Source organism: Callorhinchus milii, unplaced genomic scaffold (assembly GCF_018977255.1).
Source record: "Callorhinchus milii isolate IMCB2004 unplaced genomic scaffold, IMCB_Cmil_1.0 Scaffold4, whole genome shotgun sequence".
Classification (NCBI taxonomy): domain Eukaryota; kingdom Metazoa; phylum Chordata; class Chondrichthyes; order Chimaeriformes; family Callorhinchidae; genus Callorhinchus; species Callorhinchus milii.
Genome location: NW_024704745.1, coordinates 75,988,197 through 76,110,092, shown reverse-complemented (window position 1 = coordinate 76,110,092; position 121,896 = coordinate 75,988,197). Strand labels below are relative to the sequence as shown.

Here is a 121,896-nt window from a genome sequence, read left to right as displayed (position 1 = left end):
GAGTTCAATTCCAGGCAGAGGGCGAAACCTTGGGCAAGTTTCCTTACTCCACACGCCTAATAATAATCCCTCCAAAACCAAAAAAAAAATAATAAATTGGTCATTTTCAATCTACGACTGTTTGTGGGACATTGCTGTGCGCAATTGGCTGCCGCGTTCGCCCACAAATATACAGTCAATTCACTTTACAGTGTGTTCTGTGAAGCGCTTTGGGACGTCCTCCCGACGTGAAAAGCGCTATATCAAATGCAAGGATTATTATTATTATTATTATTATTATTTTGATAGATATCTTTTTAAAAATATCATAAGATGCAGTATATAGTTTGGGACCTGACGTGGGCAAGCGACTGGACCTTGGTCTTCTTTGCTCTCGCAATTCTTATGCTCTTTTGCAAATGATTATTTCACGAAAACACGGTGCACACAAAAATCTTTTTTTCCCTCTCCCGCCCGACAAGAAAATCACCTACATTGCCGTGGAAATAAAGGCAATGAATAAATTTGATCTGTTTTTGGTTCAGTTGTTAAAAGGTTGTCAACATTTGCGTCCCATCGAGGCATTTTATCCGCCTCTGGACTTTGATAGAATATCCCTTGTATTCGATACATCACGTCTTCCAGACGTCTCGAAACGCTTCGCTGAATATATTTTGAAGTGAATCGACTATATTTAGTCGATGAAACGCAGCCGCCAATTGCACGCAGCAGCGTCCCACACACGGTGGTGGATTGAGTGATTGATTATTATTTTTTGCCACTATGTGAGTCAGAGAGTCAGAGGTCAGAGAGCTGCTTCTCTGTGTGATGGGGAAAGGACCCGACCAGGGTCCTCGCTCCTGCGGGGAGCCGCCCGAGCTCTGACCCTCACGTTGCTCCTGATTGACAGTTGGTGTGTGAGAGGAGCTGTGTTGCTGATTGATTGATCCATCGATCGATCGATTGATTGATTGGCATTAGTGTGTGTGTGGGGGGGAGGAGCAGGTTGTGCCAATTCCTTCTATACCCCACGTTGCCTGGCGCGGTCGGTGTTGGTCCTCCAGTATCACAGGTCGCCGCGCGGTTCTTCATCTGCTCCCCGCGCCGACAAGACATGGGCCCGGCCCGGTCGGCGTTGGTCCTCCAGTATCCCAAGTTGCCCCGCGCCAACCCCTCCCGCCCACCCCCGAGTTGAGTTGATCGGCGGCGGATGACCGTTGCTTAGTGACGGCTCCCGGCCGGTGTTGGTCCTCCAGTGTCCCAGGTTGCCGCGCGGCAGGGTCCGTGCCGCCAGCAGCGCAGTTGGCGGCGGGATTGAAAAGGAGAGGAGAGCCGACGCTGTCCGCCCCCCTCCATCTTCCTCGCCCCCTCCATCTTCCTCGCCCCCCACAGATGCCGCCGGAGTCGCACAGAATCAAACCCCGACGGTCGCTTCAGTGACGGAGAAAAAGGAGTCGAAGCCAAAATGAAAACTAAGAAAGTGAAGCCTCTCAGACTGGGAAAGAAACTCCGAGGTATTATTATTATGGAGCGCAGGTGGTAGTAAGTTTGAAATGAACTGTTTGCGGCGTAGGGGCCGCATTGTCAGTGTAGAGCAGTTGGGGAGCACTTTCGCCTCTTGAGTCGTTCGTTGTTGTTGTTGTAATAATAATCCTTCCATTTGATACAGCGCCTCATCACGTCTTCAAGACGTCCCAAAGCGCTTCACGGAGTACGCTGTGAAGTGAAGTGACCGGCTATTTACCGGCTATTTGTGGGGGAAACGCGGCGGCTAATCGCGCACGGCAGTGTCCCGCAAACAGCCGTGGGTCGAGTGATCAAATTATTATAAATGATTCAGGCGAGTGAGTGAACCCTCTTACCACTAAGCTACAAGGCTTAACTTGTTGAGTCGGAAGGTTCCCCCAATCCGCTGCCTCAACAACAACCTCACCCCCTCTTTTAGATCACGGCTGAAGACCTTCCTCTTTGACCGTTCTTCCGGTCGCCTACTCCCCCCCACCACACACCCACACATACACTCGCTCGGCGTCAGGTTCTGACACGGTTAAGAGGTCCGAGATGTTACCCCACGTGAAGAGGGCTGCATAAATGCGATTTGTTGTTTTGTGGGTTCAAGCCCCACATCGAGACTTGGAATCACGTAGTCTAAGATGATGCTCCAACACAGTGTTGTGGGGATCATTCATTGTCGGATGTGCCAGCCTTTGGATGATATGTTAAACCGATGTCCTGTCTGCCTGTTCAGGTGGATGTTAAAGATCCTATGGCACTATTCGAAAAGAGAAGGGCGTTTCTCTCCCCCAGTGTCCTGGTTAACAAGCCCCCAAATAAAATTGGTCATTCACTCCATGGTTGTTTGTGGGACACTGCTGCGTGCGATTGGCTGCTGTGTTTCGCCCACAAAATACACATTAATCCACTTTACAATGCATCCTGTGAAGTACTTTGAGACGTCTCGACGACGTGATAAGGTGCTATCAATGCAAAAATTATTATTTATCGCTGTCATTTGTAGTACCACTAAATATGCAGTTTTTGGTGTCCATGACACATGCAGAAGCTGACATGCATAAGTGTATCCAAAACCGGCTGAAATTTCCACATATAGAATCATGGTTGTGAAAATAGTTTAATCAGCTTACGCTGCAGAGTTTGCCGTGGAGAGAACTGTCTGGGCAGTAAGTTTTATGCTGCTCATCTAGCTCAGATCACCCTAACCCTTAAGGTTTAGGATTAACAGGAAGTGAATGGGAAGAAACCCTGTTCCTTTTGCCGCTCCCAAGACCTAGCAACAAGACAGGTTGGCTGGTCTGCCATCACCAGTGCCCTTCCTAGAGTACAGTAAACTCTGGCTTACTGGACTCCAGGTATCTGGAATTCAAACTTGCTCTGACCATGCCCAAAACCAAGAAAAAATAATCCGCAGACCCAAAATTTCCGTGGGTCCGTGACTCCTAACTCTCCCAGTGGGCACCAACGCGACGATGAACAGCCTCAACTTCCTTGCTGACCTCAGTGGCCAGGGATTTTGACTTTGGCTGAGATTGTTTAAATCCCATGAGCAGAAGTAGCTTATACACTATCTTCAGCTTGCAGGATTCAAACAATTTCAGTGCCAATATCAGAATTTAATGACGTTTTTGAAAAAGTCAGTAAATGCTGGTATTAGCAGGAAATTCCATCTCACCGGAATGGATCTCTTTCTTGCCTGATTTAATCAATTTGTCTTATAGGAGTCAATGATGTTTCGCCATCTACAAGTCTGCCACCACTTGTTGAAGGTCAGATTCGTTGTTTCCTAAGGATAACAGTCAGTAAAATATTGTGGACCATTCTCAGACCTCCAGCTACCCCTCTTGTTAGGTTGCGCTGGTGGGGGGAAACGTCGAATGGTACGCTGTTTCGTCCCAGAGATGCTTCGCAGATTGAACAGAAAGCTGTGAAAACAACTGCTCGATTTGCTGTTCGCTGTGGACCAAAGCAGTTCACCTCTTACCTTGCAGGTTGGTTTACATCACCATTGCTTGTCGTGCTTAGATAGATTAAGGGATTTCAGTATTTCTGTTGTCCTTTAAAGACTACTGATGGGTGGCACCCCAGTGAATAGCTAAACCATATTGGGAAAGTCTGTGCTGATGTAGCTGATCTGAGCTAGGGTAAACTCTGGGGAGTTGCAGTTCGAATCAACAGCTTGGGATATTGAGGGGAAATTGAGCTGAAATTACTGTACCTGATCACTATCCAATATCCCCTGCTTAATGTGCTTGGCAGTGACGGGACTACTGTATTATGTGAACGTATTCTTGGGTAGAAAAATTGAGTTTGCCCAACGAACAAATGAATTTTGACATGCAAGTTTAAGATTGCATATATTGAACCCTATTGCCCTTCAAGTTTGTAAGTGTGAGTGAAGTAAATACAGTATTTCACTTCTTTCAATCAAACGCCTGGTGTTTATATTGTTGCAGAATGCTGTATTACTGTTTCATGGCTCCTGTGCTGTTCAAATATCAAAGCCATAGTCCAAGCTATTTATTAAAAATGCAGAAGCTGTGTGTTGACAAGTACAACGCAGACAAGTAGAAAGAATATTTCCTTAAAGCCTGAGGAGAAAAGGGTATATAATAGTTTGCATATAGTGTATGAAAGTTAGAGGCTTGAAGGGGAATGGGGAGAGAGTGGGGCAGAAAGATTGAATGGACAGCTTGCTTTGAGAGCCGGTGCAGACTCCATGGGCTGAATGGCCTCCTAAGCTGTAAATTTCTATGATTTTACGAATATTGTTTTATTTCAAGGTAGAATTACCTATGACATGCTGCATAAGACCATCTTACCTGAATTGGTCATTTTTTTATCTGCTAGATACACAGAAGAAACACAAGGTCATTTTCACATTAGCTATATATCATTGTTAATTGCTGTAAGATGTATATAAATTCATTCCTTCAGTTTTACATTCGACATTTTGATCATTGACCTAAAGTTTGCATAAGTAATATTCAATATTTAGAGGACATAAATATGACGTACACACATTTTTGTTTAAACAACGTATTTTAAAGTAAGACTACAGTTGAATGGGGCATCCTTTTAGTTGACAGCTGATTTGACCAAAACGTGAGGTAAATCAACCCCTCTTTTTTGGAACAGGGATACACGTAACTACTAGTTTTGAACAGAAGTGGCTGATCATTTTTGTTCAATTCATTGTTGAGCCTTACAGACAAGGAAGAACACACACAGCTTTTATTCTTTTCTCTGAATGTATTTTCATTTTCATATTTGCACGTAGATATGGGAATGCTGGTACTGGAGGTGATGACAAAGCCTGACCATCTACCTGTTGGCCGGGTTCAAATAAATGGCATATCGCACCTATCACCAACTCATTCTGTCAATGGATTTTTCACAATGATTTCCCCAACCTCTGAGAAGCTTGGAGAACTGCAGGTTAGAAACATTGCATTCATTGGGTGTTTTTAGATTAATAATATGTAATACTAGCTGTACCTATTGCAGCTACGCTTGCAACCAAAGGCTCCAGTATGGAATGTAAATTTTAGTGTTACTATTTAACATGCTATAAACACTCTGTGTACACCTTAAGCAAACTGCTATATATGTACGATGAGCTTGTTTGGGACATAAGCTCATGAAAGATAGAAGATCCTATCAAAGCTACGCTAGCCGAAGGGGTTTACTGTATGATCTGTCAGATCCTCAAGTTATTGCAATGCAGCCATGCAGTTTCATTTAATCGGCCTTCTTTCTTTTGTTTGGCATTTTTATTTGTACTTGAAAGGCTTGATGTTCGCTTAGGCATTTTATCTTGTTCCCACCTCTTGGCTTCATCTGAGTGAGTGCGTGTGCACGTGCTACGTGACGCACGATGCCACACCGTCACTGGGAGTCGGTGCGGCCACCAGGTGTAACTGCAGCACAAAACGCAAAACTGTCATACAAGTGTGATGAGCTTCTTTAGGTCATAACTCACCAATGATAGGAAATCTCTGGGAAAAAAATACGCCCATGACACTCCCAAATGCAAGGCTTTTCCGATGAAGTATAAATCATGTCTCTGCATTAATCGTTTATTGAGATCTTGACTGACACACAGACAGACATTGTTGTTTTATTAATATAGAAGAAGATAATAATGCTTGAATTTGATATAGCACCTTATCATGTCATTGAGATGATTTACATCAGGTGTGGGGCAGCCTTGATGGTGTAGAGCTGCAGCTTATGGACCAGGGGTCTGAATCTACGTGGGTTAGGATAATAATTAGGATCTGGAAGGATGAGATGAAGTAGGGCAAAGTGACTTCATAAAACTTCTGAAAGTGTTTTGTGAAGTGCACACAGTAGCATAATATGACCAATGATGTGCCAAGGTTGCCAGGCTCATTTAACAACAGCAACAAAATTACATTTATAGAGCGCCTTTCACGTCGGGAGGACATCCCAAAGCACTGACAGTCAGGTGTCAGGGCCCGAGCATGGGGAAGGGGTGGTGAAAGGGGTGAGGGAAGGCAGAGAGGTGGGAGGGCGACCAAAGGCATGATCGAAGAGAAGGGTCTTGAGACCGGTCTTAATAATAATAATAATCCTTGCATTTGATATAGCGCTTTTCACGTCGGGAGGACGTCTCAAAGCGCTTCACAGAATATACTGTAAAGTGAATTGACTGTATATTTGTGGGCGAACGCGGCAGCCATTTGCGCACAGCAATTTCCCACAAACAGTCGTAGATTGAAAATGACCAATTTATTATTGTTTTTGGTTTTGGAGGGATTATTATTAGGCTCTGTGTGGAATAAGGAAACTTGCCCAAGGTTTTGCCCTCTGCCTGGAATTGAACTCAGGTCTCTCGTTTGCAAAGCGAGTGCTCTAACCACTGAGCTACAGGACTCCATTGAAGGTGGCAAGGGAGGAAGCGAGGTGAAGGGACCGTGAGATGGAGTTCCAGAGTGTGGGGCAGAGAGGCTGAAAGCTCAGTCACCGAGGGTAGGACGGGAGACATGGAGCAGAGTTGAACGGAGGGAGCGGGCAGGTTAGTAGGGAGCCAACAGGTCAGAGAGGTAGGAGGGGAGAAGGCCATGGATGGCCTTAAAGGTGAGGACGAGGATCTTGCTATACAGTGTTAGCTGGGGTCCCCAAGCCTTGGCTCTTGCCAACCTGCGCTAAATACTTCCTTGAATTAGGTAACCAGGGAGGGAGCGTGGATTCCCTTCCAACAATCTTATCTCTGGAATTTCCATGTGTAAGTGGGATGCATGGAATTCTCAAGTTTGGTTTAGGTATTCTTGAGCATGGTGATGGGTTTCCTCAAGTGTCAGACACCCGGCTGACAAAAAAAAATTGCCACGCCCACTCAACCAAATAAATGATGTTTGCTAAATACTTCAACATATGGTCTAATAAGTCAATATAGTGCCAGATTATATTGCTGAATATAATGCAAATTAATGTATGGAACCAACATATTGCAGGTTGCTATAAATGTCTTCAAACTGACCCATAATTGACCTGGATTTCAGGTTTCACTTGCACTGGAACCTCTCTCGGACACGTATGACAGCAGCAGCTCTCTGCCAACCACAGACATGAGTATGGACATTGCAGCTTCAACCCGAGGTTCCAGTGCATTAAATACAAGCACTTCAAAAACAGGATCTGTTGAAAATCTAGCTGTACCCAATGCTTCGCGTAAATTGTCTCTGACCAGTGCAAGTGGGAAAGAATCTGTGTGCAGCAGTATGTCCAACACACCAAGGTAAATAGCACCTAATAGCTTGCATTTCTGTTTTCAATCTGTGTTTTTAAAGATGCGAGATGCATGGCCAATGATATTGTGAAGTGATCCAAGGGTAGATGTGTTGCATTGAGCAATTTCTCCTATACAGGCACAAACAGTGCTTTAACTCGTACCACAGAATATCATTCAAATATCTTGTTCCCATTCCATTTCGCTCTGAATATTTCCAACGAGTCTCCAAATATGGGAATTTCTTTACTTACTTAGTGCTGTCTGCTCAAAAGTGGAAGGGAGAGTACCATTAGTTACGTGTTCACAGGTGCGGTATGTATGGGCAAAGCACAAATAAGTAGCTGCAGTTTCCTCTCCAAATTCTCTCTAGAAATGACACATGCAAGATAAACTACCTGTACACTAATGAGCCACAGTGAAATGCACAATTGATGGCTTTGAGGAACTTAAGTAATTAATTAATTTGATGACTTTGAGGAGTTTATTAATAGAAAGAAGTGAAGAAAGATGCCGCAAAAAATGAAGCCTTGAACTCCCCTCCCTCCTTCAACAGGACAATGATGTTGTGAATTGTATGAATGACTAGATCTGGAGGCACAATTGCTGTGTTAAACAAGGAAAGGCAATCTTAATGTGTGCTGCATAATCAGGCCAAGTGAGGCTGACCATTGTTATAACATCTGACCTTAACGTTTAGAGGTCACCGTAAATATATATTGCATTTTCCTCCCAAGGGCAGAGTGCATTCTTAAAATTTCATTGATCGGTTCATTGCTTTGTAGATGATGCACTGCGCTAAAAACAAAAACAATGAAACACTTGAAAATTTATGACTGAAACAGAAACTGTGTTTGTGAGCTCGATCAAACACTGACCAGACATAGCATGAAATAACATTGCTCCAGGACCTATTCATTACTGCTGTTCCTTTGCTTGTGAGGAAACTAGATGTATCAATCATAAGATGAAGTGCCCTGCTAGTCACTGACAGCACAATACAAAAACACAGAATGTGGAAAGCCTTGTACATTGCTTGTTATTTCCTCAATCCAGTTATTGCTTTACAACCACCATCAAACGTAGAGAGGTGAAGACCCCAGAAGCTTTGCTGCCACCCTTTAAAACACCTCAGTTGTTGTAATTATTTCCGTAGGCAGTAAAAATTGCAGTATTGCACCATCAACAGTGTTTGCCTATTTCTGCTTAATAAATAGTTTAGATTATTGCTATTACCATTCCCTGTTTAACTTGCCCTGGTTAGAAAATAATGACCTGTAGCCAAACCTGAGAGATCACAAGTCTGTATTAAAAGTCTGCATTTAAAGTCTATTATTGAAAATACCCATCAATGCATTTAAACAATGCATTTAGTCCATGCGAGTTAAACACTGAAAGTGTTTAATTATTATTAAAGTGTTTAACTATTGAAAATATTTTATAGATGTATTAAAAATGTTTAATAATTGTTTTCTTTAGAGGAAGAGACCACTTGTACTTTCAGGAAAATGTCAAGACCACAAAGGATGTTTATTCTGAGACTAAGCAGCACCTCAATGCTGCACAGTGGCCTCCTGCTGAGATATTTGTATCTGACCCTGAGCAAGATCAGCTAAGATCACAAGTTTCAATTTCTGCAAGGTTACAGAGTAAGCCCCTGATTGAGAAGCAGCCTGAAGCACACATACTGTCAGCAGCCAGCGAAGCAACCAACAACGTCATCTCAGGTTGGTGTCCAAGTTAGCAAACCACGCACATCGTTTTAACACTACATAATACCGAATAAAGATTATGAAGCTACTAAATAAAGGTATTGATAGATCTTTTCCCCCCAAGTTGTATGCAACTCATTTCACCCATCACACTTGCAGTGATTCATTAAATATTTAACATTAATCTTAATATTACGTATTTCAATATTAAGTATTTAATATTCATTAAGTTTAATGAAAACACAAATAGAAAATTTCAACCAAAGCTATAGCTCCAGGACTGCCTAAATGAGAATTACCGTATTTATTCGCAGCCATTTGTGTTGGAGTCGAGTCCCCAGCGGGTGGCAGCAAATTCCATACATTTATTCTATTTTATCTAGGAAACCTTGATCATTGGCCTCCGCCATTTTAATCAGAAATAAACTGTTGTGATGGGTGAAAAAATCCAGTTCCAGCCAGTGTTAAAAATCTTAATTTAACACAAATTATCCTGGAAAAAGAATGTCAAATAGAAAGGATATCATAATCCTTGCATTTGACAACTATAGATTAATTCGAGAGGAAGCTAGACCTTCATATGAGGAAGAGGGGAATAGAAGGGCGAGGGAGGGAATAAATGAATGGGTTTATACTCGTGGAGTACAAACAATGGCACAGAGTGGTTGGGCCGAGTGGCCTGTTTCCGTGCTGTACATTCTATGTAAATCTGTAATTCTTGTCCATGCCTTTGTCACCTCTTGGCTGCACTGCTCTAACGCCCTTCTTACGGTCTCCCCTCCTCCACTATTCACAAAATTCAGCTCATTGAAAACTCCGCTGCCTGCATTCTCACCCGCACCAAGCTTCATACCCCGATTACTCCAGTCCTTGCCAAACTCCACTGGCTCTCTGTCATAGAGCAGATCAACTTCAAGATCCTCACTCTAGTATTAAATCCCTCCATTGCTTGGACACCCCCCTATCTCCCTAACCTCCTCTCTCCCCACAGCAGTACCCGCTGCCTCCGCTCTTCTGGGTCCGGCCTCCTCTGCATTCCCTGAATCCTCCGGTCTACCATCGGCGACCGTGCCTTCAGCCATTAGACCCCGAAACTTTGGAACTCCCTCCCTCAAGCCCTTCGCCTCACCCCTCTCCTTCCTCATCTTCAGGTCACACCTGAAGAACTTCCTTTTTGACCGCGCCCATGGTCACCTTCCCCTCCCCCAGACTCGGCCTTGGGCTCCACCATTGCTAAGCGCTCAGAGACTCCGCCCGGCGTGGAGGGCACGATATAAGTGCAAGTTGTTGTTGTTATTTGTGTCATGTCAGGAGGACTTGCCAAGGCGTTGAAAGTTCAGGGAATATATTTTCTGTTCAGAGTATTTCTCTTGTATATAGAGCCTGGGAGTTGATCTGTACTAGTCAGGCTAGCTGAGCTAATAAGAATATCCAGCCAGCACCACATTTTTCTCAGATCCAGCCAGCTCATGTTCAGCTCCTAAATTGCATGAGGATCTCTTTCGTCCTTCAGTTGAGACTTTAAACCAAGGCCCCTTCTGCCTGTTCAGGTGGACATTAAAGATCCCATGGCCCTATTCAATAAGGGAAGGGAGTTTATCCTGGTGTCCTGGCCAACAATTCGCTAAATAAAATTGATCATTCACTTCATGGCTGTTTGTGGGACATTGTTGTTGGCAAATTGGCTGCCATATTCACCTACAATATATACAGCCGCAGTATATCCTGTGTAACACTTTGAGATTTCTTCTTGACGTGAATGGCACTATGCCATTGTATGGATTATTAATAATGTTAAATGAGGTTCCCTGGATCCCGCACAGCTTGTTCTTATCAGTGAAGTTACCAGTTGATGAAGGAAAAAGCATTTTTTGCCCCACTAGGGGGAGTATTTTGAACACAAAGTAATCCTTTGTGCTTCTTGTATAACTGGTTAGAAATCTTTACATGCAAACTCCACAATATCATTCAGCCCTTTACGATGTTAACATGGAGTGAGGTGCTTACTAACGCAGTGAAGACTGAATTGGTTGAAACCATTAAAAAGGAATTGCTGATGCACGTTTATCTGATTAAGATGATAGAATTTGCATAGTGAAGCCTGGATATTCTGAATGCGTGTAGGAGGGTTTTGGCAGCCTGTGATGTGAGACCATGGAGCAGGGCAATGTTGTGGAGGTGGGGGAAGGCAGGGCATGGCATGGATGTGGGGAAGAAAGGATAGTTGAGGGTCAAACAAGACGCCAAGGTTCCAGACTGGCTTAGCAAGGTGGAGTGTGCATAAAATGTACTGTATAGAACAGACAGATTATGGTCCTGTTCCTGGGGCAATAGAGCTTTAAAGAGATCTAAAATCCTGGACAAGATGAAGGATCATGTCTTTTTGTCCTTCCTGTTTGTCCCTCATCCCCTCCACTCCACCAGAGGCCGCGCTTTCAGCCACTATGCCCCAAAGCTTTGGAACTGCTCCGATCCCTCTTTCTTGCCCCCTCTTTCCCCTCTTTTAGATCACGACTACAAACCTTCCTCTTCAACCATGCTTATGGTTTTCTCCTCCCTCCCCCCCAGCTCAGCGTCAGTCTATGTGAAGGGCACTATATAAATGCAAGCTGTTGTTTTTCCAACCTACTTATTTCAAAGAAGATGTGTTTTTTTTTAAATTCAGCACTGCAACAACTTTTATCCGTTCTTTAGCTGTTGCTCTAGCAAGATTTGAGGATAACTTGAAAGATTGATGATTTGATTTGTTTTTCAAACAAATCATCTTTAGCTTTACCAATAGTGGAGGAAAGGGGGCAATACTAATAATTAGAAAGATTTCAATGCTCTTTTCTCTTTTTCAGTTTTGCTTGATAAAGGCAGCAAACTCCGCGACGCTATGGTGGTTTCAGCAATGAAAACCAATCTTGATGCTGTAACCGGATTGGCAGACATTTCTTACTCTGCTCCACTTCACAATGTTGACAAGCCAAGATCAAAGTAAGCTTGATAAACCTTTTAGTGGTTGCTATACTGTATATCTGCTGTTTTTTTACATCTTAATGTCTATGACTGAAATTGGCCGAGCCAGCTTGATGAATGCAACATGAATATTTGTTAAAAATAGTTCATTGCAAAAAAAATAACTTTTTGTAATGACATTAAAAGTAGCAGAAATTGCAGATCATCCTTCTTATAACACATTTTGTTGGAGCGCTGTACTGTTTATAACATGAATGAGGTGGTCAGTGCATGAATGCAGGAACTGGCAAGCCGAGCATATATACAGTGAAAATAACTATCGCAAACTAATAAGGTGATGGTTGGGATTTTACAGACTGCAACTATCACCTTATGTCAAAGCTTATTGTCCAGCGCCTTGGGATGTCCTCCCGATGTGAAAGGTGCTATAAAAATTTTATTTTGTTGTTGTTCAATGTATATATGGCCTGAAAATCCAATGTATCCCTCTTTGCCATTACCTCTGGTCCTTCTTCTTTCATCTCTTGACTCTTGGCAGGCCTATTACTCAATGCATTTCTGGGCCTCCATTCAGAGTCAGCCTGGCTGTAGAAACTTGCCACAGCTTTGTAAGAACCTATTCAAGAGTTGGGGCTCCTATAGGTTCCCTTTCCTTCCACCCACTCATTTGGTGAAGTTTCTTTTCATCATTCAAGAACTCCTCAATGGGCCAGTCAAAATCATGAGTGAATTGTAGATAGAAGCAAACCACATCTCATTACACTCTGCATGTAGTGTTTTATAGGGTGCCTTATAGCAGCCTTCCAGGTAGCCATTGTTTAAGATTGTAAAGCAATAGTAAGTGTCCTGCTTTATTTTCTATGTTATCAATTAGAAATATGAACTGTGTTATGGAAATAGAATATCATGCTGTATTTCCTCTGTTGTGACACAATGGTGACAAGGTGATGTATCACAAAGCAGTTTCACCCAGTTTTCTTGGTGCAGAAATACAAAGGTTTTCTACCCCTTTGAAACGATCAAATTGTCAGAAAAAAAATAAGATACATCTTGGCCAAGAACATAATGTACTAATTATTTTCTTTTGTTTGCTTCCTCTCTCTCCCTGAGGTGTTGACTCCTTTTATTCTTCCCTCTCTGGTTCCTTGTTCACTTAAAGTGGTAATTTTTTCCAAGGGGTCAATATTCAATAGTGAGTCTTCACAGTGTGTATTTATTAGCAGGATCATCACCATCAGACTTGATCCTATTTCCATCCAAAGAACTTCCAACAGAACGAACCAGAGCAGATTTTCCTCTTACCTGTCAGGAGTGCCAAGATCGATTGTAGTGCCCCTAATGATATTCAGGCAGAGATCAATCAAATCAGCATAGACCTGAGTTCAAATTTGTAATCTTTCAGTCTGTGCACTGCCTTACCTATTACAACAACTTGCATTTATACAGCGTCCTTCACACAGAATAGTATCTCAGAGCGCTTAACGGGTGGAGCTTCACGTCGAGTGAGGGAGAAAATGGAGGTGACTATAGGTACACTCGAAGAGGAAAGTCTTCAGGTGTGATCTGAAGACGGACAAGGAGGGGGTAAGACGGAGGGATTGAGGCAGAGAGGTCCAGAGTCTCGCGGTATAGCGGCTGAAAGCACAGCCACCGATGATGGAGCAAAGGGTACAAGGGATTTGCAGGAGGCCAGAGCTAGTGGAGTAAAAGGGGCACGTAGAGGAGTCGGGTGTAAGCAGGTTGGAGAGTTAGGGAAGTGCCAGGGCATGGGGTGAATTGTACCCGAGTTTGAGGATCTTGAAAAAGCGTTTCGCCCACAAAATATCCAGTCAATTCACTTTACAGTATATTCTGTGAAACGCATTCAGACATCTCAACGATGTGATAAAGTACCATATCAAAAGCAAGGATTATTATTATTATCTGGTCACCTGTGGCGATGATATTACTTTGAGGCTAAGGACATAGTCCTTTGAGCTGCTGATGAATGATCTAACATTTTAAAGTGAAGAAGTAACTATTATAAATGTAATAGAATGTTTATAAACTATATTCTCTTATTGGTTCCTGTCAGAAGAACTCAGTCTCCTTCAGGAAAACTGCTTCATCGTTTGCTCGAGTCCGAGAGTACATCACTCACCAAAACAAACCTATTGCCCTCTTTTGTGAATCCACCAGAGGAATTTTATCACAACACAGATGCAACAGCAATCAAATTGCTTCTGGGGAGGTAAATGCCAAATATTCTATAGCATCTGTGGAAGGGATTTCTGATATATTGGAGATTTGTCCATGCTGAGTAATTTGTAAAGGCAATGTATTTATAGCTAAATACAAATTGCATTATTTTTATTACACCATGTGTTTTATATTGTCACTAATCTCTCCTCTGACTACTTTCCTGGCCATAACCACTGCTTCTCCAATTCTGGTCTGTTACTTGTTCTTTACTTCACCTGTCTCAACATTAATAGCTGAGCCTTTAACCAACTTCAATCATCTTTTCCTTGCTTCCATTCTTCAAAACCCTCCTTAGACGACGTCTTTGCTAACTCTCCCTTCTCTCCATTTGATACTTTCTGTCATAATTGTTAAGCATTTTCAGATATTCATTCTGCATATGCCATACATGTGAAAGTTGTTGATGTGGTTAAAATATAAAAATATCCCTTTTAAATAAGGTATTCTCTGAACAGGTTTCATTTTTAAAAAAATATGTATATTTTGCTTATTTTGAGAACTCCAATGCAAGGATTATTATTACAAATACAAACCTCTGCCAACATTTAGAAAAAAATATTCTGCAATAACATTCATAACTGAATGTAACGTAAAGAGATTTTGAGGATACCAAGTGTTGGCCTTTTTCAAGTTTTTAAATAAAATTATATTGGAATTGAATGATAAAATGAATGAAACGTTTCACAGTGATGTCACAAAGACTGAGTGAATCATTTTAGGCAATTACTTAGTTCATCATAATACAATGTTCATTAGTTTACTATGTTTAATAATTGGGTTTAAAATTGCTGTTCTTACAATCTCTAATAAATGTATTCACCCAAATATACAGTCAATTCACTTTACAGTATACTCTCTTAAGCGCTTTGAGACCTCTCCAAGAAGTGACAAGGCGCTATATCAAATCCAAGGATTATTATTATGTATGAATCGTATGTTGGCAGTGAAAAGGCACTGATGTAAGTTGGGATGTCATTCACTGCAGTGTTTCATGGTTATGTAAGTGAAACATTTTAATTGTGTGTATTGGGATTCCAACTGCACTGTCAAAAGTTTTCCAAAAATAAATTGCTCTAGTCTCCTGATATTTTGAGGATGATATTTCTAACCAGGAAACAGTTCTATTTTAATTGTTATATTCTCATGCATTTACTTATGGCATAAATCAGAGAAGGCAAAAAAACCTAACCTATATTTTTGGAGAAATGTTTCGTTGTCCTCAAAGTTGTGAAAGGAGAAACTTTAGTATATTTTAAATTCTTGTTTTCTTTTTCCAAAAGATATTATAGCAACATTTGCTTTTGATCAAGTTTCTGTTTAGACAAGAACAAAAACAATTGTTCCAAACTCTCTACTGTTTGAAGATGAGCATTTTGTGTGTTACATTAAGGTGTACAATAAACCAGGGTTCCTTCCCCTTTGACTTTAATTACATCACTTCATTGAGTGTTCATCACATCCAGGCTAGACTTTTCGAATGTCCTGCTTGTCAGATTCCCCACCTCCTTCCTAGACAAGCTGAAGACTATCCAGAATTCTGCAGCTTGGTATCCTCTCCCGCTCCATACTCCGTAAGCTTATCATCCCATCTCTGCTAGGCTCCCCATTGGCTCCCCATTCCCCCCAGTGGATTGAATTCAGAATCCTTATCCTTGCTTTCAAATACCTCCATAGCCTCACCCCACCCTACCTCTTTGACCATCTGCAAACTTAGTAACCGGCCCATAATCTTCGCTCTGCAAACACCAGCCATGTTCCCCACAAACAGCAACTTTACTCCATGTTCCCCACAAACAGCAACTTTACTCCATGTTCCCCACAAACACCAGCCTTACTCCATTCCATGTTCCCCACAAACACACCAGCCTTACTCCATGTTCCCCACAAACACCAGCATTACTCCATGTTCCCCACAAACACCAGCATTACTCCATGTTCCCCACAAACACCAGCCTTACTCCATGTTCCCCACAAACACCAGCATTACTCCATGTTCCCCACAAACACCAGCCTTACTCCATGTTCCCCACAAACACCAGCCTTACTCCATGTTCCCCACAAACACACCAGCCTTACTCCATGTTCCCCACAAACACACCAGCCTTACTCCATGTTCCCCACAAACACACCAGCCTTACTCCGTTCCCTCAAGGCACAAGTGCGAGCTGCCGAACGTGCCTGGACCAAATCCAAACTAACGATCCATCGGCAGATTTGGCTTCACCACACCAAGATCTACTGCTGCGCTCTTGCTTCCGCCCAATCCTCCTTCTACTCCAAGGTTATCTTGGAGGCAAAGGACAGCCCCCGGCTTCTCTTTTCCACCACTAACCGTCTCCTCCATCATCCTTCCCATATCTCGCCCATCCTCTCCTCAAACTCCAACTGTGAGGAGATGCTGCACTTCCTCAAATCTAAAATCGAGGGGATACATTCAGCCACCTCAGCCCCGTCCACAGCCACCCTCACATCACCTCTCCCTCATGGCCCACCCACCACCCATCCCCCCCATACTCTTCGACCCTATCTCTCCCTCCTCCCTCACCATTACTGTCCGTAAACTCAAACCCACCACCTGCTCCCTCAATCCCATCCCCACCTCTCTCCTCGTCTCCCAGCTCCATCTTCTGTCCCCCCTCCTGTCCGATGTCATCAACCTCTCCCTGTCCACCGGTTCAGTTCCCACCCCCCCTAAAAACAGCCGTCATCACCCCCACCCTGAAAAACCTTCCCTGGCTCCATCTCTCTTCTCCAGCTACCGCCCTATCTCTAACCTCCCATTCCTCTCCAAGGTCCTGGACCGAGACGTCGCGTCCCAGCTCCGCTCTTTTCTCTCTTGCCATTCCCTCTTTGAACCCGTCCAATCCGGCTTCCGCGCTACCCATAGCACGGAAACAGCCCTGGGGGTCACAGTCACTAATGACGTTCTGAACATCTGTGATCAGGATTCCCTCTGCCTCCTTGTCCTCCTCGACCTCTCTGCCGCCTTCAATACTGTCGACCACTCCATCCTCACACACCGTCTCTCCGCTTTACTCAAACTTCACGGATCTCCCTTGCCTGGTTCAATTCCTATCTCTCTCACCGTCTCCACTTTGTTGCCTCTAACGGTTTCTCCTCCAGCCCCCGCACTGTCACATCTGGTGTCCCCCAGGGCTCTGTCCTTGGCCCTCTCCTCTTTAATATCTCTATGCTCCCCCTTGGTGACATCATCCGCAGACATGGGGTCAACTTCCACATGTATGCGGATGACACCCAACTATCTTTCTGCCTCCACCTTCAACTCCAGGACCACTGCTGTCCTGACAGACTGTCTGTCGGACATCAAGTCCTGGATGAGGGCAAACTTTCTACAGTTGAATGTGAACAAGACTGAGGCCCTCCCGATTGGCTCACTCCAGCGCCTCAGCACCTCAGGCTCTGGCACCATCAACCTCCATGGTTGCACACTACAACTCACCAGCCAGTCAGGAACCTGGGTGTCTTGTTCGACCCTCAACTGTCTTCTTCCCCACATTCAAGCCATGACCCGCTCTGCCTTCCATCACCTCCGTAACATTGCCCGACTCCGCCACTACCTCACCCCTCAGGCCACTGAAACTCTTGTTCATGCCTTCATCACCTCCAGGCTCGACTATGCAAACTCCCTGCTTGTGGGCCTTCCCAACTCCTCCCTCCACAGGCTGCAGATAATCCAGAACTCTGCAGCCCGTGTCCTCTCCCGCACCAAACTCCGTGACCCCATCTCCCGCATTCTCGCCCGACTCCACTGGCTCCGTATCCTTCAGAGGATCCAGTTCAAGATCCTGGTCCTCTCATACAAAGCCCTCCATGGCCTTGTCCCACCCCATCTCTGCGACCTCTTAACCTCCTACCAACCCGCCCGTTCCCTCCGCTCAGCCGGCTCTGGGCTGCTCCACGTCCCCCAACCCACCCACCCCACCATTGGCGGGAGAGTCTACAGCCACTCTGCCTCCAACCTCTCGAATTCCAACCCCAGTCACTCTGCCTCGCTCCCTCCTTCACCTCCTTCAAGTCCCACCTCAAGACCCCCCTCTTCGACCGTGCCATCTGCCACACCCCTTCCCCTCCCTCCCCCCCCCCCCCCCGACCCCAGCTCGCGTCTGAAATGCTGTACTCTGTCCAGCGCCTTGGGACGTCCTCCCGACGTGAAAGGCTCTATACACATGTAATCTTGCTGTTCTTGTTGTTCCCCACTCTATCTCCCCTGTCATCAGTGACCAAGTGTCCAACTATTCTGATCCTGTTCTCTGGAAATCCATCCCAGAGTTCCTCTGCCCCACCTTTAAGACCCACCTTAAGACCTTTTCAACTGTGCTTTTGTGCATTCTTCTCCCCTTCTTCCCCCGTCCCCCGCACCTTCCTCAGTTCACTTCCCCCACCCCCCGCTTGGGCTTTCAGTCAGCTCTGTGAAGTGCTTTGAGGCGTCCTCCCAAGGTGAAAGGCTCTACATAAATGTAAAATTATTGTTCTTCATTAAAAAATTTAAAAATATTTCTTAAGTGTAAATTAGCTGCATGTTTGCCTGTACAACAATTTTCCTTTCTGCTCAATTATCCTTTAGGAAAGGAATTGGGAAATGTATTTTTCTATGAGGTGTTATATAAATGCAAATTTTGTGGTGTATGTGAACCTGCTCTGTATTTTGGACTGCACTGGTATCAAATAGACTGCATTAATATGAATACTTTGGTTTCACATACTGTTTGTTCTTTTTGAGTGAGACTGTCAATGTGTACTCCATTGTGTGGCAGTTTTGCTGTGATCCCATCTTTAGTAGTATCTTGATTAATTTTCAAACTCAATTCATCCAGCTTTTTCAGGGAGGAAGAATTAGTCTTTTATCAGTATGACTTGGATTCAATCCTAAACTTTTAGAAGTAAAAGGACAGTTCCTGCCCCACTGAGGCACTTAGATTCCCGTGTGATTGTTTCAATACAATCCAGCAATTTGTACCACATAACCTTTTGATAAAATTACTTGATGGTTGTTAATGGCATTTTTTCTTTTAGGGTTTGGCTGCTAAACATCTTGTGTTTATCAGCATCTGAACAATACATTCTTTTTGTGGGAGTTCAAAGAACGTATTGTCTATACTCCCTAAAATAATACATTACAAAGAAATTCTTTGTAATGTATTCTCACAAAGAAATGCTGTGCTCAATTGGCTGCTGCGTTTCATCCACAAAATTTGCAGTCAATTAACTTTACAGTGTATTCTGTTTTGAGAAGTTTCGAAGATGTGATAAGGCGCTATATCAAATGCAAGGATTATTATTATAACATCAGCATTTGAACTAGCATTTTAACCCTTAAAATGCCTAAACTATTTTTTTATATAATAAGTTAATGGTTTAAAAACGATCAGGTATTTGGCATTCTTGATGTAGTGGTGTCTAATATTAGAGTTCATTTTAATAGCATCTTTATATTAATAGTAGCATTTACAATAAAGTAATAATAATCCTTACATTTGCTATAGCGCCTTATCACATCGTCGAGACTTCTCAAAGCGCTTCACAGAATATACTGTATTGACTGTATATTTTGTGGGTGAAACTATTTATGGACTATACTGACTGCTGTTGTTGCAATGTTTTGTGTACAATTGATGCCCGCAGTGTGGATTCAATTCCTTTCTACCACTGGGATGGTACAGGCTCCCTCCCAGATTCTTTATCTGCGGGAAGTGATGCATTTGATGAAAGCGAGCTGAATGATCCTCATTACGACCAGAGCCTCCTGGAAAACCTCTTCTACAAGAATCCTGTGAGTCATGTTGTTGTTTTATGGGGACCACATCCCAGTAACTATTGCAGGATTATTAAAATTAAATGAGCCACACTAATCCCGGCAAAGTAATGCCTTTGCTTTGACTAACAATCACTTGTTGCTATCCCCTACAAATTAACTTTATGAAGCCACACACAAAACAGTGTGTAGCATTTATGCTCCTATCTTTAATTTTGTGAACCCTTGCTGTACACCATCCTCTAAGCAGCAACTGAAATTGCTACTAATGTCAATAAGAGGGATGTACTAGACAGACTCGTTTGACTCTCCCTGAAATTTATCATTGCTTCTTTGTGCTTGACTATGTGAGGGAACTGAGTAAATAAGTTTGTCAGTCTGGCTCAGCCGGTAGCAAAAGATTGAAAGTTCAAGCCCCACATTTCCTGACACTGCAGTGTTGTGTACATCTCCTTCTGTTCAACCAATGAAGGACGTTAGGCAAACATTTTACTGGGTGCCAGATGTCATCATTGTTCCAGCTGACTGTATTAAGGATCTTCATACTTAGATTATCTCTGTTGTGCGCTGTTAATTAATATATGTATATAATCTTTACATTTGACAGAGTATTTGTGGCTTATGTTTTGGTCGTAGCAAATTTATTTTGAGAAGCTAGCAGAATTTTGCATCTGTGTTATATAGATGCTAACAACGTTCATTATATTCACATTTATAATCAGTGGCAATCTGAACTTGCATTCTGTCACAGCCTGGCAAATTAGAGTACTAGTTACTCTGTCACTCAGGCTCTTAAATTGAACATTCTTCTCACCTGAACTGTTGAATTGAACTGAATAGCATTTATGTGGGTTAAGATTCAAGTGAAGTTCCCAAATTCTCCCAGATGTAAAGTGATTTTGTTTTATACAATTATAGGCAATAAAGACCCTTTTAGGCAATTAAAGTATAGTACTGTGAGATTTTCATGAATGCCTGTTGTATTGATCTGATTTCTTATCAATTTATTCTTGTTTGTATGTAGAAGTATGAAACCAGCTTCAGTGATTGTACCAGTGAAGAAGAGGGGAGAAACGCTTTGGAGGAAACGCCAAACACACGATCACTGAACAGAGCTGGTTCCCATAAACACAACAGACATTCCTACTGTGCTCCAGGTTCTGCTAATCTAAAGCAACAAGAAGCACAAAAGAATGACGGGTAATTTATATTTCAACAAGATTTTAATGCTTGATAATCTCATACATATCTAAGACTAGTTAAAAGCTAGTTTAAAAATGGTACTTTCTGTCTTGTGTTTTTTACGCCTTCCAGGTACTTCATAGAATTATACAGCACAGAAGGAGGCCATTCGGCCCATCGTGCCTGTGCCGGCTCTTTGAAGAGAGCTATCCAGTTCAATCCCACTCTCTCCCCATAGCCCTGCAAACTAGTCCTCCCCAAATAATTATCTACTTCTCTCTTAAAAGTTGTTATCGAATCGGCTTCCATTTGACTTAACCTTTGTGTGCTACCTACAGTTCCCATCCAGGGCAAGATGTTCCTTTGCTTGATAACCAGCAAGCAGAAATACATGCTGTGGATTTGACGATGGATAGACTGACGCTACTGGGTCGCATTTACCTTGCACGAGTTGTTATTGAAACACTAAAACTTCCTTCAGACAGCGCACAAACAACTCCAAAACAGAAAGGAGAAAAGGGAAAGCCACCTCGACCTGTTACAGCAAGAAAATGGTAACGGTTCTATTTCTGACATTTCATATTATGCGACTTTTGCAGTCTACTTTAAATCCCATCATTTGTTGACTCTAGTGAAATTTCTATAGTCTTATAAAATGCCAATCCTGGCAGTAGACAGATGACATTGTGGAGAATAAAGAGATAGATTACAATAGATATATAGTTTTTAATATCTTTAGAACAGGAAAAAAACTTTGATCCCGAAAATAAAAAATTCTCCTGTCAGATTTGCTGTGTGACTAACTTGAATTCGCTTGGACAATACTAGTGTACGTTCAAGCATGACATACTAATTTTCATTTGCGTACTCTTAGCACTTACTTTGTGGAATACCACTTTCCAGTGGCCACTTCTTCAAAAGGTGGAGGTGTTTCCGTAACCACTGAAATTACTCGAGTGGCTTCGAGCAAGATTATAAGAGGAGGTAAGAGGAATAATAATAATAATCATCTTTGCATTTGATATAGTGCCATATCACGTCGTTGAGACGTCTTAATGCGCTTCACAAAATACATTGTAAAATGGATTGACTGTGTATTCTGTGGGCAAAACGTGGCTGCTAATTGCACAAAGCAATTGAAATAGACACGTATTGAAAGCATTTTCAGCAACTTATTACAAATATTTAGAGCTGACAGTAAGACAGAGATTGTTTAGATTTGTGATTTGATTGTATGATGGCTTCCACAACTTTGCCACTTTATGTAGAATAGACCTGAATGTTGGATGGATGAAAGCTCAGTAGTTTGGAAAGAGGGCGGAGGGGAGAATGGAATTTATTAGAGGTTTGGGAAATAGGAGAAAGCTCACCTTAGCCTCATTTACTGCTCCAGTGAACCTCTTGCTGGATAAATAGAGAAGGTGACAGAAAGAATGTTTTGTACTATTCGTGTGAAAAGGAGTTTCATAACAATTCATTTGGTATTTAATGGTAATATTGGAGTTTCCTGTTTTCTTTGGTGAGTTGGATGTCTGACATATGCAGAACCCATCACCATGCTTAAAAGTATTCAATTCAGATAGAATTCCACATGTGGCTGTCACCTATTCAAGGAAATTTCCCTGTGTTTGGAATGCAATGTGCACTTTCTCCCTGGAGATATGCATTCAGCTTACAGATTAAATGGAAATTTAAAGAGGAAGTCATTTGAAAGAAGAAATATACATGTTGAGGGTTTTTATTGTATATATTTTATTTATAATGCGTTATTATTAATTCGTGTGTATTACAGTCGTCAAGTTCCAGCAGCGGTTTGTTTTTCCTGTTAGTTTTGGTGGTTCAATGATCGAACGTTGGTGGAACTCAAACATTTTGTTCAAAATTTATTCCAGAAAAAATACTCAGAAAAAGGTAAGTGTGGAATTACTTTTTAAAAATAATTGATTCAATTGGTATTTATTTGACCAGATTTCTTTAAAATCAATTGATATGGTATTGGGCATCTGGTCAAGCTGATTCAAAAGCGGTATGATTCACATTTTACTTTAAGCTGTAAAACAGAATTGACTCGCACATATTGTCTATTTGTTTTGTAAGAAATGGTTTTCTTTTTCAGGATATCAGTGGCCCCAAGGTTTCTGAGAGTTAATCCCTCCTTAAGCTTTTCCTGTTCAGTTTAGGTCTTCTGTTTAGCCCAGTGAAACACTTGCTCGCTCAATACATTGGAGGAAATGTATATTGTAAGACGAGAAGGATATATCTTTCTAAAGAGTTGCTGCTTGGGAATGGAAAAGGGTTTATATCTCATACTTATGGTTAGCGGAGTCAAACTTCTAGTTTGTTTTAAGCTTTTTTCTCTTTTTTAATTGATTGATTTAATATGCTTATTTATTCTCCTGATCTCCTTGGGCCACTTATATGCTGTGATCAAAAGCACAGATCGCTGAGTGGCATCACACATCATCAGCCGCTGCAAGGAGAGAATAAACTTAGCCCAGCGTTGAGACACGTACTGAGTTTCCATCTTTCAGACATCCAAGTAAATTACTCTTAAAGTACACAATGTTATAAAAAGTTGCAGTAAAAAAACGATTTATGATGCATAAATAACTTGTCGTAATGTTATTTGGCTGAGCAATTCTAACTGGAATGTTTGTCTTTTGTTAAACGAACAGCCCGTTCTTATTGGTACAACCAATCTTGCACTTCGAGCTGTTATTCAATCCAATCAGTTAAGTTTAACCAGTGAATTGCCTGTGGAAATGGTGGAGGATAATGATGAGAAGAAGATTGGTCCTTTAAAGGTACAATATTAGAAATAAGAATAGAATAGTGTGGATATGACAATATGCCATTATTTTGGAGTCAGCTGGGTGTGTGACACTTGCAGAGATCCATCACCATGCTTAACAGTTTCCAAACCAGTCAGGGTTCCATATACGTAATGCAACCTACATAATGGAAATTTCCTTGTGTCTGGAATGGAATGAACACTGGAGGGATGCACCCTGCTTACCTAATTCCGGAGACTATTAGGCTCAGGTTGGCAAGAGCTAAGGTTTGTGACCTCATATGCTTATGTGCATTGGGGTAACTGCTGGAAATAACCAGCTAAAACTGGACTGCTTTCACTTGAGAGCGCTGTTTGGTCAAGCTTCTCACTGCTTGTCCAGCTTGGACCACCTTACTTGTTAGTGGTTAAGCTTGTAATGTCAGCCTCAAGATCAATTTTGTCTCCTGTATTTGGGGATAATTGTTGAACATCCAATTGGAGAGATAATAAAATGTTTCTGAATGCATAAAAACAACTATTGTTAAAGAAGCTATTTGATCTAGTAGCGGGGTTCTAAGAATTAATAGATTTATATACCTATATATATTACCTATAGAATGTGCTTAATTTCCTCTGTCATAGCAGCATAGAAATGTACGGTCCACCTAACCAGTCCTATATTACAAGTTAGTTTATTTCTCCCTCAGGTATCTATTGAGCTTGCAGCTGATAACAAAGATTTCACCAATGTTCATGCAAGGGCAGCTGCCTCTCCAACAGCTTCTTACGCTGTGTCCAGCCCAGGGCCGATGTTAATGCCAGTGTCCAGCCCAGGGACGATGTTAATGCCAGTGTCCAGCCCAGGGCAGAAGTTAACACCAGTGTCCAGCCCAAGGCCCAAGTTACCACTGGAGCATGGAGGTGTTAACCAGCCAATAGATGTCCACTCTTATAGTCTCAAAGAAAATCACTCAAAGAAGCAGATACCCAGAACTTGTATCACGCAATCTCCCCAGCCCTCTGCTGTGACTGCAGCAAGAAGTTTAATCAGACAGTTCAATGCTACAGTAAACGAAATGGAAGGTTTATTATTGCATGTTCTACTGATGGTGCCTGACGGCAAGGACTTCTTCACTGGTGTGGGCAGTTATCAAGCACAGTGCAACGTCTATTTAAAATGTAAACTTTTCAGCACCGATGAAGCGACTCAATCCCCTGTCAGCTGGAGCACATCCCAACCAATATTTAACTTCTCACTGGTAAGCTTTTTCTTAAGTTAGAGTTTCTACAAGTAATGGATGAAATATGATTTAGCCATTGCCTAAGGAAATAGCTATTAATCTATAATGACTGTTTAAAATGCAAGATCCACAAGATGATATAGATGCTTGATAGAAATAATACAAAACACAAAGTCACTCCACTTTACAGGATATCCTGTGAAGCACTTTGAGATGTCCTCCCAACATGAAAGGCACCATATCAAATGTAACAACTATTACAGAGTAGTACAGAGCTTTTTGACAGATAGCGGATCTAAGTACAAGAACAAAAACATGATGTACTTTGTAGGTGTGTGTGTCTGCTTTGAGTTAGCACAGGGTGTATTTAGCTCCTGCTAAACACCTTGGTAAAGCTCCCTACACAAGCTGTAGACCATCCAGACCACTGCAGCCCATGTCCTATCCCACACCAAGCTCCACAAGCCTATCACCCCTATCCTCCGCTTTATATCCTCCACCCAGTTTGTCCCACCATCGATGGGTGAGCTTACAGCCAGCCATTCTGCTCCCGCTCTCTGGAACTCCTCTTTCCCCATCCACACCCCCACCACCACCCGACTTGGGTGCCCAGAAGCTATATAAAGCGCATTGAGACAGTCTCTTGACATGGAAGGCATTATATAAATTAAATTATATTGTGTTGCATTTCACAGTATTTCTGTTTTTTGTGCTGGCTACATTTTCAGTTCCTGCTGACATGAGTGTGGGTTCTTGTTGCTGAGTGTGATACAAATTGTTTCATGAAAATAGTTTATTGATTCTGTGCAAATAATGCCCAGGGTCTAAAGGATGCCTCACTGTGGAAGCAGTGATATTTTGTTCAATTTCAGCTACAAAGTGTAAAAAGCTTTTTCATGTGTTTTTTGTATTTACCAGGTAGCTCCTGTCACACTGAGTTCCAGGTTGCTTGAGGGGATGAAGAATAATATGATGGTTATAGAGGTCTGGAACAAAATAAACAACTCGGGACAGGAGAAACTCCTTGGCCTTGTGAAACTTCCTCTTCACCAGTTTTACATATCCTTTAGGTAAATCTTATCCACGAGATGAAAGGAATTTTTTTGTTTAAATCCATAATTTTGCTTCTCCCAAATATTAAACAATACATAGAAACATACCTTAAATGTATTATATTTAATTACTTTTATTTCAACATACATTTGTTTAGTATGTGCAGATGGTAAAGACTGGGACTTTATACAGAGAAATCGCCTTCATTGACATTTGATTTGCCAATATAACAATCTGCAATTTTAGCATAAAATGTTATTCCACAGAAGGGGGTAATTCAGCCCAACATTCCTGTGCATTATCTCAAAGTACTATCCATTTATTTCTGCTCCCCTGCCCCTTCCCTTTTTATATTTAGAAGTAGTCGAGGAGGGAGGTGACTTAATGCACAGACGTTTCAACAGGGTTTGGGGTAAGGTACGGTCTGAGGCAGGCAATGTGGTGGAGGTGGAGGAAAGTGGTCCTGGTCAGGGACCAGGTGTGGTGTAGAAATGACAGCTGTGGGTCTAACCTGATGCCTAGGTTGGCCCAGATTCATTGAGTCTGAGGGATAGGCCGCAGGCCAGAAGACGATGACAGGAACCAAGGAGTAAGTTTTCCGTACACATTCAACTGCAAGAAGCTTGCGTTCATCCAGGCCCTGATGTCTGCAAAACAAGATGACAGAACATCGGCGGAAGTTGCAACTGGAGGAGAAGTAGTTTTGTTGGCATCCTATATTTTTATATATATTATATATATGTGGAAGTTGACCTGTGGATGACAACGCCAAGAGGGAGCATGCAGATAGAGAAAAGAAGGGGGCCAAGGATGGAGCCCTGGAGTATGCCACATGTGACCAGGTGGGGGCGGGAGTATAAAATGTTTGTGTAGACTAATTAAAGGCAGTTTGTTAAGTTGTACTTGAACCAGGCTAATGTGGTCTCACTAAGGTGGATGAGGGAGGTGAGGCGATGGATGAAGATAGCATGGTCGACTCTCGAACGAGGTAGAGAGGTCCAGGAGGATGAGGAGACAGAGGGAACCCTGGTCACATAGATGTCATTCATGACCTTATCAAGCCCTGTCTCTGTGCTGTGGGCTGGGTGGAAACCAGACTGGAGGGGCTTGTGGAGGGAGAGGTGTGAGCAAAGCTGGTTAGTGGCAACTGAATCCAGAGCTATGGCAAGGAAGGAACTGAGTAGGAAGAATCCTTGCCTCCATTGACCAAAAAGATTTGAAAGTAGGACCCACAACTTGCTACAAAGAGTGTGAAGTAGGACTTGGCACAATCTAACAAACCAGATGGTTACCTCCTATATGGTGTCAATTCCCTTAACATGGAAGGATGCAGGCTTATTTTTGTGATTTATTAAATCTGTAAAATCAAGACGACTATTTGAGATTAACTGAATATTAATTGCTTTAAAAAGTTAAACAAAAAATGGCTTATTGATGTTGTTGCTTTTAATTTGCGATATTAATGTTTGTTTGTTTTGTACAAAGGGATCCCAAAATTTCTCATCTATTGCTGCAAGCTCAGTATCCTGTGGTTGCTGTGGACAGCTACATGCCATTGATGGATGTTTTCACAGGCAGTCAGAGGGGTAGTCTGCGGGTTCTGCTAGCCATGGGAGAAGCAGATCAAATAATAACACTTCAGAGGCTAAAAAATGATGAGGGAACTTCTGTTGCTGGTTTCCAGCGACTACCTCATTTTCTAGATCAAGTTTCATCAGTTTCATCACAGGTTGGTAGATTGTTTTTCTCTCTGGGGAAACACATGAACTTGGACTTGAGTAGGTGGTCTGGAGCAGGTACTGGACGTTGAACTTGATAATGATAATAATCCTTGCGTTTGATATAGCTGTGCACAATTGGCTGCCACTTTTCGCCCACAAAATATACTGTCAATTCACTTTGCAGTATGTTCTGAAGGGCTTTGAGATGTCTCAATGGCGTGATAAGGCGCTATATCAAATGCAAGGATTATTATTATAGTGTCACAAAGCATTTCACAGAATATATTGGAAAGTGAATTGACTGTATTTTCTGGACGAAACACGGCAGCCAATTGTGCACAGCAGGGTCCCTCAAATTGTTGTGTATACTTAACAACCATACTTTAGTGCATTTTCACGACTGCTTTTTTTTAACATTGTGATTCCTTTCGATCTTATTACAAGAGTTAAGAGTTGCCACTATCTAGCTTGTCATTACCTAGACCATTACAGCATTATAACAGGCAAGCTTTATTGATTGCTTTCTTCACCTGAAACTAAATGTAAATGTGCATACTTTATGCTGTTCAATAGCCTCCTTGAGCCTAACTGGTATCCTGCACTATGTATTTTGGGAAACGCAAAATACTGCAGATGCTGGAAATCTGAAATAAAAACAGAAGTCGCTGGGAATGCTCAGCAGGTCAGGCATCATCTATGGAAAAAGGAAAGTGAGTCATCGTTTCGGGTCCATGAACCTTCATCAGAACACGTTCTCCATAGATGCTGCTTGACCTGCTGAATGTTCCCAGCGACTTCTGTTTTTGTTTCTATGTACTTTGGGGCCCTTTATCTAAATGTTTCAATAATACCCCCCTAGTACCTCATTGCACTATGAATTTACAAAACGAAAAGGAAAACAACAATCTGCATAGCACTTTTCACTTTGGGAAGATGTCTCAAAGTGCTTGGCACTGCTGTAAGTCTAACCACAGTGTTCTAATATAATGGCAATGCTTATTTTCTCAGTTGGTCAGAGGGGAGAAAGCAACAGCGATGGAGCATGTATTTGAGGTTAAAGTGGTCAAGGTTAAAGGATTGACTCCCTTGCAGTCCACCATCTGGGGAGAGGCAGACTGCTATGTGCAATACTATTTTCCAGCTCAAGACAGTGAAATGGATGGCATAGCTGAGGCTTCTCTGCCTGAATGTGGTAAGTAGGTTTATATTCCAAGTCTTGATTCAATAATCTGCAGTTAGGACTCACTGACTGTCCAGCGTCTTGGGACGTCCTCCCGATGTGAACGCTATACAAATGTAATTTTGTATTGTGTGACACCCATTTATATCTCCCTCTTCATTTATAGGATGAAATTTAATTCATAGAAAAAAATGTGTTTAACTTTCCATTTGTATAAGGACACTTTAAATTTTGCCAAGATATGATGACCATAGATTAGAATAATATGCACTTTTATAAAACTGACAAATGTTTAGCCTATCTATTACATAATAAGGCATGTGTCCTATGCATATAGCTCAAAGATTGTGGTTTCAAATGTTATTGTCTGGATAATGTATAACATAATTGAAAGAGTATAACTGTGTCACAATGCACTGATCGTGAATGAGACTGTTTTGATAAGCTCAGACTTTTGGGGAATTTAGTTTCGAATGTAGTGGTAACTATAGTTGTATAGTTGTTGTATAAATTGGGTTAGATTGTGATTACACGTCTTGTTTTTCTGTAGGAATGATCTTAAAGCTTTGTCGAACAGCAACCACATTGTGTGTGCCAGATCCCATATTTAATGACAGTCAAAGTCACTCCCTTCTGGTCCCACCGGACATTCCAGTACAGAGAATACTGCTAAATATTTGCTCTAAGCAAGACTTAGTAGGAGGAGGTGGTATTCAGTTTGAAGTTTGGTGCAGGTAAGTACTTTACACAGAAAGCAATTGACCTTTGGGAACAGAACATTCTATCAAGTTCTCTTTAAGCGTCAGTGGTTAGAGCACTCGCTTTGCAAGCGAGAGACCTGAGTTCAATTCCAGGCAGAGGGCGAAACCTTGGGCAAGTTTCCTTACTCCACACACCTAATAATAGTCCCTCCAAAACAAAACAATAATAAATTGGTCATTTTCAATCTACGACGGTTTGTGGGACATTGCTGTGCGCAATTGGCTGCCGCGTTCGCCCACAAATATACAGTCAATTCACTTTACAGTGTGTTCTGTGAAGCGCTTTGGGACGTCCTCCCGACGTGAAAAGCGCCATATCATATGCAAGGATTATTATTATTAGTAGTAGTAATCTTATCAAGTTCAGCAGAGAAATTGCCAGCTCATTGTGTGGAATGTGATCTTAAAAAAAACTCTTGAGTGTGTTCTTTCACAAAAGGTTTGGGAGTATAATAAAGGAGAAAGGTCACTAACTATGATATAGGTATATCCTCGACCTAGCCTCAAATCCAAACATTCAAATCCCTCTGTGGCGTTGATCCATCTTATCTCTGCGACCTCCTTAAACCCTACTAACCCGGTCATTCTCTCCACCCAGCAGCCCCAACCCATGTTCCCCCAACCCATCCGCTCCACCATTGGCAGTCGGGCTTCAATGTATCTGCTTCCGCTCCCTGGAACTCCATCCCAGAGTCCTTCAACTTGCTCCTTCCCTTTCCTCTTTCAAGTGCCGTTTCAAGACCATCCTCTTTGACCTCACTTTTGGCCATCTTTCCCCTCTCACCCCAAAACCTTTGTGATTTTAGGAATGTTTCACCTCTTTAATATTTAAATTGTCACCAACTTCAGGGGAAGACTGGACCAACCCATTTTTTAAATGCTTGTGGTGAGGCGTTCCATGATGCTAAAACAAATACGAATTATAGCTTTTTTAAAAAAAGCTGCTCCAATATTAGGAATATATTTTTGCCGCTGTTAACACTAACAACAACTTGTACAGGTCCTTTCATATAGAATGAATGTATGAAAACTTACAGGGAATGTCAAGCAGGGAGAAATAAGGTTGTTGTGCTTAAAGCATTCAAAAAATTGGGAGGGAATTGAGTCAGGAGAAATAATAAATAATAATAATTCTAGCATTTGATATAGCACCTTATCACCTCTTTGAGGATTCTCAAAGCGCTTCACAGAATATACTGCGCACAGCAGTGTCCCACAAACATTGAGTTATCAAATTATTATTCTTTTAAGGAATTATTACCCCGGAAAAGCAATCCATCACTCAGCTAACTACCAGGTTCTTGCTTACTGTTAGGTAAACAGAGGAGTGTGGAATAAGGAAATGCGCAACACGCCAGAGTCACAATAGCCCAAACTATGAATAATAAATATTTAAACGTTTGCCTACAAAATACAATCAATTCACATTACAGTATGTTCTGTGAAGCGCTTTGAAACGTCTTAAATTGACTTACATGTGGGTAATATAATCTTAACGAAGTAATAAGGTGCTACATCAAATGGAAGGATTATTATTATGATGCACAATAAATACATTGTCTTTTCTATTTTAATAACTTTTTTTATTATTACCACTTTTATTACTTTAATCTTCAGTTTTCTCTAATCTAATTTTATCCATATATCCATTTCTTAAACATTCAAAGTACTTTGTCTTATCTGATTTCTTGGAATTGGCAGCAACTTCAGATGAGATTTGTCTTTGATTTGATGATTTTTGGATGAGTTTTGTTTTGCTAAAACTTCAAACGACTTTATACATTCAGCTAATCTCAAGCTCAAAGTAAAAGGATTGGCTTGGTTATGCCATAAACTGCACCTAGTCAATCTCAGTCATATTAAAAATGTATTCAATCCAGATAAACTGCGGTTGAATGGGTATAATCAATGAAACACTTCTGAACCTAGGAACCTAAGAGCTTATAGGATCTAAAATATAGATCTGGTCGTCTGACGTGTCATAAATATCGTAATGCCCTCCAACCAATGTCTCTGCCATAGTACTATAAAAGCTAGCAATGGCAAGTTAGCCTCGAGAGTAACAGGACAGAGATTAAAATAATAATTATAATAAATTGATCACTCAATTCACGATTGTTTGAGGTACACTGTTGTGCAATTAGCTGCCTCGTTTCGCCCAAAATATACAGTCTATTCAGTTTACAATATATTCTGTGAAGCGCTTTGAGGCGCCTCGAAGACCTGATAAGGTACTATATCAAATGCAAGTATTGTTATATCAGATGCAAGTATTACTACCAGCCACTGATGTTGAAACACTGGGCACAGTCCAAAGTGACTAAAATACTATACATTCCTACATTGTGCTCCAGTTTTTTTATCATGTCTGTACAATCGACGAAAGCTGTGAATGTAAAGGATAAAAAACATTATTGTTCCTTCGTAAAGTAGACATACAATAATGACCTTATTTTTCTCACACTATTTGAAAAATACAGACGAGTTCAGTTAATCATGTGCTTTAATCTCCTACATCTACAAAAGATAAATTGGATCTGAAGTACAATTCATATTTCCTAAATGTAAAGAGATCTCTTATTGGCTTGTTTCAGGCTGGTCTTTGAGGGAGGGCTGCATTATAATATAATAATAATAATAATAATCCTTGCATTTGATATAGTGCTTTTCACGTCGGGAGGACGTCCCAAAGCGCTTCACAGAACACACTGTAAAGTGAATTGACTGTATATTTGTGGGCGAACACGGCAGCCAATTGCGCACAGCAATGTCCCACAAACAGTCGTAGATCTATTAGACATTCTGGATCTATTAGACAAATAAGTGCCTAAAACTGTTCCCTGCTTGTGGTATAGTTCTACAAAATGTATAAAATGCCATTGTGGCACTTGAAGCGCTCTGGGTCGCTACCCTGTGTGAGGGGCACTATATAAATGTAGGTTGTTGTCATTGAAGATTGTAATAGAATAGAAATACAATAGAAAAAGTATCAGTCACCCTTGTGGAAATTGCAGTATTTATCTTAGCTACAATATTGTGTATTTCAGTGTTGGCTATTTTTGTCCAAATTTCTCAAAAAAAAACAAGACTCCTTTTAATTGGCTGATATTGATACTGCATCTCAAAACATTGGGACTCTCGACAAGAGCCAAATAAATCAAGACATTCACCTGTACCTGCTTTCTCCCTTTGTCTAGAAGAGAAAAAAAATAAGAATTTGGGCAAATTTTGTTTTAAGGGTAATCTCCTTCAGGAAAACAGGAGGCTATTTTACTCATTTTAGGGCAGAAAAGCAGGGCATTTTAATCCCTTTTCTCCACCCTTTTACTGTATCCCATATGCCAATCAAGAATGTTCTCAAGATGAATCATTTCAATTAAGTCAACATTTTTGGAAAAAAGGTTGGGTAGGGGAATACCTGGTTCAATGGTGGGAGAGAAAGATTTAATTGTTTCTGTATACTTTTGCCACAAGAATCACGAGTAAGTAAGGGAAAACCGGAAATCAGTTACATTTAATTGTATGTAACCTTAACACTCAGATAATTTGCAGCCTTCTCAAACACAATTGCTTCGGAAAGATTATTAATATGAATTGTAGAAAGATTCTCAATATGAATTGTGCTGAAAGTTGCTGAGGGAATTGGATGACCTTGCCACCAATTTTAGAAAATAATTTATCAATTTCTCTTGGCACTCTGATAATTCATATCTTTAAGGATCTTTAGCAAAAGCAATCTGCCAGTTTTTATCAATTACCTTTGATGTATTCCTCTAGAAAGTTATTATAAATCAGATAAAACATACCTACAATGTCGCACAATGATTGTTAATCGACCAAACTTTTGACCACTTAAATTATAGTGACAAAGTGGATTTGGTATAACTATAATTCCATCACAACTATAAACTTTCCACCAGTCAATTACAGGATCCACACTTGTACAATAAACCAGAAGATGAAGTCTAGAGACCATAAAACCACAGTTTATAAAATGCATTGTGGACTGTAATGAAATACAACGGTGTGGAATATTTGATTCATAGATTCATCCTTTTAGTTTAATGAAATGACACAGTAACATAATTTCAGGTAGTGGGTCAAAGACTCCTTTGATGAATTAATTTCTATATCTAATAGAGATTGAATCCTTTTAGTTTACTGAAACTTGCCAGTTCCTTTTGTCTGCCATCCTTTTACTGAAAATATTTCTGCTCCATTCCTCTATTGTTGATCATATTTTGAAGTTATGTTACTTTTGGACCGCAAAATATCTGCCCTCCTATGTTTTGAAATCAATCTGGTAGTTCCACACTGAATTCCCACCATTAACTGAATATGCTTTTTGAAATGAAGACTGAAACTCCACTGAGTAATTGAAATGTAGTTTCATCAAGTCGCCACACAAATATTTCTCTTGGATTACACACAGGAAACGGGGAACTTCAAGGGTAGTAACCACTGCAAAGTCATAAAAAAGTTTTTTTTTTAAAAAGTAGAGTGGGGGCATAGTGGCCACCAATTGTGGAAAAGAGGGAATGAGTAGTTGACTAGAATTGGAAGAGCTGAAGGCATGGGGTGAAGGAGAGAAGGAAAATTGTAATGAGGATGTGCTGCATCATTTAATACACTTGTTTTATTTTTTAAGGTATTATTACCCTAACGTTAGAGACCAGCTTGTTGCTAAGGCTATCCTTCCTTTGTCCAAGCTATGTGCTATGGTGACAATGCAATACCACAAAGAGGTTGGAATTCAGACCTTCAGTCTTCCTCTGATACCTAGGTCAGATGGTGTTGATGGGCAACATCCACATCCTGTAGGTAAGTGAAGCTTTTAATTCCCCTCCCTGTCACATAATCTGAAATAGACAAGTTAATGCAGAAACATCATAAGTTATCACAAGATTGGTTCGAATGAAGAAAGCTCTTCGGATCATCTGATCTCATCCGTCCAGAACACCTGTTCTACTGCCCTCCCAACTTTTGATGCAGTTATGGAAGCAATGTCCAACGAAAGGACTTGAAGTGGTCCAATAGGATACAAAAGGGACAGATATAATGTCTGTTTTATGGTACTGGAACAATTTTGAGAAACCCAGTGGTGAGTAATGATCTACTCACATCATTAGCAACCTGCTAAAAGACTACAAGAGGAGTTCGGATGAGGAAGACACTTTGGCCCATTTGATCTAATTCTTCCAAAATAGTCTAGCTCTTATAGTATCAAACTATTTTTTAAATGAGTCCAACATCCTGCTCTCAACCACTCATTTTGGTAATGTGTACCATTCATTAATTCCCATTAATTCAGTCATTAATTTACTTTTTAGATAAAGAAAATACTTCCTGGTTTGGGTTCTGAAATTACCTTTTGAGCTCTTACCTGTGACTTTGTTCTGCTATCGTACTGCATCTTAAATCATTAACTATGTCTAATTGAGTTCTGAAATATGAGCTGGATCCACCGTAGCTACAGCCAAATAAGCAATCTTTGAACAACTCAATTTGATCCATAGTAATGGTGTATTTACTTTTGTGATATATTTCCTTTTTTCGGGCATTTCTGTATATTTTTTGTGTTATAAATTAATAGGAAGCTATATGTCAGGCTAAGTTATGAATTGTTAGTTTTTTAACTTCTCAAAAGAGCATGAAAGCAGTAAGTCCATATTTATTATTCCAGTCAGATGCTAAAACATTTGGATGTAGCCATTGTGTTACCTTACAAATAGTGAAGTGCTTTAGTGCTGCTGTATATTTTCTTAATAATGCACCTGAAATGACGTGTCTTTTTGTTTAATGTTTAGGAAAATAGTATAGCAAGAAGTCCAATATGATTTTACAGATTAAACATTGAATAATCATGTAACAGCAGTTACCATATCCTTATCCTAGACTACAGAGCTTCCGTATGCTATGAGGATTACATTCAAGGAGCTCAATTTTAGTTTTATGTATTTTATATTTATTGCAGGTTTAATGGATGTAAGTGTGAAATACAGTCATGCATTACAAAAGGCTAAGGATGCTAAAGAAGGTGTAATAGCATCTCGCTCTGTGACCCTGTTAGTACAAGTACACAGAGCTTCAGGTTTACAAGCCGCAGCAAGGTAGGAGACACTGAATTTGTGATAAAATAAATGTTTATGGTTCAGATGATTTACTTCCTTTTAAAAATGTAAGTTGGTGCCATTAAAGTGGGATTCTCGCTGTCAGAGTTCCTTTATAAAGCATTGCAATGTTAAAGAGAATTATAACTGTCTTTAATAGTCTTTTTGGATTTTATTTCATTTGCATTTTTGTTTACTGCGCAAGCAGTCAGCATTTAATTGCGGGAAGCTAGATTCGAGGAGCGACTGAGCTAAGTGATATGAGGGAGCTAAATCAGTAAGCCTTTAATCTGTCAATCCTAGGTACTTGTCTTTTTGCAAGAGCTAATTCTGCCCTATTGACCTGTATGAAGTGGGCATTGCCGAAACGCTGGTAAAACAATTTCACAATTGAGATTCATTTGAGAAAATTGGTTACTAAGAATTAAGAAGTATAGACATGCACTTTGATTAGGGTTTAAGCACTGAAATTTGCATTTTAGATGTCAGTTTGGTAGCACTCTCAAATGAATGGATTGTTGTTATTGATACTGAATTCATCTGTTTCTTCAAATGCAGAGCTGTAGCAGAAAGGAATGAATGTTTCCAATACCAAGCAGAAGTTGGTGTGAATTCGTTCGTTACGCTTCACCTTTCCTTCCTCTTGGAATATGAGAAACGGTGCACTCGGACTGTGGCCCGATCTTTCTGCCCAGAGTTTGGCCATCACACTGAGTTTCCATGCAACCTTGTGATCCAGAGATCCAGTGGGGAGAGTATCAGCTTGGCCGAACTCCTGCAGTCTTCGGAAGCTGTGTTTACCATTTACCATCAGAGAAATACAACAGGTATATACAGAATCCAGAGCTGCCAGTATAGTTGGTAAACTATGAACTGAGCTTTGTGTGCCAGTTTGGCTCCGTTAGTAGTATTCTTGTCTCTGATTCAGAAGATTGTGGGTTCAAGTCCCACTTTAGGATTTGGAGCTAATATAATCTCGGCTGACACTACAGTCTAGTGCCAGGGGTGTGTTTCATTGTTGGAGGTGCGATACTTCAAATGAGATGTTAAACCAGGGTCCCGCTTACCTGTTCAGGTGGACGTTGAAGATCTCATGGCACTATTTGAAAAGAATATAAAAGAAAAGAGACTTTCTCCTGGTGTTCTGACCAACAATCCCCCAAATAATTTTGGTCATTCACTTCATAGCTGATTATGGGATATTGCCTTGTTTTGTACCAATATTGTGATGTTTAGTGTTATACTGATGTTGATAAATTTGGTTCTAATAAATAACATGAGGAAAGCTGCAAGTAGTGTGCAAATGTCCTAGTACTGTCATAGAATCCTACATTCGTCCCATCGTGCCTGTGCCGGTTCTTTGAAAGAGCTATCCAATTTGTCCCATTCCCCACGCTTTCCCCATAGTCTTGCAGGTTTTTTCTTTTCCTATGTAGTCTTCAAGAACGAAAAGAACTTTTCTGCAGGGACAGTATAAATTAGATTCAGGGCGATTATTGATTTATTTAACAATGTCTTATTTTGTAGAGATTATTACTGATATTTTTGAACTTTGGGATTTTAGGTTGCAGAATATCATTATGATATCAGCGTGTTGTATTTTAAGAGAGAGAAGAGTGCAAGCTTCTTTTGCCTATTGATATTGTGGTTTGCTTTTTTACAGCTCAATCAAAAAGGATTTCAGCTGCTTCTTCAAGGGACACTGTGCTGGGGATAATACAGATTCCACTGGGAGACCTACTGACGAAAAGAACAGGTGAAAGGAAACATGTTTACTTGTTTGATAAATGTTGCAGCATTGCCTAATTCTATATTGCATAAGCTTAAAACAGGCTTACAATAGTGTAATCTTAGAATGTGTTTGTGTGTTTTATTAGGTATCTCTGGTTGGTATGGAGTGAGTCTTCCAGAGGATAAAGCTTCTGTTCAGTCTGGTGGGGTTGCACACAACACAGGAGGTGGCGGACTTGACCTTTCAATCACCTTTGCTCATAACAGTGATCGAGACCGTGTCATACAGGCTGCAGCAGCATTGGATTGGAGGTTTGGAGAAAATGGGGAGGAAGATGAAGAGGATTGGCAGTCTACAGAAGGCACTGTATCACTGATGGTATCTATGCCTCGCATATGGCTCCCGCTGCACTGCTTGGTATTAGTTGGACGTACAAATCTACACAAATCTACTTTCTGTTACCTGCGATATAAACTGTATGATAGGGAAGCCATTTGCACATCACTTCAACAACCAGTTGTGACTGGTGACGGGACTCTTGCAACAGTGACCTTTGACCAGGCAAAGAGTACATGCCTGAAACGGAGCCAATCGCTGGACTGGTATCTGACAGAAGAAAAACTAGAAGTACAAGTGTGGGTGACTCATGGAAAGAACAATGAGACTCAAAGGCCTCACGATGCTGATCGCCTGATCGGAGCTGCATATGTGAACCTATTGACCCTAGCAAAGAAATCTTCCCGGAAACTTACAGTTAGTGGTATGCATAAAGTTAATTTAGTTCAACGGTGCTTTCAAATTACGCATGATTTCTGAGGACGATAATACTGCAGATGACAAAATAAATGGGGGTGGGAGTATAAAGCGCTCCGAGGTGCTGCCCGCGTGAAGATCGCTAAATAAATACAAGTTGTTTTTATTATTGATAGTGACTGGATGGAAGCCTCTGTTCTTTAGGTATCTGTGTCAATCATAAATTCAGGAACGCTTGTGAAGAATACCTCAGATACTTCATCTCCTATCTTGTATTTCTTTACTAGGACAATCCAGATGACATCTATTGAGTTGACTGCAGTAGGTTATTTTTAATTTTTAAATGGCTCGCTTTTCATAGCCAATACCTGCTGTCAGCAATGTCGAAAGAAAATACCAGCATTTAATTGGAAAAGATGAGATTAGTGGGCCTGCAAGCCAAAAAGAATTGAGTAGAAAAATAAATTTGGAGATGGAGGGGGTGAGCGCTCGTGATTACTTGCAAGCAATCAGGTTGTTTTTCAACTCACTGATGTTGTAAAGTAATTCCCTGATGATTAATCAGCAAGTGGAATTTTCCAGTGTATTGCCCACATCTCTTCCTCACCTGCCTACTCTGACGCGATTTTTCTGTTGCTATCTTTATTTTCCTCCTCTTTGCAGCCTTTCGTTCTCTTGTGACAGTTTTGGCAATTAAAGCCTCAATTTTGCTGCAAAGAATTTGCAAATAATAGTCAAAAAATGTTCTACAGCAACTCTGTGCACTTCGCAGAATAACTATTTCTCAGAACATTTTGCAGTTGTTTCAGCCCTGGACATTTTCATGTTTCTCAGTAATCATTAAAATTATGTTAAGTTGAACGGAAGATGTTAATCAAGAGAAGGAAAAATGTAGAAAATACAAAATAATATTTTGATCAGGTATTCACTTTTTTCTAACCATTTTATTTCTCTAAATTATAAGAATTAGCTTTCTGTAATTCTACTAAAATCCCACATTCAGATGTAAAATAATCTTTTCAGTTGATGCGCTGCACTTCACTTTGGGAGAATGTCTCAAAGAGCTTCTCAGGATTTACTCTAAATAATATACTAAAGTGCAGTGACTGCATTTTTGGAGGCGAGCGCGGCAGCTAATTTGTGCACAACAATGTTCCGCAACAGACATGCAGTGAATGATCAATTCTATTCAAGGAATTATTGACTGGGATGTCAGGAGAACCTGAATAGGTGGACAGTACTTCAGATTAATATTTATCTGAATGATGGCACCTCCAGCAATGCATTGGAGTGTCAACCTAGTGTATATGAGTTCAAAGTCCCGATGTGGGTCTTGAACTGATAATGTTCTGACTCAAGGCAAGAGTTCCACCAACTGAGCCAGGCTGATCCCTGATATGTACTTTCATTTATCGATAATGACTTTTATTGCAATAAGTAGATTTTTTTGTGACCCTTGGGATTCTTTTTCTCTCACCAATTTTCTCTCACCATCTCCTGAAGGCTTTTATCTCCTCTTCCCATCTTACGAGATGTGATTCCACTAATGCCAAATGCACTCTGGTATCTTGCTCAGAGAGCCATTATTCCTGCGTGAGCCTTGAGTGACTATTGGCAGGCTATGTGACTGAGCACGAGTATTTCAGATGAGCCTGATCTGTCTGGCCTCCAGTAGAGATTAATGGACAGTAAACAGAAGCAGGAAATTTGACTGATTTCACTTTCCTAATGTTGGACCCTAGAGTCAATAGAATGCTCTTCTGCCCTATCTGATCCAGTAACCTCCTGTTAGCTCTTTGCTCCAAGGGAAATGGACACATGACAAGTTATCCGGTGTAGCAATATAGAAACATATAAAAAAAAACTGCGGCAGGGATATTGACAGCATGATGACTTAAGTGATAATGACAAGTTAAGAGGTTGAATTTTCAGGATTATTAACTTATGCTGCTATTATATTCTGGGTTGTAACTGAAATGGAAACTGTCTGGTTTTCCTTCATGAAATCTAGGGGGTTGGATTACTTAACTTCTATGTAGAGGTTATTCAACTGCAAAATGGAACGGTTTGGCATTGTCATGTGCATTTGTGGAATATTTAGAAAGCACTTCCATGATCTCCGCAACCCAAATATTGGTAGTGGAGACAAATTAAAAGCGCCAGGGGCTTAAATTGTGGCTTTGCTTCCAGTTTAATGTCATGATTCAAGCTTCTGGACCTACAGTATAAAGGCGTGATTATTTGACACAAAGCTGGAATCTATACGGCTTGAATATACAGTGCTGGGGATTTTTAAAGAATACTTTGTACAAAAAAGTTTGGAAACGCTTAAAGATTTATTTTTAAAAATGCATGTGTGTAGTAGAGACAGGGCTGGGAAATCCGAGAATGACCAAGTCGCTGTGCTAAACAAATGTTCCTTTTATTGCAGGCGTTTACCCACTGTTTAAGCGAGGCGCTTCTGATCTGTCAGGTGCTGCTCTGAGAGTGTATATCACACTGAATCCAGGTCGTCGTCCGTCTTCTGATGAATACAGTTCCCTTGGACTAAGTCTTGTTGAGGATGATCATGAGTGTGGTGCAAAGGAAGAAGCTGCATTGACCAATGGAAAAGAACAGGAAGGGCTGAAAATTCTCACATGCAAAGAAGCAAGCTCGGACTCTGACCCTCAACCCAAAAAGGTGGCCGATGAGACTTCTGAGGTGGATTTCGAAAGCACGTTTTCAGTGAGTGTTGTAGTGGAGCGAGCCATGCATCTCACCTTGAAAGGTAAAGTTGGTCTTTTTGGTATACAGTCAATTCACTTTACAGTATATTCGGTGAAGCGCTTTGAGACGTCACAACGACGTGATAAGGCGCTATATCAAATGCAAGGATTATTATTATAATAACTGAGATAATACTAGCATCTAATACATTTTCCCTCAGCAGCTGCATGTCAATGATTTTTTTAGGTAATTACATAATTGCAACAGATTGAGCACCTCGGTTTGAGTGAAGAGCACCACACATTGTGAGATTGCATGACTTGGAGCTGCTGCTGTTCTTTTTGAACATTCTCTGCCTTCAGGATATAGTAGAAAAACACATTGAGAAACCATGTTGGACCTCCATTTGGGACATTGACTACAGAAGTTGTTTGTTTGAAGCTCCCATTCCCCTGTGTGCCATCTGGTTCCATCCCACATCTACACATAAATCTTTAATGCTACAGTTATACCACTGCAAGCTATTTTGAAAGTACGTTGAGCAGTAAAGTGACGAAAAGTGGAGAGAGCATATTTATTTCCCACTTCAAAACTGTAAGTGGTGTCAAACGATCTTATTAATTATAATGGTTTTTAAAGATTTAATCATCACAATAATCCTTGCATTTGATACAGCACCTTATCACGTCTCAAAGTGCTTCACGGAATATAATGCAAAGTGAATTGACTGTATATTTTGTGGACGAAACACAATAGACTATACAGAGAATTTTTCTGGAGCTGTTTCTAGATAGAGCAAATTATTGTGCCAAATGTGTGACAGCACTGTACAGTTGCTAAGTTTGGTGACATTCTGCCCAAGCGCACAAATCCTCAGAGTAATCAGTATACCACAAGCCCAGTATACCAATCATCTTTGAGAAAGTATGGTGGGGGGGTCGGGAGTGGAATCTGCCTTTCACACATTCAGTATGATAAATATCAAATATATCAAGTTGGCCCAAAATGCTACTTTTGCTTTGGTCAGCCAGATGTTTGATATAAGTGCAAACCAATTACCATGCTTAAGAGCATTCAAACTAGACTCAGAGAGTTTCATATGTGTATGTCCTCTGGAATGGAATGCACTCTTTCTCCCTGGAGGAACGCACCCTACTTACCTAATTCCAGAAACGTATTAGGTGCGGGTTGGCAAGAGCCAAGACTTGGGAATCCTGATGCGTGGATTGGGGTACTGTGGGAGTCTAACCAGTTAAAACTGTATAGCTCCCCATTGAAAGCACTTTGAAGACTTGATCAAAGATAGTTGATCTTTGTAACTTTGTAGATGGGTATCTGCAGGTAGATGGGTAGGTGCAGGTTATTACTTGTGTAGATATGACTGTATTAGTTGTGTAATGTCTTAAGAGTATTTCTAATTTGCATCTGGTCTCTATCCTTGTATTAAATCATTGTGTGTGTGTTTTTAAGGGAGTCCCTTTGCAGAGCAAACCGAAGTTAAACCCAGCTGCTTTGTGTCATTTGCAACAGCAGACTGTAAGGTTCCTGTAACAACAACCCTCTCAGAAGACACATACTCCCCTATCTGGGATCACCAACAACTAACAAGGTTTGCAGAGCATCATATTTCATCAACTTACTTAGAGTAATTAAAATTTCAAAAGAAATAATGCATTTTAAGACCTGATCAGTAAAATTAACTGTAGTCTCCTTTTATTTTGCCAGCGTTGTTTCTTCAGAAAGAGAGGTTTGTTTGTAGCTCAGAAAAATGTTACTGAAATCAGCCCAGAAACACACTTTGTATCACAACATAAAATCTAATGTGCCAGGATTGAGAAAAACATGGCTCCTCATCCCAGAATCCATTTTCTTGCCAATTATGTCTTTAAATCGTTTTCACTCCCCTACTCTCCTGAACTTTTTGACGGTGTGTGTGTTTCCATGAACAGTGATCAACTTGCCCACGTGGCTGTTGTTTGTGACTGAGCTCAGCAGTGAGCTTTGGCAAGTTACTCAACCCCAGTGCATCAAACCTGAAACTGATCCTGGCCTCTCCTTTGTTCACATCATCACCTGGAGCAGGAACTGCCAGATGGTAATTGGTAGCTGGAATCCTGATTGAATTTATTTTTGCATTCTCCTTCCCGTTCCTCCCCCTTTCTTTCCTGAGGCCAAAGCAACTTCAGCTGAGATCAGCTAACTCAGAAACAGTGCAATTGAACCTGTACAGAATGACCTGCTGCTTGTTCGATAGACTTGCAGATGCCCTGTGGGACCGACTCTTGCCCTGACCAGCTTTTGTTGAACTTGGCTTGTGTTTAACTTGTTTTTTCACTTCAAATAAAACTGACTTAGCATAAATGTAGTTGATGAATGTAATTTTTCCTTCAATAAAGCTCATTTAAATAGTGCCAAAATACTGACGTGAGTCAGTGCCTTCACAAACGGAGGGAATATTGATTGAAAAAAGTAAAAATGAGCATGCCAAACTTACCTATCGCACAAATTTATTGTGTATAAAGGAAATATGATGAGATAGAAACTGGGCTTTCTGCATAGACAGAGCCAAGGTTTGTTTTATCTTTTAACTGAGCTTGAAAGACCACGTGAAGATGGGTAACATAGCATTTTTTTGTTGACAGTAGCTATTCTTCGTACAATTGCAGATTATCCAAAGACTTGCTGTTAGACCCACAGCAAACACTGGTTTTCAAAATCTGGCTTAAAGCAGGTAAATGTCATTGAAATGTTTATCTCTTTACAATTGATTATTCTAGTCATTACTTCATGGCACAAATGTCTTCTTGGTTTTAAAGACATTGTACTGGCCTGACTGTTTATCCTTTAATGTCATTCTTGCTTGTGGCCTTTGTTCAGGTAATTCAGAGGAGCCTTTTTGTAGCCTTTTATTTATTAGGCAAATAAATCTACATATATAATACACTGGTAGAGATATACACAATAAAGGATAGAATGTAAATTTGTGAATGAATAAATTAACAGTACTTTGTTTGCATCTGAATGCCACAGTGTGTAACCAAGATAACAAAGAAATGGCTACCACCCTATAACAAGATACAAATTAATTCATTAAATGCATTAAAGGGGATTAGGTTCAATTGTTCTCAACATCCCTTGGAATTCTATTCACATCGAACCAGACCCACAGACTTGTCCAAAAAAAGTGGGATGAGTGAATTCTTTCCCTCTTGCTTAACTACAATTCAGGTACCCAAGGATTCAGCATCAGTTCAAGCTTTTATTTCAAAAAGCTAAGCCGATTCGTGAATTGAAAATTAGTTGGAAAACAGAATGCAGAGTGGACTAGCTAAAACTACGGTAGAAGAGGCGTGTAGAGTAAGAATTTTGCCCAATGTTTCACCTCACCCGTGAATTGAACCCTGGTCCTCTCGCATGCGAGACAAGTACTCTAACCACTAAGCTACAAGACTCCACAAATGGACAATGAGCTGAGGCATGATGGACGAATTTACGGGTAACATAAGAGAACGTATAAGTAATATATTTCAGCAGGAAGCCTGAAACATACCTACATTGGTGAAGTTATCTTACACAAGGTGGAAATGACAATCAAATGGAACTGAAAGCATTGCTCTTGAGGAAGCCGGCACCAACACGATGGGCTGAATGGCCTTCTTCTGTGCCGTAAATTTGTATGGTGATATTGTCAAATCTAACCAAGTACTGGACTGTCAGCATCTCAATAGCCTATGATTATCCAGATTGTCCTACCCATGTGCAATTAAGCCTAACGTGTAACAGTGTGGATTTGTGGATATCCTGCCTTCAAGATGGTATCAATACGTTTGAAGAAGGGTTAGAGTAAAGAGACTAGAACATTTGGTGACAATTATAAGAACATAAGAAATAGGAGCAGGAGTAGGCCATTCGGCCTCTCGAGCCTGTCCCGCCATTCAATAAGATCACGGCTGATCTTCTAATCTAATTCCATTTACCCCACTATTTGCATTATAGCAATGCAAATGAAGGACATGATGGGCTCTTTAAAATATTACGAAGCATATATATTCGTAATGTGAGCAGCCATACTTCAAGTCAGACTTCGAGTCTGGCGGAACCCATTATGTGCGAGCACAATTTTATTATTTGTTGAAAGTGATATGGTTATAAAATTATGCCTGTAAGAATGTTAAATGAGCAACATTATTTCATTAAAATCATTTTTTTTAAAAGTTTTGTTGGGATGGGAACTTAACGGTACAGGCTTTTCTATTCATGTGAAGTGAAGCTATGACACTTAAAAAGATATTTGACATGACTTTTTCATGGCATACTTCATCTTACTTTTCTTCGTGTGTCCTAGATATTGAACGGATTATTGGGTTTGCTTCTGTGGATCTTTCTCCTTTGTTGTCTGGATTCTTATCTGTCTGCGGCTGGTACAATATCACGGACTTCAGTGGCCAGTGCCAAGGGCAACTTAAAGTGGCTGTAACTCCTTTGGAGAATATTCGTCATCTGAGAACAAAGAGATGGACCCAAACTCAAATACAAGCAGTAGGTTGCATTTTTTTTTAAAATGCGTTTAGTGGGAAAAAAAGTTTTTTTTATCACAAGAGCGCAATTAGCTATCGCATTTCACCAATAATATGTACAGTCAATTCACTTTACAGTTTATTCTGTGAAGGACTTTGAGACATCTCAACGACTTGATAAGACGCTGTATCAAATTCAATGATTATTATTGTTAAGCATATTTTTATTACTGAAGCTACATAGATATATACATTAAGTGTTTTATAATTACTTTGGTTGCATCATTTTTGTAATGTTCAACACTTTACAATTTTTGTTTTGTGAAGATAATATATTGCATTAGTGTAAATGTAATATGCCACTAACTTTGGTGTTTGATTCATATTTGTAGTTGTTTATGTGGAGAGTTCCTAATGCAAGCCAGACCATCAGGGGAATTTGCTGAACAGAGTATCAGCATGTCAGTAAATCACACAGTACAAAAACAGTCATGACGTACTGAGAGCATTGCATCACTTTCCTAACTATAGACAGTTATAATTGGAAAGAAGCCTAAAATATTTGGGTCATCAAAGGGTGAATACGTGGATTATACGCAAAATGTGCTGTGCAATCATTTGTTCAGTTGTGATGATAAGCAAGACAAGTGCCTACACTGAAGCACTTACTTCAATCTACGAGAGGAGGAAATGTTGATTACTGATCCCATATTTTGGCCCACTGTCTCTCTAATAGTTTCCTAGATCCTTTGTCCGGTTTTCCATTATAATATTCATAGATGTGTTAGGTCACGTAGATGATTACTAGGTTGATTCCAGAGAAGAGTAGATAGTTTGGTTGGGATCTGAACTATTTCTCTCCCCTCCCCTCTCTATCTCGCTATTGCAAGTACCTTTGAGGTTCCTCTTCATCTTGATGCCCAGTGAAATGAAGCAACTTCGGAGCCCTGAAAGGAATTTTAAATGTAGTATTTAGTAAATTTCAAGATCCACATAATTAAGAAAGATCATGTGATATAAGGGAAGGATATACTTTGTCTAATTCACAGGCCCAGAATTTTCATTCTCGCCCCCCCCCCCAGAGTCCCTGTTTGCCAGATGCTCAGTGGAAGCCAATTTGAAAATGTATCCTACAGAGAAATGAGAGAAGGGAAAAATAAGAAAGAAAAGGAAAAGAACATTCTGTCCTACTCAAAGTCTAACAGCTCAAGAGGAAGAGTGAACATTCTCACAATTACCACTCAAAATGAGCGGATTTCTATGTTAAAATTGGTGATGGTTATATATAGTAAACTTTATTTTAGACCTCACTATTGCCATCTGGCTGGTGCCCCACTTTCCATTTCTCTAAGGCATGTTTTATATCCTAATTGCACATTTCTATTACTGTGTTTTTTGGATCATTAACCTTTGCTAAAGGCCTCATTAATCGCTGTCCAGTGCCTGTGTTATTAATGCACACATGATGGGTTTGTTGGTTGTTCCTCAGAGGAGTGTATCCAGCTATTCACAGTTGTCTTGTTGATACCAGTTATTTTTCATGTTTTAAAAAGGTACTTACTTGACTAAGGCAATTAATCACCTGGAGCTCATTTATTAGCAGATTAGTTTTTGGTAAACTTTGCAGAGATGATTTTACAGCTGCCAAGTGTGGTGTGAACATCATCAGTGAAGTGCAGCTACTGATGACATTGGTTTGGACAGTGATTGTAGGCACAAGACCAATTTTAAGGACCCTTTCCCCTTCTCCCCCTTCCCCTCCTAATGTACTAACTAGAGTAGGACTGCGGTAAGTAATGTTTAGGTAATTTGTAAACTTCTCAAGTTTCACTTCCGGGATTATGCTGTTACCTGAACCCTTTTAAATGGTTGATGTCTAATTATCTATTAGATAATACCTCCAATTATCTATTAATTTCCATATTTAAAAATTACTGTATCTCATTAATTACCTTAATAGGCTGACATGTTACTAGTAAAGGATATGTACAACAAAGAAAAGGATGGTACGTCTTGCACATACTCTTCCTATCTTACTTGGTCTACAAAGGGAGGGGAATAAGCATTGATAAAAGCTAATAAGATAAATTCCTGCGAAATCCCTTCATTTGCCCTGGGGATATTGTGCAATATTACAAACCTTGCCAGCTATATTTTACAGATGTATTTCTGTTGACCCAACAGTAGTAGAAACTATAGTATTCCATTCCAGGTTCAATCATTACTTTGCCCTTGCAGCCCTCAATCCGATCTTGGTGATGTAATCATACTTAAAGGAGTTAATTTTAACAAGGAAGCATTAGCTATCTCGTGAACATCTTTTTCACACTTCTGTCACTGTATTGTAGGTGACCTTAACCCTAATATTATTCATACCTTCAGATTTTGAAGGTGTGGATCATGCTACCTATTCAACTTTTTTTTAACCTCAATCAAAAAATATTCACCAAATTGCTTTTCTCTGAACCTTTTCCTATGGGATTTTTGTATATTTGAGAGCAGTATTCCCAGATTTTCACACAGTATTTGAAATGAGATCTCACTAATAAATCCTGCAGGATAAGTCTCCTTCATCCTGCATATCAATTCACTTCATTGGTTACAGCTTCTGAAACAGAATCATAGAATATTACAGCACAGAAACAGGCAATTGGGCCCATTAATTCTATGCTTCTTCCCACACATGAAGTACCTAATCTAATCACATTCTCCTGCATGTTCCCCATACTCTTTAATATTTCTTTTTCAAGATTCTGCTAATTTACTCTTAGGATTTATTAACTCTGCTTCAATATAGTCAACGAATAAAATGTATTTTCACTCAATCTGGGTATTCACTTGAAGTTTCCAGTCACTAATCATGTTATAATAATAATAATAATCCTTGCATTTGATATAGCGCTTTTCACATCGGGAGGACGTCCCAAAGCGCTTCACAGAACACACTGTAAAGTGAATTGACTGTATATTTGTGGGCGAACGCGGCAGCCAATTGCGCACAGCAATGTCCCACAAACAGTCGTAGATTGAAAATGACCAATTTATTATTGTTTTTGGTTTTGGAGGGATTATTATTAGGCTCTGTGTGGAGTAAGGAAACTTGCCCAAGGTTTCGCCCTCTGCCTGGAATTGGCGAGTGTAACCCAGATGGTACTTTCAAACGACTGCATGTGAATGCAACCCAAAGTGGAAACAGGGTGGATTCCACAGCATTGTAGCCCAGAGTTAATTTTAGCTGTGGCACTTCTGCAATATAAATACTCCATTGAAATGCTCATACTAGGGCTCATCAAATTGATTTAAACTAAACCCTGAGTAAGCCTTTTGTGGTGTACTGAATTAGGCCAGAAGGTGAAGATCAGTTTCTTAACAAAAACAAATGAATTTTCTTTTTCTCAGTATTGATTACCTTATGGCACCACATACTGTTTTAATAAAAAAAATAAAGAAATCAAAGATAATTTCTGTCAAACATGCATTATCAACAAATCAAACTTCTAATTGTATTTATGCAGTGAAATTACACTTTAGAAGCAGGATTTTTTCAATGCCTAGTCTAATGGCACTTTCAAACAAAAACCCCCAAAGGATAAAAAAATCTATTAATATTTTTCATTCTTGTGTTCCAGCACAACGAATTGTTATTCAGAAAACGTAGTGTACTACAAAACTGCAAGTTTTTATTTGTTCCTTCGTTTCTCTTTCCTCATTTGGTGCAATTCTCCAGGATCTCAGCCAAGAGACCATGGGTTGTGTCAGTCAGGAAGGTGAATTTGTTCTTTTGGTAGCGTTATATCCACATTTCTCATGCAAAAGCATGTATTGACTCCCATTCATCCAACTTCAAATTCATTTTCCATTTGTTAGCCATTTATCTTAACTAACTTGGATTCCATTGAATGGTAGCGAGCTTATTTGAGCTTATCTCCTGGCATTGTGTTATCAGTAAATAAAAAAATATTACAGTAATATAAATACATAATTTGAATTGCAAAACATCCAAAACACACTCCTGCAGAACTCCACGACTTAGAACTCCACTGGTGTATCAGCCTGGTAGCACTCTTGCCTCTTAGTCAAAAGATTATGGGTTCAAACCCCACATTGTCTAAGTCAAAAATCCAATGCATTGCTGGGGAGTATTCCATTGTTGGAGGTGTTGTCCTTCGGATGAGACGTTAAACCGAAGTCCCGTCTGCCTATCCAAGTGGACGTTAAAGATCCCCTGGCACTATTCGAAAAAAGAAGGAAGTTTCTCCCAGGGTCCTGGCCACCAAATCCCCCAAATAAAATGGGCCACTCACTCCATGGCAGTTTATGGGAGATTGCTGTACGCAAACCCACTGCCCACAAAATACACAGTCATTCCACTTTATGGTGTATCCTGTGAAGCGCTTTGAGACGTTTCGACAACATGGTAAGGCGCTGTGTCCAATGCAAAGATTATTGTTGTTATATTACCCCCAAACAAAACCTTGTCACTTAAGTAAAGTTGGTGTCACTCAAGTACAGGTTTACAATGGAGTAACATCAATAGTGCCAATGTGAAGAATGCTGTATTCACTGTATTCACATAAAGAATGCTTTATTCACTGCAGAGGAAAATATGGAAGTTATTTATTTGGAGGTAACTCAACTCTTATTTCTTCTAGATGGCATGGCTAACAAAAACAAGAAATATTTGTTTTCAAAGTAATGTGCTGTCATTTGCTTATCAATGTTACAGGCTCCTACCCTTGATTCAGTGCCATATAGGATCAGTGAAGCACATCACTTTTTCTCAAGTCACATCTCTGGACATTCAGAACAATTCATGGCTCCATCTTTGAATGTGGATGGTTTCCCAGCCACTGGCAGGTATGTGATAATACTATACGATTGTACCAAAGATCACCTACAAATTACTTTACAGTAAATCCTGTGAATCGTTTGAGACATCCTCGGGATGTGAAACAACAACAACAAAATCACATTAGTATAGGGCCTTTCACGTCGGGAAGACGTCCCAAGGCGCTGGGTCCTATATCAAATGCAAGGATTATTATTATCAACTGAAAACCATTTATTAGAAAGGCCATCAATTGCTGACATTTATTTTGTGATACTAATAACATCAGATAGCATTTCCCATTGCAATTTTTGGTTTGTAAAAGAAAATTAATTCGTGCATCTCATTAGTTCTGGCCCAGGCTCCACTGGCTCCCCATTCACTGAACAGATCAACTTCAAGATCATTCTTCTGTTCAAATCCATTCGCTCCCTGGCACCTCCCTATTTCTCCGACGTGCTCACCCCCCAATCCCCAACCCCCGGCGCCTTTGCTCGACTGGCACTTTATCCTCTACGGCCTTTGCCTTATCATGTTTTCGAGACATCTCAAAATATACTGTAAAGTGAATTGCTTGTATTCTGAGAGATATTTTGGAAAGAAAGTAATGTTTTATAACTATTGATGACAGTACAATTAAAATGGCAAAGCTCTTTGAGATGTCCTCCCGACTTGAAAGGCACTACATCAAATACAAGGATAATTAAAATTATTCTTCCATTCTTCACAGACCTGCCAATTCAGACATGCAGAGTTTGCGTCATGAAGAACATATGGAAAATGTACGCAGGTACCATCGGTCAATGCAACAAGTGGAGAACAGTGTGCATTCCTCTGAACACTTAGATTCACTTCCACAGCCCTCTCGATCTGCGCTGTTTAGTTCTCTAAGGTAAGTTATTATTTGTAAATGGTGGAAAATCATGAAATTTGAACTGGCGTGTAAGAGAGGGGAGAAAGTGTGTGTGAGGGGGAGAGAGAGAGAGCTTGGGGGAGAGACAGTGTGTGGTGGGGGTGGGGAGAGAGAGTGTGTGAGGAGAGGGGAATAGTCTTGTAGCTCAGTGGTTAGAGCACTCGCCTTGCAAGTGAGACACCTGGGTTCAATTCCAGGCAGAGGGCGAAACCTTGGGCAAGTTTCCTTACTCCACACAGAGCCTAATAATAATCCCTCCAAAACAAAACAATAATAAATTGGTCATTTTCAGTCCACGACTGTTTGTGGGACACTGCTGTGTGCAATTGGCTGCCGCGTTTCGCCCACAAAATATACAGTCAATTCACTTTACAGCATATTCTGTGAAGTGCTTTGAGACTTCAAGAAGACGTGAAAAGCGCTATATCAAATCCAAGGATTGTTCTTATAAGAGAATGTGTGGGGGGGGGGGAGCGAGCGTGTGGGGGGGGGAGCGAGCGTGTGGGGGGGGGGAGCGAGCGTGTGGGGGGGGGAGCGAGCGTGTAGGGGGGGGAGCGAGCGTGTAGGGGGGGGAGCGAGCGTGTGGGGGGGGAGCGAGCGTGTGGGGGGGGGAGCGAGCGTGTGGGGGGGGGAGCGAGCGTGTGGGGGGGGAGCGAGCGTGTGTGGGGGGGAGCGAGCGTGTGTGGGGGGTGGAGCGCGCGTGTGGGGGGGGTGGAGCGCGCGTGGGGGGGGGGTGGAGCGCGCGTGGGGGGGGGTGGAGCGCGCGTGTGGGGGGGGGGTGGAGCGCGCGTGTGGGGGGGTGGAGCGCGCGTGTGGGGGGGGGTGGAGCGCGCGTGTGGGGGGGGTGGAGCGCGCGTGTGGGGGGGTGGAGCGCGCGCGCGTGGGGGGGGGGAGCGCGCGCGCGCGTGTGGGGGGGTGGAGCGCGAGTGTGTGCGTGTGGGGAGGGGGAGCGCAAGTGCGTGTGGAGGGGGAGCGCGAGTGCGTGTGGAGGGGGAGCGTGAGTGCGTGTTGGGGGCGAGTGCGTGTGGGGAGGGGAAGTGCATGTGGAGGGGGAGCGCGAGTGCGTGTGGAGGGGAGCGTGAGTGCGTGTTGGGGGCGAGTGCGTGTGGGGAGGGGAAGTGCGTGTGGGGAGGGGAAGCGCGAGTGCGTGTGGAGGGGGGGAGCGCGAGTGTGTGAGGGGGGGGAATGAGTGTGTGGGGTGGGGAGAGAGTGTGTGAGGGTGGGGGCGAGAGAAAAATAGGGAGGGAGAAAACATGAAAGAGGGGAAATGAGAGAAGCGAACTGTGGTTCACCGTCGGGACAGAAGATCGGAACTCCTCTACGGCCTTCATCTCCTTTCCCCCCACCTCTGCAGTCTCCCAATCCAGCGGTTCCCTTTGCCCAGCAAACGCCAACTTGCTTCATGTCCCCCCACCCCATCTGCCCCACCATCCACATTTTGCCCTGTTCTCCGACCTGCTCCTTCCCCTCCCTAACACTTTGACTGCTCTTTGGGAGATCTTTTCCCTTCCCCACTCCCTCATCTCCTACCCCTAACTCAGGTGACAAAGATTCTTCCCACTCGACTGATGTTAACCCATAAAAAGCCAAAGCCCGAACAACATTTTAAGGGTTTATATTTTAACATCTTGTGGTTTTCTTTTATCTTTTGTTTAATAGAAAGAATCTCCGTGAGCTGGACGACATTCAAAAGTATTTCAGTCAGAAGTTGTCTCCTTCCCCCTTTGCTCACATTATGAACCCTGCTCCAATACAAAGAACCAATGAGGACACAATGAATCATCACCACACGTCACAGGAAAGTCCAGTTCATGAACAGAATCTCTTGGAGAAATCAAACTGGCTGGTTTCTCAGATCCAAAATGTAATTAGTGGTAAGTATTTACCAGCCCCTCAGCTCCCACCCCCAGGTCTGCACTATGCATGCACTTTGGGACATCCTCCTGACGTCAAAGACGCTATATAAATGTAAATTATATAATGTATAAAAACACTGCTACATTTCGCCAACAAAATACTCTTTACTTCACTTTACAGTATATTCTGTGAAGTGCTTTGAGACATCTCAATGATGTGATAAGGCACTATATCAAATGAAAAGATTATCATAAATTGGATTTTATAAGTAGTTTGCTATAATAAGATTCTTTGGGGATTTATTTTGCTAATGGGAAGCATTTTTATTCTTTTCAAGTTTAATTTAATTTCACAAACTCCATTTCACACGTTACTTGCCAATAGAAGATAGTTAGCCTTGAAACTGTTTGCAGTTTAACTGTAGAGTTTGGGATTGCCTATTTTGCAGTGGTGCATGTGCCATCATGTGTGGTGCATTTTGGTACAATCTGGGCTTGTGGCTTTTATTTTAAAAATATTCAATTTGAGTGTAAAATGGAGGTTCGAATTAAACGGTTAATGCCCCCAAAGCCAGGCCATTTCATCATAAAATTAAGATTGGACAGAAAGGCCTGTATTCTGCAGTTCTTGAGACAAACTACCTTATGGGCTTGTTTTTGGGAAAAAAAGTGTTTTGCCTTGGGTAGGAAAACATTTCTAAGAGTTCATCTCTGGAAACGGTGAAAATTGATTCATGGGCTTCGCAGATACTTAACTACCTGGGTTTGATTCCCGGGCAGGGTGAAATTTTCCTTACCCCACACTCTTCTGTTTACCTAACACTAAGTGTTAGTTGATTAATAACATAAGAAATGCTAGACGATATAAGATATAAGGTCCATCTAGTTCGCCTTCCACCTTCCTGGCAGACACATGCACATATGTCCCAAACTACCTATGTACTATATCCCATAATGTTATTTCCTAAAAGAAAACTATCTAATCTGTGTTTGAAAGAATCAACACTTCCTGCTTCAACCATCTCCCTAGGGAGCCTGTTCCACAGGTTCACTATTCGCTCACTGAAATAGTGTTTGCGTAGATTTGTTCTAAATTCGACCGCCTGCAATCGCGGGGCGGTTCCTCTGGTTTTACTATACGATTGCGGATCACTTTTCCGAGGATAATAATCCCTTCAGTTTTTTAAAAAATAGTAATAATTTGGTTACTCAATCCACAGCTGTTTGTGGAACACTGCTGTGCGCAATCGGCTGCCGCATTTCACCCATAAAACACACAGTCAGTTCACTTCAACTATATTGTGTGAAGTGCCTTGAGACGTCTCGAAGACTTGATAACGCCCTATATCAAATGCAAGGATTATTATTATTATGACTATTACTTATGAGGTTTAATGATTGATTGAATGAATCAAACAGAATGCTTTAACCAGGCTGTAGAATTGACTTATAAATCATTAGGTATCTGTTATATCGTGCAAGAATAATTATCCAGGAATTACTAGGTGAAATTTGGCTGCGTAAAACCTTGGTTGTAATTTAGAGTTTTTCTGTCTCGACAGGCTCGCTTTGTTTTCTCTGAAGATATAACAAATTTAGCATATTTTACATTTCACTGCAGAATTTGTTTTTAAAAAGTTCTTGCTAGCTTTACAACTTCTCTTGGGCTGTTTCTCATTTCTGAAATATAATTTTGTTACCTTTTAACATCCAGGCCATCAGCCAGTCTCAATCTGACCCATTTCTCTTTCAAAATGTAGTAAACTGGTGATTGATATTAATGTAATATTGTAAATTAGTGTAATCCTGACTATCTAGCGCCTTGGGACCATCTGAAAAGTGCTATACAAATGTAATTTGTTATTGTAACAGTTAAACTACAAAATATTGAATGAACGAAACTGAGAAATAGCAGTGGAATAATTTCTCGTTTGCATTTTATGGTCTATCAGGTCAACAGGAAAGAGCTAAACCTGCAATCACTCTTTCATTGCATTCCCCTCAATGTAGTGAAGAAAATTGGGAGAGAAAAGGTGAGGTTGAAACTGAAAGGTTACATTCGGAAAGTGAAGACCGCAGAACATCTTTGCAGCGTTCGCAGTCAGCAGAGGGTGAAAACCTGAAAATATACATTCCCTCAGAAGGAAACTCAGAGTTCAGGCAAGCTATACCAGATATTTGCTTGGATGAAGAGAACTTGGATTTGCAGAATGAAAGATCCATCATAGGGGTTGAAAACCAAGTTAATGTTTATGGGAGTGATACTTGTAGTGAAGATGGATATGAGGAATTTGTGATACAACCAAGAACCTTAAATGACGTGACTGTTATGACTGACAGGACCAGCCCGTGGTCAAGCATCTTGTCAGATTTAGAGGAAGGTCACCAGCCGAAGTCTGAGGTTAACATGGAGAGTCAGGACTCGGTGGGAAATGGGATCTTACCTGAGGAAAAGCAAAGAATTCATGCAAGTTCACATCAAGAAGAGCGGCTCTTTGATATATTGCACAGTAGAAGTAGTAGTTTGCCCAGCACAGCCGATGAACCTCCACTTACAGAGGAGTCTTCACCAGTAAGTGAAAAAGAAGAATGTGATGTGCTGGACCAGCATTTTGTAGCCCAAAACACACGAGACTCGAGTATAAAATTAAAGCAGCTACAATTCCCACGTAATCTAGGCTCTGATTACTCCAGTCCTGAAGAAGAGGAAGAGCTGCAGCAAGAACCCAGAGATTTGACCGAACATGAACTCTCCTCTACCCAAAGAGATTTACCATTTGTTGTTGGAGAAGAAGCAGACCCGGGAGCCAAGGGTGGAGACAGCCACCATGGTAATAGGGAGGAGCATCTTAACGAAAAGGAAATGGAGGCACCTCGAGAGTACAACATTGAAAACCCAATAACCTTTGCTGACAGTGTTCAACACAGTCTCAGTGATACTGAGAATGACAATTCTGAGGAAAATGAACTTTTAGTCAAATTGTATCCTTTTGCATCTATTCAAACTTTTTTTTAGCAATTAATGTGCATCTTAACACACGTGCCTCTGTTTACCCAGCAGTAAGTAGGAACCTGGTTGTTAGTCGATTGGCAGATCACTTTCCAGGGGTAATAATCCCTCAAAAAAAATAATAATACTGTGGTCACTCAATCCATGACTGTTTGTGGGACACTGCTGAACGCAATTGGCTGCTGCGTTTCGCCCACAAAATGCACAGTCACTACACTTTACAGAATATTCTGTATAGCGCTTTGAGATAGGTCAACGACTTGATAAGGCGCTATATAAAATACAAGGATTATTATCTTGTTAATGGTCATTTTTATAAAAAGAAAATAGCTCTTTCTCGGGTGTAGCACTCCCAACTAGTGTGACTTTCAAAGAGCCAGCACAGGCACGATGGAGTGAATGACCTCCTTCTAACTAGGATTCTACGCACAGCTTAATTCTCTATTCTCATATAAAAATACTGCCTTGGATGTTTTTTAAGCAATGCTGCCAAAATTCAAAAAGGGAAGAGAATTTCTCCCAGTGCCCTGGCCGACTAATTCTTGGTTGTTCACCTCCTGGCTGCTTATAGGACATTGCTGTGCACCAGCTGCCTGCCGCATTTTGTGCGCAATTGGCTGCTCCGTTTCGCCCACAGAATACACAGTCAATCCACTTTATAATATATGTTCTGTAAAGCGCTTTGAGATGTGTCTCAACTATGTGATAAGACACTATATCAATTGCTAGGATTATTTTATTTACCTACAAATCATGGCCACTACCCATTACAGTAATTGCTATGAAACACTTTGAGACTTTTCAACGTAATAAGGTACTATATCACTGACGAGTATTATTATTATCTTGTGTTATGTAAACAAAAGTTCACTAAGTTTTTGTCAACCTTAACCTGTTTTATTCAGATCTGATCCAATTCAAGTCCCAAACTTTTTCCTCACACCGAGACATTTGGAAGCTTCATTGAAAGTGCTTAGTATTGCACCATCATTTCAAGCAGCTACAGCAGATTCAGTAAGTTTTAACATGTTCACTAAGCAGTTGATGGAGTGTCAAACGTATTTCCTACACCCAAAGCTCATTTGCATGCATTTAATATAATGTTTTACTGTCTGCACATTCCTCAGCAGTCTTGTAGCTCAGTGATTAGACCATTCACCTCGCAAGCGAGAGACTGGGTTCAATTCCCGGCAGGGAGAAATGTTGTATGAAAACATTTCTCCTCATCTCCCCTCTGGATCTTTTGATAACTATCTCAAATCTGTGTCCTCTGGTTCGCGACCCACCCACCAGTAGACACAGTTTAATTGTTGACCTATTCATTATTGATAGGTCAGGGAATTGAGAATGTGTTATGCAAGCAAAGGGAACTGCTTAAAAATAGCCTGCACTTTATATTTTAGTCAGCCTCTCTATTGCAAAGGAAAGTAATTGAGTGCTTAACTGGCATAACTAGTTTCTAATTACAACTTGTAAAAGTCCTTTAACACTGTTTACTGTGTTATGGCAGCCTTGCTGGCTCGAAGGTGGAGTCAACTTAGGGTACACAATGTGCAGTTAATAAATGGTAAATGCATAAATTTTACCAATGTGCTCATCGAAAATTTAACTACAGTTTACTTTCATGTTTTGCACCTGTCATGCATTGGGTTTCAATAAAGCATTAGCACGGACAGTGCTCCTTTTAGTACGGGGAACTCTGGGCCTAGATTTGAATTCAACCCAAGTTTATGGGATGAAGTCTGCTGCTTAAGTCTGTTACGTCCTACAGCGTATTGGTTTAGAGCACTTGATCGTTAGTCGATTGGCAGATCGCTTTCTGGGGGTAATAATCCCTTCAAAAAAAAATAGAAATAATAATGATTTGGTCACTTAATCCATGACTGTTTGTGGGACATTGCTGTGCGCAATTGGCTGCCGCGTTTCACCCACAAAATACAGTCAATTCAATATATATTCTGTGAAGCGCTTTTAGACGTCTCAATGACATGACAAGGAACTGTATCAAACACAACAACAAGATTACATTTGTATAGCGCCTTTCACGTCAGGAGGACGTCCAAGGCCCTGGACAGAGTACAGCATTTCAGACCCGAGCTGGGGTCAGGGGGGGAGAAGGGAGGGGAGCGGAAGGGGGGGTGGCCGATGGCATGGGCGAAGAGGAGGGTCTTGAGGCAGGACTGGAAGGAGGCTAAGGAGGGGGCGAGGCGGAGTGACTGGGGGATGGAATTCCAGAGGTTGGGGGCAGAGTGGCTGAAGGCTCTCCCACCAATGGTGGGGCGGGTGGGGCGGGGGACGTGGAGCCGGCCAGAGCCGGCTGAGCAGAGGGAACGGGCGGGTTGGTAGGAGGTTAGGAGGTCACAGAGGTAGGATGGGGCGAGGCCATGGAGGGCTTTGTAGGTGAGGACCAGGATCTTGAACTGGATCCTCTGAAGGATAGAGAGTCAATGGAGTCGGGCGAGAGTGGGGGAGATGGGATCACGGAGTTTGGTGCGGGAGAGGACATGGGCTGCAGAGTTCTGGATTATCTGCAGTCTGTGGAGGGAGGAGTTGGGAAGGCCCACAAGCAGGGCATTTGCATAGTCGAGCCTGGAGGTGATAGAGGCATGAACAAGAGTTTCAGTGACCTGAGGGGTGAGGTAGTGGCGGAGTCGGGTGATCTTACGGAGGTGATGGAAGGCAGAGCGGGTCACGGCTTGAATGTGGGGGAGAAAAGACAGTTGAGGGTCGAACAAGACCCCCAGGTTCCTGACTGACTTGGTGAGTTGTAGTGTGCAACCATGGAGGTTGATGGTGCCAGAGCCTGAGGTGCTGAGGCGCTGGCGTGAGCCAATCAGGAGGGCCTCAGTCTTGTTCACATTCAACTGTAGGAAATTTGCCCTCATCCAGGACTTGATGTCCGACAGACAGTCTGTCAGGACAGCAGTGGTCCTGGAGTTGAGGGTGGAGGCAGAAAGATAGTTGGGTGTCATCCGCATACATATGGAAGTTGACCCCATGTCTGCGGATGATGTCACCAAGGGGTAGCATGAAGATATTAAAGAGGAGAGGGCCAAGGACAGAGCCCTGAGGGACCCTAGATGTGACAGTGCGGGGGCTGGAGGAGAAACCGTTAAGAGGCAACAAAGTGGAGATGGTGAGAGAGATAGGAATTGAACCAGGCAAGGGCAGATCTGCGAAGATTAAGTGAAGAGGAGAGGCGGTGTATGAGGATGGAGTGGTCGACAGTGTCGAAGGCGGCAGAGATGTCGAGGATAACAAGGAGGCAGAGGGAGCCCTGGTCACAGATGTTCAGAACGTCATTAGTGACTTTGACCAGGGCTGTTTCCATGCTGTGGGCAGTACGGAAGCCGGATTGGAGGGGTTCAAAGAAGGAATGGCGAGAGAGAAAGGAGCGGAGCTGGGACGCGACGACTCGTTCCAGGACCTTGGTGGACAAGGAGAGGTTGATGACGTCGGACAAGAGAGGGGTCAGAATGTGGAGATGAGAGAGGTGGGGATGGGATCGAGGGAGCAAGTTGTAGGTTTGAGTTTGCGGATGGTCATGGTGAGGCAGGAGGGAGAAATATGGTCTGAGGAGTATAGGGGGCGATGGGTGGGGGGGGTGGGTCATGAGGGAGAGTTGATGTGAGGTGGCTGAACCTATCCCCTCGATTTTGGATTCGAGGAAGTCCAGCATCTCCTCACAGTCGGAGTTTGAGGAGAGGATGGGCGAGTCATGGGAAAGTGGACGGAGGAGACGGTTAGTGGTGGTAAAGAGAAGCCTGGGGTTGTCCTTTGCCTCCAAGATAACCTTGGAGTAGAAGGAGGATTTGGCGGAGGCAAGAGCGCAGCGGTAGGTCTTGGTGTGGTGAAGCCAAATCTGCCGATGGACCATTAGTTTGGATTTGATCCAGGTGCGTTCAGCAGCTCGCACTTGTCCCTTGAGGCACAAATATTACTATTAAAACACAAATTACTATTATGGGTATAAGTCAAATGTAACCTCAACCTTGTTTTAAGTGTGCACAGGTTCACAGAACAGTTTAGTTCTAAATTGAACGCGGGATGACTGGTTGGGGATAATGAAAATATCAACTGTTGTAGTAAGGAAAGTGTTATCTCAGATGCATCATTGATAACTGCGCTAATGCTGACACTGGAGAGGTGATCACTGATAGATAAGATTACCAACTTTTCCACCATGCACTTGAATTGCAGATATCTGTCAATTGTCCTGACCTCAAAAACAGCTATGAACAAAAACAGAAAGAAAAACACATAACTTATGGTTTTCCTTATTTGAGAACCCAGGATTTATTGCTTCTCGTTTGCTTTATAAGTTTCAACAATATTTGCAGATTGTCTCTTTTTTATCTTTCCTAGTTAATGCCCCTTTTTAGTGTACTGTGCTGCCCTTTTCAGTTTGGGTGGTTCAGATCGCAGATATCTCCATTGTCTTTATAAGTTCTGCCTCTTTTCGTAAGTAATTTCATGGCTGTTGGTGGGATATATCTGTGCTTAATTGGCTGCTATATTTACCTACAAATACACAGTCACTCCACCTTACAATAAATCCTGTGAAGGGCTTCGGAACACCCTCCCGACATGAAAGGCGCTACACTAAATACAAGGATGGTGATGATTATGATTGGTAGCACTCTTGCTTCGAGCCGCACATTGGGACTTTAAACTCACAGTCTAAGTCTGATGCTCCAAGGGACTTAGTAGCCCAGGGGGAGAGTTGGTGGTGGAGGGTGGCAATGTTACAGAGGTTAGGAATGGCTCAATGACCAAGAACCCCGATTTAGGGTTTGAAAGACAGTTGAGGATTAAACAAGGCCCATAAGTTCTGCATCTGCTCCTTGAGATGGAGTAAGAGTCCGTGCGGTGGAGTGAGCAGCCGTGCAGGGCGATGCAGTCAGTGCCTGGATTAAAAGGCGCTGACTGAAGCCAAGGTCTTGTTGAATTTAACTGGAGGAAGTTGGAGCTCATTGAGATGTCTGACAGGCAATTGGTCATAACAACAGTGATCCTGAAGTCAAAGGTAGAGGCAAGAGAGGTAATTGGATGTCGCCCATGTAATAATAATTCTTGCATTTGATATAGATCCTTATCACATCTTTGAGACGTCTCAAAGCGCTTCACGGAATATACTGTGAAGTGAATTGACTGCATATTTTTGTGGGCAAAAGGCAGCAGTCAATTGCACATAGCAGTGTCCCACAAACAGTCGTTGATTGAGTGACCAATTTTTTTTAAAAAAAGGAATTATTACCCCAGGAAAAGCGATCTGCTAATTGACTAACAACTGGGTTCCTAGTTACTGCTAGGTGAACAGAGGCGCGTGGACTAAGGAAACTTGACCAACATTTCGCCCTGCCGGGAATCAAACCCAGGTTTCTCACTTGCAAGGCGAATGCTCTAACCACTGAGCAACAGGACTCCACACTGTACATGCAGAAGTGGACCCCATGTTTGTGGACGTTACTGAGTGGGAGCAGAGGGATGGTGAAAAGGAGAGGGCCAAGGATAGAGCCCAGAGGGAAAAATATTTTGGTACAGAATACAGGGCATGTTTTGTCGTATGGGAAATGCCGTGATATCTAACTTTACATGCTGAAGCATATAAAGTTGCTTACCATAGCTCCTGCACAAAATTCCTCAGGCAGAAAGTAAGACTGGCTTGGCTAGATAAGGTTGTTTTGAACATATTAGTATGTCGTCATTTGTTCTGGCACACAGCTGGTTTCTAGCACTGCAAGATTAGTGGGGGTGGTGACAGAGAAAGAGTACTGATCTCTTCAGATATTAATGCTAGATCAATTTAAAAAGAAATGATTTCAAAACTTTTGAGGTTTAACTAATTTTCTACTTCAACTAATTTTTTTTAATTTTAACTCGCTGTAGTTTACTTGCACCCGATTGAAGTTATGGAAAGTAAAGTTGCTGCAAATCATATCCAGGAGGTTAGTTGCTTCACTGAAATGGATGAGGCGTCTAATAAGGATAAGCACATTTGCAATTTTTTAAAGTAAAATTGAAAAATTTCAGAACATTCACTGATTGATGTTCTTTCAGAAATGTGTTGTTATCTTGACAAGTATAATAATAATAATCTTTATCACGTCTTCAAGACATCTCAAATTGCTTCACAGGATATGTTGTTAAGTGTAGTGACTGTATTTTGTGGGTGAAACGGGGCAGCCAATTGGGGGCAGCCAATTGGGCACAGCAGTGTCCCACAAACAGTCGTAGGTTGAGTAACCAATTTATTATTATTTTATTTTTAAAAGATTTAATAAGATTTTGCATTGTTTTCACCCCACTCTAAAAATACTACTTTAATTTATAGCTTCTTTATCATGAACCTGTTTTATCAAAATCAAGATTTGGTTAGCTCACATTACTGCACATCAGAAGTTGTTGTCATCTGTAACTTGCCATTCCCTTTGAGATATGGAGGTGAAACTAATGATTTCGCATTCTTTTACATCACAATTCCACCCTGTTCCAGTGCTGTGACCTTTTCATGTTTCCAGTTTCCTTGATATATGTTTTTAATGTAAGCTTATCATAAAATGGAATTTCTTGTAGAAGGGATTGAGGAAATATATTTACTGTTTACTTGTAATATCACTCGAGTTATATAACTAGATCTTTGTCATTGTTTGCACTTGCAGTGAGCTACTAGCTTGTGGTTCACCAGCCATGTAGATCTAGGAAAGTTGCTCTAACCTTTATGCAGGGTTCAACCTGTTGCAGAAAGATCGAATGTTCGAGTGTAAGTGCTGATCATTTGCTCTCCATTAAGTTGTCCCTTGCACAGCAGCAATAAATTTATACTTATAGTGCATCTTTCACTCCAGGAGGATCTCTCAAAGAGCTTCCAAGAATCATCTGGAATCTAAGTTTGATAGAGCTGAGGATAGAGGCGGGGGAGAGGTGAACAAAAGAAAGATCTTAGGATTGGCTTTAAAGGTGGGGAGGGAGGGGGTGAGGTCGGGGGACTCTAGGATGGAGTTCCAGAGAGTGAGGGCAGAATGGCTGATAGCTCGCCCATCGATGGTGAGGCAGGTTTGTTTCACTTTCAAAAAATGTTGGGGTGGAGGAAGGGTTTAGGATTGGGTTCAGCCCACATTGGCACCCAGTGATGTCTTCATATTGTGTGCATAATGATAATACTTGTATGTTGAAGCTATTACCAAATGAAGTAGTGAAGATGTGTGTCTGAACATACTCAGTAAGTTCTTCGAGCCTTTTACCAATAAACAGAATGTTTTAAAAAGAAGTTTTTAAGCCAATGAAAACAAGTTTAAACATAGACGCTGCCACCTCCAAAAATGACGGTATGAGCAGAGAAAATGAAGGAAAGAATGGAATGACCAGACAAGCAGATATGAAGTCTTTGTTTTTAGTAGTCTGGGGTGAATGTTAATGAATTATATTATGTGCCAGTCCTTTAGCTCAGTGGTTTGATTCCCGGCAGGGTGAAACATTGGGCAAGTTTCCTTACTCCACGCGCCTCTGTTTACCTAAGAGTAAGTAGGAACCCAGTTGTTAGTCGATTGGCGGATGGCTTTTCCAGGGGTAATAATTCCTTCAAAAAAAATAATAATAAATTGCTCACTCAATCCACGACTGTTTGTGGGACACTGCTGTGCGCAATTGGCTGCCACATTTCGCCTACAAAATATACAATCAATTAACTTTACAGTATGTTCTATTAAACGCTTTGAGACATCTCAAAGACGTGATAAGGCGCTATATCAAATGCAAGGATTATTATTATTAATAATCCCTCCAGCTCGTGGGTCAGAAGGTGGTTTTGAAGACCTGGAGACCTTGAGCTCGTAACCTTGACTGACCCTACAATGCATTTTAAAAGAAAGCAAACAACCAAAGTGTAAACTTTTAGATCGCTATTAGAGCCTAGGATCTAAGTCAAGCACAACTACATTTGGTTCACTGCAGTGAGGATTGTTCCTCAGGAGTTGCAGCAGCCACTAACAACATTATTAACTTGTACAATGCCCGAAGCAACAGAAGAGTGGATTCATTTTAAATTATATCTTTTGTTTGCATAAGACCCTTGAATGAAATTGATAACTAAATGAGTCCTGATTAAAAAATAATTCTGTTACAGGCTACAGAAAGGCTTGCATTACATTTGCTGATTGCCAGTAAACTCGTTGCTGAGTTGTGAAGAGTAATACTTAGCATAATAGGTGAAAGGTACATGAGAGTGCTGTCCAAAGAAGGATAGTGTTTAAATTGATTACCCTCATTTTGTGCAAAACCTTCTTTGAAAGGATGATTATAATTGGGCAGCTCTTTCAAAGAGCCGACACAGGCACGATAGGCCAAATGGCCTCCTTCTGTGCTGTAGGATTCTATGATTCTAGGATAATGCAGGATCATTCAAAAAAGTGGTTACTTTACGGCTGTGATTGCTATACACAAATTGCCTGACGAGTTTGCCTACAAAATAAGCAGTCACTACATAGTAAAATCTTGTGAAGCGCTTTAAGACTTCTCAATGGCGAGGTTAGATGCGTATTTGATTTACATATGTAAAATATCAGTTGCCTTTATCCCACAAATGTAAAGACTTACCTGGAAAAACATTTCATATTAGGTGATCTTCTCTCTTCAAAGGCGCGATGTAAATTGTATTGTAACCTCACTCTGCTGTTAAAAAGTCATGGTTCTGGAGCTTACTATTAAATCTTTTTACATCTCAATCTTTCACTTGGCAGTGTGGCTATTCTGAGGACTGGCATAGAAACAACAACAAAGTTACATTTGTAAAACACCTTTCACGTCGGGAGGACGTCCCAAGGCGCTGAACAGTTGGGAATCAGGACCCAAGCATGGGGGGGGGTGTAGGGTTGGGTTGAAGGAGGGCAGAGAGGTAGAAGGGCGGCTGAACGCACGGTCGAAAAGGAGGGTCTTGAGTCGTGCCTTGAAGGCGAAGGGATTATGGAATGGAGTTCCAATGGTTGGGGGCAGAGAGGCTGAAAGCCCGGCCGCCGATGGTAGGGCGGGTCGGGCAGGAGACATAGAGCAGGCCGGAACCTGCTGAACAGAGGGAGCGGACAGGTTGATGGGGGATTACCACTGGGCTATATAACTTAATTAGGTTTTAAAAACCTGTAGATTGTCCTTTCTTCAGGGCATAGTGGCTGAGAGAAATTTCTATCACAGAAGGAGCCCATTGAGTCTGCATAGCTCTCAGAGCAAGCTGCCAATTCAATGACATCGCCCTGCCCTATTCCCATATCGTTCGAGTGTTTATCTTCGAGTGTATGTACCTGTTATGTCCCTGTTGAAACACACAATGTTCTCTGCCTCTACCACCTTACTTGGCAGAGCATTCTAACAACTCTGTGTGGGAAATAACAATGGAAAATGTTATAAAGGGACAGATTCCCAGATCCATTTCTAAGTCCCCATACCCAGTTCCGTTCCTTTCATTCTATACTTTTGCCCTACATTTTGTCTGCTTATTTGCAATTACCAGCCCTAAATTTAATTAGCCTCGCGATTGCTAAATATAATTGAATACTGTTCCAAATGTTATGACGTTTTGCCTGCTTTAGCAACTTTCTTTTGCAGTTAACAAAATGAACTTCCCCTTTCGTCAGTCCAGTATTACTGTTTTCATGAGTCATTGCTTGCCCTTGACGCAGCAACACAAGGCAAACAGGATGCTGGGGTATATTGCTAAATCAGTTATGTTCTGCAGTTCCCAGCTGCACAGACCATGCTGAAATATTCTATAATTTCTGGTCATCCCAACATAAGGATGACAGCTCAGGCCCTAGAGAGAGTGCAGCGGTCAGGAAAGAGAATGGGCCCTAAAAGTTACTGGGATGAGCTGTGGGAAATCTAGGGCTCTTCAGTTTGAAAAGCAAACATCTCTCCTGTAGGTGACGTAATAATAATAATCCCTGCATTTGATATGGCGTCTCAAAGAACTTCACAGAATATAAAGTAAAGTGAATTGATTTTTGTGGGCGAAATGAGTAAGCCAATTGTGCACAGCAGTGTCCCACAAACAGTTGTGGATTGAATGACCAAATTATTTATTTGCTTGTTTGTTTGTTTGACGAAGGGATTATTACCCCCGGAAAGTGATCTGCCAATCCATTTAACAACTGGGTTCCTACTTACTGCTCGGTAAATAGAAGCGCCTGGAGTTAGAAAACTTGCTGAAGATTTCGCCCTGCCGGCGAATCGAACCCGGGTCCTCTCTCGTGCAAGACGAGCTCTCTAACCAATACGCTACAGGACTCCGCATCTTATGTTGGAGGTATTTAAATGCTAGATGGGATTGAGAAAGTAAATCCAGACTTTATGTTCAGATACGCCAAGTCACCAAACAAGAGGGCCTGGATTCAGAGTTGGGATGGGCAATTTTAGATCAGACACTAGGAGATATTTCCATTTAGAGAGGACAATTAACACCTGAAAGGTTGGTAAAGACTAGAACACTGGGCTCATTTAATACATGTTGATTTTCTAGTGGGAGAATGATTGGGTAGTTACTTTGGAAGATTAAATTAAATGTCGGCCTGATAGCACTCTTGGTTTTGAATCAGAAGGTTTTAAGGGGTAGCAGATACCTTCCCGCTGTTTTGCAATTAAATAATACGAGCGGTAAATAATAGATACTGCGTACATTTTTCCAAAATGGTAAGAAAATCGTGGCAAAGATATAAGATGATACAAAATTACATTTGCATAGCACCTTTCATCTCATGGAAATGTATCAGTGATATCGTAATATTAAGGTTCGTGCCTGTAGCGGTGCACGTGAATATTGAACTCCCTCAGTCTAAATGTGAGAAGCTGATGTAAGTCAGAACAACACTGTTGTGGGAAATCTTTGCAACAGATGCTTTCTGTTCAACTTCCCAGAAGCTACCCCACATTAAAAGCCCGACAATAACAAGTTCAGCAACAAGTGCAAAACATGATGACAGTGAGTTGTTGTTGCTGTTTGTTCTCTTCTCTGACAGACATTTCTTTCTCTACAGTGTCCCACAAGTGACTGTTTGTGGGACACTGCTGTGAGCAATTGGCTGCCGTGTTTCACCCACAAAATATACAGAAAATATACAGTCAATTCATTCACTTTATGGTATATTCTGAAGTGTTTTAAAATGCCTCAACGACGTGATAATGCGCTATATCAAATGCAAGAATTATGATTAGTATTATTAGACAGAATTATGTTTCTCCTTATACAACGCCATGACCTTTATTGTTTTTTATTCACATATGAGCTGACAGTGTTTTAAGTTGTTCTGCTGTGGGGATCATTCACATGTGAGCCTCAATCTGCCTTCACAAAACATCCACTTGTGTACCTTCTAGCAGCAGTGATGAGGAGCAGGAACTTCTCTGATTTTCCATCCTAAAATTACTGATCCAAATCTTTCAGAAGATCACAACATTGGTCTGGAATGAAGAAGGCCTTTTGAACCTCCAGCTCTCATCATTCCAGAACACTAACCCTACCATCACAGCATCAAGCTGTTTTTTAAATAAGTCTAATGAATAACACTCTCCCTCAATCCCTCCGCCTTGGCCCTCTCTCCCCTTTTTCAAGTCCCGCCTGAAAACTTTCCTCTTCGACCGTGCTTATGGCCACCTCTCCCCTCCCCCCCCAACCCGGCTCGGAGTCAGGCTCCGCCGCTGTTAAGCACTCTGAGACGCTACCCTTCGTGGAAGGCGCTATATAAGTACAAGTTGTTGTTGTAGAATCCTGACATCAACCACCCTTCCTGCAACTTGTTCCAGTCATTAATTACTCTCTGGGTATAGAAATTTGCAGGGTTTTGGGGAAAGAGTGGGGGAGTGGGACTAATTGGGTAGCTCTTTCAAAGAACCGGCACAGGCACTATGGGCCAAATGGCCTCCTTCTTTGTTGTAGGATTCTATGATTCTACAAGTAAAATTTTGTGGTATCTGTTCTGAAATCACCCTTTGTAACTCTAAACCTGTGTCCTCTTTTTCTACTGTCTTAGTGCATCCTAAAGTATCGATCTGGGTTTACTTGAGGGGAAATGTCTTTAATGAATTTTGCACCTAATTATAAATGCAACTTTTAAAAGATTTTCTTTAAATGCTCTTTGCAGAGTGAGATGGCAGGGACCTCGGGACCTGCCGGTCGACGCAGCAACCGTCCGAAACCAAGACTAACATCAACAGAACTGCCGAGAAAGGAAACCGAAAGAATCGCCAGGATTTTTGCAGGACACTTTACAGATAAAAGCTGAAACCTTTTTATTGTCAGCAGAGTGTCCGTGCACATGCAGAAACCCATCACTTTAATTAAGAGTCTCCAAACCTAACAGGAGTTCAGTTTTGTTAATATGTTAAATAATGTAATTTAATTTAGACATATGAAAATAAATTCATACATTGCTATCCACAGGGCGAAACCTTAGGCAAGTTTCCTTACTTCACGCACCTCTGTTTACCTGGCAGTAAGTAGGAAACAAAAACAGAAGTCGCTGGGAACACTCAGCAGGTCAGGTCTATGGAGAAAGGAAAGTGAGTCATCATTTCGGGTCCACAACCCTTTGTCAGACCTCAGGAAGTAGGAACCCTTTGTTAGTCTATAAGTGAGAGAGAAACATACACTTTGCTATATGTCCTAAATACTATTTCCATACTCCTTGGTGGGGGAAGCTGACATTACTATACACTCAAGGAGAGGGAGGGAGGGGGCACAAATGAAAGTTATAATAATATAGAGGCAAAGTGCATGTGTGTGTGAGAGAGAGAGATAAGGAGGAGTTCACACGAGCAGTTCAGATGAGATTTCCTGGCAGTGAGAGATTCAGCTGCTTCCGCTTAAGAAATTGGGTGTCTATTAGCACGGAAGTTCCAAATGCATTTTACATTTTGGTTTTGTTTCTATTGGAGGAAGAATTTGATTGAAGGGAATCAAAGGAGTAATAATCAGGAGTTCCTGTAGCCTAGTGGGTAGAGGACATGCCTCGCAAGTGAGAGAAGCTGGGTTTGATTCCGGCAGGGTGAAACCTTAGGCAAGTTTCCTGACTCCACACGCCTCTGTTGACCGAGCAGTAAGTAGGAACCCGCTTGTTAGTCGATTGGCGGATCGCTTTCCAAGGATAGTAATCCCTCAAAAAAAATGTAGTCATTCAACCCACGACTGTTTGTGGAGCACTGCTATACGCAAATTGGCTGCCACGTTCCGCCCACAAAATGTACAGGTAATTCTCTTTACAGTATATTCTGTGAAGTGCTTTGAGACATCTTGGTGACGTGATAAGGCACTGTATCAAATTATTATTTGATGATTATTATTATTGGCTGATTGCTTTTTGGTGGTAATAATCCCTTCAAAAAACAATAATAATTTGGTCACTCAAACCCCAACTCTTTGTGGGACACTGCTGTACGTAATTGCCTGCTGCGTTTCTCCCACAAAATATATAGTCAATTCATTATATTCTGTGAATCGCTTTGATTTTGGATGATCTTCTTAGTCCTGAAAAAAAACTTTTGAAGCTCATTACATTTACTTCAGTTTGAAAGCACTTGTAATTCACCATTTCTGGTAAAGGTTTTTATTTATTGAGCATCTTTGGGCACAAATATGCCCTTTTACAAAGGGACATTGGCTCAAGAAGATTTTGCTTCTGATTCAGAAGCAAACAGTGGGGGCTCCCATTCTCTGCAGCACTCAATGCATTGACCAATTGAGATGGAGCAGAACAGGGTCAAAACATACAAACTGACCAAATACTCTTCCTTTTACTAGTATGATGGGAAAATGGTTATATTGACTTCTGGTGTCTGAATCTGAGGCAGATCCAGTGTCACTCCTGAACCCAGAAAAAATAGCTTGCAGTAGTTTGGGGCTTTTTATACTGGGCACAGGTACCTAAACTCTGGAGATATAAGACCTAGGGTATTATTCCCGATTATTGCTGATTTCTGAGCAATCCTGGTTTGGGATGTGCAGCACCACAAAGTTATAAATAAGGCCACGAAGAGCCAGAGGCCTAAACAGCTTGGAGTCTCAGCCTGAAGACCATCGACCAGAATTTTGGAAGATTCTAAAGCCCAGTATTAACTGGGAACCCTTTTATTGGGCTCCTCATTTTATCTTTTTCGACAGGAACCGCGGAAAACTGGCTTCCAAACTGAGATTGAATATAGGAAGTTTCCGGAAAAAAATTCTGCACGTTCTGAAATTTTAAGACAATGAAACAAGACAAATCAATTTTAAGGCTAAGAAATTGAGGAGTTTTAGGGCTCGAGTCTTCATTATTTTTTATATGGGATACTTGCTGCGATGTGTACGTGGGAAAGGTGCATTTGTGTATTTATTCCCTATAGGCTCTCCTCAAAAACTAATCTATATACACCCATGGTTTAGATTTAGAATATTAATATGAGCTAAATATCTGTGGGAATTTTGCAGCAACACTTAAAGGAAGGCTGAGAGCTTTGCTCATTGAAGCAGCATGCCCAGCTTTCATGACAAGAACCATTTATATACCAGTTTTTCACGGAGGAGAACCACTCAAAAGCATTCAATGGAAATTGATTGGGAGCCTGAACAAGGTGGGGCATCGGTTTTGAAAGGTGGCTGAATTGTCTTTGAATGTAATTTTTGCTGACCGTTTGTACAGAACTCTTCTAAATTTTGCAGCTGGACTTAATTGGAGACCGTGAGCTGATATCATTAGATTATTCATTTTGTTTGAAGGTTTGGTGTGCTAATGTGTGCAATGTAAAGCTATACTAAATAAAACAAAACAATAATAAATTTGGTCATTTTCAATCAAAGACTGTTTGTGGGACATTGCTGTGCGCAATTGGCTGCCGCGTTCGCCCACAAATATACAGTCAATTCACTTTACAGTATATTCTGTGAAGCGCTTTGAGACGTCTCGAAGATGTGAAAAGCGCTATATCAAATGCAAGGATTATTATTATTATAATATACAGCCCATCAAAGATCTGGGTAGCATTGCACACAGATTCCTGTATACTTGTGAGAGGATTTCACTGTTTTTGTATGTCATTTTTGTCTTGAATGTATTTGTATGGAGATAATTTGAATCTTGTATAATAAGGTAACGTTTTAATCTTTTTATAATAATGACACAATTATGTTGATGAGTGCGATTGTCCTTCTGGATTATTTTTTGGTAATAAATTATTTTTGAACGCACCAAACATTTTTGATCAATGTATTTTGTGATAGTTTTAACATTGGTATTGTTCACTCTGCACTTCAGTCAATAGCAGTGCAAAGTCTAGTGATGTCAGTGTTCAAGGGCTACCCATTGGAAACCTGACATGTTGGGGTGAAGCCAGGCAGAAAGTTCAATCACTTTACTATTCACTAAACCAGCATGCCCAGCTTTCACAACAACAACAACCTGTATACCATCTTTTACGAAGGAAAGTTACTCAAAAGCATTTCACAGAGAGGAATAGGCGCCTAAGCAGGGTTGGTATTGGGAGTTGGCTGAGGGCACATCAGAGAGGTTTTGAAAGCAAAGAAGGCAGTTATGAGGTGGTGGCATTTAGAGCGTTCCCCAGTGCAAGGGAAAAAGAGACTGAAAGCTTTGCCGACTGAGGTACTATAACAAAGTTTTCAGGTGATAGATACCAAGCTCAGAGGTATTGTGAATAATGAGGATGGCAAGAGGAATTAAACAGATTAGCATAATGGGGCAGTACAGGGGCAGATATGTTTAATGAATCAAAACACAGCACTTCATTTTTGGTAGAACAAAAAGGGAAGTTTATTGAATTGCTGTATCTTGTAAGAAGTAGAAAATGGACCCGGGAGTGCCAGTGCATATGTTCTTGAAACTTCAATAAGCGCTGGGACACTACTCTGCACGAAGGACGCTATATAAATGCAAGTTGTTGTTGTTGAACATAGTGATGAGGGCTGTGAAAAAAGTTAATGGTTTTCTGGGGCATAGAGTAAAGCAAGAATGTTATGTTTGAACAAACCAGTAGTTGGGCTGTAACTGAAGCAGTGTGTTCAGTTTTGGGCACCTCAGGAAGGCAACGGATGGGGTGCAAAGAAGATTTAAGAGAATGATACCAGGAATGAGGGGCTTCACTTATGAAGAGATTGTAGAACTTGAGTAGATATTGTTCTCTTCAGGATATGTTTTTTAATTGAAAACAAAAAAGGCATTGCAGAAATTGTTTTATTCCATATTTATAAAAATATATATATTAAAGGAAAGCAACGTTTAACATTTAAAAACCACGTAGAAAAGTGCCAAGACATAACAATACAATCGACCTGCGATGTGCATAAATTATAAAAAAAAACTTCAAAACGCAAGATAGAAAGATCTTCCAGTTAATTTAAAATTGATACCAACATTGTTTAACATTTAAAGTAAACAATACATTGAATTCACGCACGAGAGTCCCAGGATTGTCTGGCCACCATCATACCACGTTTCAGCTGTTCGTAAGTAACAAACATCACCACGTTCCAGGATCCTAGCCGCAGGAACGACGGCATAAACCTGCATCAAGGTCAACAGTAGTTATTATGCGTACACATTTCCAATATGTACACTAGATGGAGAAAAGGCAAGTTAGACAAGTTTCCTTACTCCACACGCCTCTGTTTACCAAGCAGTAAGTAGGACCCCGGTTATCAGTCGATTGGCAGATGGCTTTCCGGGGTTAATTATCCCTTAACAAAATAAATGGTCACTCAGTCCATGACTGTTTGTGGGACACTGATGTGCTCAAAAGACTGTCGCATTTTGCACACGATATACACAGTCAATCCACTTTACAATATGTTATGTGAAGTGCTTTGAAATGTCTTAATGACGTGATAAGGCAGTATATGTAAATAAAAAGAATTACCAAAAAAAATGCACCATTTCAGAGGAGCTTCAAAATTTCATCAGTTGTCAGCCTGGCTCAGTTAGTAGCACTCTCATGAAGTCAGAAAGCCACAGGTTCAAGCCAACTTTTAACTCATTCAGTCGAGGCTGACACTCTAATGCAGTGCTGGGGGTATACTGTGTTATTGGAAACATTGTCCTTCAGATGAGACATTAAACCGAGGTACCATCTGCCTGTTTGGATAGACATTAAAGATCTCAATGTCCTGGGTAACAATTACCCAGAACCAATTAGTCATTCAGTCCGTGGCTGTTTGAGGGAACATTGCTGTGCGCAAAAGGGCTGCTTACAAAAACACAGTCACTTTACAGCATATCCTCTGAAGTGCTTTGTGATATGTCCCCTGTGATGTGAAAGGCACTTTACCAAATGCAAGGATTATTATTTTTCTACTCCTACCCCTTTTTCCCTGATACAAAACAGAACAAGGTTCTTTACAATTGTGAATGCAACTTAAAAAAGGAATTGTGATGTTGAATTTTTATATAACTGCTTACCCTTTGTAAAAGGCTGTAGGACCCTCCTTTGTGAACATGATGAAGGCACATTTTAAGGCACTGCGGTACTGGCCTGGGGCAGAGTTCATATATCTTGTCTTCACTACATCAACAGGTGAGGCAACAATGGTTGTGCAGAATCCGGCACCAAAGGCAGAAGAGAAGTGACACGGAAGGTTATCTGTGAAGAATAAAAGTGTGCAGTGTTAAGTGGTCCTTCCAGTTTCTCATCTGACCCCGTGGTTCAACTCATTTTGGTGTCCCATATCATATTGGTTAGTTTCACCTCGCAAGCGAGAAGACCCGGATTAGATTCACCGGGAGGGCGAAATCTTAGGCAAGTTTCCTTACTCCACACGCCTCTGTTTCCCGAGTAGTAAGTAGGAACCTGGTTGTCAGTTGATTGACAGATTGCTTTCCAGGGTTAAGAAGAATAAAAAAATTCTCTCAATCCATGACTGTTTGTGGGATACTGATGTGTGCAATTGACTGCCACGTTTCACCCACAAAATACTATTATGTATTCTGTGAAGTGCTTTGAGACGCCTCTACAACATGGATAAAGGGCTATGTCAAATTCGAAGGTTATTATGAATAATATTTTAATTTCTTACCGGTCATGATCTGGTTTCCCACCAGTGCCTCCTTGATCAAATCGTAGGTCACCAGCTCTGCGCAATTCACAATGGAATTGCGGACAATATTTGGCAGAGTACCTGCAAAACAAGAGAGATCCAAGATGATAAGTCAGATTTTAAAATAAATTTATTTTTCAATTTATACCCTGCCGATTTTCCAGTGGAAGTTAGGTCAGGGTATCAAGGGATATGGGGCAAAGGTGGGTAGTTGTTGTTGAGATACAGATCAGCCATGATCTTATAAAACAGACTCGAGGGGTTCACTGGCCTTCTGTTCCTACGATTCTATTTAAAACCCCAAATTCTGGCTCATTTGTCCTCCAAATATTCAAGGAATTGCCTGCCAATGCAGTACAAGAGTGCAGAGAGACCTTACGTTACAACCTGGCTTTAGGATGCATTGTGACACCCAAATTCATCCTGGAGTCCTGCAACTCAGTGGTTAGAGCACTCGCCTTGCAAGCGAAGACACCTGGGTTCAATTCCAGGCAGAGGGCGAAACCTTGGGCAAGTTTCCTTACTCCACACGATTTAAAATAGTCATACAAATTCAATATCTTTCCACCCCTACTTAGAGGCCTGGGATGATGAGGGAAAATCCAGAAAAATTAACACGTGCATTATTTATTTCCTTGACCAAATCTGAATCTATTCCATGGTTAGGCGGCAGTGGTTGACCCAGGTAAACTTTAAAAGGGTGATGGATTGAATCCGATCAGTGTCTCAACACAGTTATGATGCTGAGATTATATTCAGTCTCTTATGAATATAATCTAAGCTGTTTGCTAGTCTCAACCGCCAACTTAGATTTCAGCATTGTATTGGGAAGTAGAATTGCTATTCCTGATTCCCATTATAGAATAGATAATAAAGCTTGTATTTGATATAGTGCCTTTCACGTCAGAAGGATATCCCAGGATATACTGTAAAGTGGAGTAACTGTGTACTCTTTTTGTAGGCAAATCAGGTTAGACCTCAGAATCAGGTTTAGCTCAGCTGCAATTCCAATTCACAAACCGTTATTTTGACAAGATTGGTCTGGATGAAGAAGCCCCTTTGACCCATCAGATTTCATCCCTCCAGAACACTCACCCTACCATCCCCTCTTCATTGCATCAAGCTATAAAATTGAGTTCAGTGTCCTGACTTCCATCATCTTTCCTGACAATTTGTTCCAGTCATTGATTACTCTCTGAGTAAAGAAAAACTTCCGGGTGTCTGTCCTGAAAATGTCCTTTATAACTCTAAACCAACATCCTCTGTCTGAAGAGTTGATCAGGGTTTACTTTTTCAACCCCATAAAAACTTTATACACCTCTATGAAATTCCCACTGTGAGTCGTGTTCTCCCATGACTAAAGAGCCCTAGGTTTTCTAAACATTGTTCACAGCTCATCCCTCTAACACTGGGGTTCACCCTCTCTGCTCTCTTTGGCACCACCTATAGAGCCTGAGCTTCAAGGTGACCAGCACTGTATACAGTCCTCAAAGTGAGGTATAGTCAGAGCATTGTATAGTCTGAGAATCATGTCTCGGGATCTAAACTCAACTGATTTAGCAATGTAGCCCAGCATCCTGTTTGCCTTGTGTATTGCTGCCTCACATTGTTATTGGAAGGAGAAACTTGAACTGGCCTTTTACATATATTCAGATAGAGCTGCAGGACATGGCTAACTTGTTCATGTAGATGAACTGACTCAACTCGAGATTCAAGAGGCAAATCTAATCCCCTCTATTCCAGTAAACCAGCCACTCGAATCCTCCAGTATTAATTAAGTCCTGGTCCCCTTCACCCAGAAAGATATTGCGCTTAAATTGGTTTTGAGTTCAGTGCTGAACTGCATCATCAGAAACACGGTTCTTCAGATGAGAAATTAACCCGAGGTCCCTGTCTGCCTGCTCAAGTGGAGCTTAAAGATCTCCTGGTACTACTAAATACAACAGGAGTTTCTCCCAAGTGTCCTGGCCAATAATCTCCCTCCCCCTCCCCAATAAAATTGGTCAATCACTCCATGGCTGTTTGTGGGACATTGCTGTGTACAAATTGTGCTGCTAGGTTCACCCACAAAATACCCGGTCACTACACTTGACAGTAAAATCCTGTGAAACTCTTTGAGACATTTTGACAACGAGATAAGGCGCTATATTAAATGCAAGGATTATTATTATAATCATCATCATATAGACAGTAGAACAATATCAACTCAGTTTTAATCCCCAATATGAACCCTCAACATGAATAACAGTGCGACTCCATTAGTGCATTGAAATAACGTTTCACAAACCTTTCCACAACCCTTGAATTCCCTCCTCCTTGGCAATAGTTTTATAGGCATGGATCGTTCCATTGTACCTCTTGTTCACGCCGTCTACACTCACTTGCGCTTGAAACCTAACTTTGACCACATCGGTCGGTTGTGCCAACGTGACAGCCATGGCTCCTGTTGTACAGCCAGCAAGTAACCGACAGGTAATACTCACAGCTGGAAAAAAATACCAAGGATATAATTTAGTTTGTCTCTTATTAACGAAAATACTGTGTACAAAGATAACGTTTCCATTCATTCATTGCTTACGGTCAGATCCCCGAGTGTATAACTGTTTGACAGAATCGTACAACCCAATGCGCACAGAAGCAAAGCTCATCTGACGTTGCAGACCAGCCACCAGACCGTTGTAGAGGCTTCGCGCTCCTTCAGTCTTCACCATTGTCGCCATTGTGCCAAAGACCCCTCTGTACTTCAAACATTTCGCCTCAGTGGCAAGTTTGGATTCTCCTTGAATCTGGAGGAATGAGCTCAATTTGAACTTGCAACAACTTGCATTTATATAGCGTCTACACACGGGCTGCCCCCCCACCACCCCGAGCGCTTAACCTAACCATCCGTGATCAGGCATTTGATAAAGTGGCTTATCTCGTCTTCGAGACGTCTCACAACGCTTCACAGAATATAATAATAATAACAATAAATAGTAAAGCGAATTGACTGTATATTTTGTGGGCGAAACGTGGCAGCCAATTGCGCACAAACAGTCGTGGATTGAGTGACCACATTGTTATTATTTTTATTTGGTGGCCTTTACCTGGAACCATACAAATAAAGGCGGTCACACTGACATTCCACTGTCCATTTCAAGTGTTTGGGGCTCTGAGCTCCAGCATTGTTTTGCAGGAGAGCTGCATTGACAAAGGTGCCATCCTTTAAACAACCACAACAACTTGTCTTATATAGCGCCCTCCACGCAGGGTAGAGTCTCAGAGCGCTTGACAGTGTCAGGGCTTGACTCCAAGCCGGGGGGAGGTGTAAGGTGGCCATAAGCACAGTCGAAGCGGTAGGTTTTCAGGCGGGACTTGAAAGAGAGGAGAGAGGAGGTAAGGCGGAGGAATTGAAGGAGAGCATTCCAGAGTTTTGGGGCGTAATGGCGGAGGGTGCGAGGGATGAGCAGGAGGCTGGTGCTGGTCGATCAGAAGCACTAGTTAGTGGATTGGGGAGTGAGGAGGTTGGAGAGGTAGGGAGGTGCCATGGAGTGAAGGGATTTGAACACAAAACCTGTTTAAATCTGTTTAGGTTGACACGAAAGATCATACGACAATACTTGGAAAGAGAAGGGAAACTCTCCTGGCAATAAATCGCGGAGTTAAATTTGTCATTCACCTTCTGACTCTTTGTGGGACATAAATACTGGGCATAAATTGGCTGTCACTTTTGTGGACAAATTTTGATTAGCGCTCAATCACGACAAAACAGTACAAGGCAGCAGCAAACAAGGCAAACAGGATACTGGGCTATATTGAGAATGTCAGGTCAGTGTAGATCACCGGTCCTCATTCTCAAGCTGTACACTGCGATCTTTAGTAGATCTGAACAGGCAGATGGGGCCTCGGTTTAATGTCTGATCTGAAGGATGGAGTTTCCAATAACACAGTGTACCCCCAGCATTGCATTGTAGTATAGATTACCTCCTGTTCCGATTTTCTCACAGGCTGATTAAAGACTGGAACAGTTTGCCAAGAAAGATGGTAGAGGCCAGGACACTGGACTCGTTTAAAGTGTGTGGGCCAAAGGGTCTCCTTCATTTAAACCAATCTTGTGATCTCAACTCAATTAATTTGAGGCGCTTTGAGACATTAACATTAGGTGCTATATCAAATGAACGTTTCATTACGTATTTGTTTGGATATAACTCAGTGGTATCAATTGTGAAACTAGTTCTATAGGACGTCAAAAAAAACTTTTGAAAATAACTCCCTAATGTCCATTAATATTGATACAAATAATAATAATCCTTGCATTTGATATAGCGCTTTTTACATCTTTCAGACATCTCAAAGCGCTTCACAGAATATACTGTAAAGTGAATTGACTATATATTTGTGGGAGAAACACGGCAGCCAATCGCACAGCAGCGTCCCACAAACAGACGTGGATTGAAGTAACCAATTTATTATTGTTTTTTTTTCTTGAGGGATTATTATCAGACCTGTGGAGTAAGGAAACTTGCCCAAGCTTTCGCCCTGACGGGAATCAAAATATAGCTATTTTACACATAATGAACAATGAATGCGCAAAATAGCTATGGTGGAGGATCTCTGGATAACAAAACATGTAAATTTGCCACAGCGAAATAAAGATAGGTCAAATAAAATCAAAACGTGTACAAGTTACATTAGTTTAAGAGTGAAATCAGGAAGCACTTTTTCCCACGCAAAGGGTAGCGGAAATCTAGAACTCAGGGTCGAACAGAACCCCGAGGTTCCTGACCGGCTTTGAGAGGTGGAGAGTGCAGCCTTGGATGCTGATGCTGTCAGCGCCTGAGGTGCGGAGGCGCTGACGCGAGTCAATCAGGAGGGCCTCAGTTTTGCGCACATTGTGAAGCATTGTCAATTGCAAGGATTTGTAGCTGATCTGCACGAGGCAACATAATAATACTTGCATTTAACATAGGGCCATATGTCGTTGAGACATCTTAAAGCGCTTCACAGGATATACTGTAAAGTGCAATCACTGTATTTTGTCCCAGAGTCGTGGAATCAGTGGCCCAAATTAAATGGCCGCATTTCGTCCACAAAATATAGTCAATTAACTTTACAATACATTCTGTGAAGTGCTTTGAGAGGTCTCGAAGATGTGATAAGGCGCTATATCAAACACAAGGATTATATAAATGGACGGATTATTATCCCAAGTAAGTGATCCGCCAATCAGCTAACAAACGGGTTCCTACGTACTGCACGGTAAACAGAGACGTGTGGAGTAAGGAAACTCGCCTAACTTGCCTTTTCCCCATCTAGTGTACAAATTGAAATGTGTACATATAATAACTACTGTTGACCTTGATGCAGGTTTATGCCGTCGTTCCTATGGATAGGATCCTGGAATGTGATGATGTTTGTTACTTACAAACAGCATGAAACGTGGCATAATGGTGGACAGACAATCCTGGGACTCTGCTCTGCGAATACGATGTATTGTTTTACTTTATACGTTGCGAGTATAAATTCTAAATTAACTGGAGTAAGGAAACTTGCCTAAGGTTTCGCTCCTGCCCAGGAATTGAACCAAGGTCTCTCGCTTGCGAGGCGAGCTATGCTGTGGGATTCCTCAGACAACTATTGAAGTGATTCAACAACAACAACAACAACAAATTGCATTTATGGAGCACCTTTCACATCAGGATGTCGTCTCAATGTGCTGCACAATCGAGAGTTTGCACCTGACCTGGGGATGGGATTCTGGAGGGGTGGAGGGCAACAGGAGTGGGAAAAGATGGCCGAAGGTCTTGAGGTGGATCGTGAAGGAGACGAGACAAAAGGCGCTGCAGGAGAGGAGTTCCAGAGATCAATTTCATCTGGGAGATTGTTGGCCCTTCCCTTTTTCAAATAGTGCCCAGGGAGATCTTTAACACCTACCTATTTGGACAGACAGGTTTAACAACCCAGAGAGGTAACAACAATAATAATAATCCTTGCATTTGATAATAATAATAATCCTTGCATTTGATATAGCGCCTTATCACGTCGTTGAGGCGATTCAAAGCGCTTCACAGAATAAATTGTAAAGTGAATTGACTGTACACTTTGTGAGCAAAACGTGGCAGCCCATTGCGCCCAGCAGTGTCCCACAAACGGTCGTGGGTTAAATTGACCAATTTATTTTTTTCAAAGAATTATTACTCCCGCCAATCAACTAACAACCAGGTCCTGCTTACTGCTATGTAAACAGAGGCAGGTGGAGTGTGGAAACTTGCCCAACATTTTGCCATACCAGGAATCGCACCCAGGTCTCTCGCTTGCGAGGCGAGTGCTCTAATCACTGAGCTACAGGACTCCACAAATCTCCTGGTGTCCTTGGCCAACAATAAAATTGGTCATTCGCTTCATGGGAGTTTGTGGGACATTGCTGTTCGCAAATAGGCTGCAGCGATCGCTTGCAAATCGTGGAGTCCTGTAGCTCAGTGGTTAGAGCACTCGCCTTCCAAGCGAGACACCTGGGTTCAATTCCAGACAGGGGGCGAAACCTTGGGCAAGTTTCCTCACTCCACACAGAGCCTAATAATAATCCCTCCAAAACAAAACAATAATCAATTGGTCATTTTCAATCCACGACTGTTTGTGGGACACTGCTGTGCGCAATTGGCTGCCGCGTTCGCCCACAAATATACGGTCAATTCACTTTACAGTCCATTCTATGAAGCGCTTTGAGTCGTCGAGAAGACGTGAAAAACACTATATCAAATGCAAGGATTATTATTATTATTATTATTGCAGTCATTGCACTTTACAGCATATCAAGTCAAGGATTGAGTGACTAACTTATTTTTTTAAAGCGAGTCCCAACTCTCTCTCTCCCCACCCTTCCCCAAAGCACTGCAGTGAAGTGTCAGCTTAGATTTGCATTGCATCTCATTCTAATGCAGAATAGACGTTTTAATTGAACACAGCCCCACATGTTCACCAGCAATGTTACCTGCAGCCTGACTTTGGCAGTGTCCAGAGGGAAGGTAACCAGATCAGCCACACAAGCCGCAGTGCCAGCCCCCAGGAACTTGACAGCAGCCGTCGGGGGGACATCAGTGGGTCTGAATCCAACCATTTTCAATGTGATTCTGATTTGATTTTCAAGCCCAGATCCAGAAATCAAGCGTTTATATATATATATGTGGGTGGTTGTTCAACAGGCAAGGTCTCTGGAATCAGCTTCAAACCCTGGGAACACATTTTAACACAACCAGAAGATAGTTGCAAGGATAGCTTTATACATGTTTTTTTTTAATGCATGTTCGAAAAAAATTCCCCAAACATCACTCACTTTTCAGTAAGTTTCAATCTTAAACTGCAAGGGCCATTATATTCGCTGAACGCAGCAGCGTTGGTGGGTTTAAATTTATTTCCCTACGAAAAAAAAAGTTATATATAGGAATCAAAACAAGAGGGTGTTCAGATCATAAATAAAGCAGAGCTAAATATAGTACTCACCTACATATCTACCACCCATCAGAGAGAGTCAAAGCAGGTTGAAGTCAAAGCATCGTCAGTTAAAGCTCGACTTGTTATTTAACGCGATTACTAAAAAAACACATATTTATTTGGGAACTCGCAAGGAGGCACATTACTTTTGTAATAAACAATGTGTGATCAAACTCGAGAACTTTATTCGCACTCAAGCGATAGTTTAGTTAACTTTATTCTCACGCAAACGGTAGTTTAGTTAACTTTATTCGCACTCAAACGGTAGTTTATTTAACTTTATTCGCACTCAAACGATAGTTTATTTAACTTTATTCTCACTCAAACGATTAGGACATTAAACCACATCCTAGTTTGGTAGCTTTTAACTTACAGTAAATGTAACCGATGTAAACTGCGATTGCAATCCTGTGTAGTTTATTTTGATGAGCATCGTTATCTCCACTAAGCAGGTGACTAATAACTCAATGTGGACAGAGAGATACAGATTTTAAGCGTAGGCAGAGCAGACTATGTAACTTACCTGGTGCTGAGTGAGTGGAGTTATGTAAACAAGCAGCAAAGTTTGAGCGATAGTCCAGGGTTTAACCAGTAAATGCGGTGCATTTTCATTAACTCAGTGATTGCTGAGCTGGGCTGTCTGCATTTATACTTATCTGAGCAAGAGTGCGTGAGTGGCATTGGTTGATTTGTTTCACAGCTGATGTGACACAACATCCAGAGGCATTGCTTGTTCCATTACCCACTTAAAGCACGTGAAGATGCTATTATTGCAAAACCCGAGCAGTTGCCAAACGAGCATAAATATTACAGCACTACAGTACAGTACAATGTGTGTGTGTGTGTGTGTGTTCTGGACACTGTCCATCTGAAATAAATATGCTTAGAACTCTGCTATAAGTCTCATCCTGTCTGAGAGAGAGATACATGATCTGAGAGTTTCTACACTAATGTGTGTGGGGTTTTTTTTTACCCCCACTTTTCAAAGTGCCAAATAGTTTTATTTGCTGTTACTTGACTAGTCTCGACTGGTCATTAGGTCGATTAGAAAAGAAACTTTTTGAAACAGGGACCCACAAATGGGTAGGTATTATTATGATGATTAATAATTATTATGATGATTAATAATTATTATGATGATTAATAATTATTATAATAATAATAATAATCCTTGCATTTGATATAGCGCTTTTCACGTCGGGAGGACGTCCCAAAGCGCTTCACAGAACACACTGTAAAGTGAATTGACTATATATTTGTGGGCGAACGCGGCAGCCAATTGCGCACAGCAATGTCCCACAAACAGTCATAGATTGAAAATGACCAATTTATTATTGTTTCGTTTTTTGGAGGGATTATTATTAATTTTTTTATGATTATATTTATTATTATATTGTTATTATATTTATGATTATATTTATGATTATATTATATTTAATTATGATGATTAATAATTATTATGATGATTAATATTTATTATTCTGATTCATAGTTATTAATATTATGATTAATAATTATTAATATTATGATTAATAATAATAATAAACACTGATTGTCCTCAGCCTTGGGACGTCTTCCCGACGTGCAAGGCGCTATTACAAATATAATGTTGTTGTATCACTATTTCCCATACATTTTTGCAGTATTACTCGCACCCAAGCTTTCGTTTCAATATTAAGTAAATATTAATAAAAAAAATGCAGATTGTGCAGGCGGTAATTTTTTTTTTAGCCCGTGGAAAATTTCGTTTCATTTCTTGTGCGATTCGGACTAAGTTATCGGCTGCAAAAAACAATGCTGTCGCAGCTACTTCTTAAACTGCAATTAAGAAATTCCTGCACCTGAAGTGATCCAACAGCTCTGTCTGTGTTCCACGTCGCATTCAGAGTATGACTGAGAACACACTTTGTCCATGTTACTGTCAGTGTTTATGCAGTCACAGGGTATTAACTCTGAACAACATGTGGGGTTTTTTTTTGTAATTGTATCCGCTTAAACCTTGCAGGATAAACAGCAGATGGTTTAAGCTGCGACGTGTTGTGTTCCCAAGTTGCTCTGGCTTGTGACTTGGCATTTCTCAGATCAGCTGAGTCAGGGCTGGGACAACAAGTCAAACGCCTTCGCTTCCAAAGCTCTCATTGGAGACCGAGAACACACCCAGTGCAGAAAGCTCCTTCAGCAACGAATGGCCAAAGAGGGCTGGTCAGAGGCGAGGGGAAGGTTTATATATAATGATTTAATGCTTCAGTTGGTAGCACTCTTGTCCGGCTTTTGAATCAGAAGGTTACGGGTTCAGGTTCCACGGTGAGACTTGGCATCACTTAGTCTAAGCTGACACAAATCAAGTTGTCCAGACGTCTCAAAGCGCTTCGCAAAATATGCTGCAATGTGGATTGACTGTGTACGATACAACGTGAAAGTCACTATACCAATGTAGCTTTGTAGTACTGTGTTGTATTGTGGATTGACTGTGCATTTCGTGGGTGAAAGACGGCAGCAATGGCCCACAAACAGCCACGCAGTGAGTGAACAATTTTATGTGGGGGATCATTGGCCAGGACACCAGGGGAGAGAAACTCTCTTCTCTTTTCAAATAGTGCCATGGGATCTTTAATGTCCGCCTGAACAGACAACAACAACAACAACAACAACAAGATTACATTTGTATAGCGCCTTCCACGTCGGGTGGACGTCCCAAGGCACTGGACAGAGTACAGCATTTCAGACGCGAGCTGGGGGAGGGGGAGGGGGGAGAAGGGAGGGGAGGGGAAGGGGGATGGCCGATGGCATGGTCGAAGAGGAGGATTTTGAGGCAGGACTTGAAGGAGGCTAAGGAGGGGGCGACGAGGAGTGACTGGGGGATGGAATTCCAGAAGTTGGGGGCAGAGTGGCTGAAGGCTCTCCCACCAATGATGGGGCGGGTGGGTCGGGGGACGTGGAGCAGCCCAGAGCCGGCTGAGCGGAGAAAGCGGGCGGGTTGGTAGGGGGTTAGGAGGTCGCAGAGGTAGGGTGGGGCGAGGTCTTGGAGGGCTTTGTAGGTGAGGACCAGGATCTTGAACTGGATCCTCTGAAGGACAGGGAGCCAATGCAGTCGGGCGAGAATGGGGGAGATGGGGTCACGGAGTTTGGTGCGGGAGAGGACACGGGCTGCAGAGTTCTGGATTATCTGCAGCTGTGGAGGGAGGAGTTGGGAAGGCCCACAAGCAGGGCGTTTGCATAGTCGAGCCTGGAGGTGATGAAGGCATGAACAAGAGTTTCAGTGGCCTGAGGGGTGAGGTAGTGGCGGAGTTGGGCGATATTACGGAGGTGAGGGAAGGCAGAGCGGGTCATGGCTTGGATGTCGGGAAGAAAAGACAGTTGAGAGTCGAACAAGACCCCCAGGTTCCTGACTGGCTTGGTGAGTTGTAGTGTGCAACCATGGAGGTTGATGGCGCCAGAGCCTGAGGTGCTGAGGCGTTGGCGTGAGTCAATCAGGAGGGCCTCAGTCTTGTTCACATTCAACTGTAGGAAATTTGCCCTCATCCAGGACTTGATGTCCGACAGACAGTCTGTCAGGACAGCAGTGGTCCTGGAGTTGAGGGTGGAGGCAAAAAGATAGAGTTGGGTGTCATCCGCATACATATGGAAGTTGACCCCATGTCTGCGGATGATGTCACCGAGGGGGAGCATGGAGATATTAAAGAGGAGAGGGCCAAGGACAGAGCTCTGGGGGACACCAGACGTGACAGTGCGGGGGGCTGGAGGAGAAACCGTTAGAGGCAACAAAGTGGAGACGGTGAGAAAGATAGGAATCGAACCAGGCAAGGGCAGATCCATGAAGATTAAGTGAAGAGGAGAACGTTGGATGAGGATAGAGTGGTCGAGACAGTGTTGAAGGCGGCAGAGATGTCGAGGAGGACAAGGAGGCAGAGGGAGCCCTGGTCACAGATGTTCAGAACGTCATTAGTGACTTTGACCAGGGCTGTTTCCATGCTGTGGGCAGCGCGGACGCCGGGATCTTGGATCAACATCTCATCCAAAGGTCGGCAACTTCACCTCCGACAATGCAACCTTCCCCCACCGAAGCACTGGATTGAAGTGTCGAGATCCTCACATTCGTTTTCGAATCACTTCATGCCTCTCCGACCTGCTTACCCCACAACCCGCTGCCTCTGCTCAACTGGCTCCAGTCTCTCCATGTCCCTCTAGGACGCTACCCTGTGCTATATAAATCCAAGTTGTTGTGGTCATCTTAGACTATTTGATTCAAAGTCCCTACGTGGGGCTTAAACCTTCTGACTCACAGGCGAGAGGTGCTGCCGCAAGAGACCAGGATAACATTCTGCATTTGTTTGATGCAGCAATTGCACAAATGCACAAACTGGCGATAATAATTAATGTTTAACTACAAAGCTTTGGATTTAAATTCCTATAAATTAGCCTCCTAAAAATGACTATGTCATGCTATATGGGCTTACTATATCATGACCTATGCTACCAAATGAGAAGGATATATAGCACCTTTCACACAGATAGTAAAGCAATCTCATCTTCGCAAAGATCGACTGTCAGCCTAAGCTGTGAGATTTGGGAGAAGATAAAGAGAGAGGCTTTGAAAGCAGGGGGAGGAGGTGAGGAGAACTGATTTTGGAAGAGTGCTCCACAGGGTGAGGGCAAAATGGGGTCCGGTTAGAGCACTCGCTTCACAAGCGAGAGGACCCGGCTTCGATTCCCGGGCAGGGCGAAACTTAGGCAAGTTTCCTTACTCCGCAGGCCTCTGTTTACCGAGCAGTAATTAGAAACCCGGCTCCGACACTGTCTCACACCACACCCTCACCTGCCGAAACCCTCATACATGTTTTCATTACATCGAGACTCGACTGTGCAAACTCACTGCTTGTCAGCTTCCCAAACTCCTTCCTCCACAGGCTGCAGATCATCCAGAACTCTGCAGTCCATGTCCTCTCCTGCAACAGGCTCCCCGCCCCTATCACCCCCATCCTCGCCCAACTCCACTGGCTTCCCATCACCCAGAGGATACAGTTCAAGATTCTGGTCCTCACCTTCAAAGCCCAACCTCAAGACCCTCCTCTTTGACCTTGCTTTCGATCTGCCTGCTTCCCCCCCTGCCCTCCTCCCTCCCTTCCCCCTCCCTCACCCTGACCCTCAGCTCAGGTCCATAACTCTATCTGTCCAACGCCTTGGGACGTCCTCCCAACGTGAAAGGCGCTACATAAATGTAATTTTGTTGTGGTTGTTGTCAGTTGTTTGGCGGATTGCTTTTCCGGAGGTAATATCACTTCAAAATAAATTCATTAAAAAATTGTTCACTCAATTCACGGCTGTTTGTGGGACACTGCTGTGCGAAATTGGCTACTGCGTTTCACCTACAAAATATACAACCACACTTCCTGGTAACCCTGTTCCAGGAATGAAATATTCCACAGGGCAAAAAATTTCTTAAGCAGAACATTACGTGAGCCATGCGAGTATAAGCAGCCATTGTGGCTGGTGAGGCAATCTATGAGTTTACCATGGCATCGATCTCTCTTGTTACACGGCAACCGGACCCTGACAATGTCTTGGCATCTCTCCCACTGGCCTTGCTCCCACGTTGGGACCACTCACCCAACTCGCTCAGCTCCCATTCGCTGGTCTCGCAATGCTCGCTGTGAGACGAGGCAATTCTAGGTGAGGTAGACCAACTAGTATTGCTGTTTGCACCCATTGACATTCCACATCCTGCGGGGAGGGAGAGAGACTAGAATGGCAAATTACATCAGCAACAACAACAAAATTACATTTGTATAGCGCCTTTCATTTCGGGAGGACATCGCAAGGCGCTGGATCAATTATTGATTCAACGTCTTGGGATCAATCAGGTCAATTATTCTAACTTTGGGTTTTGTTCTCCCCAAGTGACAACAACAACAAGATTACATTTGTATAGCGCCTTTCACGTCGGGAGGACGTCCCAAGGCGCTGGATAGAGTACAGCATTTCAGAGTCATGGGGAAAAAGGCAAAGGAATTATCTATAATACTATATAAAATAATGATTAACAATCCTTGCATTTGATATAGTGCCTCATCACATCATTTCAGATGTCTCAGAGCGCTTTGCAGATTATATTATAAAGTGGATTGATTGTGTATTTTGTGGGCAAACCGAGTCTACTGAATTTGTGATGCAAATTGCTGCCCAATTTCTTACCACAGAATTTTATTTATAATAATAATACAACAACATGCATTAATAGAGCACCTTTCACGTCGTCAGAACAGCTCAAACCGCACCAACAAATCCCACTCGCTTTTCATCATGAACTGTTGAGTTGGAGGCGGGCTGGCATGTGTGGCAAAACTCCCAGCCTACGAACAAGAGTGGGAATAGCGCGCTCTGATGTATCTGCATTTTATAAATCGACGTTTCCATTTTGCAAAAAAAAATGCAATTTCAGATGAGATCAGTCACTTGAAGTGCCTGACAATTGATGTATTAGAGACCATTCCAACTGAAACAGCCAGCCTCACTCGCCATGCTGACGTTCCGAGGGCTGAAATTCCACCTTATCTTAGCCTGCACATCAAAAGCGAAAGAAAATTGCATTAGTTTTTGCCCCGCTCAAATATCAAACAATATTTTGACATGACCTTTCACGAGGTGCAGAGATCTTTTCCATGGAGCAATATTCAGATGATACTTACCAGATTGACCCTTCAGCCCATTTGATCCCATCCTTGCAAACACCCACCCACCTCCCGTCCTCCCATCACAACATCAAGCTTTTTTTTTAACGTGATTCCAGCAACTTTGGCCTAAACCGACCTGCCTGATAACCCTGCTCCAGTCATGAATTAACCTCTGGGTAAACAAATACTTCCTGGTGGAAATTTTCCTACACAGAACGTTACATGAGCCATGCAAATATAATCAGCCTGAGAATGACTATTGTCCCAAAGCGCTTCACAGAATACTGCACAGCAGTGTCCTCTAAACAAACAGTCGTGGATTGAGTGACCCAATTATTATTATTATTTTCTTTTTGGATGGCATCTCTCTCACCGGACTTGCTCCCACGATGGGACCACTCACCCAACTCACTCATCTCCCATTCGCTGGTTTCACAATGTTCACTGTGAGACATGGAAATTGTAGGTGAGTTGGTGTCTCACTTGTCTCATCTGACCACACACCCACTGACATTACAGTATATTCTGTGAAGCGCTTTGAGACGTCTCGAATACATGATAAGGCACTGTATCAAATGCAAGGATTATTATTATTGACTTTCATGTCCTGAGTTGAGGGAGAGAGATGAGAGTGACAAATAACATCAGGTCAATCATTCTAACCTTGGGATTTGTTCTCCCCAAATAACAAGAGTCACGGAGAAACATTCATTTAGTGAATATGTGATGTAAATTCCTGCCCAATTTCTTACCATAGAACTTTATACATAATAATAAGGCAATCCCTCAATAATCAAGTTTCTTAGCTTTAAAACAAACAAACAAACAAACAAACAAAAACATGAGGGGATTTAAATTTTAAGATTGGCCTTGGTTTTGGTGGGCATCCAGCTGGCTGGAAACCAATCCTCGAGACAGATTTTATCACAAATGATGAGAGATCAGATGACCCAGTTGATGGTGTAGTCGCACCGCCATTGTATTGCGATAATAAAACAACAACAACAACAATTGGCAATCACATAGTGCCTTTCACATTGTCTAAACAGCTCAAACCACATCAGCAAATCCAGTGGCTTTTCATCATGAGCTTTCATCACGAGCACTCCAACCCCTCCTGATCCCAACTCCCTTGGGTGCAGATCCTTGACTGTCCAGTGCTTTGGGACGTCCTCCCAAAGCATTCTGAGACGTCGTCCGGTGTGGAGGGCACTATATAAATCCAAGTTGTTGTTGTTGTTGTCCCCCTGATGTGAAAGGCGCTGTACAAATGTAATTTAATCATAGAATCTTACAACACAGAAGGAGGCCATTTAGCCTCAACTCATAGATTGCCTCACCAGCGGTCAACAACGACAACAACATCTTATCATTGCTGCTGAAGCGGAGGCGGCCTGGCATCTGCGGGAAAACCCCTAGCTTGCGAACAAGGGTTGGAATAGAACGGTTCTGATGTTTCTGCGCTTTATATGTTTACATTTTGCAAAAACAGAAATTTCCGAAGAGGTCAGTCCCTTGAACGGTCTGACAATCGGTGTATTAATCAGACCATTCCAGCTGTAACTGCCAGCCTCGCTCTCCAGTCTGACGTACTGAGGGCTGAAATTCCAGCTGGTCTTAATCTGTAAACGCTGCCCATCGTGGAGGGCGCTATATAAATGCAAGTTGTTTTTGTAAGAGTTTTTATCCTTTAAGATTACTTTCAGTATTAATTTAAGAAATATTCCTATCAGGAACTGAAACCCCGACTAAGTTTGTTTCCCTTCCCTAATCTAATCGCCTTCCTGTCACACTTGATGTCATACTTGCATGAAAGCCAATCCCATTAACCCATTGGAAGTGGATTCTAGTTGATTTGATTGGAAGCTCAGCGGAGTAGAGTGATTAGACGCTTGGGAGCTTATTTTTGGGTATTCGTAATGAATGTGTTAAGAATATCCTGGAAATCTGTAATTCTGGAAACACTGTAACGTACCCAGAAGTGAAGAGGTTTTGTGGTAAACAGTGCAGAGAGGGAGAACTGTGGCTCACACTGACGTTTTGCTAAGCATCTGGGTTTGGGGTGAGGTTTAAGGTGCCATATCTATTCATCGAATGCCCTCAATTCAGGACCTGGGTTGAGCAGTTTCTCTCAGCAACGGTGCCTCTAACTATCCAGCACTTCCCCCTGATCCGTGCGCCTACATTTGTGAATCTCAAGGCCTGACATGGGGCTTGAAACCATAACCTTCTGCTCCAGAGGGAAGACTGAATCATAGAAACTTACAGCGCAGAGGAGGCCATTTTTCCCATCTCATCTGCACCGATTCTCAGAGCGAGTTGACCGTTCAATCCCCCTGCCCCACTCTATCCCTATATCTTCTTTATCTTTCGTATCTGATGCTGTCCGGCTGATCGCTCGCTCCTGGTCTCTGCGTGCGCGTTTTGGCTGCCACGCCAACCAAAACTGCTGCCCCTGAAAATGTTCCTGTTCCTATCCCCCACACTCCACTATTCCAACTCTGCCCTTCTCTCCCACCGCCCTCCTTGCCTTCTCTCTCTCTCCTGGACCTCACCATTACCTCCCTCTGCTCCAGCCTGGGCATCCTCCACCAGGGCCCATCGTGGCTCCTGGCATTTGTTGTCCCAGAGTAGCCAACCCAACTCCCGTCGCTCACTATCTCGCACCAACCGCCTCCAAAAAGCAAACACCCCTTCCCCTCCCTCATCCATACCCTCCCCAACTCTCCCTTCTCCTCAAACTCCACGGTCATTTCTCCCCCACTATCTCTTCCATCCCACCACCCCTTAACCAGCAAACCTATCTGCATTTCCCTCCAAAATGTCCGTTCCCTCTCCAACAAAGCCTTTACTATCCATGACCTCTATCCTGGATGAGCACATTGATAGTCTCAGGCTTACAGAAACCCAGCTCTCCTCCAGTGACCCCGTCCCCTTCGTTGAAGCCTCCCCTCCTGGCTATACCTTTCATCACACCCCCTGCCCCAACCAATGTGGAGACCCTCATTTCCCAAGCTTCCCTTATTCTATCCCTCTAATCCTCTGGCTGTTTCTCCTCCTTTGAACACCTCTACCTCCTCTCTCTCCTCCTCCCATATCCCCTTCACCCTTTTCCAAGCCATTCATCTTTTATTTCCACCCTTGTAAAAAGCTGAGTCCCTCATAAATGCGCTCTCTTCCTTGGAGTCCTGTAGCTCAGTGGTTAGAGCCCTCGCTTTGCAAGTGAGAGACCTAAGTTCAATCCCAGGCAGAGGGCGAAACCTTGGGCAAGTTTCCTTACTCCACACACCTAATAATAATCCCTCCAAAAACCCAAAATAATAATAAATTGATCATTTTCAATCTACGACTGTTTGTGGGACATTGCTGTGCGCAATTTGCTGCCGCGTTCGCCCACAAATATACAGTCAATTCACTTTATAGTGTTTTCTGTGAAGCGCTTTGGGACGTCCTCCTGACGTGAAAAACGCTATATCAAATGCAAGGATTATTATTATTATTATTGGACTTCCTCTCCCTCTGGCCCTCCACCTGCAGTGATCCTGATGCAGCCATCAAGCCGTTGAATGACTGCCTCTTCACAACCTTCAATTCCCAGGCTCCCCTGAAATCCAGGGCTGTTTCCAAACCCTCCCTCTCCCGTTGGTACAACAGTCATCTCCACTCACTCAAAACGCAAACCCAGACGCTCGAGCACAGATGGCAGAAATATGGCCTCACGATTCACCGCCATCTGTGGCTTGAGCTCCTCCGCACCTACCGACTCTCCCTTTCACAGCGCAAAGACATTCTAGACTTCTTCGCCTCAAAGATTGAAAACATACACTTGGCTGCAACCATCCTCCCCGCCCATATCCCCTTCCACCCCACTCAGACCATCCACACCGCCTTCTCCATCCGCCATGGCTCCTGCCACTCCTCCTTCCATTCACGCCTTTGCCCCCATTTCTCCCTCCTTACTCTCAACCACAGTCACCCGGATGAAGTTCACCACCTGCTGCCTCGAACCTCTCCCCACCCAGCTGTTGATCATTCAACTCCTCCTCTCCCCCTTGGCTGGCCGATACGGTCAACCTTCCTCTCTCCTCAGGCTCTGTTCCATTCCCCCTGTTCCATTCCCCCTGAAATCCGCTGTCATCACACCCCTCCTCAAAAACCCACCCTCGATCCCTCTAATCTCTCACATTACCGTCCCATTTCGAACCTACCCTTCCTTGCCGAAGTCCTGGAACGCATTGGTGCAGGTCAACTTCGGTCACACCTCTCCCTCCGCTTCCTCCTCGAGCCCCTGCAGTCTGGTTTTCACATTGACTGCCCACAGCACAGAGACAGCACTTGTCAAAGTCACAAAGTCACATCTTCTCTCTCTGTGACCAGGGCTCCCTCTGCCTCCTCGTCCTCCTGGATCTCTCTGCCACGTTCGACACATTTGACCACACCTCTTCCATCCTCTTCCTCCGCCTCTCCTCCCTCATCCACCTTAGTGGGACCACACTCGCAAGGTTCGAGTCCTATTTAACCAACTGCCTCCATTTCATCTTGGCAAATGGTTTCTCCTCCCATCCTCGCCCGGTCACCTGTGGGATGCCCCAGGGCTCCATCCCTGGCCTCTCCTTTTTCTTATCTATATGCTCCCTCTGGGCGATGTCATCCACAGACATGGGGTAAACTTCCACATGGATGACACACAAATCGACTTTGCCTCCTCCAGTACCAACTCTAGGGCCGCCGATATTCTATCAGCTTGTCTGACAGACATCAGGACCTGGATGAGCGCAAAATTTCTGCTGCTGACTGTGAACAAGATGGAAACCATACTCCTTGGCTTCCATCAACATCTTCACGCCTGCGGATCTGAACTCCTCAACCTCCCTGGGCTCTCCCTCACGCTCACCGAATCAATGCAATTTAGGGGTCCGGTTTGAACACCAGCTGTCCTTCCGCCTCAATATCTTGTCCCTGACCAGGGCTGCCTTCTTCCACCTCCACCAAATTGTCCACCTCTGACTGTACCTTACCCCAAATGCAGCCGAAATCCTCGTGCATGCGTTTGTCACCTCCCATCTGGATTACTCAAACGCACTCCTCGCCGGTCTCCCCAGCTCCACTATTCAAAGGATCAGCTCATTCAGATTCTGCCGCCCACATACTGACCCGAACTAAACTCCGTGCCCACATCTCACCAGTTCTGGCCCAGTCTCCACTGGCTCCCCATCACCGAACTGATCAATTTCAAGATCCTCACTATCGTGTTCAAATCCCTTCACTCCCTGGCACCTCCCTCCCTCTCCAACCTCCTCACTCCCCAATCCACCACCTGGCACCTCTGCTCAACTGGCACCAGCCTCCTACTCGTGCCTCGCTCCCTATGCCCCACCATCGGAGGTCGCTCTTTCAGCCAATACACCCCGAAACTACGCCCTAGAACACTCTCTCTTCGCCTTGCCCCTTCTTTCCCCTTTTTCAAGTCCCACCTGAAAACCTTCTTCTTTGACTGTGCTTATGGCCACCTCATCCCCACTCCCCCCCCGACTCAGCGTCAGGCTTCGCCACTGTTAAGCGCTCTGAAAGTCATGGGTTCAAGCACCATGTTGGGCCTTGGAACTCATATAGTCTAGGCTGACACTCCAATGCAGTGCTGGAGGGTGCTCCATTGTTGAAGGTGCCGTCCTTCAGATGAGACATTAACACGAGGCCCCATCTGCCTGTTCAAGTAGATGTTAAAGATCCCATTCCACAATTTGAAACGAGAAAGGAATTTCTCCCGGTGTCCTGGACAATTCTCATCTTCCCATCTCCACCCACTCTTGCCCTCCACTCCTCTTCACTCCAACCCCCAGCTCGGGCACAAGCACTTCAATGTCCAATGTCTTGGGATGTCCTCCTGACATGAAAGGTGCTATATAAATGCAATTTATTTTTGTTCATATAGCGCTTTATCACATTGTTAAGACTCAGGACAGGCTCCGTGACCCCATCGCTCCCACCCTCGCCCAACTCCACTGGCTCCCCATCCCCAGAGGATCGAGTTCAAGATCCTCGTCCGCACCTTTAAGGCAATCCATGGCCTTGCCCCCTCCTACCTCTCTGATCTGCTGACTCCCTACCAACCTGCCCATTCCCTCCATTCAGCGGGCTCCGGCCTGCTCCATGTCTCCCGCCCGACCCGCCCCACCATTGGTGGCCGGGCTTTCAGCCTCTCTGCCCACACAATGTAATTTTGTTGTTGTTGTCAAAGCGCTTCAAAGGATTTACTGTAAGGTGTAGACCTGTGTATTTGGTGGGCGAACGCAGCAGCCAATTTACATACAGCAATGCCCCACAAACAGTCATAAAGTGAGTGACCAATTTTGTTTGGAGGATTGTTGGCCAGGGCACCAGGAGAAACTCCCTTCTATTTTCTAATAGTGCCATGGGATCTTTAACATCCACCTGTACAGGTAGATGGGACCTCAGAGCCGGCTGAGCGGAGGGAGCGGGCGGGTTGGTAGGGGGTTGGTTAGAAGGTCACAGAGGTAGGGTGGGGCGAGGCCATGGAGGGCTTTGTAGGTGAGGACCAGGATCTTGAACTGGATCCTCTGAAGGACAGGGAGCCAATGAAGTCGGGCGAGAATGGGGGAGATGGGGTCACGGAGCTTCGTGCAGGAGAGGACACGGGCTGCGGAGTTCTGGATTATCTGCAGCTGTGGAGGGAGGAGTTGGGAAGGCTGACACGCAGGGCGTTTGCATAGTCGAGCCTGGAGGTGATGAAGGCATGAAGGAGTTTCAGCGGCCTGAGGGGTGAGGTAGTGGCGGAGTCGGGCGATGTTACGGAGGTGAGCCACAACCTTCTGGCTCAGAGGCTCAGAGAGTAATATCACTACCCAAGATGACCGGTGTGGTTGTGTGTGTATGGGGAGAAACAACCCATTGCGGTTAGTTAATGGGCAGTGGATATTAGTCAAAGCATGTGCTGGGGGTCCAAAAAAAGCTGTGTGGGGTATTTAAATAATAAAAGTGTCCCTATATCCAGAGAGGAGAGAAGGCGTCTTACATTTTAGTGTAATTTTAGTAACCAGGAAGTGAGATTTTTTAAAAAAAACACACAACAATAACAGTGACGAGTTTACTTTGCAATAGATGGGTGATGACACATCTGCAGGCAAATTTTTTTTTTTTTTTGCGTGGGGGATGAGTGGGAGGGAGGATGAGAGAGGAGCAGGGGAGAGAGGAGATGGGCAAAGAATGGGAGACAAAGAGAAAACTGTAGCTCAGTTGAAGTGAGGGTGGTGGGGGGAGAGAGAGTGGTGGGTGGGTGGGCTCACAGCAGAGCAAGGGGAGACAGACAGGGGGAGAGAGATCCTTTTGTGGCTTGGATGAGGGTGTGTTTGGCTGTGAGATGCAATGAGATCAGTGGCTGCCTCTTGTTAAGCATTGCTGAAGCACCTCCTCTCAGCTGGTTCTCTGTTTAAAGGGCTTGGAACCAGAGCCAAGAGCTTCCACACACACACACACACACATCCAGAGGACAAGGCACAGAGCAAACCAGCTCCACACAAGATACCCTAGGCTTCAATCCTGAAGCCACTTGGAATCAAAAGACCTACACTTCATTGGAACAAGCTTTCACTTTCCTGCCAGGTAAGATTTCTTGATTTTTTTTTATTTTAAGAAAAAAAAGTCACAATTTTATATTTTAATGTAGTTTTTTTTTGTGTGGGTAGTTGAAGAAAAGGGCTGGTTTGTTGGTTGTGTTTCTGATGTGGTGCGCTTAACAGCTGAGAGCGACTTGAATGCGCTCTTTTGTTCCAAAGTGTTTCTTAAAATGTTATTTTTTTTTAACCAGAACAATAGAACTTTAAAAGAATTGCGTTTTCACAGTTAAACCAAAAAAAAAACAACCCTCTTTGCTTCCGCGTGGATTTTAAATCAGGTTTAAACATTTAGTTTTGAGCGAGTTTTTTAAAATGTATTTTTGTTAAGACTTTACTGGGGTGAAATTCCACCTGGGTCTTTTAAGAGTGCGAAATGTCGCAAATTTAAATTAACTTTGAAAAACTTTTTTGTGTACCCCTTAACAAGAATTTACAGAAAACCCACTTCAAATATTGAAGCCACATTTAAAAACTTGCCCATGTCTTTGATAATAATAATAATAATAGTCCTTGTGTTTGATTATAGCAGTGCCTTATCATGTCTTCGAGATGTCTTAAAATGCTTCACAGACTATATATACCTTAAAGTGAATTGACTGTGTATTTTGTAGGCGAAACACGGTGCTCAGAAAGCTAAACAAAATGAAATCAATCCAGACTTGGGTTGAATTTCTCCCTATACATGAGTTTTTTATAAAGTAACATTTAGACTCTGACTACTGTGTTGAGTGGATTAACCCAGAGTAATAAAAATAATCCTTAAATTTGATATAGCAGCGCCTTATCACGTCTTCGAGACGTCTCAAAGCACTTCACAGAATACACTGTAAAGTGTAGCGACTATGTTGTGTGGGCGAAATGCAGCAGCCATTCGCACACAGCAGTATTCCACAAACAGTTGTGGATTGAATGACAACACCAACAACAACTTGGATTTATTTAGCGCCCTCCATGCCAGACTGCGTCTCAGAGCCCTTTACAGTAACGGATCCCGTGGCCGAGCCAGGGGGAGGGGGAGGAAAGCGACCAAAGGCGCGGTCGAAAGGAAAGGTCTTCAGAAGGGATCTGAAAGTAGGAAGAGAGGGGACGAGGCGAAGGGAATCCCAGAGCGTCGGGGCATAGTGGCTGAAGGCACGGCCACCGAGGGTGGAGCAGAGGACTCGGAGGACAAGGAGAGGAGGCCAGACAACAATATAATTATTAATATATTGTAATATTTAGATTAACCTGTTTGTTTCTTGCCTTTTTTGCTTCAAGGAGTTGTATTATGATCATACAGCGTTTCATTTCTGGATTTTCTATGGAACAACCGGAGACCCAAATCATAGTTAAAAAGAGCTTCAACGAACGGGATATTTTTTGGGAATCCTGATCGTCTGCCCTGCAACTCCCCCACCCACCCCGACCCCATCCTGAACCACTTGACAAAAGGTAAGGATGCTTTCTTGTTTTACAATAAACCTTGCATTTGGTATAGCACCTCATCACGTCGTTGAGTTGTCTCAAAGTGCTGAGCAGAATATTTGTGGTAAAGTGGATGGATTGTGTATTTGTGGGTGAAACATGGTAGTCTGCGCCCAGCAGTGTCCCACAAAGAGTTGTGGATTGAGTGACCAATTTCTTTTTGTGTGAGGGATGATTACCCCTAGAAAGCAATCTGCCAATCAACTAACTACTGGGGTCCTACTTACTGCTAGATATACAAAGGCGTGTGGACTAAGGAAACTTGTCTAAGGTTTTGCCCTGCTGAGAATTGAACCCAGGTCCTCTCGTTTGCGAAGCGATCACACTTACCACTAGACTATAGAACTCTTGATTTCTTTTTCCAGAGAATGAAATTAAATACTCTTTTAAATAATTAGGTGTTAGCCTGATTCAGGTGGTCGCTTCTGAGTCAGAAGGTTGTGGGTTCAAACCCGACATTGGGGCTTTGAGCTCACTGTCGAGGCTGACGTTAGATTACAGTGCTGGGGGGAAAGCTGCATTATCAGAGACGCAGTCCTTCTATGGTTCCATCTGCTTGTTATAATGGACGTTAAAGGAGTCCTGCCACTACGGAAGAAGAGAAGGGAAATTCTCCTGGTTGTAAGATGTTTGGATGGAGACAACCTATAAGGTGGTGTAATAATTCAAAGTTTATTAAATAATACAGGCAGCCAGATAGTCGGACAAACTAGCCTGGCTTATCATTCTAACTGAGACCATAGATACAGTAAAATTGATATTACCCGATCCCACTGGGAAGAAGTGTTGACTCTCTACGTTGACTCCCAATTATTCCAAAGTTACCTCTCTTATGTGTTTCTAACTCCACCTCTGCTTGTCACAGAGAATGAAGCCCCCACCCTTCGCAAGCTGCTAGCGACCTTGAGTAGGCTCTTTTCCCAACTGAAAAGAACTGTTAGGGAGAAAGAGAGATGGCCAACTTTTGGTTTTGGCAGCCTTCTCCGGCCTGCATGTTTCTCATCCTTGAGATAAGCAGGTTCTGAGGGAGCCTCTAAACTTTTCTTTTGGTCTTTTGTTTCCACATCTGTGCTCAGTATCTGATTAATTATCTCAGAGGAGTGAATATCTTCCCAAGAAAAATGTGAAATGTAATCAGACCTCAGTTGGGTCAAGCCAATATATCTTTACCTTCACTAATGCTAATTGGCACATGTACCCAGGAACCAAACGATGGAAAGTTACCCAGAACCTGATCTCAGCCGGGGTCAAGCCAATATATCTTTTCCTTTGCTAACACTAATTACCACAACCCTCTCCGGGGCCCTAAGCTGGTCATTAAAACAAACAGCCATAGTAATTAAGAAATGCGACACTAAAAATATTATAAGTGTTTAGCTACATTCTAAAAAGTATATAAAGTCTAATTAAAAGCCTTAAAAACAGTAAACATCACAAATATAATCTTACACGATGTCCTGGCCAACATTCCCAGGATTAAAAAAAAGGTCAATCACATTGTTGCTGTTTGTCGGACATTGCTGCGCACAAATTGCCTGCTGAATTGCCTACAAAATACACGGTCACTACTCAATGAGAATAAATCCTGTGAAGCTCTTTGAGTCATTCCTTCTGACATCCTTGTATGAAAATGCAAGGATTCATTTATCTTTTTAAACAGCACAGTGTGTGGGTTTGCTTCTGTTCCAGCCTGCTCACTTTCCTGAAGGAGGCAGATTCTTTTTCTCCTCTCGTGGGGGTACAGATGCCCACTCTTGTCAATCATTGGGCCCAAATGGGCATTGTTCACGTGTGGGATTTGATTAGTGAGTGAGACTTTTTTACGTCAGCCACATGTCTGACACATGTAGAAACTCATCACTATGCTTAAGAGTATGCAAACCCAACAGAGTTCCACATGTCTATGCCATGTAATAGAAATCTATCTGAATTGGAGTTTTTTTTGGGGGGGGAAATGGAAAATACAACCAAACTCATCCTGTCCCCCTGACACTTGGCACATCCACCTAACAAAAGGTGCAGTTCACTTTCTCCCACACCGAGCTCGGCACACCGCTCACTCCCATCCTCCCCAGGTTACAATAGCTCCCAATATCCTGATGGTTTGACATTAAGATATTTGTGCAACCTGAATCCTTTCACGTTCTTGCCTCCTCCTCGATCTCCCCAACTCTGCCCTCCTGCGAGTGCTCTCTGATCCCAGCCTGATGCCATTTTCCCCTCCTGCTACACAATTAATGGCCAACGTTCAGCTGACCACAACACTCAGTGGCCGGGCCTCTGGAATTTCCCTGCAAAACCCCTTGACGTTGCTTCATCCAATCTCCCTGCCCTCAAAGCCCTCCTAAAAACAGACAAAAGTTTTCTATACATATGGCCTCTTTTTGGCCAACATCCCTAACTCTCCCTTTAATTCATAATTTTTTTTAGGCATATTTTTACATGAAAGATACTGTGTAAGTGGGAATCGTGTTCATGGCCTACAGTCTAGCTAGTTTAATCCCAACCCATGTTTCATGATAGAAAAAATAATTCTTGCATTTTGAGAGCCTGTAATAGCGAATCATCTCAAAGAGAATCTCCATCAGGTGTAGTGACTGTATTTTTAAATAAAGGCAGCTGCAAAGCAAATGACGAACGCTTACCTGGGGTATTGTTGGTAAGGGCATTGGGGGAAGCTCACTTCTCATTTTGAGTAGTGCCATGGGATCTTTGATGTCCGCATGAACTAACGTCTCATCTGAAGGTTGACACTTCCGACAATGCAATGTTTCCATGCCCCACCTAATGATGTGGAAGTCAACTATTTTGTAGCTTAGGAAGTTGTCTAGTCAGCACAGGAAGTCTGGTGCGAGCCGCTGGTAAGCGAGGTAGTGCTGGGTTGGACAGGTGCTGGAATGGTCGTTGCCCTGTAATATTGAAAGTGCTCCACCATCACTGGTCAGGCCTTCAGCCATTCTGCCCCCACTCTTTGGAACTCCATCCTGGAGTCCCTTCATCTTGTCCCCTCCCCTCCCTTGCCTCTTTCAAGGCCTGTTTCAAGACCTTCCTCTTTGACCACGCCTTCGTTCACCTTCCCTCCTCCACCCCTCTTGACTCTGGCCACCAGCTCTACTGCAAACCTTTCACTGTCCAGTGCTTTGGGAAGTCCTCCTGATGTGAAAGGCGCTATATAAATGCAAAGTGTGGTTGTCGGTGTTGTTGTTGGTTACCTTCGTACTTAATGTATTTGTACCTAAGTGGTGAAGGAGTGTTTGTTTCAGTATAAAGTATCCCGCTCCCACCTTGCAGGAGATATTTAATAATAATCAGTTACGTTCTGATTGCTGTGGTGACTTGACAGTCTATGCTCACACCTGATACTAGTACGCTGTGCTACATAAACAGAGGACGTGTTCTCTTCAGCTGTCTGCTCTGAATCCATGCTTCAGGCTGGTCTGCCCCTTATTAGGCAATGCCTGACCTAGGAATATACTGCTAATTTTTTGGAAGAGCTGGAATTCCTGTCTGTACATAACACCCAGCAGGTTCCAAGGCTGTATTTGAAGCGTTGCATTAATGTGAGCTGGTGCCAGCCCCTCGCTTCTGTCCTTCAGCTTGTTTCAACTGAACCCGGCTTGTCTTCTATCCCTTTTCAACTCTGCTGGGAATTGGGCCAAAAGGAACAAGACACAATGTTAAGTTCTGTTGAAACGCACAAGGTGGGCGGGGGAGGACTGGCAATGGTTTGCTGCTCAGAACCTCATCCGCTGCCCTTTAAAGTTCAATATACGCTGATCACTATTTTGTATCTAAGCCCCTTTGTGATTAACTTTCTGACAAGCGAGAAACAGTCTACGTATAATTCTAATACAACAATAACAACTCTGATTTATATAGCGCCCTCCACGCGGACGGTGTCTCAGAGCGCTTCACAGTAACGGATCCCGGGGCCGAGCCGGGGGGAGGGTTGGGGGGGGGGGAAAGGTGACCAAAGGCGCAGTCGAAAAGAAAGGTCTTCAGCAGAGACCTGAAAAAAGGAAGGGAGGGAGCGAGGCGAAAGGAGTTCCAGAGCCTCGGGGCATAGTGGCTGAAGGCACGGCTGCCGAGGGTGGAGCGGAGGACTTGGGACGAGGAGGAGGCCAGACCCGGAGGAACGAAAGCAATGGGTACTGTGCTGAGGATTGAGGAGGTCAGAGAGGTCGGGGGGTGCAGAGGAGTGCAAGGACTTGAATACGAGGGTGAGGATCTTGAAATCGATCCTCTCTGGGACAGGCAGTGAGTGCAGTCTGGCCAGGACTGGGGTGAGCGGGGAGCGGAGTTTGGTGCAGGTGAGAATGCGGGCGGCAGAGTTCTGAATAAGTTGGATTTTATGGATGGTAGTGGATGGGAGACCGGCGAGGAGGGCGTTGGAGAACTCCAGCCGAGAGGTGAGAAACGCATGGACCAGGGTTTCAGCGGCTTTTGGGGAGAAGTATTGGTGGAGACGGACAATGTGTCGGAGGTGGAAGAAAGCGGTGCTGGTGAGGGACTGGATGTGGGGGAGGAAGGATAATTGGGGGTCGAACCTGACACCTAGGTTGCGTACGGGTTTGGAGAGTTTTAGGGGGAGGTCGGGTAGGTGGAGGAGGTGAGAGCCATGAGATTTTAGACATTGACGAGTGCCAGGAGGACAAGGAGGCAGAGGGAGCCCTGGTCACAGATAGAGAGGATGTCGTTTGTGACTTTCACAAGCGCAGTCTCTGTACTGTGGGCGGAAACCGGACTGGAGGGGTTCGAAGAGGGAGTGGGAGGAGAGGTGTGCGCGGAGTTGGTTGGCAGCAATGCGTTCTAGAACTTTTGAGCGGATGGGTAAGTTAGAAATAGGACGGTAGTGGCTGGGGTTTGAGGGATGCAGGGAGGGTTTTTTCAGGAGGGGGTAATGACAGCAGCTTTGAGGGAGGCAGGGACTGATCCGGAGGAGAGGGACTGGTTGATGACGTCAGCCAGTAGTGGGCAGAGGAGGGGGAGCTGTGTGACCAGTAAGTTAGTGGGGAGGGGGTCGAGGCAGTAGGTGGTGGGTTTCATGGAGGTGATGGTGGGTGAGAGGGAGGAAGGAGAGATGGAGAGGAAGGAATGTAGAATGGGGGTGGTGGTAGGAGCAGATGATGAGGAAGGTGAGGGGGGCAGAGAGGGCGAGGTGGTGGGTGACGAGGGGCAGGTGGATGAGGCCGATGGCGGATGTTAAGTATTTTAGATGAAAAGAAGTCCATGACCTCCTCGCACTTGGCATTTGATACGAAGATTGAGGAGGCCTGAGGGGGTCATGGAGGAGGTAGTGGGTGGTGGGGAAAAAAGGATTTTGGGGTTGTGTTTAGCCTCCAAGATGACGTTGGAGTAATAGGCCATTTTTGTGCGTGTCAAAGAACGGCGGTGGCTGTGGAGATGCTCGAGCCACAGTTGGCGGTGGACTGTAAGGCCAGTTTTCCGCCATCTGCGCTCGAGCAGCCGGGTTTGGGTTTTTTGGCGGCGGAGATGGTTGTTGTACCAGGGGGATCGGGTGGGTTTGGAGATGGTCCTGGATTTTAGGGGGACGAGGGAGTTGAAGGTGGAGAAGAGGTTATCATGGAGCAAGTAATAATACTTGCACCAAGATAAGAGTGCCTTATCAAGTCGTTGAGATGTCTCAAAGAGCTTCGAAACCTTTATCAAACACTGGTTAGGCCTCAGCTGGAGACTGTGTTCAGTTCTGGGCCCCACACTTTAGGAAGGATGTCAAGGCATTGGAGAGGGTGCAAAGGAGATTTACCAGAATGGTACCAGGAATTAGGGGCTTCACTTATCAGGAGAGGCGAGAGAGGCGAGGATTATTCTCCTTGGAGCGGAGAAGATTAAGAGGAGACTTAATAGAAGTTTTTAAAATTATGAGGGGATTGATAGGGTGAACAAGGAGAAATATTCCACTGGTGGGTGGGTCAGTAACCCGAGGACACCGATTTAAAATAGTTGTTAAAAGAAATGAAGGGGAGGTGAGGAGAATTCTTTTTTCACACAGTGAGTTGTTCGGATCTGGAATGCATTGCCTGAAAGGGCGGTGAAAGCCGATTTGATACCAACTTTTAAGAGAGAAGTAGATAATTATTTGGGGAGGACAAGTTTGCAGGGCTGTGGGGAGAGAGCAAGGGAGTGGGATTGATTTGGATAGCTCTTTTCAAAGAGCCGGCACAGACACGATGGGCCGAATGGCCTCCTTCTGTGCTGTACAATTCTATGATTCACAAGATATACTGCAAAGTGGATCGACTGTGATTTTTGTGGGTGTAATGTGGCAGCCAGTTGCGCACAGCAATGTCCCGCAAACAGTCGTGGAGTTTACTTTGAACTATTTCAGAATTTTAAACGTCTCTACCAGGTTCCCTCTCAATCGTCTCCCCTGCACCTGGACCTGTCTTGGTAAACTGCTCTGCGACACTATCCAATGTGTGAAGGGTTATGTAAATGCCGGCAGCTGCTGCTGCGAAAAAGCTCTTACTCTTTTCTGATAGTCCCTTAACTCTATTAGGGATAATTCCAACTCCTGATCACGCCCCGTCTCCCCCACCCCCACTGCTGGGAAACTTCTGGCTATCAAACTTACAAAGTCCCTGTGTTGACTGGTGGGAAGTGTGAATGTGAGCTGTCCCACGGCTCTAACATGTTGTAGAAGATATAATGCAAAGCTCAGCGATAGCGAAGGCTTGTTTTTCAGAGGATACAATTGCAACTGTGTGGCGTTTCTGTTCTGTTTTTTTGTGTGTGGATGACAGGACAAAGGGGGAAGGAAGAGCTCTATTTGATTAACGTATTGGTTTCAGGGCAGAGTGGCTGCCATGCTGTTTGCATTTTGGTCCTAGCAACAGGATAAACCAATGGTGTTCTAGCCTGTCTCTTTCTCTTTTTTTTCCCCTTCCCCCTCCCCACCCCACGTTCCCTCCCTCCCCACCCCACGTTCCCTCCCCCACCACAAAGGACCTTCAGATACGAGGTGATACGGCATTTCAGAGCTGGTGTCAAATGACCTCAACATCCACATCAGCAAGCGTTCATTAAACAATACTTGCACTTAGATAGCACCCTTTAGCAAGTGTAATTCCTGACTGCACAGGTTCTCGACACTAGATTACCAATACAAGGATTAATATTATTATTAATGTGTAATTGAATGAGTGACAAAGTCATGAGTTGATCCAAGTCCTGGAACAATGCAGGATGTATGTGGGTTTGGCAATTGCTTTCTATCAGACCTTTCACCAGATGTTCTGCTCAGTGATCTGAAACTTTCATTTCAATGCTGGACACCTGTGTTATTGGCCCGGGCCCAAGGGCAGGCTGTCTGATGGTTAGTTACTGACTGATTCATTGTTTACTGGAGCAGTAAGTTAACGACTTTTCTGAATAAACTGTCTGTTTGCAAAATGGGCACCATATACAATAAGCCCCCGACTTACTCCCATGTCTCTAGAATTTGTACCTTTGTACCGACAAAATACAGTCAATCCATTTTACGATATATTCTATGAATCGCTTTGAGACATCTCAACAACGTGATAAGGCGCTGTATCAATGCAAGGATTATTATTATTAGCTGGACCAGGTCTGAAACCAAAAACTGTTTAAAAAAAATTTCTGCATGTCCACGACGAGCTGGTATTGGCATTGTAATCACACTTCCAGAAATTCATTAGTCCAGCTAGCCAGACTGTGTCATGGAGTGAGTGACCAAGATGAGGGACCTTTAATGCCCACCTGAACAGGATGTTGAGACCTTGGTTTAACATCAACAACAACAACAAGATTTCATTTATAGAGAGCCTTTCACGTCGGGAGGACGTCCCAAGGCGCTGGACAGTTGGGTCAGACCTGAGCAAGGGGGAAATGGTCAGGGTGAGGGGAGGGAAGGGAGGGAACGAGGAGGGGGTAGAGAGTCGAGAGGGGAGCTGAAGGCAAGGTCTTGAGACCGGCCTTGAAGGAGGAAAGGGAGGAAGCAAGGCGAAGGCACTGGGGAATGGAGTCCTATCCTATCCGCAGGTCATCACCTCCCTCAACACAGTCCCTCCCACCCACCCCCAATACTGTGCTGAAGAGTTGACCTTATTTTATGTTGGTGTTTTATTTTATGGTGATTCATAAATTTTGTTGTACAGCTACACTCAATTTTGCCAGCATTGCATTGCCATATGCAGATGGTCACATTTGTATACACTTCTTCTGTATAAAAGAACAAAGTGGTATTTAAAGGAGAGGACCAGCAAGACTGGTTAGTCATAGAAAGCTTCTCCAACCCTGTACATTTCTACGTTCCATTCATTCCAGTGTCTAGCGCTCTGGGACGCTACCCTGCATATTGAGTACTATGTAAATGTAAATTGTTGTTGTAGTTTAATTGGTAAAACTCTCACCTCCGAGTCAGATGATTGGGGGACCATAGTCTAGACTGATACTCTAATGCAGTTCCAGGGTGCGCTGCATTGTCAGAGGTGCTGTCCTTCAGATTAGGCATCAAACTGACAAACTGCTTGTCCATAGCAATATTCAAAAAGAGAAGTGACTTGACCAAATATAAAATGAATCGTGACTTTATGGCTGTTTGTGTATGGCCACTACACTTCACATTTAAACCTGTAAAGCGCTTTGAGATGTTTCGAAGATGTGATGAGCCGTTATATCAAATGCAAGAATTATTGTCTTTGGCTTGTGCTGACTTGGCTGATCTAAGGCATGATGTTGGGTGCGGTCAGTCCTACAGTTGGTTCCAGTATCCGAGGTTGGGAAGAGGAAATTTAGCCTGGGATCAGGACTTTCTGATGAAAGGTGTGTGTGGGTGGATGTTTGTGTGACAGCCGAGTGAGGACAGGATTTGATTGTCAGTTGATGAGTCTCACAAACAAATACTCTGAGAGTCAAAGAGAAACACTACCCTTCGGATGAGTCATTAAACCGAGGTCCTGTCTGGATGTTAAAAGATTCATTGATGCAATTCAAAAAGAGAAAAGTTTCTCCTGATGTCCTGATAAACAAAGATAATTTGGTGATTCATTTCATGGCTGCTTAATAGTACAGTAGAAGGGAAATAATTAATCACCTTCAGGAATGGAGAATAGTGGAGATTTCTTTGTCTTGAGTATCTTGAGTACAAAGGAATCCCAAATCGAAGGGTGATTTGCTGCAATTCTAGTATCAATACTTACAGCAGCCTATGACATTGAGTCATCTCAGTGTTTCACACAATGAGTTACCATATGAAGTGTAAAGACTGTTTTGGAGGAAAATGTGGAAGTGTCTAAAAATAGCAAAGCGATGATTTGATCCCATTTTTTGGTGAAGCCAGATGACGGTGGAAAATGAGTCAGGATACACGTTTTATAACAGCAATACTTTTTAAGTAGCATTCTCCTCTTAAAAAATGCAATGGTGAACTGTTTTTCTGGAGGGAGCTGTGGGTATTTAATATTTATAACGTCCCTTGGTTGGTAGTTGAACACGGAAGTCAATAAAACTGAAGCCTGCTGTTAAAAAAACACAATGTTCAAGTGGGACATGTCACGCAGGGCTGAGGATACATTTCCTCTTTGTGAAGCTGTGGTTTTGTCTGCATTGCATTTTAGTAGCTAAGCACGAGATTAGTGCCTCAGCAGTCCGCGCCCAGCCACCACCCCCCCCACCCAACCCCCACACCCACAATTTGTTGTGTACTTTTTTTAAAAAAAGAACATAAATAGCTCAGTCAATCTGATTTTCATTATTTTAAGTATTTGATCCCGTGGTTGGGTTGGAACTTGACAAAGAAGACTGAGAAAGACGAGGAGAGGAGAGATGTTAAGAACGTGCAATTGCATTGAACCCCTTAATTAGAATTATATCATTAACTAATTAAAATAAGATTCAGTATTATCATCTAGTAAAATGTAGAGGCCGCAAAACTGAACCTTTGCAGGGGCTCCAGACCTTGGGTTTAGTTGACTCATCGACAATAGCTAAGGTACACCAGAGCACTGGTTCAGTAAGTAAAGGTCCATTTCAGGATACACTACAGAGTATTTCTTTACACAGAGGGTAATTTAGCGAACAGACAGATTATCAGGAACGGTACTAAAGATCTGTTTTCAGTTAAGAAACAGCGTGTTGCTATATTGGGAGGTTAGTGGGGCGGGTGCTCTGAAAGGTTGAATCAAATGGACTAAAGAGACCTCTTCATCTGAGTGTATCTTCTGACTTAAAAGACAACTTGGAAAATTTCTGATCAAATAAAACATGTGACCATGTCAGAAACAAATAACAGAATGAACATAAAGAGACGTTTGAAACAAACTCCCTTTTCACATTTTGTGTAGCACTTTTCACATGAAAGAAACTTCTTTCTTTTTAATTAGTTAACGATATCATTATACTTAAGGGGTTTAATTAGGTGTCAGCCTGTCTCTGGGTCAGAAGATTGCGAGTTCAAGCCTCAGATCTTTGAACTTGCATAGTCAAGACTGACACTCCAATACAGTGCTGGAGGGGGTTGGTGGATTGTCGAAGATAATAATAATAATAATAATCCTTGCATTTGATATAGCTCTTTTCACGTCTTCTAGACGTCTCAAAGCGCTTCACAGAATATGTTGTAAAGTGAATTGACTGTATATTTGTGGGCGAAACGCAGCAGCCAATTGCGCACAGCAATGTCCCACAAACAGTTGTGGTTTGAAAATGACCAATTTGTTATTGTTTTGGAAAGATTATTAGGCGTGTGGAGTAAGGAAACTTGCCCAAGGTTTTGCTCTGCCTGACATTGAACCCAGGTGTCTTGCTTGCAAGGCGAGTGCTCTAACCACTGAGCTACAGGACTCTATCCTTCATAGAAACAGGAGTAGGCCATTCAGCCCCTCAAGTCTGTTCTGCCATTCTATAAGATCATGGCTGATCTGTACCTCAAATCCAATTACCCACCCTTGACCCGTATCCCATAATACCCTGACCTAACCTATTTATCCACCTCAGTCTTGAAGACGTAAGTGGATCCAACATCCACAGCCTTTTGGGGGAGAGAGTTCCAGATTCTCTCCTCAAAAAGTTCCAAAGAGAGATTTTTCAGATGAGACATTAAACCAAGGTCCCGTCTGCCTATTGAGGTGGACCTTAAAGATCCCCATGGCATTATTCAAAAGAATTGTATATGTACAATGGTTCCATTTGCATATTTTCTCATTATCTGATATAGGGGAGGAAAGGGGAGCAATCCATTCAATGTGCTACTTTCTACTAAAGTAGAATAGTTATTGTACATCCTAATATCCATATCTTGTCTACCACTTTTTGCGAAGATTAAGACTGGTGGTCCTGGATATTTAGTAGCCATGCTATCAAATGGTGGTGTTAAGATGTTCAATTCTGGTATGACCAAAATCTTCAATGAAGACTAAATACTTCAATGTGTGTAGTGTCTTGTTGCATTATGTCTACATCCTACTTCCCCATTGTCTCTACCTCAAATGTACTTCTGATCTACTCTCTAATAGGACAGCAATTGAATAGAACCTGAACTTGCAATGGAATACAAATTTATATTTATCTACTGTAGCTCCTTTCACATCGAGAGGATGTCCCAAAGCGTTTAGATATTTGCCCATGTGAAGGTTTAAAATAGTTCTTTCCTCTCCGTTATGTTTATTGTCAAGTTGCTTGTTGTCTAATCGCTCTAATGTTGTTGGGGGAAGGGGGAGGTGAAAGCTGTACCTAACCTTCTGTTTGTTTCACAGGCTCGGGCAGAGAGCATTTGTCTTGTTCATCACTATATTGCTCCACTGCAAGAATCAGCAGGCTTTTCCCATCACTAATCACTGACCATTACTGAGCTGAAAAATGGTTGGATTCAAGCCCACAGATGTTCCTCCGACAGCTGCAGTGAAGTTCATTGGCGCTGGCACAGCTGCTTGCATCGCTGACCTGTTCACCTTCCCTCTGGACACCGCTAAAGTCAGATTACAGGTGAGATCCTAACTGTGATTTGGTGCCAATCCAGGTCATGGCTGATTTGAGCCAGAATAAATGCCACTTCCTGTTGCATGTGGTCCTTGGTGCAGTGAAGCGTTTGGAGTTGATTCCAAATCATTAACATTTTATCAGTTAATTTATGAACCAGTTAACTTTACCAATCTCCATGGTCTTACTCCTCCCTAACTCTGCCTCCTATTAAAACTTCACCAACCTTCCTCTTCAAATGTCATCTTCCCTCCTCCACCCCTCTCTGGTCCCAACCCGCAGCTCGGTTGCAAATCCCTCATTGTCCAGCTCCTTGGGATGTCCTCCCAACATGAAAGGCGCTGTATAAATGCAAGTTGTTACTATTGTTTAGGAAACGCAGTTTGCCTTTCTTCTCGGTGTTTAGCTTGGGTTAACTTTGGTGGTGGTAAGGAATCAAAGTGGACAGTGACGCGAATGACAAATAATAAAATCCGATGCTCATTAAAACCTTTACTTACCATATTTCTGTGTATGTAATTTCTTTACAAATAGCGATTTGCACGTCCTCAGCTGGAGTTGCCCTGTGATGACCAGACCTGGATCGGTGGTGCCTAAATATTAGACTAGTCCACATGTGAGTTGGGTTCAGCCCAAATCACCCAAACGTCAGTTCATCTGATTTTTGTCCTGCACAGATTCAAGGAGAATCAAAATCTGCTGCAGATGTCACCACCTTGAAGTATAGAGGAGTCTTTGGCACCATGGCCACAATGGTCAAGAACGAGGGGCCAAGAAGTCTCTACCGTGGCCTGGTGGCTGGTCTGCAGCGTCAGATGAGCTTTGCCTCTGTGCGCATTGGGCTTTATGATTCTGTCAAGCAAGTCTACACCAAGGGATCTGACCGTAAGTAAAGGGTCATGCATTGGCTCTGCATTTGATCAGTGGTCCAGGAATGCACCACTGTCTCCCAGCCTCCCATTGATCTATCTACATGGGGTTATGCATTAGCTTAGCTGTTGATGTAGAGAGGGTACATGGCAAGTTCACATTGCTACATAGCTAAAGAGCTGGGGAAGTCATATTAAATTTTCGGGCTCCACTGAAGGAAGGCTAGAAAAGCCCTTTGCACAAACAGATCAGGGCACAACTTGGAAAGTAAAATGAACTGAAGGGGAACAAAAGTGTTTTTACACAAAGGGGTGGTTGGAACATAGAATTTTCTGCCATGATCTTGTAGAGGAAAAAAGAAATTAGAAAGAGGCTTGAATCTTAAAGGTTATGGGGAACCAAAGGGGAGAGTGGATTAGATTTGTTGCAGAAAACAACTATAACTTGCATTTATACAATGCCCCTCATGCAGAGTAATGTCCCAGAGGGTTTGGTAGTGGCAGAGCACGATGCTGAGCTGGGGGGAGATGTCTGTAGACATGGTCGAAGAGGAAGGTCTAGTTGGAGTTATCTTGCAGCTCAGCAGTTGATGTAGAGAGGGTAGATGGCAAGTTCACATTGCTACAAAGATAAAGAGCAGCGAGTTGATATTAAGCACTCTGAGACACTATCCTGTGTGGAGGACACTATATAAGTTGCAAGTAGTTGTTAAACACCTCTGTTTACCTAGCAGTAAGTCTGAACTCGGATGTGATAATCCATCCTGGAGTTCCTGTAGCTTAGTGGTTAGAGCACTTGCCTCACAAGCGAGAGGACGTGGGTTTGAATCCTGGGCAGGACGTAACATTAGGCAAGTTTTTTTTTTAAACTCCATACGCCTCTGTTAGTTAACAATAAGTAAGATACTGGTTGTTTGCCGATTGGCAGATCGCTTTTCCGGGGATAATAATCCCTTTTAAAAAAAATAAACAAAATAACCATTTTGTCACGAACGGGACATTGCTGTGTGCAATTGGCAGCTCCATTTCATCCACAAAATACAGTCAATTCACTTTGCAATATATTCTGTGAGACGTCTCGAAGATGTGATAAGGTGCTAAATCAAATGGAAGGATTATTGTTATCCATACGTGCTCATGTTGGGATAACTAACTGGTTGATCGTTTGCCCTTTTAGATGCTGGTGTTGGCAGCCGCCTACTGGCTGGATGCACCACCGGAGCCATGGCTGTGGCCTTTGCTCAACCCACGGATGTGGTAAAAGTAAGGTTTCAAGCACAAACCAGCAAATCTGGTCCCAGCAGAAGATATAATGGCACTATGGAAGCCTACAAGACCATTGCTAAGGAAGAGGGTGTTCGAGGGCTTTGGAAAGGTTTGTAATTGAAATTTTTTCATAGAATCTTACAGCACAGAAGGAGGCCATTCGGCCCGTTGTCCCTATGCCAGTTCTTTGAAAGAGCTATCCAATTAGTCTCGCTGCCCTTTTACCCCATAGCCTTGCAATTTTTCCTTTTTGAGTACCTATCCAATTCCCTTTTGAAAGCTACTATAAAATCTGCTTCCACATCCTTTCAGGTCATAACAATTCTCTGCATTTTTTTTAAAAACAGTAAATTCTCATCTCCCCTCTGGTTGTCAATTATTTTAAACTGTGCTCTGGTTACGGACCCACCTGCCAGTGGAAACGGTTTCTCCTAATTACCCTATCAAAACCCATCATAATTTTGAACACCTCTATTAAATCTCCCATTAACCTTCTCTACTCTAAGGAGAACAATCCCAGCTTCTCTAGTCTCTCCACGTAACTGAAGTCCCTCAACCCTGGTAATTTTTTTTTCCTCAATTTTCTTTGCACTAGCATAATGCCTCTCCTGGACCCCAGCCTCCTCTTGCTGTGGTGCAGTTCTACAGGCTCTGGTTGGTCCTCTGTTACACTGCCCAAGTGGCTGTTGTTCACGTGTGAACCTTTGCAGTGAGTGGCGGCTGCCCACACGACTGTAGAAGGCATCATAGCTGAGCCTGACCTCTCCCCACTCAGCTACCACATGTGCACAACCAGTAGTTGGACTTGTAAAAGAACCAGGATCAGGAACCCTGACTGTTTGTCGGCTCCCTGATCCTGGGAAGACCAGGGCTAATTATCCTCCCCTTGTGGCTGAGACCAGGATTCAAATCGGAGAATTCTTGGTCTGTAAATGTTTCAGTATGTTTCTAAAATCTGTTTCTTTCCACTGCGCCTTCAGGAGCTATACGTTGCAGCACTACTCTTCACTAATCTAGAATGATGTTTCTTTTGGAGAAGAATTCGAAATATTTAGCATTTTAAATGATTACCTTTGATGCTGTTGTGATTCATAATCTCAACCTCTAACTCCAAACTTTGCTGACAGGTACTTTTCCAAATATTGCCCGTAACTCCATCGTGAACTGCACGGAGCTCGTAACTTACGATCTGATAAAGGATCAGTTGCTGAAGAATGACTTAATGACTGGTAAGTGCTAATACCAGGGTATAGTACATAGGTCCTATCATCACTGAATAAATAAACCTTTTTACATAAACTGCATTGAATGACCAATTTTATATTGAGGGAGGGATGGAATTGTTAGCCAGGACCCTGGGAGAAAGCCCTTCTCCCTGCTCTGGCCTAAGCTCTCTGGGATGCTACGCCTCGTGAGGGCACTATATAAATGTAAGTTGTTTTTTGTTCTTTCAAATAGTGCCAATGGATCTTTGACATCAGTCTGCATAGGCAGATGGGACCTCGGTTTAATATCTCATCCAAAGCACACTATGTCAATAGTTGTTTATTTACCAGTATCCTCCTGACTTCCTTGCAGGAAGGTGTTGTCGCTTGCTGGAATACAGACACTGGCAGCTACCCAGTTGCTCTATAATGGCCATTCAGCATGATTCATGAGTAACTGCAGCAGTGAACAGTGGCAGGCGGTTGGGACTGGGAATAGATTGCAGCTGAGCCCAATCCTGTTGGCAACAAGCATGCTTTTTTTTTGCAGGGGAGAATAGCAGCAGCTATTAGGAGCTGTAAATGATTCTCTCGCTCTCTCTCCCACATCCTGTGCACTAAAAATCATTTCGGCTTACTCCCACAGACTGACAATTGAAATTTGCAGCCTACCTTCCAGGTCATTAACAGATTATTTCTGTTGACCAACCTCCTGGTCCATGACTAGTTCTGGGAAGACTATTAACATGAGGTACTGAAAAAAGCAAACCAGCTCGCTAAGTTGGTCTGCTGTGAAGAGTCCTGTAGTACATAGGTTAGAACACTTGCCTTGCAAGTGAGAGGACCTGGGGTCGATTCCCAGGTGGGGCAAAATGTCAGGCAAGTTTCCTTATTCCACACGCCTATGTTTTACCTGGAAGTAAGTAGGAACACGGTTGTTAGTCAATTGGCAGATCGCTTTTCCAGTGGTAATAATCCCTTTAAAAATATTAATAATTTGGTCACTAAATCCATGACTGTTTGTGGGACATTTTCTGTGTGCAAATTGGCTGCATTTCATCCACAAAGCATACAGTCAATTCAGTTTACAGTATATTCTGTAAAGCACTTTGACAGGTCTTGAAGATGTGATGAGTTATTTTCAAACTCTCCTCTTTGTTGTCTTCATTCAGATAACCTTCCGTGCCACTTCTCTTCTGCATTTGGTGCTGGATTCTGCACGACTATTATTGCTTCGCCTGTCGATGTAGTGAAGACAAGATACATGAACTCTGCCCCAGGCCAGTACCGCAGTGCCTTAAACTGTGCCTTCACCATGTTCACAAAGGAGGGTCCTACAGCCTTTTACAAAGGGTACGTAAGGGCTGATCATTAACAGTTTAATAACAAAAGTCATAATTGTTCATTCTGTCCCACTTCTTCTGAACCTAAACTATCTCTCTGGCTTATTGGAGACATCCATGGTAATACAAAGTGGAAGCTTTTGGAGGACAAGTGGTCACTAACAAACTATTAATAATAATCCCTCCAAAACCCAAAACAATAATAAATTGGTCATTTTCAATCTACGACTGTTTGTGGGACACTGCTGTGCGCAATTGGCTGCCGCGTTCGCCCACAAATATACAGTCAATTCACTTTACAGTGTGTTCTGTGAAGCGCTTTGGGACGTCCTCCCGACATGAAAAGCGCTATATCAAATGCAAGGATTATTATTATTATATTTCAACTACACTTTTCACCCTAAATTACTAGTACCGTGTAGTCTTGCTAACAACAATTTGCATTTGTATAACACCCTTCATATAACATCTTAGAGCACAAAAAGGACAATAAGTTTAAATTTTATGTGCATATTACTTTTTAATCAGTAGCACTCTGACAGTGCATCACACACCCAACACTGGAATGTCAACCTAGACTATGAATTTAAAGCTCTGATGTCTTAAACCCAGAATCTTCTGACTCTTGTCAGAGTGCTACCATCTGAGCCAGGTTGACACTCAAAATCCCATGTCACTATTTGAGAAGAGTTTCTCCCAGCGTCTTGGCCAACAATCAATCTCCCAGATTAAAATTGGTCATTTCGCTGCTATTTATGGGACACTGCTGGGTGCAAATTAACTGCTGCATTCACCTACAAAACATACAGTCACTACACTTTACAGAATAACTTGTGAAAAGCTGCCCTCTCTATGTGAAAGGCAGTACATCAAATGCTATTATTTATCAGTTGCTGTAGGCCGAATGAATGGTTAAGCCCATTCACATTTTCAAGATGTAGATCGATAGATATTTGTTGGTTAATGGTATTAAGGGATATGGGGCAAGGGTGGGTAACTGGACTTGAGTTACAGATCAGCCATGATCTTATAAAATGGTGGCAGTCTCAAGGGGCTAAAGAGCCTCCTCCTGTTTCTATGTTAATAATAATAATAATCCTTACATTTGATATAGCGCTTTTCACGTCGGGAGGATGTCCCAAAGCGCTTCACAGAACACACTGTAAAGTGAATTGACTGTATATTTGTGGGTGAACGCGGCAGCCAATTGCGCACAGCAATGTCCCACAAACAGTCGTAGATTGAAAATGACCAATTTATTATTGTTTTGGGTTTTGGAGGGATTATTATTAGGCTCTGTGTGGAGTAAGGAAACTTGCCCAAGGTTTTGCCCTGTAACTCATCACCTATGCAGACTGCCAGTTACATTGACTCCACTACAGCTATTCAATATTCCTCCTAACTCTCCACCCCATATGGTTCGACTTGTTTAACATGTGCTCAAATGTATTGAATTGTATAATAGCTTCTTTCTATTTTAAGTGCGCGATATTGCACAACGTCCTGATGTAGGCTGGCAATTTCCATTTACTGGCGTTTTAAAATACCGTGCAGCCCTGCTATAACTAACTACCTGAAGCCCTGCTTCACTAATTTACTTATGATGCAATTTCAGTGTAGATCCCATTTGTTTCAAATGAGGATCACTTGTCATTTTAATGTCTCCACAGCAACACCATTCATAAATCCAATTAATTCAAAACTCCGCCTGCACCAAACTTTGTATCCCCATCATCCAGTAATTGCCGGGCTTCACTGGCTCCCTATTGCAGAAAGGATCAATTTCAAGATCCTCACACTTGCGCATTCATCGCTTTATGCCCTGGCACCTCCCTAACTCTCTGACCTGTTTACACTCCACTACCCACCTCCTTAGCTCAGTTGTCTCCCCTCCACTCCACCATCAGTGGCTGTGCTTTCAGCCACTACGCCCCCAAACTATGGAACTCTCGGACTTGCTTCCTTCTTGCCCAACTTCGAATCCTTCCTCTTCGACCTTTGGTCACCTCCCTCCGGCTCAGTGTCAAGCTCCGCCACTGTTAACCGCTCTGTTGTTGTTGTGTCTAAAGGATGGCACCTCAAGTGATAAAGCGTTCCTCCAGCACTGCGTTGGAGCGTCATCTCAGACTGTGAGCTAAGCGCTCTGGGACACTACCCCCGCATGAAGGGCGCTATACAACTTACAACCTTCCGACTCCTACTGAGCTAGGCACAGAAAACGTCCCATGTATACAGGTTCATTCTCAATACATCTTTCTTCTCATTTCAGGTTCATGCCATCATTTCTACGTCTGGGGTCATGGAATGTGGTGATGTTCGTCACCTATGAACAACTGAAACGAGCTATGATGACAGCCAGATTCTCATAATGAACTCTCCTCTGTGAACATGAATGTTGCTTAGTTTGCCTATTGCATTTGCACAACCTGTATAACAATAGCAAGGCCTTAATTCCCTACCTCTTTCCCAGAAGTTTGCAGTTTGGATATTTGCTCAAAGTAATAGCGTTGAGTAGGTTTCAGAAATCTTAGAAAGAAGCCAGGGTTTCGCAACTTGTGCCATTGTCTGCATTGCATGGTATTTTAACTTCTGGTTTGTTGTATTTGATATATAATTGTTCAATGTATTCCAGCCTGTTTATACTGTATTTTAGTAACCAAACCATTTGATGTGCCTTGAATAGTTATGTTACTTAGGACTGACGTGCATTGTCTCAGCAAATATTTCTTCCTATTTTTCTATGAAATGAAGGTGAATTTCTCTGAATTATAATCTGAACGGGTAAACCAAAATTAGCTGCTTAATACAGAATGGTTAAGGTAATTTTATCACCTATCCAGATTATTATAACGGTACATTGAATCTATTGTAGATGTTTTACTTCTCTGTCCTCCCTCTCCCTGCCCCACTATAAGCTTTTTTTTTAATACAAATCGTTCCTAGGAAAATAAATGTCTTAAATCAATTTGAGCTGAATTTCACTGTGAGGCAAAGTACCATGCAGTCTGGAGTGGCAGTGCTTGACTTTGATAGGTTTTAATAAAACTGTTGATTATTAAAACACTCCATTAGTATCCATGTTGCCTCTGAAATTAATAAACTGGTTCTCATTCTAAAGTGTGGATTTTTTAATATGTTTTTTGGTTTAAACTTTAAATGAACACTTTCGATTTATATACTGAGCAGCTGTTCAATGCGTAATTTCTTTGTCAAGATTTGCTTAACAACAACTACACCCTCAGCCGTTCTGACGAAGGATCGTGGACCTGAAACGTTGACTCACATTCCTTTCTCCATAGATGCTGCCTGACCTGCTGAGTGTTCCCAGCAACTTCTGTTTTTGTAACAACAAATTACATTTGTATGGCATCTTATCACGTTGCGAGGATGTCCCAAGATGCTGAGCAGTCGGGGATTTGGACCCGAGCTGGGGTTTGGGATCAGGAGAGGTGGAGGGTAGGTATAGGAGGTGTGGTTGATGAGGGGGACGTGGAGCAGGCCAGAGCCCACTGAGTGGAGTGAATGGACAGATCGATATGGGTTAGCAGGTCCCAGTGATGGGGTGTGGTGAGGCCATGGAGGGCTTTGAAGGCAGAGACAGGGTTTTTGAACTCCATCCTCTTGAGAATATAGAACCAAACAGGAATATAAATAATAGGATCAGGTTGAAAAGGTAAATCTAGTCATTACTGTATGACTGTTTCCTTTTGAGATTAGGAGCAGGAATCTGGCTCCAAGTACCAACTATGCCTTTCCAAACATTGCTGCAATTCAAGTCTTTCCACTGTGGTTGAGGGCTGCAACTAAGCTTTTTTTAAAATAAATCTTCATGGTTTTGCACAATACATTTGCTATCAAGGTGATACTTGTATTTAGTTGTCTCTATGGTAGGTTTCATGTACAGATGGCCGGTGAGAGAAATTATTTTGCATTTGTTAGATCTATGTGGGTTTTTAATCTTGCATCATTTTTCTTGCTCTTTGATGTTTGTCTTCTGTCGGTGGGTCCCATAAATGCACTCTGGTATCTCTCTCAAGGAGCCATTATTCATGTGCGGACTTGGATTAGACTTGGGAGACTTTGTGTGAGGCATTGTCGAGATGGGCTGAACCCGAGCTTGGCAAGAAATCCACCACTTGTACAGCTCCATGCGGAGTCGCTGGATGCAGTTCTGGAGTGGGAATCTGGCCAATATTTTAATTTGCCAAAAAGCTTATAGAATCGGATTTAGTAACCTGGATGCAGTTTACAACCATTACAGCTCTTGGCAAAGGGTACATATTGTGATGTATTCAGTGTTCCTTGTTACTTTATGTTGGCATAAATGACTAAGTGATGGCTCATTCCACTCAGAGGATGGGACTCTTCCTCTGTAAATACAATACAAAATTGCATTTGTATAGCGCCTTTCATGTCAGGATAAAACCAGATGGTTGCCGTCATCATTGATATGACTGAAGTGAGGTGTGCTTGTATTATAGCCTTAAAAGCAATTTCTAGGTTATTTTATTACCTTATTTATTTGTTATTGCTGTTAATATTGATTTTTCTAGGGTTAATCTACCAAAGGAGGTTGCAGCACAATTTGCTTTCTACCCTGTCAAATATTACCTTTATTCTACTGATTACTCCCGAGGTCCCGATCAGTTTAAAAGTTATTTGTTTGGCTGAGGAGTGCACTGATTTGCCCCCTTCTTGACAGATGAACCCTGGAAAATAACTGAGCAGAGATGCTTTTGGAAAGTACTTGTAAAGTCCTAGAATTTACAATTGTGGTCACTGAAGCAGAAATAATTCACTTCACTGACACCTTGTGGTCAACTAGATTGGTGGTCAACAACAACTTGCATTTACATAGCACTCTTCACCCAGAGTAATATCTCCATGTATTTCAGAGATGAGGCTGGTCACTGAACTAGGAGAGAAGTGGGTGGAGGGGAAAGGAGAGATTAAGTTGATGCTGAGCCAGGAGCAGAAATAGAGGTGACCACAGGTGTACTATAAGGCATAAGTAATGCTTTAAATATCACATATTTTAGCCCCAAATGTTTAAATCAGAACTGCACTTAAGATGGCGCTGACATTTTGGACTGTTTTAAGATCATTCTGCTAGTTGTATCTTTTACAGACCAACTGATTTAAAGTTTTCACTCTTCCCTGAACCCATGTTGGGATATGGTTTTACAGATCCTGGCAAATCTCTTTGCACCTCATTTATGTGAGAAAATGTGCCGTGAATGTTGAGAGGCTATTTCACTGTAATGCAGCCAAGTCCAATCCTGCAGCTGACGGCACCATCGAAGTGTCATGCAATATAAATTTACATTCTCCCTGCTAAGGTGCTATATCAAATGCAAGGATTATTATCTTGGCCTGAGGCAAACTAGTACTTTGTCTTACACTCTGCCATCCCCACCACCCACCTCCATTGCTGCTGCAACTGAGATCAACTAACTCAGTGCAAGCTGAAAACTCCAATACCTCACAAAATTGGTTTGGATGAAGAAGGCCCTTTGGTCCATAAAATCTCATCCAGAATACCCACTCTAATGCCCACCCATCACATGTGTCCAAAATGATAGCTTCACTCACTAAGTCATTCAAGTGCCTGAATTCTGCTATTTGAAATATGTAAAGTATATTGATCTGCAATTCATATGCAGGCAGGGAGTTGATTTTGGATAAACTGGGATTCTGATGAAGAGAAAAGTAGACAGAGGAAGGAGTGTCAGCCTGCTGTGACCACACCATCAACTGGATCATCTCTCATCTGCCACAATTATGGTAAAATGCGTTTCTACAAAGACACCAAATTGCCCAGCGCAGACTCTGCCAATCCTAAAACTCTTAACCCTCTGTTATCTTTGAAAAAAGATGAGGAATAATTTACTCAATTATCAAGGGATTGAGCCTCAAGTTATGTTGCACATACTCTAAACAGTACTACCATGAATGTAATGTGATTCAGCCACAGAGAAAAAACTATGTAGTTTTTCTGATCCTCGATGCAAATAGAGTCCAACCAGCGAAGCATTTTTCAGAAATGACTTTATAAATTCTATACACTTTGTTATAAATGAATAAGCACATTGTAAATAGACACTGAGAGAAGCATATCTGGAGAGAATTAGTAGAGCTCCTGCTTGCTGCTGACTCGTCATGGCTGCAATGCTTTATTAATCATCTTCTTCTTTTGGGGGGTGAGTTGTTCTGGGAAAATTATGTCAAACTGGATAATAAGGTTTCCTTTATCTGTGGCAATTTGGGTGATGGGCATTCCTTCCATTGGTACCACTTTACAGTATTTAGGACTGGAAAAAGAAAATAAACATTATTACTAGAGCTCTTTACAGTATATTTTTAGAAAAGTATAATCCTATTTTGTTCCAGAGGGAACTTTTCAGATGATGATTTAAATCAGGATTAAGAGTTACTGGCATGTGAACCATTATTAATATGCAGGCAAGGCTCCAGAAATATAAAGCAATGATGAATAATTGTCTAATATTTTAGTTTTTGTTTCTTTCTGAATAAGTGAGCCCACAGAGTTACTTGTGATGAAAAAAGATTTGAAAGGTTAACATCAAATGTTATACACCCACTAACCTTCTGAACCAATATATTCCATTACTGATTTCAATCTTGCATTTAAAATGTTAAACTTTATCATTTATAACATAATTGCAACTCAATGCTCATGAATTTTTATTGAAAGTATTAAATTTAGCTAAAGGAAAAAAGAACGCACAAAATACAGCAGATAAGTTGACTCACGTTCCTTTCTCCACGGGTGCTGCCTGACCTGCTGAGTGTTCCCAGAGACTTCTGTTTTAGCTAAAGGAATTTTATAACCTTGACCACACAACACAATATACATTCATTTTTCCACTAAGCAATTGGATATTATCAATCAATAAGCAAGACACCACAGTCGCTGAACGGGAGGGTGTTCCGTATCAAAAATTAGAAGCATTTTGGCCCCTAATATTCAGCTACACTTTAGAGTATTTATGACAACAGCAACTAGCATTTGTATAGCACCCTTCGAGCAGGGCAGCATCTCATAGCACTTAACAACTGCTACTGGTAACCAAAAAAAACAAAATGAAACTCCCCATATAAATATTACAAAATGTAGCAGAAACACAGATGTTAATATCATTGGAGGGTTCAGCGTAAACCATTCAGCCACCTCTCACTGCACTACTGGAAGGGTTTGAAGCTGTTTCGGCCCCAAAGTCAGAGGTCAAAGCTCTCAGTACTTCTGTTCATAGAGGACAGTGGATTCTATCAACTGAAAATAGAATCTCAGCTTAAATCTCTGGCATTCTGTAAAATCAGCTTCACATGGTGTAGCGGGAGAAACTGTAACCGCTTGTCTCAAAATTATGGTGGCAACTGAAATTCAAATAAAGGTTTAAATAAGATTCCTATGGAGCCAATCACTGTCCCAAGATTGCAGGGAAATTCAGAGTTGAAATCATTTGATAATTTTGCCCTAATTGATTCAAATATGGATATTGATTTTGTTTTGGTCAGCCTGACATACACGGAAGCCCATTACCATGTCTAAGAGTGTCCAAGCCAGATTGAGAGTTTCACGTAGGGATGGAAATTTCCCTTTGTGTGGGATAGAGTACACACTCTCTCCTTTGCCACTGTTAACATTAGCAAACTTCC

The 121,896-nt window shown here is 42.5% G+C and overlaps 4 protein-coding genes across 9 annotated transcripts in view; 2 read left to right on the top strand and 2 right to left on the bottom strand.

The window, feature by feature from the left end:
• Positions 1-1,444: 1,444 nt before the first annotated feature.
• c2cd3 (C2 domain containing 3 centriole elongation regulator) lies at positions 1,445-68,740 on the top strand. Its single transcript, XM_007891305.2, has 33 exons — positions 1,445-1,493; positions 3,216-3,485; positions 4,775-4,932; positions 7,023-7,258; positions 8,729-8,976; positions 11,805-11,940; positions 13,997-14,152; positions 19,774-19,954; positions 20,961-21,136; positions 21,457-21,672; positions 21,993-22,102; positions 22,911-23,029; positions 23,794-23,922; positions 24,599-25,150; positions 26,051-26,202; positions 27,671-27,914; positions 28,915-29,098; positions 29,637-29,820; positions 34,496-34,668; positions 35,822-35,957; positions 36,516-36,784; positions 37,621-37,713; positions 37,835-38,449; positions 40,874-41,212; positions 42,622-42,760; positions 43,818-43,882; positions 45,497-45,690; positions 50,395-50,525; positions 51,227-51,388; positions 53,069-53,283; positions 55,218-56,247; positions 57,181-57,289; positions 68,401-68,740. The coding sequence occupies exons 1-33, from the start codon at positions 1,445-1,447 to the stop codon at positions 68,539-68,541; spliced, it is 7,311 nt and encodes a 2,436-aa protein (XP_007889496.2). The 3' UTR covers positions 68,542-68,740.
• A 3,684-nt stretch (positions 68,741-72,424) lies between these two features.
• LOC103177145 (mitochondrial uncoupling protein 2) lies at positions 72,425-82,467 on the bottom strand. Of its 2 annotated transcripts, none has more exons than XM_007891174.2 (7): positions 82,327-82,467; positions 81,304-81,542; positions 76,912-77,119; positions 76,621-76,818; positions 74,313-74,414; positions 73,699-73,879; positions 72,425-72,807 (listed from the first exon to the last, which is right to left on the bottom strand). In XM_007891174.2, exons 2-7 carry the CDS (start codon positions 81,427-81,429, stop codon positions 72,693-72,695), a joined length of 930 nt encoding a protein of 309 aa, XP_007889365.1. In that variant the 5' UTR covers positions 81,430-81,542; positions 82,327-82,467; the 3' UTR covers positions 72,425-72,692. The 2 variants fall into 2 exon arrangements, with proteins under 2 accessions (XP_007889365.1, XP_007889364.1); XM_007891173.2 differs by lacking the exon at positions 82,327-82,467 and adding an exon at positions 81,813-81,902.
• A 3,579-nt stretch (positions 82,468-86,046) lies between these two features.
• Positions 86,047-117,333, top strand: ucp2 (uncoupling protein 2). 2 transcript variants are annotated; one of them, XM_042334199.1, is made up of 9 exons: positions 86,047-86,413; positions 95,928-96,094; positions 97,366-97,539; positions 109,311-109,539; positions 110,211-110,418; positions 111,580-111,777; positions 112,796-112,897; positions 114,046-114,226; positions 116,486-117,333. In XM_042334199.1, the coding sequence occupies exons 4-9, from the start codon at positions 109,414-109,416 to the stop codon at positions 116,583-116,585; spliced, it is 915 nt and encodes a 304-aa protein (XP_042190133.1). In that variant the 5' UTR covers positions 86,047-86,413; positions 95,928-96,094; positions 97,366-97,539; positions 109,311-109,413; the 3' UTR covers positions 116,586-117,333. The 2 variants fall into 2 exon arrangements, with proteins under 2 accessions (XP_042190133.1, XP_007889368.1); XM_007891177.2 differs by lacking the exon at positions 86,047-86,413 and having other exon boundaries at positions 95,766-96,094.
• A 2,914-nt stretch (positions 117,334-120,247) lies between these two features.
• Positions 120,248-121,896, bottom strand: part of dnajb13 (DnaJ heat shock protein family (Hsp40) member B13) — an 18,105-nt gene continuing 16,456 nt past the window's right edge. For 2 of the 4 annotated variants that reach the window (XM_007891179.2, XM_007891180.2), the window contains one exon: positions 120,248-120,527. In XM_007891179.2, the coding sequence (XP_007889370.1) occupies positions 120,374-120,527 (154 nt within the window). In that variant the 3' untranslated portion in view covers positions 120,248-120,373. The remainder of the gene's footprint in view (positions 120,528-121,896) is intronic. The other 2 variants (XM_007891181.2, XM_042334652.1) reach the window with 2 other exon arrangements.

What these genes read in the sequence shown, in the direction of transcription:
- c2cd3 (XM_007891305.2), top strand. Translation starts at nt 1,445, where the DNA reads ATGAAAACTAAGAAAGTGAAGCCTCTCAGACTGGGAAAGAAACTCCGA. An exon ending in GTTGACAAGCCAAGATCAAA is followed by an intron (nt 11,941 to 13,996) that starts GTAAGCTTGATA and finishes GGTTCCTGTCAG; the next exon opens with AAGAACTCAGTCTCCTTCAG. An exon ending in CAGTTTTACATATCCTTTAG is followed by an intron (nt 26,203 to 27,670) that starts GTAAATCTTATC and finishes TTTTGTACAAAG; the next exon opens with GGATCCCAAAATTTCTCATC.
- LOC103177145 (XM_007891174.2), bottom strand. Translation starts at nt 81,429, where the DNA reads ATGGTTGGATTCAGACCCACTGATGTCCCCCCGACGGCTGCTGTCAAG. An exon ending in CTGCCAAAGTCAGGCTGCAG is followed by an intron (nt 77,120 to 81,303) that starts GTAACATTGCTG and finishes TCATTCCTCCAG; the next exon opens with ATTCAAGGAGAATCCAAACT. An exon ending in AATTCAAGGGTTGTGGAAAG is followed by an intron (nt 74,415 to 76,620) that starts GTTTGTGAAACG and finishes CTTGTTTTGCAG; the next exon opens with GTACTCTGCCAAATATTGTC.
- ucp2 (XM_042334199.1), top strand. Translation starts at nt 109,414, where the DNA reads ATGGTTGGATTCAAGCCCACAGATGTTCCTCCGACAGCTGCAGTGAAG. An exon ending in CTACACCAAGGGATCTGACC is followed by an intron (nt 110,419 to 111,579) that starts GTAAGTAAAGGG and finishes TTGCCCTTTTAG; the next exon opens with ATGCTGGTGTTGGCAGCCGC. An exon ending in GAAGAATGACTTAATGACTG is followed by an intron (nt 112,898 to 114,045) that starts GTAAGTGCTAAT and finishes GTCTTCATTCAG; the next exon opens with ATAACCTTCCGTGCCACTTC.